The sequence below is a fragment of the Amblyomma americanum genome, chromosome 11, assembly GCF_052857255.1.
Source record: "Amblyomma americanum isolate KBUSLIRL-KWMA chromosome 11, ASM5285725v1, whole genome shotgun sequence".
NCBI classification, from domain to species: domain Eukaryota; kingdom Metazoa; phylum Arthropoda; class Arachnida; order Ixodida; family Ixodidae; genus Amblyomma; species Amblyomma americanum.
The window spans coordinates 49127120-49229657 of NC_135507.1; the positions used below are offsets into that span (position 1 = coordinate 49127120).

Sequence of the window (102538 nt, forward strand, 5' to 3'; positions counted from 1 at the left end):
GGTGCCTTTTAATGTCCATTGCATTCCCTTTCTGCCTAGCTTCCTTGTACGAGAAAAGGCAGCTGTCGATATAAGTACTTGGGTGCTTAGAAAAAGGAAATTACTTAAATAATTTGAAACATTTCTGAAATTTTGTCTCTTGGCACAAGAGAGATTTCTACCCTATGTCTGATGCATGATAACCTGAGACTATGCACAATAAAGAGCCCAACAGCATTTTCCCTAAAATCTATTGGTCTACTAATAGAAAATTTTATAATAAAAAATTTGCACCACAAATGTAACGTCAGTTTACAGTTTGCATAGGCACTTTATTTCACACCTACTCGTCACAAAAAAGGAGCATAATATTAAAAAAACATACAAGAAAGGAAAACTTGGGTTATCAAAAAATACTCATTTCTTTTGATTGAGAGGCCGCAAAAATGCTCTTTTAAAACTGCACAAAAAAATCAACACCTTCACCGCGGCTGAGAAAGCAAACGACAATTGTGCAGCACTGCAACACATTCTTTCGTCACAGTTCGGCCGAGGTTAAAGTACAGATGACATTTAGGCTGTAAAACAAAATGAAGTTATAGCAACAGAAACATGCTTCAATGTGCAGCATGGAACACTGAATACGCAAGCCAAAATATGCTCGAGACAATGCGACTTGGGAAATTCCTTTGATTTGCACCAAGCCAACCACGCTTGTTACCGTAGTTAAAACTATTGCACCATATAATTGCATAGTTCCTGCAATGTTTTACCTTTTACTTTCTAGAGAAGCAACAAAAATGCATACACTACACAGTTAAACAAATAGAACCGCCATAAATAAAGCACTTGGAATGGATGTTCAGGTTCATTTTCAGGTTGCTAACCAGTAATGGAAATTGCAGCAGGTGAGCATCTTGCGAAGTAATAATAAATTACATGTGAGAGTGTGAACATTGAAAACCGAGAGAGAAAAACACGTGAGGCACAAAATGTGTGGACCCATGACGGCACACCTTCGTCAGTTGATACTATCAGTGAAAGGCTTGTTAAATTGATTGTGTCAAACTACACATCGTAATGCCAGTTAAGGAGGTTGACCCAGCATACAGAACGAAGTGCTGCTCTGCTTGAAGCCTTGTTCCTTGGGCTCATGTTTGCAGTCAATTTAGCTCAACAATGGTTGAGAGAACTAAAAGCCAGTTTAATCATTTAGCTAAACAGTATTAATAAGCACAGTCACGTATCTGAATCACTGTGGAAATTAGCAATGGCATGGCTGCTCGGATTCGCTGCCCTTCTACTACAAGAGTGTCCCAGGAATGCTACGGCTACAGTGCCCCGTAAGCTGGAAACAGAATCACAGTGGTGCAGTCAAAGCTATGTCATAAAGAGTTACTTATTCAAAATAAACTCTTCTGCAACATACGACTTGCAAAGCAAGGAAAGGTAACTTGGTACATGATTTTGCTTAAAAAAAAAGTACCAAATGACACACGAGGAACTTCAATTACAGGGTACACTGTTTAAGTAGAATATCAAAACTAGTATTGGTCCCATGTCCTCCGAGACTGCCGATTCCTCAAAGCTTGAGCATAGAAATGGAAACAAGGTGACGGCCTCTTCAAATAGTGAGCAGGACAGTAAAGCAGCTTTGTCAGTGAACCGGAGCAGGTGTATACTTGCAAGCACAGCCGTTCAAAATGAAGCAATTCATTGTCACGTCTTTTTTCTTTTCCCCGTCCCAGAAAGGAACACTAATTAGCAAATATGACATCCTCAAGCATTCAAATATCCTTCGGCACTGTCAAACTGGAGAGCTGCTGATATGTCACTCTACAACGGTACATGACAAACACTTTTGCTCGATGATGTTTCCAAGCATGCTGTTGCTACAGGACCAGTACAACAGCAGAAGTGCACAACCCACGCTCGGGACATACTTCAGTACAAAATAGCCAAGCCAAGCTGATGACGACCGTCACACTCGCATTATGACAATAAACATGACAAACGTGCTCGCTGTAGCATCCTCAAATACCCGTAAATTAACATCACTTCTTTGAACAAAAATATTCTGTACCTAACTCATTGGAATGCAAACTGATTGTACAATGGGAAAGAAAAAAAGAATCGTCATGTATAATACAACACCACTATGGGTGCACACAGATGCACATGAAGTTTAAAAACACAACAATAAGCACAAGTGAGAATGGAAACAGAAAATGTTGAGAATACCTTGTTGAAAACAAAGGTGCCTGTCTTGTAGCCGCCAAGATAATCTCACTGCGGCCAGGGTAATGAATGAGATTCTCAAAGCCAGTAGCACGGCCTTATTGTGACCTTGAACTCTTAAGGATGTGACCAACGACACCCGCCTCTCACCAACACAAAGCATAAAACTGGTCCCAAAATGAAGTTGCTAAGAATACAGCTAAATGATCACAGTCAGTCCAGTATCCATGATTACACAGTGTCTTTTGGGCAAACCACTGCCAATAGCCACCGATAATGAGTAGCATGGATGTGACACGACAGAATGCATCAACTAAGATGCCATGGTACAAAAGACAGCTACAATAAATGCTACATATTTCACTCTGTATATTGCAAAAATAAAGCTGCACGAACAGCTTCCTCACCTGTACCTGAGTGAGGTCTGAAACCAGACCGCAGCAAAAGAAATCCTGTGCGTACCACCACGTTTGATTAGACAGCAAGGCAAGACTGGCCGTCGGTAAGGCAGCTTTTTTGCAGCTACAGTCGAAACCCGCGATAGCGAAATCTCGAGAATACGAAATTCTCGCCGCAACGAAATATTTCCGAGATCCCGGCAAATGCCCATAGGGGCCAATGTATTTCGTATCTCTCGGTAACGAAACATTTTTGTACCGCAATCCCACGATAACGAAATTTGCTGCAGCGTCGGTCCGCATACTGTCTCCCATATTATGAATAACAGCGTCAAAAAAGCACTAAAATTGAGCAAACTGCAATAGCGCGCTTGCGTGGCTACAGCGAGAGCATTGGCGCCTGGCAACCTTGCAGCCGGAACAACTTTAAAAACTTTAGCCACCTTGAGCCGGTGCTAGCCACCATACCGGCGCAGCGCGTGTCCTCTGTGATCGGTTCCGCGTGGTTGTTTATCTCGGAGGCTATGTTCAGGGAAGGCAGCCTCGCAGCGACACCATCAGGGGGCGACACTAGATCATCAGCGCTGCACTTTTAGGCCTGTGAGCGGTGCACATGTGTTCGTTGTGTGTGGTGGCGGTGTGTATGAGCAGCAGTCCGCACGTTTGCGTTTGAGATGTCTCCGCCAGCCAAAAAACGTGTGCGAAACTGACGACACCGAGGACCAAGGTCCACAACATGGAGAGACGGTAAACCCGAACCCGAGGAATGTGTTGGACGCCTTTGACACGATCCGGTCGTTCTTAGGCGCACACGACGACGACGTGGCAATGGATCACTTCTTGCAGTGTGAGAATAGAACCATGAAGTTGCTGCAAGGCAAGGCTCGGCAAACTAAGCTGACTGACTTTTGGCAATAAATTTTCTTTTTGCGGGCTGTTTTCTATCTTTTCTGTCTCATTTTCGCGGCAACGAAATTCTCGCGAAAGCGAATTTTTTTGCTGTCCCCGGCGATTTCGTTATTGCGGGTTTCGACTGTATTCCCTCACACAAGTTGGCTTGACTGAAGGCACTTGCAGCAAAAAATTCACTGATGAAATGCATAACACTCGCAACACATGTACACTTTCAGCTTCGGAAGACAGGTGGACAATGCTTATGCTGAATGACGCCACCAAGTCCAATGTTGCATCTTGTTGGCCCAGGATACCACAAACCACTTGGTACCTTGAGATACCATGCAAACAAGCCATTCAGTGTCTCACAGCTTCACGAACGGCAGAGCTGTAAGGGGCCACAATCAGTGACCAACACAACCACACAGGGGTGTAGCCAGGGGTGGGGGGGGCCTATGAAGACACCGCGCCGGAAGTCATTCTGGATTTTGCCATCTACAGTATCTTTTTCAGACTAGAAAAGACATTTTGGCGCAAACATTGCTATCTCGGGTTAGATTTCGTGGCAACTCCCATGCACCTGTAGTCATGTAACGCAAGGGGCCCCATCCTAGCGCGAACTTTCAAGGGCCTATCGATGGCTCGCTGTTGTGACTGAAATTTCGGTGCAATCACTCGCAATACATGACCGGTGACAGCTGCTGCTGCGCAGTACACTGAAACGAAGGATAGCATCATTGAGATTTTTCCCTGGCCGTTGCATACATACAAAAAGCTAAAGGTTCTTGAACGACAAACATTCATTAAAATATTTGTCCTCTACTTGCTAATTTCATGGCCTTTACGTTTTTCATATCAGCAGCATGCACTGGTTTGCTGGTTCCGGACCGATATAGTTCTAGACCTCGTGTGATATTTTCTTTACTTAACAAATACGCAAAAACATGGAATCATTGGTATCAGTTATGTTTGCCACGAGTGAACGATAAGGGGATAGTTGGTATGACTTGATTATGAGACACAAAACTGAGCAGGGGACAAGGCACATAAGAGAAGCAAACAGGACGAGCTCGCCCTGTTTCCTTCTCTTCTGTCTTCACTTGTCTAGACAGTGCGTAGCGTTATCGAATACACAATGGCATTGTCAATGGCAATGCAGTTATTATTCTTGCGTTTGATCCTTCCACAAATTCTATGAGGAGGCCGCGCTGCAACATGGCCCCCCCCCCCCCCCCCCCGAACAAAATCTCTGGCTACGCCACTGCAACCACATGTACACCATGTGTAACAACTAAGAAATTGAGCCTGGAACACAACTGTCACGAAATGTTATCCATGCACTACTGCACTGAAATTGAGATAATTACATCGGAAGAGCCATAATTCTGCAATGGAGAGCATCATTTGGACTGCAGTCAAACAACAGCCCAAAGCTGCCTCAACTCCGTTGAGAGATGATCTATCTTTTTTTTGTGCCAAGCGCACTACGTCAACATGAAACTCCAGCCTCAAGAGAGCTGTTACAAACAAAGGTGTATCGACTGCTTTTTTCACTGACGAACTACCAAAATACTGAGCCAAATAAGAGGTAGTGAGACTAATGTAGAACAGCCACATCAGACAAAGGTGGTTAGTCATCCAGCAAAAGTTTACCAAAAACACCACCAACACGAATGAAGTTTGATCCTCACTTGACTACAGTTGCAAACAGAGCCGTTCGAATGGCCTCTGCCTCTACGCATCGACTTGTATCCCGAGCCGGATCGCAGCCCGGATGCGGCTGGGGCAGTGCATGCCTTGAGGCCACCGAGAGCCATCCGTCACCGATGCCATCTCCCCACTCTTCACACATGTTGTGCAGGGTACTGCATGCACCCACGATGCTGGGCATCAGGTCGACGCCACTGCTGTTGTGGCGCAGCAGGAACGGGAAGCGGGCTTCCAGGTGCCGGAAGGCCACCTCCCCTACAGAAAGGGCCTCACAGAGGGAGCGGTTGAAGCGCAGTTGCCGCTCGTCAGGGTTGAGGTACGGAGTGATGATCCAGCTCCGGAGTGGATAGCCTGTCCCTGCCGCGAGAACCCTGTGTGTGCGTCCCGCCGTGCTGGGGCTCTCCTCGTGGTTGACGAACAGGGTGCCCTCTTCGCCTTTCTTCCAGAGGCTGGAGCTGCGCAGAACTTGAGCCACCTGCGTGCTGCCAGGCCAGCCAATGTTGAGATCCCAGAAGCGGCCGTCAGCGCCGACCACTGCTTGCACGATGATGGAGTTCCAGCCCTCCAGGTTAGTGTACTCGCCAGAGACGTCATCTCCCGGCGGCTGGATTGGAACGTGTGCAAAGCAGAGGGCGCCGGCACATTGAGGAAGGCCAGCCCTCTCGCGAAACTGCTCCGTGATGTCATCAAGGTCCTCGTCGAAAGGCACCTGCAAACAATACAAGGCCACGTTTGGTTTGGCAGTATATTGTGCCTAGGCAGAGTGAGCACAGTCTTGTCTGTAGTTTGCAGCATAAGTTCAGACAGAAGTATGGTGCCTAGCATGCAACTTTATGCATCATGAATCCAGAATCTTAGCCATGGTCATGCTGCTTTATTGCTTATCTTACAAATCAGCTTACTCAATTCTACTTTCTTCAAGTGTGAATCTGCAGTTTTCAATAACACGTGGAGTATTAACTGATGAACTCCACTACTCCATGCAACAGCATAAGAACTCCAGTAGAGTCGGCATCCACTATACTCTCTTCTGTAAGCACATGCAGCCGGAAGCCTCCTTTACCTGCACAAACCGGGGCATCAGGACTTTGACCACCGCCGCGCAGAACTCGCGCACGATGGCGCCGACCAGGTCGCCCGTCACGCCAAAGGCCCTTAGCAGGGCCGGGTCGTCCCAGACCTTGCCGAGCCTCCACAGCGCGATGGCCACCCGCTGCTCGAACGGCGGGTGCAAGACGCCGCCACCTTCGGCCATCGTCATGAAGGGCTTGAGCTCGGTGAGCAGGAAGTGGTAGAGGTCCTTGCCCACCCGGAACGTGTCGAGCCAGACGTCGTCCCCGATGAGTCCAGGAGCGAGGAAGCGGTCGCCTTCTCCTCCCATCTGCGCGGCGTCCTCGGCTTCCATCGCCGAGTCGGCGTCGTCCAAACCGTCGACGGCTGACGACGACGAAGAGACGTGGTTGGCGTTCGTCGCACGGCTCGGGCAGAGGTCGCGGCCCAGCCCGGCCGTGAAGGCAGTCTTGATGATGCTGAGAAGGAAGTGGATCCTCGACTGGCGCCTCTGGGCGCGGCGCAGCTGCATCGAGTTCTGGATCATGTACGCCGATCGCGTCGTCCGCCGGTCCAGAACCATCCGCCGGCGACGCTTTCGCAGGGCATGCAGAAGCAGCATCTGACAGCCGAGGACTGCGCGCAGGTCCTTGGTGTCAGAAATAAGCAGCGGTCGCGGGGTGCTGCTACCACTGCTGGTCGATTCGAGACTCGGCGGCGAACGGGACGCCTGTTCGGCGGTCGACGACATCGCGACTCGCTTCTGATCAGCGATCGCGCGCGCAGGCGGTCTTCAAATACTTGCGCGTAATGTGCGTGCACGGAGACGATCGATTCAAACGACGACGCAACGGAAAACACGCGCTACGCCGGAGACAGCGACGACCACGAACGCACTACTGTCCCCGCGGTCCGAACCATGGCGACGACGGAGTCTCGGCGTCGGCGAGGGAGGAACAAAAAAAAAGAAGAAAAAAATCACAACAAACGAGCAACAGCCGCCGAACCTGCTTCCGCCGCTGTCACGGGCGAAAAAGCAGCCTCCTCGGATGGGACCGTCCCGGGATGAGAAAAAAGTTACTCGGCGCGTCTCTTTACCGCAGTTCGTTCACAGCTGCCGCTTCGTCAATCGCGCAGTCTTCGTCACCTCGCCCCTGGCTGGTGGCCTCGGGTGAAGCGGCGGCAGCAGCACTTGCGAAAGAAGAAAAACTTGTCAGGCCGAACGAAGTTCTCGTGCTTTTGTGTGTACGTTTTCTTTGTTCCGGCGCAAAACCCCCTTCGGGCTAAAACTCCGCTGCCACTCAACAGGTGGCGCAAGGACTGGGGAAACTTCACTGCTTCGCTGCTGGTGGTTGCTGCCACAATGAACCGTTTGATACATGGAGAAAGGAACTTTCCTCCATGGTCTGATAAAAGTAGACGCAAGTCTCCTTGTGACAAATTCAGATTTGCAGGCCTCAGGCGCCTCAGGGATTGGCAACGCGACGCAGTTGCCCACCTGCATGGCATGGCGCTGCGCTCGCTGCTCCGCTTTCATGACGTCACCTTACGGGTTAGCGCCGTTTTCGTCTGCTACACTCCGCTTGTGGTTTTGTGGTTGTAGGTTTTGTTCGCTCGCGTCTCGCGTGATAAAATTGTCTGAATAACAATAATTTCATTACATACTGCACTTCGAACAAACCAAACTTTAATGGGGTCTTCAGTGTCATATCGTCAGGATAGCGGGAAGTATACAAACAGCTGAAGTCAACGAAAGGTTGCTCGAATTTTTTTTTATCATGTTGCGCCTCTTATGCACCCAGCATTTTACGCACTGGAGAAATTTGTGTCAGTGATCAGCCACGCTAGCCATAGCCATTTTACCATCAGAGCCAGCAGTAGCCGAAAACCGGGCTTGACTACAACGACTGCAACACTGATAAGATCCGCTTGAATGGTCAACATGCGCGATTACATTACAAGATTGCATGGCTACCCGCGGACCAGTCCGCATAACTACCGCGATGCAGGCAGGTATTTTCTGACCGAATTATACAATTGGGCTCTATATATGTTTCCAGTCAATTAACGCAAGTTCGCTGATCTTTCATTAAGTTCGCATCTGTCATTACGTCTTTATTGAAGAGAGCCGATACCATATGTTCTTCACATGAAGAAAAAAGAAACGAGATGAACCGAGTAGTCTCCGATCTCCAAGAAAAAATGGGTACCCCAGTTCATTCATCCGACGCGTCAGCCAAAAACAAAAAAGAAAAAACAAAAACAGCTCTATTCCTTCCCCAAGCACGCGCCAGAACCGGAAACGTGTTTGCATACCACACGTGAAAGGCGTGAGCGAGACGCTGGCTCGAATTCTCGGTAAAGAAGGGGTGCTAACAACGCACAAACCGGCTACCACCATCGGACGCTTCCTCCCCCGCCCGAAAGACCGTCACCCAAAAGAAAGGGCCCAAGGGGTTGTATACAAGACTCCCTGCTCACTCTGCCCGGCCTCGTACGTGGGGGAAACGAAGAACTTGGCCGAAAGAATGAGGCAACACAAAGCGGACGTCCCACAAATGAACCGTCAGCGCAGCGCGGTGGCCGAACACTGCGAGGAATGTGACCACCGAATTGACTTTGACGGCGCTAGTATTGTACTGGAAACCGAAGCTAACCAGCGCAGGAGGCTTCTGCTGGAGTCGTGGCACATACAACAGACACGAAGGAATGTTAATCGCTCCCTGGGGACACTTCCTTCGTCTTACATCCATGGTTTGCGGCCATTGACCCGGAGTTATGCAACACGAGGGCTTAAAAAGCCAAGCTGCGTCTCGCCCATAGTGCCGGTCCCGAAACGTCGTGTTTATCAAAAATTAACTTGGTTGGCGTCAGTCATCTTTCTACTAAATTTTGTTTATTTGCAACATCACTTTATTTTCTCAGCACATTTTTTTCTTGCTTAGAAAAGGGGCGGAGTCGGGGACAACTGGAACAAAAAGTAACTAGTAACGTGACACCTCACGTTACCGAAAAATGTTAACGTAAGTAGTTACCCGTTACAGTTCCGAATTGGTAACGAGTAGTTACTAGGTTACCGAAAAAGTAACGCGTTACCACCAACACTGTCTTTAAGTATGGAGGGAAGGGGGGGGGGGGTCAAAGGAAGGAAAGCTGTAACTCGAAAGGCGTGGGGGAGGAAGGGGGGGTTAAGGCTGTTAGTCACGCTGTCGCACTGTGGGAAGGCGGCAGTGACGACTTTTTTTTTTCGTTGAGTTGAAGAGCGAAGTCCCTGGGCATATATACTGGGGGGAGGTTTCCTTTTGTGCGTTTGATGTTGTTCGGGGTGGTTTGGATGTGCCAGGATTCCAGAAGGAGTTTTTTGTGGTAATTTGTTTCAGTTCCGAGGATGCGGGTCTCAAAGCAAGAATTCGGCAACATAAAAACGATGTCCGCACACTTCGCAAGAGAGCGCAATCCTGTAGCCGAACATTCCGAGGACTCCGACCATAGAATCAACTTCGAAGAAACCCGCATCCTCGGAACCGAAATAAATTGGCACAAGAGGCTCCTTCTGGAATCCTGGCATATCCAAACCACCCCGAACAATATCAACCGCACAAAAGGAAACCTGCCCCCAGTAATATGCCCAGGGACTTCGCTCTTCAACGCAACGAAAAAAAGTCGCCATTCACCACCTCCCTGCAGTGCGCCAGCGTGACTAACAGCCTAAACCCCCTTCCATACTTAAAAGCTACTGCCCTCAGTCACCACTGATGAAGGAGCCGAGTCGGCTTCGAAACGTTGGGTTAAAATTAAAAATTTTTGGTTGGAGATGTGCAGTTTATTATATAGTCAGACACTATTAACATTATCTTACGTATGCACATCCACAGAAGACACATCTGCTCCCATGCATATACCGTATACTTATTTATATGAGAGTCTCACATGTGACGCTTGCATATATTGAGGGCAGTTATTAACGCGATAGCGTTAAGAAGCTCGTGTCGCAGAAAAGCCGGTGTCGTCGGCATCGGCGGCGTTGGCCGTGAGCGAAAAATTGCGCATCTCGGTGGACACCTGAACCACGCCGTAAGGGAAATGATTTTCCTTCTTTTAAGGCGCGGTACGGGTGTCCAGCGAGAATTGTGAGACTGGCAAAGATCCCCGGGTGGTCGAAATTATTCCGGAGCCCTCCACTACGGCACCTAATTCTTCCTTTCTTCTTTCACTCCCTCTCTTATTCCTTCCCTTACGGCGCGGTTCAGGTGTCCAACGATATATGAGACAGATACTGCGCCATTTCCTTTCCCCCAAAAAACCAATTATTATCTCCTTTCCTTAAAAACCAATTTTCATTTCATTTTCCTTCCCTTACGGCCTGGCTCGGGTGTCCACCGAGATATGTGAGACGGGCGTCCTTTCCTCGCGTCGCGCCGAACGGGCGATGGCGTTCCGTGTACTCCTCGGCAACGCTGCGACACGCTGTCGCGTCTCACTCTTAAAGACGAAGCTTAAGCGTCCTCCAAATTTTTTCATATAATTTCGACCGCAGTGATTGATCAAACGATGAATACGATTCATCATAGGTTAGCTGCTGAAAGCTCTTATTTTAAGAACCGTATTATAGTTCTGCCTTGTTTGTTAAATATGCAAATGCTTAGTACGTGGATCGTGGTTCACCCTGAGCTATGGCCACTTACAGTTTAGGGGTCCCACTTTGCAAATTCACTTGCTTACGATCGAACGGCACCAATTGAAAGCAAGTGGGACCACTTCAAAAAAAAAAAAAATCCACTAACTAAAACAGCACCACTTTAAAGCAAATGGTGCTGTTTTAGTGTTTTTTTTTTTTTGAAGTGGTTGAAAGCAAGTGGGACCATTTGCGAAACCATGCACCTGCTTTAAAGTGGCACTACATGAAAGCAAGTGGGACCATTTGGAATCCCACCTCATATTTTCACCTGGGAAAGAATTAAGAGGTTTTAGGCGCAGGTTGGGGTGGTGTTCCCAGACGCCAGGTTGTAGTCATTCGGCAATGTCATTCGGCGACCTCTTCGGCCCACTCGTGACTCGGAGTTGAACCTCCGGGTCCGAGCTGAGTAGCGCGGCCTCCCACTGCGATTGGGTAGAGAGCTGCGGACTATTCGATGGTTTGTCTTGATTACATGCCAGTACAGGATATATGCGTGGTGTGTCATGCCTTTTGGTACCCGCAGGGAGAATTCTAACGGGGCTGAACTGCTCTGGGAACCATTTGACGTACATGGTCACTCGCTTCTTGGCCGACCTGAGCTCGGGGTACCCGGTCAACTACGAATCCTCGGGCAAATTGGTGCGCCACATCGATCGTTTCCACGATGGTCCGATCGAACGGGCGGGAATCCAGATCAATGTGATCTGGCGGGTACTGGAGATTTTTTATGATTTTGATGGCTGCGGAGTGGGCCCTTCCTTTGGGAAAATTTCGAATTGCGGTTTTAGTCGTACCTGCAGCGGTGGCTCAGTGGTTAGGGCGCTCGGCTACTGATCCGGAGTTCCCGGGTTCGAACCCGACCGCGGCGGCTGCATTTTTATGGAGGAAACACGCTAAGGCGCCCGTGTGCTGTGCGATGTCAGTGCACGTTAAAGATCCCCAGGTGGTCGAAATTATTCCGGAGCCCTCCACTACGGCACCTCTTTCTTCCTTTCTTCTTTCACTCCTTCCTTTATCCCTTCCCTTAGGGCGCGGTTCAGGTGTCCAACGATATATGAGACAGATACTGCGCCATTTCCTTTCCCCAAAAGCCAATTATTATTATTATTATTATTATTTAGAGTCGCTGATGATGTATTTGGCAGTGGTGGAGGTAATGGCTAAAGCTGTGGCAGATTCTTCGGACTCCTCCGTCCCGATCGTCGCCGATGCAAGGGAATGAATGAATGAATGAATGAATGAATGAATGAATGAATGAATGAATGAACTTTATTCCCGTCATCATGGGACCTCACGGTCTGGAGGGGGTGCCTCCCAGCCGGCTCTCAGCACCTGAGACCGCGGAGAGAGCCTTGTAGTAAGCTGTCTTAATTTGGGAGCGTCAGGATTCTACAGGGGCTAAATAACAAAGCATCCCAGACCTTGCCATCTGGGCAGAGTTGATCCGGAGCCACGACCCGGATCAGCAAAGACTCATCATCCGTCTGGTGCAAGGGGACGAGTCATAATAAATGCTGCTATTTCGAAATTCGCGCTTTCTTCGCTTGCCTACGTGATAGGATAGCCATAAAAATCAACAACACTTCAAGATACATAAAAAAAAACGACAATCGTTACGCTCGCGCAAAGCATTTCCAGATTATTTTCAGGCTTAAAGACCATAAAGCGACGCTGGGCATGGCGCAAAGTTGTTAATCATGTTGTTAATGGAATATACGTGCGCCGCTGTAGTCGCTGTTTTGAAAGTAATGGCGGCACCCGTGAGCCAGATTGGGGTGTCGTAGTAGTGGTCGTAGTAGAATCCCAACGTAGTATGGATGTAGTAACGTTGTTTTGAGCGCGGTTTGTTTACGAGCTGCTAAGGCGAGCGTAGCGTTGCAGTTCGCCGACGTACTCAAAGATGAGTAGAAAAAGGCTTCTTCGCTTTTAATTTGTTTTTCGTCGAGGAAGCTCGGCCGGAGAATCGCAACTATCTCGAGTTATTTTCGTTGCTTTTATTGTGCGGGACAAACTAGTGCGGCTCCGAATCATGGGCGTGAAGGACCTGTGGGAAGTCTTGTCTCCCGTGGCACGGAAGGTTCACCTCGATGAACTCCGAGGCAAGAGGCTGGCCGTCGATCTCAGCGGTTGGATCGTTGAGAGCGAGCAAACGCGCGCCAGACAGGTTATACGCAACCCGGCGATCAGGTATTTGTTCCTGTTCCCGTATTTGTTCTTCATCGTGGCAGTTTTTTGTTCGATCTCGTGTTTTCAAGCTGTCAACTTTTATCACTTGATTTTTGCCGTGTTTGTCGGTGTGGTTGTTCACTCTTTTCCTCACCACATCCACCGATGCACGTTCCGCTAATCGTCATCAACACCATTGCTTGTTTTTTTGTTGTTTTGTTCTCAATTTTTCTGTCTTGGCCTCGCGGTACCCTGTTATTATGCGCCGTTACAAAGGGCTCAGGCGTAATCACCATCACCAACGCTTGATGCGGTTTACCCTGGGTTAACACCGTGGTCTGCCAGTTACAAAGGACAGCTATCACCATCATCATCGTCAGCTGCGTTCCATTCGACGTTCGGAGCAGTTAGCTCTTGCCGCTCTTGCTGTTTGCCATGGCCGTAAACTTTTGCAACGCAAATGTCGGCACGTTGATTGAATGCGACCAAATCTGCGTCGACGGCTATGATGTCGGCAACCTCGTCAGCCCGGACAAGCGTCGGTGTGGATTCATGGTCGAGCCGTACGTAAAGCCTCCCGTCAACATTCTACTCACTCTGCCTTGCCCCAGCGAGCTGAGTTGCGTAGTGGTCGGTCTGGTGCGCGGTGCGGTTAGACTGACCGGCTTCGAAATTTGGGTGTCGCACACCCCCGGCACGGCGTCTTCCTCTCAAAACAACGACGACTTCTTGCTAGTCGCCAAAAAGTCCAGCGCCAGCGGGGATGTCATGCGTTTCCGCAACAGGTGCTACGTCCCGAGAGGCCCGTTCGCCAGTCTCGAAGAGGGCCGGTTCTCCAGTGGAAACGACACTCTCAAGTACATTTACTGCAAACACGTCTACAGACTTAAGCTGAAGCTTGTGCGGGCCGTCGGTAGTATCGCGCTCGGTATGGGTTTCTTGGAAGTCTGGGGCCAACCCATGCTTTCCTCTTGCAGCTTAGCTTTTCAGAACGAACTAATTCGCAAATCGCTCGCCAGCGCGTCGCACGGTCCGAACTCGAACCGAGAAGATAACGTGCAGCCAGAGTCTACGGCTCGCGAGCGCACTTCAGCCATTGACCAGCGCCATCTTCATCAAGCGCCATCTACTAGCACCTCTGTTCCAGAAAAGATGAAGACTGGACAAGTGGGAAGTGGCCAGGAGGAAGCGGATGTTTCAGCTGAACTTCAGATTCCTGCAGACTTTCAGGATGCTCTGACGTATGAACTGATGACACAGCCTGTTCTGCTGCCAAGTGGTCAGGTTGTGGACCAGTCGGCATTGGACAAGCATGTCGACAGAGAGCAAAAGTGGGGTAGGCCCGTGACGGACCCATTCACGGGGGTAACACTGACGGGTGTTAACTGCCCAAAAAGCCTTCCCGAACTAAAGAGTCGCATTGACCACTTCGTTCTCCACAACTTGGATAAACTTGGAAACATTCCGAGGACACTGGGAAGGAACGCAATTTCGTCAGCAAGTAGTTGTCAGCCCTCTGGCCTTGTGTTGCCATCAGTGCATTCAGAGACTTCGTTGTTTCAGGCTTCGAACAATAACCAAGAGCCTGCTTCGTCAAAACATTCAGCTCGCTTGTCAGATGACCGCCAGAAGATGGACCAACTCCAGACATTGAACTCTCAAGGGTCAAGTGTGCACATTCCGAGTTTACCCGGGCCCATGAACAAGCTTGGGAGAGCCACTTCTTTGGCAAATGTAGTCACAACATATTCCAAACCCAAGGTTAGCAGTGGTGATATGCCAAGAACAGCCACACCTACAGGATGTTTATCAAGGGCTGCGCCTGTATCAACAGCTTCCGCCTCAGTGTCTGCTGATCAACTTGGCTTGCTTACCTCAAACGTGCCTTTGGTGAGTGTCAATTGGCGGCCAGAAACTGCCGAGAAGCGCAAGGTAGAGTCGGCGCTCGACACTCCCGAAACCAAGCGCTCACGACAGGATCTCAACAAAACCCACGAGGAGCGTCTCGCTGACAGCCTGTCTAGCTCTCTGGCTGAAATCCTGCAGAAAATAAGGGGAAATTCTCAAGGAGCACCGGGCGTTCGGAAAGCCGACGACAGTACTCTGTGCTGGCTGTGCAAGACGTCGGAGTCAACGCATCGGGCACCCTGCGGCCACCACTTTTGTCGCAGCTGCCTCATGATGAGGACCAACGATGGAGAGTGCACTTGTGGCCAGACATTTCAGTCATCGGAAGTTGTTCGGGTGCATTCATGATGTGAAGGATTGTGTCCTTTGTTACCTTTTGCTGCGAATTCGTGCATTCTTCGTATTGCTAACATATATTTGTTACTTCTCTCTGTTGGTGGCTACAAGTTGGAGGGTAGTCACTAGCCCTGTGTTGCATATATTTTTCAGGTTGAGTGACTGGTGCCATTGCCTTTTTTTTCGCTTTTTTGCTTTTTTTCTCCCCTCTTAGTGTGATTTGTTGCTCAGGTTACAGCTTGGGTGCCGATTTTTAGATAGTAATTTTCAAGGGCACAGAAGAGAGCCTAAAATAATGAATTCAGTGATGAAATGTTACTAGTTAAAGTCGAAATATTTTGATTAGATTCAGAAGGAGGTTCACTCGAAGCCTAGAAGGCAGTGAGAAGGGGTAATAGCAGCCAAGCCTGCTTCAAGCAGGTTTGTGGCCGCTGTTAGTTTCACTAATGGGCTACATAATTGGAGACCATTTGCAGTGCTTGCAGTTAGGTCATCATGAAACATTTCACTTGTTTACTTCAATAGTGTTGTGAGGTGGCAACTAGTCTGGGCTATGTTCAAAGCATGAAGGGATATACTTAAAGATGTCTACTTCGTGGTGAACTGTGATACATGTTCCTCTTGAGCATAAATGTACGTACATAATATTAAGGTGATGCATGTGGTCTTGCTTTAATTTGTAGTTTTTGTGCTTAATGACAGACTGAAAAGGCAAAAAAGGCTTAATAGCCATCCTATCATTACATGTATGTGTGTAGGCAATTCTGAATTTTTGTGTTCTGCTGGGAGTGGATGTGACGCACTTCTGATTGAATTTACTGCCATTTCTGTTGTACGTTTTGCTGTGTGCCAGATGGCATGCCTCTGTGATATGGTGACTGTATCACTGCTGCAATGTGTGACATGCACTTTGTGATAGTGATCGGTGCGATATTAATGCTTGTCATGGTGTCACTGTCACCGTCGCGTCTCCGGTTCTACCTCACTCTTTGGCACTTTGCTGAGTTTTTTCCTTTTGGGCCATGTCTGATGGCTTTTTTTTTTTTTTTCATTTTCAGTTTCTCATAAACACAGACCTTTTGCTGATATGATTGCAGTGTACAATAAACATTACTGTTTGTCTTTAGCCTTTCTCTCATTGTTTTGGCAGAGTAATTGTGGGATTTTGACTCAAAAGATCAAGTGAACAGCTGCAACTGAATGTGACATTCACTTGCATGCTGGGCTGTGCTTTTACCAGATGCAGCAAGGCACTTTACCTTGTGCAGTTAAAATTCTGCACAGTTCTTTATTCTTATGGTGCTGAACTTCACAGACGTTTTGGCTTGCAGGCTTACTTGACAAGTAAGCGTTCACATCCAGCTTGGCATGAAACAGAAAATCTGTTTTTGTTTGCAAAAAGTTTAAAACTGCTGGGCTCCTAGTCGAATGTGAACTAGTGGTTGCATTCATTTAACAGACGTACAGATCCATGCCTCACTAGAAGAATACGCTGAGAAATTTTGCATGGGCTTGTCACCTAAAGACTTCCCCGTAAAGACTGGTTCATCATGAGCACCATCGTCATCCACATTACGCCCACTCTTGGGCAGAGGCCTCTCTGTCATTGATCTCCAGTAACCCCTGTCCTGCACTGGCTACAGCCACCCTATCCCTGCAAATTTCCTTATCTCACCCACCCACCTGATCCTCTGCCATCCCCTGCTGCATCTGCCTTCTCTTTGAATTCACTCTGTTGCCCATAGAGACCATCAGTTATGTTTCCTTCACATTACACGCCCTCATTCCTTCTTGACTTCAACTCATTTACTAGCGTTTTTTCTTTCGCCCACTTAACGTTACACTTATCGTCTTCCTTTCCATAATTTGCTGCGCTGTCCAATTTAAGCTAAAGCCTTTTTGTTAGCCTCCAATTTCTGAACTGGCAAAATACAGCTGTGTAACACGTGCCTCCTAACGGGTACTGGTAAACTGCTATTCATCACTTGAGAGTACCTGCCGAATGCACTCCACCCGTCTTATTCTCTTAGTTATTGCCTTCTCGCAGTCCAGGTCAACGGTTACTACCTGCGTCGAGTAGATGTATTCCTTTACCACTTCCAGTGCATCGCTGCCTACCATAAACTGCTGTTCTGTTGTGAGACTGCTGAAACACTGCTTTAGATTTCTTCGGACTAGTTTTTAGACCCATTTTTCTGCTTTGCCTCTCTAGGTCCTCAATCATGCCTTGTACGTTGTAGTCTAGGTCGTCAGCAAATTGGAGATTGTTGAGGTCAAAGCTTAGGCGAAAACATATTTCTATTTCTACAGTATGTATATTTTTTCCAGACAGTTCCGTTTTGTTATAGTGAATATGCATAGAGTTTCAGCAGAGTTCTGGATTTCAGTACTAAGAGTTTGATCAGTCCGTAAAGAAATGTGCGGTTATTTTGAATAATATCCTTTATTAATTGCAGTCATAATACCAGGAGTAACATCTGCCAACATAGTTCTTCTTCAAAGAAAGGAGACCACTTATCATTCTAGATTTCACTTCATTTCGGTATATGTATTTTTTTTTTTTTTCAGAATGCATCACAGCTCGCTGTTGGTTTCAGCGTAGATTTGCTTAACGCAAAGAACAGTATGAAGTCAAACCACAACTCCTGGCACCTGATTTACATGTTTCTATATTAAGCCACCTCCCATAGAATAGCAGTGGGTCATCTTAACTTGACACTGTGCCAGGAATGGTAGGAAGACTCCCAGGGATATATGAATGGAGATAATGACCAATTTAGCGTACATGGACTGTAACCCATTATCGCTACCTGAACAACTGCCGTCCAGAAACACTGGATCTGAGCACCAGAACCGAAGGGAAAACCGAACTGCTAGCGCACCTAATTCGTGTTTCGCCTAAGTACTCAAATGTGCCATCAATTTTTTTTTGTGGCCCCTACACTTAGTGTAAGACTGATTGTAAAGTAAGGCTAGGTTTATTGGTGTGTAACCATGTGAGGCCACTATATGTGAAACACTGGGATAAATGAGAGGTTTGTGTTTTACTACGCTAGCAGTATGAGCAATGTTCCCCCAAGATGGCAGTTCGTGAAGCCTCTGCAAGTGAAACCTCTGCTCTCCAGAGCCACTACCCAGCACCCACATCTCCCAACCCTTTAAGGCCGATTCACACGACGGACTGTTCGCCCACGGCCCCCGCATCACGTGTTCATGCATCACCACAAATCGAGAGGTGTGCTGTCGGCCCGCGGACTGGACAACCAAGGAAGTTCAAGTGCCTCTCCCCTCGCGGGAATTAGCGGCGGCCCACGAAGATGCGCGCGCCAGCTCTGGCAACCACTGCTCTTGCCAGTATTTCGTCTGCCGCATTTCACTGAGTGGCGTTGAGCTGGCGCGCTGTTTCGACAAGCTGCACTCCGTTCGCTATCATGACGAAGTGATCGACTCGGCTAGGAAGACGGCCCAGGCCATTGAGGAATTGGACAAAGGGCCGCACCTGCACCATTCAATCGCAGTCATGGGTTGGGAAGAAAAACCAGTTTGACCAGCATTGCCAAACGCTTTAAAATAGTCTGGCAACAGTGGTACACCCAGCGCGTCGTCTGCTCTTTTGGTCCGTCGCATCGGCTTGATGTCTTCGGATCGCAGGCCAGTTTTTAGTGGCGCATGCGTGAACACGTGATGCGTGGGCCGCGGGCGAACGGACCGTCCTGTGAATCGGCCATTAGTTGGGAACGCATATCTGTGGGGCATCCACCAGCCCAACTCCCCACTCCACCTCCACCTTACAGGAGTGCCACCCACAACCCACCCTCCTGAAGCCCGTGCAGCTGCAAAAACAATAAAGAGACAAAGAAACCAAATTTAAAGCGCATTGAGAAAGCAATCATTATAAAAGGAAAATGTACAACCACGACTACTAACGCAGTTTTGTTGCATCACATTGTGTGATTGCCCACAAGTTTTTCTTGAAGCTAAGACTTAGCAAATTAGAAATGTTCTAGCTTATTTAAAATGTTTGCATCTCTTGAAAGCTACACCTCAGGGGGAGTAAATGGGAAGAGGCAAAATGGTGTTCTTAGAAGAATGATGCGCAAAGGCAGCATTATATTTCGCCGACATGTTATGTTGTGAATACTCGCATGTCACTGGTAAGCATGTCACATTTCATTTGTTTAGTCCCCAGTGTTTTCACTAGTTCACTAGTTCATGTTTTAGTGGCCAGGAATAAGCCAGATCACTGCCCATGATACAGCTTTTGTGTGTGCCTTCAATATAAACATTTCTACAGGAATACAGTCTCTTCAAAGCTGTCATTATTGTAATTTAGATGTTCATTCAGGAAGTGCAAAACCAATGCAGTGAAAGCGGTGCTTGTGACCAGTTACTGTGTAAAAACCAAATACTCATTAATAATCACCGAGAACCATCGCTTTGTCTCAGCAGGAAAAAAAAAAGATGTGAGGGTACTTTAAATGATGCTGCAGTTGCAGTAGAAAGGATGACTAATTTCGTTTCTTAGCAATCTTGGGAAATTATGAAAAATTCAAATAATGTTTGTGTAGTGTGTATTCTGTGATAGCAGCAAATGGCAATGTATATTGCAACACTGTTGCTCTGTGCACTGTGGTAAGTTGGGCTCTTTGATATGAATTCACATTGTAAAAGTGCAAAAAAGAAATTCAGAGTGCATGTTCTTGATTTTCTTGCTTCATGTCTATATGATTTTTTGCTCTATTTCAAGACAGCACCATACTACAGAATATAAGTGTCCCCTATTTGCTTACTCTGTAAACAGAACCAGGTCTGCTCCATCTTTCTCTAAATGGGCGGTTTTAGTTGAGGGGGAGGGGGGCGTCCCTGCAAACAAGAAATTTCGCGTAGTAAAACTATGCCGAACCCCATTTTTTCGGCTAAAAAAAAACTTGATGAAATACATGGTTCCAATGGAACTGCCCTCTGCATGTGTGACCCATAAATCTACCCCTGGCTCTAAAAAGCATAGATTAGAGAACTTTTCCTTAAGAAGACAAGTTGAAACTTTTTGAAGGCAGACATGATGGCTGCCTGTCACGCCCTCCCTCAGGGCAACCTCTGGCCTTGCCTGTTTCCTTCATTCATCTAGTGGGGTGTTCAGCGTACACTCCAATGGCACGCTTTTTCTTTTCCGCACCCTGTCAAGAAACCTGTTCTTCCGGTGCAACAAGCTGCTGGGCTACGGGATCAAACTGGTCTTCGTGCTCGAGGGTGCGGCACCGGAAGTGAAGGAGGACACGCTGTCACAGAGGAGCCAGGCGCGCTTTGGCGAAGGACCAAAGCCTGGTGGTGGTCTGCTCGCGAGGCGTCGTCCGGGGCTGCAGGCCATCCAAAGCCAGGTGGGCCTAGTTGAGAGATAGGGAAACGCAATTTCATTCGTGGCAACCTCTCCAGCACTTTCGACGCAGCAGTCTCAAAGGGACACTGAGGTCAGCTCTATCCAGTTGTGGCCGCCGTGGTGGCTCAGTGGTTATGGTGCTCGGCTGCTGACCCAAAAGATCTGGGCGCTACCTCGGCTGCAGTGGTCGCATTTCGATGGAGGTGAAATGCTAGAGGCCCGTGTACTGCGCGATGTCGGCACACATTTAAGAGCCGTAGGTGGTCGAAATTATCTGGAGCCCTCCACTGCGGCGTCCCTCGTAGCCAAGTCGCTTCAGGACATTAAACCCCATAAACCATAAATCTGCATTAGGCAACTGTTAGGCATCTCATAGTTAGACAAGAAAGAAAAAAAGAATGGGAAGGAAGTCTGTAATTATTAAGGGTACAAATGGAAATAGACCACAAGAAATAGACATGCATAAGGAAAGTGTAGGACGTAGCATACTCAAAATGTCTTTGTTAGAAGAAATTTTCGGAAAACACTGCGCAAAACGCTGCGAAAACACTGCGCAAAAGCGCAGTGACTGAAATGTAGAATTTAAAGGTGCCCTTTGCTGTGAGATGTCAGTGCACATTAAAGATCCCCACGTGGTCGAAATTATTACCCCACATCTCTCTCTATTTCGTCTTTCACTCCCTCTTTTATCCCTTCCTTACAGTGGCGTTCTGTGTCTGTTCTGTGTCCACTGTGATATGTGAGACAGATATTGCGCCATTTCCTCAAAAACCAATTTTAATTCCAAATACGGTACCTGCTACAGCAGTGGTTTATAGGTGGGCGCTTGTTCTTGTAGATTATAAAATAAAATAACTATTGATTCATGTTTTGCGTAGCGGCCTGCTGATGTGGGATAACAGGCGTGCTGCTGTTCTAGCATATAACATGACAGAAATAATTTTGACTTTTACTGTTGTAGGCTATCTTTGTGTTGGGGCGCGAATTAACGGCAGGATGCCTTATTACTTTTTCAAACCGTTTATTAACAAGGTTACGTTTAGAGCGATTACACGGGTGCGTACGGTCCAGCGTCCATCTTGCGTCTCCTGTCTTCCTCCCCGGGGTTGCTAGCCGCCTGCTCGCCCAGGGTTGCCGGACAACTGCGCTTTTTCCGCTGCGCGCGCTCGCCGCGCATCGGAAGGTCCGCTAACATTCGGCCATTCTGGCATCAGAAGCGCCCTCGCTTTCGTCCGAAGGCTCCTCAAAGTCTTCAACGTCTTTGTTCGACGTGGACCATGTTTTTAGCGAACTGATGTGAGCCGTTGTTGCGTAGTGCCTGCTTCGTGTCCCCTTCAGTGCTGCGACTCCATACGTGTCGTTTGGTTTAACTTCGGTGACAACCAGCGGCCCTTTGTAGCGAGGCTGCGTCTTTGTCGGCTCGCCGGTGTGCTCGGGCGCACATCGCATGACGACTACGTCGCCAGCCTTGAGCGTGTCTCCACTGCAGTGACGCATGTCGAACCTTTTCTTGTACTTTGCCTGAGAATCCAGTATACGCGTTCGCACTTCAGCTTGAAGTTGTTCTGGATTCGTCCAGGCGACATTATCTTCTGTCTCTGCAATCTCACGCAACGCTCCGTCATGAAATTTCGGGTTGTAGCCATAAAGCACCTCGAACGGAGTCCTTCCGGTACTCTTGTTGTAGGACGTGTTGAGGAAAGCTTCGACACCCTTTAATCCAATGTCCCATTCTCGCTGGTCGTTTCCGTCCATGGTGGTCATGATGGTCGGAACAAGGGTTCGGTTGACCCTCTCAACTTGACCGTTCGCGCGAGGGTGTCTCGTTGAGTTCAGCACGTGCTGGATACCCCTGGCTTTGCAGAATTCCTCAAATGCCTTTGATGTGAAGCACGTTCCTCGGTCGGTTATTATCCTTTCCGGCAGACCGTGACTAAAGGTGAAGTCCTCACAAGACTTTATCACACTTTTTGCCGATGTGTCTCGTGAAGGGAAGAGCCTCACGTACTTTGTCAGGTTGTCGATGACGACAAGGATGTACTTGTTTCCCTTTTTGCTTCTCACAAATGGGCCCAGGTGATCTGCGTGAATGGTCTCGAACGGTCGCCTCCCAGGAGGGATGGGGTGCAGGAGTCCCTTTTCCTTGCCACTTGGCACCTTGCAGATCAGGCACTCAAAACACCGTCTGATGTGCTCACGGACGTACCTGCGCATCCCTGGGAACCAGTATGTTTCGCTGATCTTTGCGATTGTGCGATCAAGCCCGAAGTGACCTTCCAAGTCGTGAAACTTAACACAAAGGCTTTTTCGCATGGAATTAGGCATAACGTATAGCAACTTTTTCTTGCCGTTTGCCTCTGTTTCGCGAAACAGTCGTCCCTCCTTCAGCACGAAGTTCTGTGCCAAGGCGCGTTCTTCTGCAGTTCGATCGCATGACTTTTTCTCTAGAATTGTAGCTATCAGACGAATTTCTTCGTCTGACCTTTGAATTATCAAAGCTTGGTCGTGCAAACTGATTGTCATCCACATGTCCAGTTTGTCGGCGATGACGTTATCCCACGGATCGCTTGGGTCTTCAACTGCAGCGCGACTCATTGCGTCAACGTGCTCCATCTTCGAACCTGGTCGATGGCGTATGTCGAAGGTATACTCTTGAAGCATGTCAAACCATCTGGCTATCTGTGGCTTGAGCGTCTTTGTGGCATTCAGGTAGACGAGAGCCTGACAGTCAGTCACAAGGGTGAACTCGATTCCAATCAAGAACGGTCTCAATCTCTCGATGGTCCACACTATTGCTAGCAGCTCCAACTTACTCGAATGGTAGAACCTCTCAGCTGGGCTGGTCTTTTTGCTGACGTAGTAGACGGGGTGTAGGACGTCATTCTCGTCCGCTTGCAGAAGAATGCCCGCCAACCCGTTAGCACAGGCGTCGGTGTGCACCTCTGTTCTCGCCTTCGGATTGTAGAGCTGCAGCACAGGATGTGATGTCAATGCGCTCTTCAGGGCCTGAAATGCGTCCTCCTGATCCTGGTCCCAGTGAAATGCCTCGCCTTTTCGAGTTAACCGACTCAGCGGTTCGCTCAGCGCTGCGTAACGCGGGACAAAGCGTCTGAAGAAGCTGGTGAGCCCGAGAAACCTCTTGACTTCATGAAGGTCTTTCGGCACTGAGAACTCATCGATTGCCCTTACTTTGTCAGTTCCCGGTCTCACGCCATCTTCACCGATGACGAAGCCAAGGTACTCGACTCGGTGATCTGCGAATCTACACTTTGAAAGTCTGAGAGTCAGTCCTGCGTCGCGGAGAGCTCGGAACACTTTCGTCAGCCTTTCTAGCATCTCTTCAAAATTTTTCGCAGGTACAAGGATGTCATCCAAGTAGCATACTGCTATAGTATTACGGAGATTTCCCAGAGCTGTGTTCATAAGGCACTGGAACTCTGTTGGTCCATTCGAAAGTCCAAAAATGAGTCTTTCAAACTTCCATGTTCCGTCTGGGGTCACAAAGGCGGTCTTCTCTTTTGCAGATTCCTTCAAAGGGATCTGAAGAAAGCCGTGCGCAAGGTCAAGCGTTGTGAAGAGCTTGCTTCCTGCGAGCTGCTCGACAGCGTCATCAATTAGTGGCAAGGGGTACTTGTCCTTGACTGTCTGTGCGTTCAGCTTCCGATAATCGACTACAAGTCTCGGTTCGCCGTTTTTCTTGCGCACGAGAAGTACAGGGCTTGCGTAAGGTGACCGTGACTCCGTCACAATTCCTGCGTCCTTCCACTCGCTGACAATTTTCTGTATAGTTTCACGCTCTTCTTTGCTTGTTCGGTAGGGTCTAGAAGAAACCGGCATACTTCCCTCCTTCAGGGCAATGTCCATTTCAATGAGGTTGGTGCAGCCTAGCTCCTCAATATTCGTTGCGAAGCACTCGCGGTGTTGGTTGAGGAGTTTGAGTAGGTCTTGTCGTTCCTTCGTCGTCACGTCGTTGCCTGTTGCAACATCCTTCTCGTGAATCGGATCCGCAGTTGCCGTTTTCACTTCCGTTGTTTCGCTTGTTGTACTGAGCTTAGCCGTGTCTATATTTACTTCTTCTACTCGACCAAGGCTCATCCCTTTCTTCAGAACCTTCTCGCAGTTGGAAGTGTTTGCCACAGGTACACTGAGCTGCTTGCTGGCAACATGAAACACGCTTCCAGTCATCGTACCCTTTCGCTGGTACAGGACGTCAGTCTCGCCTTCAAGGTCTACACTTGCCATGATGAAATTCACTGAACGTGGCTCGAGGGCTACGTCGTTCTTTGTAGTGATTTTTAAGGCTTGGTTTTGGGTGAAGGGTTCGAGATGTCCGAATGTATCGTCTCTCTTGTCCATGATCTTGAAGGTGTCGTCTACCTTGACATAAGCGATGTTAGGCAACTCCGTCCACGTGCGACCAATGATTACAGAGAAGTGCTGTGCTGTGTCCGGCACGACATGAAGCATGACGTTTTCGCCTTTTACGCCATCTATCTCTATTGTTGTTCTGAATCTTGAAAGGCATTTGACAGGGCTTTGGCCAAATCCATACAACTCCAGGTTGTCTTCTTCGAAGCAAGAGCAACAACCCATGGCGTCGGATGCCTTGATCGTGCAGACTGAACTTCCGGTGTCGACGAGCGCATCATAGCTCTTCTGGTTGACGACCGCAGTCTTCACGTACTTAATGTTGGGTAGCTCGCTACTCGATGACGCAGACACGTATTGTGATGGCTGTCCAGCCCCCGGCTTTGTGGTTTCATTGTTGGTGCGGTGAACAGGCATCGGACAGTCTTTAACAACGTGACCGTATTTCCGGCATCTGTAACATTTCGGTTCTGCGGCCCTTTCAGCGCTACCGTGCGCGATCTGCTTCGGCTTCGTTTCCACGCCTTCTGGTGTGGTCGACACACGCTTGCTTCCGCCCTGGCTGGGTGGCCGGTGGCTTCCATGGGTGCTGAGGTAGGCTTCCTCCCCTGCTTCGAGGCTTTTTGCCGCCTCAAGCAGCTCCAAGGATGTAGTGAAGCTTGCTGCTCTAAGCCGCAGTATCGCAGCGTGGTTTGCATTCTGCAGGCCCGCAATGATCAAATTCTTCCATTGCGAAGTGTCCTCCTTGACATCGCACTTTGTGCAGAGGTAACTCTTGTCGAAAAAATAGTCGACAAAGGACTCGCGTGGACCTTGCGTACGGCGGAGCATTCTTTCGTAGAGGGCAAGCGGGTTGCTCTCGTCGTCGGGAAAGACCTTCTGCAGCTCCTCCGCCCATTTCTCCCAGGTCTCCAGCTGCTTCCCCCTTGCTCTGTGCCACCTCAAGGCAGTGCCGCTGAGCTTCGACGCTGCAACAGCGAAAACGACACCGTCCCTCCAGCCGGCCTGCCCCGCCACCATCTTGACATTTGATATCCACTCCCTTGCGCTCTCTCTCGCTCCGGTCACCGCAATGGCGGTTCCCGAGAAGGCGGGAATGGATGCCGACAAGTCCGGCATTGCTGTAACTTGCGCGTTGCCTTGGTTTTGGGCTGCCAACAGCTGTACGTGGGCTAGTTGTTCGGTGAGCGTCGTCAGCGACTTGATTATTTCCCTGTCTTGGGACATGGCGATGCTGTAGGGGTTGCTGCTAGCTGACCGCTTCAGTTCGAGGAATCAGAGTATTGGAAGGAGGCTCACCGGTGCCGTCTTCACGCAGTCGGCGTCGTTGCGGATGCCTTTTTCCCGTTACTCCAGGCTTTCGGAGGCGGTAATCCCACTTCTGATTTGTAGGCTATCTTTGTGTTGGGGCGCGAATTAACGGCAGGATGCCTTATTACTTTTTCAAACCGTTTATTAACAAGGTTACGTTTAGAGCGATTACACGGGTGCGTACGGTCCAGCGTCCATCTTGCGTCTCCTGTCTTCCTCCCCGGGGTTGCTAGCCGCCTGCTCGCCCAGGGTTGCCGGACAACTGCGCTTTTTCCGCTGCGCGCGCTCGCCGCGCATCGGAAGGTCCGCTAACACTGTTGTTACACCAGCATACTAACTTAGGGCAGATCCAGATCATGAGAGTGAGATAACTAGAAAAATAAGAATAAGGTGGAGTGCATTTGGCAGGTTCTCTCAGGTCATGAATGGCAGTCTACCAATATCCCTTAAGAGAAAAGTACATAACAGCTGCATCTTACTTGTGCTTACCTATGGGGCAGAAATGTGGACGCTAACGAAAAGGGTTGTACTTAAATTGAGGACAACGCAGCGAGCTGTGGAAAGAAAAATGATAGGTGCAACGTTAAGAGAACGTAAGCGGGCAGAGTGGGTCAGGGAACAAACGCAGGTTAATGACATCCTAGTTGAAATCAAGATGAAGAAATGGGCTTGGGCACGGCATGTAATGCGAAGGCAAGATTACAAATCGTTGTTAAAGGTAATATTCTGGATACCAAGATAAGGCAAATGAAGCAGGGGGCGGCAGAAAGTTAGGTGGGCAGATGAGATTAAGAAGTTTGTGGAGATAGGGTGGTCGCAGTTGGCATGGAACAAGGTTAATTGGAGAGATGTAAGAAAGGCCTTTGTCCTGCAGTGGCTGCAGTCAGGATGATGATGATGATGAAACCAGCTGTGGTGAAAGAAAGTGACCATACCATACAAGTGAAGTTGTTTTAAAGGGCAGCTCTTAAGCGCCCATTCTTGGGTTGAGCTGTGTCGCTGCTGTCGGTGTAACTGAGCGAAAAATAAATTAATTATATAATTAATTAAAAATAAACATTGCTGCGACTGGGATTTGAACCCGCGGCGCCGTGAACAGATCAACTTCACTGGCCACTGCATGTGAGCACGAGGCTACTGCCGCAGCCGGTCACGCCTCATGTTAAACTGCAACATACTTCGGAGCTGTGCATTGCATATCACCGTCCTCTTCAACTAATGCCGCTATCAGACTCTCATATTCTCGCGTACTGTGCATTTCACATCACCATCTTCACCAAATATTTTTACTATTGAACTAATATCGTCGCCAGACATGCCGACGACCCAGCAAAGCAAAACAATGAGTCTACAGAGCCGGAGGCACTAACAGAGCTGTGCTTAAATTTCACATTAATTGTCCTTAGAATTCTTTTAATGTCGCATTATTTTCTATTCTTTCTGGCTTCTCAGTCACACCAATTTTTTCTTGGGTGCCTGTCAGGCTAAGCAAGCTGTTTTTTATTGGTGTTATAGTACGTAGTAAAACCGCCCCTCTTTGTTGTTTCAACTTTCTCCTCATATTTCACGTTCATTTATTTATATCCCCTTTTTAAATATGGACTTTTGATGAATTCCCCCTAATTGAGACGAGTGCTGACCAAACAAAGTATAAAAGAAAAATTACCACTAAATGCTACCTCTGCATGAAATTTTAGCGCGACAAGCCAGTGGTTTGGCGTAGATAATTTTTCTTCGACTTTCTCTGAGTGACGCTACACTCAGTATTTTTTGTGCTATGTGCAGAAAAAAAGAAACATACTTGATGTTGCTGATTCTACATTTCGTCATCCAAGATGCAAGACAGAGGTTGTTTTTAAGCAATATAAGAGATGTTGGCAGATTTCAGAGGTGATCCAGTGACTGATTTACTCTGATGTCACAGGTTAACTCGACCTGTTAACAACAGGTGCTGAATTAAAACTTAGAGCCCTCCCTGCAGCTGATGCGATCCTGTATATAATTTAGCACTGCAATAGGTCTCGCTACTATGCCGCCAGTTCTACTATACCATAGTCCAAGTCATCTTGTGCCTCTGCTTGACTGTGGTTTTCAACAGTAACATCGTAGTTAGGCAGGGTTAGACCCGCCATGCCCAGGCAACAATAACATGATATAAATGTTTCTAATTTCTAGTATTTCAGGTTTATTAAGAAAGCCTCAGCAAATACATTATTAAAATTAGGGCATTATGATCACTCCAGAGTGTCTGAGAATGCTACGACCCCAGCAGTTTTTGCCTTGTTTGCTGTTAGGAGTTAACTTTTCCATTTATCTTCCAGCTGGCCTGCTCTGTCTCTGGCATTTTTACTTCACTTTGATAAATATATTTAAAAAGGATGTTTCCACGAAAAGGTTGCTAGTGATATTCTCATGGAAGGCAGGGAAATGGGTTCTTCCACCGGCAGCTCCAACATTTTCAGCTTCCTTGTCTTCATGCGCCGCAAGTCATTACTTTTCGTCCTGAAAAAGAGAAACTGAGGAGCACTAGCGTGCTGCACATAAACTTGGGGCAGCATAACATCCGCGAGATTTGTAGAATATGATATGCATGGTTAAGTGACTGGCTTTCACTGAAATTCGCAGCTTCTTTGATGGTTGCCTGGTAATCTTTTTAATGCTGTCACGCAGAAAGAGAACTGCATATAGAGAGAGTAGAAAGAACTTCTCTTACTCTTTACATTGGTACTGCCTTAAAGGGGCTCTGAAACGCCTTCCGAGGAGAGCACATTAACTCCCTTAATCACTACACAGCGTTGATATGAAAACCAGAGCCAAATAATACTCTTTTACACGCAGCAGACGACCCACAGTCCCGCATCAAAGTTGGCAAGCCCTTCCCGGTGACTTTTTCATGCTCGCACCCTCCTCCGTCCCCCGCATCTGCGTAGACAAGGTTAGAAGTGGCCATTGGTTAGATTCTTTCAGACGTCAGGCAGCTACCGTGGCCACGACCAATAAGCCGGTTATCTCCGGCGGGTCAGGAAGCTCCGCTCCCAGAGGGGGGTCGGCGAAGGAGCGCCTACCTTCCAGCGTGCAAAAAGTGACGAAAGGAGAAGGAAAGGCACGGAGACGCTGAAATTCAAATTTTAACTACAGATAAATCAGCTTCTACAAAGCGCATTTAAAAAATTTTTGCTGCACACTATTCGTGAAGCAGCGTGCTTCTATATCCCAGGCATGCCACAACTTTATTAGAGCCTCCTTCACAGCCCCTCTAAAGCTTAAATCTTTTCTGCTGTTCATACTTTGTGTCTCTAGTGCCGAGAACTTCTGGACATGCTGGGCCTTCCGTGCGTGCAGAGCACAGGCGAAGCAGAGGGCACTTGTGCTTTCCTTGACAAGAATGGGGTGAGCTATTTTTCCACTTCATTCATCCTTTATCTTTTTAGAAAAAATTGGCAGGAGAGCTACCCGCAAGAGTTTTCTTGCTTCAGAACAGTGTGAAGGTCTGGGAGTGAGGGGGCCAAGTGAAAAAGCAGTGCTTGACACAAGGACCTACCAACCTAATAAGAAGGCACAGCGGTGTGCATGCGTGTGAGAGAGAGAGAGAGTGAGTGAGCGAGAGCCATAGTAAAGGCAGTGTGAACGAAAAACAAAAAAAATTGGATCATGAAGGATGAAGACAGGAACTTTTTGTGTCGTTTGTGGCCCTGTCATTGCGTTTGTTAGTTTCTCATAATTAATACAGTAAGCTGCCTTTTAGGATAAACTTGAAGGGGCCATGAAAATTTGTCTCCTCACAAGTTCATGTTATCAGAAGTGCCTCCTTAAAAATATCTGTGAGCACGCTAGGCGTGTCATTTGAAATGTCTGTTAATGTGAAGAGTGAATAGAATGACCTTGAAATTATGAGATAATGACAGAGAGCATTATATATTAAATGAGCTGAAGAGTGAGGGTATGAAAAATCTCACTTTGTCCTGCTTGAAAGCAGCACTGGTGTAGTCTGATTATTTTTTCGCTTTGTCCTGTTCTCTTCCTTCCGCATTGACCACTATTTGAATTTTTTTTCCTCTTTCTTGCTTTCCCACTGACTTCAAGCCTGTACAGCATAGCTACCCTGCTGGGTAGTTATGTTGTTATGTTGTAGTTATGTTGTTGTTATGTTGTAGTTATGGTAGCTAAAATTGTAGGAAAGGTCTCTTAAAGGGTAGGTTTTCTGGTGAGGAAGCATTATTTCAATTTTTGCGTCACCGTAGGACCACCATAGGTGACAGTCTCTGCAGAAGTTTGTCTTGACTGTAGGACTTGCAGAATAGTTAAGAGTATTTTATTTTAACTGAGTTTATGAGAAACCAATGAAATTTTCTTACATTGTTCATATTATCGGAGAATTCATCTTAACTGAACTTACCTTAACATGTTCACTGCATTGTGGGTCACCGGTTGGTCATGTCATTGAATTACGCTGCCCCACGGCTTCATCGTGTGACCAAGTATTCGTTGCCACACAGCATGAATCAATAACATGACCCACCCCTGACCCATGACGCAATGAACATGTTAATAAGTGTCTCCTGTACATTCTACCATATCTGTATGAGAGACGTTTGAAACGTTAAGTGGAATGAAAGCTTGCAAGACATTTTTGTCAGTGAAATCAAAATGCATTATGGCAAATACAAGTTATAAATGCAAAGTCAAAATACAGTGTGACTGAGCATTAGTACTAAATGAGTAATAATGAAAGAAAAAAAAGTTACCTTTGAAATTACATAAATGCGGTCATCTTTTTTTTCCTTGCAACATAACAATGGAAAACTTTACCTTCTGTGGGGCCCTTGATGTTTCTTTAAAAAAAAACATTTTTTTGTTTCTCACATGACTTTTGTGTGTGCACTTGCATATGAATACAAGCAGTGAGCACGGCCATGTGCAACGCATTACATAGTGTTGTAACAACAGCCCTCATAGATATGCCCCGATCGACATTTAGAGCACATTATGTGCTCCCAGGACATCAGATGTATTGGGAGCCCGTTCACTTTCAACACCTGGTAAACCTTGTGTTGTCTGGGTGTTTGAGACTTCGCATATCACCCACCATGGCTGAACCAGTTTTGCAGCTAGCATTTGAGGATACCTGTTTAATAAAAAGCTAGCTGCTTGCATTTCTGCCTCTGCTTATTCAAATATCAGCTGCTTATTTTCCTATCGTTTCACTCTTACGCCTCTTTCTCGGGGCCAAGTTCTCAAAGCATGAGTTTTCATGATGCTGTCACTTTGGCATGTTGCTGGGTACACAGTGGTGCCTCACAGCAGTGATGAGCTTTGCCTAGAACACCATGTCTCTGCTGGTGCTTTTAACAGTATATGGTGTGCCTGACATGGTTTTCGTGCACCAGACAGTGGAACCGAATGATTTTCGCCACAACCACCACATTCCCTCCTTTGTCTGTCTGCACAGCTGGTGGACGGCTGCATCACACAGGATGGTGATGCCTTTCTCTATGGGGCCAGGACAGTGTACCGGAAGCTGAGCATTGAGGACAAGGTGCGTTTGCTCAGCCAAGAGGCAACCAGTGAAAACCAGTACAGTGGCTTGTGGCTGTATATCGTTCAAAAAAGTAAACTGCTCGGCTAGTTGGTGGTCTGTCATCATACTCACCTCATTTAGTGTGAAGGACAGGACAACAAACAAGCAGTCGCGTGCATCTTCTTTTTGTTGTCATGTCCTTTGTGCTAATTGAGATGAATGTGATGCTAGTGGTGGCAGCAGTGTGAAATCTCTTAACGCTTGCATATCCAAGGCTCAGGTAATGAATGCCTTCCTACTGCTGAATGTGTACTCACCTACCTTATGTGCTTTCAGCTGGCCTTACGTATCTCACATGCCTAACTTGTGAGCCAAAATGATGTCATTATTTTATTAAGGTTTACCAGCAATGCATCCCATCTCGTCTGGTATTTTTTCTCATCAGTGAGCCGCTGATTCCATTCAAACAAATATTTAACTTTGTCAGAGACACTGGTATCCTTTAGTCACTTGAGTTACAATTTGCGCGGTGGTTGATGTTTCAACCCGTCTTTGTACCATAGCTACCATAGTCCTCCATAAAGTCGGCAATAAAATTCCAATAAGGAAGGGTGTCAGGCAAGGAGACACGATCTTGCCAATACTATTCACCGCCTGCTTACAGGAAGTATTCAAAGGCGTGGATTGGGAACAGTTGGGCATAAGAGTCAATGGAGAATACCTTAGTAATCTGCGATTCGCAGATGACATCGCCTTGCTGAGTCACTCAGGAGATGAACTGCAAAACATGATCAAGTAGTTAGACAGGGAGAGCAGAACGGTGGGTCTAAAAATTAACATGCAGAAAACCAAAGTAATGTTCAACAGTCTAGCATGGGAACAGCAGTTCACAATTAGCAGCGAGAGCCTAGAAGTTCTGACGGAATGTGTCTACTTAGGGCAGGTAGTGACAGCTGATCCGGATCGTGAAAGGGAGATAACTAGAAGGATAAGAATGGGGTGGAGCGCATATGGCAGGTTCTCGCAGATCATGAGTGGCAGGTTACCAATATCCCTCAAGAGAAAAGTGTGTAACAGCTGTATCTTACCGGTACTTACCTACGGGGGCAGAGATGTGGAGGCTAACGAAAAGGGTTCAGCTTAAGTTAAGGACAACGCAGCGAGCCATGGAAAGAAAAATGATAGGTGTAACGTTAAAGAGACCAGAAGCGGCTGAGAGGGAACAAACACAGGTTAATGACATCCTAGTCGAAATCAGGAGGAATAAATGGGCTTTGGCAGGGCATGTATTGCGAAGGCAAGATAACCGCTGGTCCTCAAGAGTAACGGAGTGGATTCCAAGACAAGGCAAGCGTAGCAGGGAACGGCAGAAAGTTAGGTGGGCAGATGAGATTAAGAAGTTTGCGGGCATACGGTGGCCGCCGCTGGCAAAGGACATAGTTAATTGGCGAGACACGGGAGAGGCCTTTGCCCTGCAGTGGGTGTAGTAAGGCTGATGATGATGATGATGATGATCAATAAATGTGAATGTAAAGAGCAGGAGTTTAAAGATGGCTAACTCATGGCACCCTGTATTTGGTGCATTGTTGGTGCAGTTACCTCTTCACCACAAACTTCTAGCTGCTACAAAACATCCTTAGCTCAGGCAGCAGAAGGTCTGCAAGGCATTTGGATGCATACGCATCCCTACACAGTGACAGTCATGCTAATAAAATGAGAGGTGTTACACGTCAATTATCTATTTGCACAGTATCATTCATGCTTCATGTTATGATTGAATGGAATTACAGTCAAAACTCGATTTAACGAAACCCGATTTAACGAAAATCTCGATTTAACGAAGGTATCCTAATTCCCCCTCAGATGCCCATAGGGTTCAATGCTTTGACTAACCCGAAATAACGAAACCGATTCCGTGATCTGTCCCGATTTAACGAACCTTTTTTCGAGAAATAAAGGTGAAAAAGTGTTAATTGTTGGTCTATTTTGTAGACAGCACCCCAAAATTTATTGATTGCGAGCCAGCGGTAACAGCGCGGAGCATCTTCATCCCGTCGCTTTTTTCAAACTGCGCGGCGCAAAACGAGTTTTAATTTTGAGTCGAGCTCACGAGATGGCGCCAGCAGTAAAAAAGTTTCGTGCCACATTTCATAGATGGCGCTGTTGCAGTTCGCGTGTTTTTTTGTGTGTGTGTTGTGCTCTGTGTTCGCTCTTGTGCGGATTTCCCCGTGCCTTTGAACGCACGTCTTTGTCAAGCTCAGCTTGTTAGGCCTCCATCAGTCTAGCCTTGCTATCGTGAACGCGGACGTGGTGTGTGCGAGCAAGCGCGCCGCTAACCCTCCTGACTAGCAGATGGAGCCCTGCAAGAAACGAAAAAGGCTTACCCTGGACGAGAAAGCGGACATAATTCGTGCTGTGACAAGTGGACAGAAGAAATGTGACGTGGCTGCATCACATGGCATTCCAGCGAGTACTCTCTCCACAATATTGAAAGGGAAAGATGACATCCTCCGCGCCACTTCGTCGGGGAATCTCTCGCGCAAAAAAACGCTGAAGACCACTCCTCAAAGCAAAATGGAAGAGGCCCTCTTCGCCTGGTTTATGGATTTGCGGGCGAAGAATAGTATTCCCGTGAGTGGAGACCTGCTCCAACAAAAAGCTCGCTCTTTCGCGTCCTTGCTGGGCGACAACGAGTTCAAGGCAAGTCCCGGCTGGCTGTCGCGCTTCAAAGAACGACACGGCATCGTCGGGAAAGTGCTTAGCGGTGAAGCGAGCGGCGTAAGCATGGCTGTAGTCGGCGACTGGCAGTCTGAAAACGTGCCCGACATTCTGGGAAAATATGCCCCCAGCGACGTCTACAACGCCGACGAGAGCGGTCTATTCTACCAAATGCTGCCTAAAAAAACACTCGCCCTGAAGGGGCAGGCGTGCCACGGTGGCAAACACAGCAAACAAAGGCTGACTCTTTTGCTGTGCGTCAACATGGACGGCACCGACAAACGAGACCCGCTTGTCATCGGAAAGAGTGCGAGGCCGCGCTGTTTTAAAGGCACCAAAAAGCTTCCTGTGAAGTACGTTGCCAATTCAAAGGCGTGGATGTCGCGTGCCATTTTCGCTACATGGCTGAAGGAATTTGACAGCGACATGTGTCGCCAGAAAAGGAAAGTGTGCCTGTTGCTGGATAACTGCACGGCCCACTACGTTGCAGAGGTCGAGCTGACCAGCATGGAGCTCCGCTACTTCCCCCCAAACGCAACGTCCGTGGTTCAGCCCTTGGATCAAGGGATAATTAATAGCGTGAAGTGCGCATACAAGCGTCGAGTCGTCGACAGAGTTCTCCTCAACCTGGAGCTGAAGCGCGAGACGAAAATAGATATTTTTATAGCGGTTGAGATGGTGGCGGCGGCTTGGAGAGCATTGAGGCCGTCGATAATTGTCAACTGCTTCAGGACTGCCGGTTTCGGTACACTAGGCCCTGAAACTGCCGAAGCTGGTCCGGACTGCGCGAGGATGAAGATGCCTGGGAACACCTTCGCTCAGTGGATGAAGTGCCCACAGGCATAAGTTTCTCAGACTACGTGAACGCCGACGCAAACGCAGTCACAACGGAAGTTTTGACTGATGCCGATATGTTGCGGCTTGTAGGAAGCGTGGAGGGAGTGACGGCTGAAGACGCTGCCGAAGCTCCCGTGCCGACACCAGGTCAGGTGATGGATGCTCTCGATCTGCTGCGACATTTTGCCGGCGCACACGAGGGGACGGAAGACGCGCTGGACGCACTTCAGACCTACGAGAAATCGGTGCGGCCGTTGCACTGTGGAAGCACTGTGGAATCACAGTGGAAGCACTGTGATGTTGTCTGAAGTCAGCACCTGTGAAACGAGTGATCTGTGAGCGGGTGCACTGTCATAGTAGAGAAGCCAGTTTTTCCACCTGTGTGGACATTTGCTCTCTCTTTGGCACTTGAAGACCTCACAGTAACGCTTGCTGTTGGCGAATTGTCCAGGAGGTTTGAATTTCTTGTGGACAATCCTGGAATGTTGAAGCAATCAGTCAGCATGGACTTGACATGACTGCGAACTTGAAGTGCCTTTTCCGGCTGCAGTGAATTGGGCCACTGCGATCGCAATGACTGCTGCTTCGTTTCAGGATTACAACTGTAAATGCATGATCTGTTTCCAGTTATGATATTGTAAATGATACTGAGCTAGTCTCTGATTCGTTTTTTGAGTTTTGTGTAGACAGAAACATGATTGAACTTCTGTTCGTCGGTGAGCAGTCTTGGCACAGATTTTGCAGAAATGCATCTCATGTTCAAAATGTCCAACAAAATGTGCTGAACTACAATATCACAGACATTGTGGATAGTTCGCCTGCGAACTGCAAGCTTAGCTTCATGAACGTCTGCTGTCATTTCCAGCATTGTGCTTGTTGACGGTCATCCAGAACACTCATGTCGGTCGTTAACAAATGTTCGGTCATCTTTAAAGTATTTGGATTTCAAAAGTCTCTTGCTTTGGCTCACGGCATTACCTCCGAAAACTTCCTATAGCATACGACGGGTTTCTGCAGGGGTTTTGTTTAAGTTTGAAAAAAAACGAAGAAAAATCTCTGCTCTTTAAAGTCTGTCATATCGATTGAAAAGAAATACTCTAAATCACTGAAACAACCTTGTAAAATCAGTGAACAAAACAACATGTCCTCTCAGCTGCAGCGCTGACAGTACATTGATACACAAGGCAGACTGCTCACCACATTGAGCGGTGTAAAGACGTACTACACTAAGTTTGCGCAGTGTTTAAATTTTGCGAACTTTTTTACCACTTCGCAATAGTGTCTTCACATTGAAGCAGTGGAAGAGAAATGTAGACAGCAAAACCTGTAAAGTGGCAGGCACACAAATACACTCGTCGTTCGTGCCTGATTTGTAAACAGTTGCCACTTGTGCTTGTCACTGCCCTGGCAGGATCCCCACGTCTTGGCATACACGATCGCAGACATCCAGAGGAAGCTGAGTCTGGACCGTGAAAAGCTTATCGCACTGGCTGTTCTTGCCGGCTGTGACTACTATGCCGGAGTCCACAGTGTTGGCAAGGAGACCGTGCTGAAACTACTCGTCAAGTTCGGCGACATTGATTGCTTCGAAAGGTATGGGGCTGGCAGTGCCTAGTCTTGTTGACGAGTCGTGCTGTCAAAAGCAGTAGTGCCCACTGTAGCTGCCGGCTGTAGCCCTGCAAGATACGCCTTAACAAGGTTTCACTGTACTTTGTAAGCTGCACATTGTTCTCACGATGCGAATTTTAAGTGTATAAGCATGTATATAGTCAGTAGGCTGGATTCCAGAAAACAAGGCAATTTGGAACTAAGAAAGGTGGGATTATTGTTTCATTTAATGCGATATTGGCCCGTTATTGAAAGCTTCTCGGCCATTATCTTTGGCTTTGAGGCTTGTATATGGATGGCATGGTGTTTCACAGGTTGAGTGCATTAAGAAAGGGAGGCAAAAATGTGTTCATACAGTATGTGAGTATCTGCTTTTGTTTAACTTTCTTTGTTGTGACCAGACAAGGGAAGGGAATGAGGGGCTAGTTATGTTGGCTTCCTTTATGTGTACTATTTCTTTGGTGCGGCCAAGTATACCATTTCAGTGCCCGTCATGCTCGCACACCTGCTCCTATCGAGCAGCATTGATTTATTGAAATAAGAGAGCAATTACTGAGTGATACTCAAAAGAATTACTGCAAAGAAGTACTCAAAAATTTTTTTCAAGGCAGTAATGACTAGCACCGACTTCTAAAGGTTCAACCATTGACGGCAGCTGTTTATTCAGGTTGCGAGACTGGACACGAAACCCAAAGTACAGCAAACTTCAGGAAGCTGTGGATAAGAAATGCAAGAAAGCGTCTCACTGTGGGAATTGCCAGCATCCAGGTGGGTCCAGAGTTTTCATACGAAAGCGAAGATGAAAGCTCTAGCTCGGTCTTGCCACCAGTGGGGCAGAAACTTGGAGGCTAACAAATGAGCTTGAAATTAAATTGCAAACAATTAAGCTAGCAAGCTATGGAAAAGAAAATGATGGATGCAACGATTAGCGAAAGAGAGCGGGATGGGTGAGGGGACAAAAGCGAGTTTACTCCCAAGTTTGAGGAGAACAGACACCAAATTTTTGGTTCTGTGTTTGCGTTTTGGAAATGCTGCTTAAGACACTTGTATGCATGGATAGACAGGTGTTCAGTAAATTGCTTTTAATTTGGGGCATGCAAATGTTCGAAATTTTGGATACGAATAGAATATGTTTTTTTTATTTAGTTGATACTTATATTTTATAATTTTCGAATATTCGAAAATTTACGAACATTTGGCAGCATCCAATACTGCTCCGGCTTTCATAAATTTGACTGGGCCAAACTGCAATATCAGGCCGGGCAGATTATCCGAAGATTGGGTTTAAAGTGTCGGGAAACCAGTGCAAAGTCATACCTTCATTTTCTTTTCCGTCCTTTATCATATGGACTGATCACTTCTGGATGCTGCTATGCTTAGGTGTCATGCGAAATTCTGCAAGTGTGCTTACACTTATATCATGTGATGAGAACACGATGGCCGACTACCCGGTTCGAACAGTTACAATGCAAAAATGTGTGGTGTTTGTTTGATTCACATTTGATAACTCAACCTTCGGATAATTTGGACGCTTCTTCCGGTTACTTGTAGTCCAAATTAATGAGTTTTATTTACCCACGATGTTATTTTTAGTCATGAGTCATATGCCAATTCATGGGTTTCATTTTGTTACTCATTTTGGGTGACCACATTATAGGTTGCATTCTCTTATGCAGTTTAATCAAGCAGTATACATTTCTGATAACATCATGTTTTTTTGTGTGCTGCTTAGTCTAGTTTTCTTTATTTCAGTAGCAAACGGCATGCACTGTGTTAAAAAAAATAAAGACAATGGTGCTTTTTTTTTCATGAAATTTCTTCTCGTACTGAACAGATGTTCAATATTAGATTCGTTATTCGACAGCATTTTTGCTGATACTTGTATTCGATTCGTATTTGAAAATTTCAGTATTTGCGTACCCCTAGCTTTAGTTGAATTTATTCCCCAATGCTGTCCCAGTTTTGGTTTAAACAGCAAAATGGTGTCTATGACATCAAAGTTGACTTGAGCTCTCATCTGAGACAAGAACTCTGATATGGTCAAGAAGAACTCTAGTTTGGGCTAGTTGGTTCCTAATTCACAAAAAAGAAATGCGCGAAATATGGGAACAAAAGAGAAACGGCGCTGGTCCTGTCGTGTTTGTTTCTCTTTTGTCCCCGTATTTTGCGCCGTTTTCTTTGTGCATCTGATATGATGGCTGTGTGTTTACTTGTTGTAATTCCAGCTTTGGGGCAGGCTGCCTCGAAAGCTGGAGTGAATTAAAATGACAAAGCACTGATTATGCATTTTAACTTGATAGCATTATTGTTGCACAGAAAATCCGGTGTCGCTTCGTCGGGCCACATAGGTCACACAGCCTTGTGGCGTCATCACAACCTACCCACTGGATTGTGAGCAAACTGCGCACTGTAACATGTGTTAATGATTGGTCACTAGAGGTTGCTTTCGCACAAGCCCCAGTTGTGGTAGCACCTGCCACTGCGGGGCATTGGCACATCGCTTAACCGCTGCACCACTGCACCAGGAGTGGTGTGAGGACTCCCAGGGATCTATGAATGTTAAGCAGAAGGTGACCAATTCTGCATATAGGGACGCTGACCTATTAAGCTATTACGTCATACCCTTAAGGCAGAGCTTAAGTGACCCCCCCGTTTTTTTTTATGCCTCACACGATGTGCACTCAGCTTAGACCCCACAGTCACCGTTCGGCTGCTGAAAACTGAAATGGCATGAGAGAATAAATTCAGTCATAAATCATTTAACTAGTACAGGTGAATTTTACATGGAGGAATTATGTTTACCTATGCCTTACACGCCATTTCAAAGAAGGAAAAGGGCCACCAAAAAAATTTTTGTTTCTGCTTCATTAAAGGTACACTGAGGACAGCTCCATCCACTTAATTTTCTTAGTAAATTCTACGGATCTTTCTGGTTATGTTGACGTTTTTTCAGCAGCAAATTTATTGCTGACAGAATTAGATTGGAATACATATATAAAATAATATATATATATATATATATATATATATATATATATATATATATATATATATATATATATATATATATATATATATATATATATATATATATATATATATATATATATATATATATATAAAACTTGGAAAATATTTTCCCGCCACATGAATAAACCTCGTGACGTCAAGATCGAAATGGACTCCGTGATCACCATTTCCTAAGTCAGTAGTGGGGTAGCCTGGACTCGGAGATCCGTGCACATAAAACTCTCTTGACGTCGCCGCAGTTGCTCATGAGAATGGCCAGTGGTGGCAATACCTGCATTTCATTTTTCTTTCCTTAGCTTATATAAAAAAAAAAACTCTGGTTTCAGTTAAGGTTGCCTCTTTTTCCTTCATAATGTAATGCTCTGTCGATACAGCCCAGATTCGGTTTGTCGTCAGTGTCTTTTTAAGTTACATTTCATTGGCCAATTTGCAAATGATGGTGTTGTGCACACTCTGTGCATGCAACCCCCGCCGGGACCAGGCACTCAGAAGTCGCACGGTGCCCACGGCTGTGAGATGTGCGCAACCGACACGGCGTGCACCAAGTCGTCGGTCTCTGACTGCACCTGCGAGTGGCACAAGGTGGCAGCGTTGCAGAGCGAGTGGAAGACGGAGCTCGACATTCGGAGGAAAGCACTCGACAAGCACGATGACTTTCCTCCTGAAAACGTGCGTTCCGTTAACAAAAGGCCTCCTATTGCTGTCTTTGACATCCTTCTGAGTCTGTTGTGAAATGGGTTCCCAGTAATTTTAGCCTCGGGGGGAATCCAAACGGCCCCCAAAAAGTGCTGAGGAAACCCCATGCATATTGGTCTCCCTCTCTTCCTTTGCTGACATGCACGTAAAAAAGACCGTGCAGACGTGCTGCCCCTAAAAAAAACTGACTAGATTTAAAAAATAATGACTGCCTGTAGAGTGAAACAGTCTGCCATAAGCCATTATAGCATGGTTAGTCCCAAAGCATGGTGCGTGAATGGAAAAGGGGTGTTCAGGCATGCGCGGAGGAGTCCAGGTGCTTAAGGAGCCCGAAAAAGCACGCTAAAGAACCCAAGGGTTCCGTGGAACCCACTTTGAGTACCCTGTTATAAATAATCACAGACACAAAGCAATCTGAGTTTATTCATTAGGCCGTAATGAATACCAGCAATTAATTATTATATTGTTGCGAACTTCCAGTGTACCGCTGGCAGGGATGATCTCTGTTGCGAACACACTCCACTGAATGTGGCGTGAGTCTGTGGATATCACACTGTGTGCGAAGTGCTCATATTCCGCCTCCTTGATGTCAGTTGAATCACAGGAGGCTACACACTTGAGTGTATACCATCAACGCAGTCTCTGACTGAATTCAACTAATACTCTGTAGTGAGTGCGCCTGTGTGTAGAAATAAAAAAAAAACACACACATTGGTACCTCAACTTTAAAGGTTTGTGTAGGTTTGTGATACTTTAAAGGTTTAAAGGCCTATAGACACTAAATTTTTGCTTGCGTGTTTTCTTGTTTCAAACGACGCATTAGACATATGTGTACATTGAGCACCCTGTGGTATTCGTCTGCGGCCGCTAAATAATTTATATTTGAATTTCTTCTTGAAGCTGTTTCGGTTTCAACGGCTGGACGATGGCTGTGACGTGTAGTTGATGTTTAGGTCACGTGAGGAATGAAAACTCTACTGTATAATTGCTGATAGGTCATTTCTTTTTTTCAGGTCTTGAAAGAGGCTGGCTTAAGTGTTGTAGTGTATTAAAACTATGTATCAGCGATTATATCTTTTCTAGTGCATTACGTGACCTTAACACCAACTCATATCGCAGCCATCGTAGGGTTGACGAAACAAACCGAAACAGCACGAGAGAAGAAATTCAATTATAAATTGCTATTTAGTGGCTGTAGGCGAATACCATGCGGTAATCCATGTATTCTAATGCCTAACACATTGTTTGAAAGAAGAAAATGCACAATAAAATTAGGCGTATATAGTCATTTAAAGGGACACTGAGGGAAGCTCCATCCAATTTTTGTTCTTAGCAAAATCAATTCTATTGTTTGTCTAGCAGCAAATGTGCCAGACGCATTTCAAAGGTGTTGGCAGCAGTGCGCTGAAGCACCGCTTGTGAGATATTTTCATGCTTTTAATTTTCTCCTTGTTTGTCATGAGCTTGGCTAGCATGCTGTTCGACTTAATTGTTGTCACTTCTTTGTTTGTATTTTACTCCACCCTAACAAATTCAACTTAATGTTCTGATAGGAACTGAGAGCTTTGATCATCGAAAGAATGCTACAAGGAAAGGAAAAAGAAATTCCACCCTTTTTTTCCTTTGCTAATGGCAGTTTTTCGGCTTGCAGTGTCGGTTGCTTTAATGTGTGCGCAATGGAGTGCACACAAATCATCTTCCGCAAAAAAAATTCTTGCTGGAGGATATTTGTGAAGCGGTGTCAGTTGGCATCCTAAGCATACTGGAACTTTATTGAGAGTCCCTTCGAGGCCTTTTAAAGGGGCTGCGAAACATCGCTTGAACGGATGCCGGTTACGCTTCAAATGGATTCTTTATGTCACATAGATGCTGACTCAAAAAGAATTACGAGAATCGATGCATAGGAATGGGAATTATTCAATGAAGAAATTTCAAAATACAAGCAAACAAAATGCTGCCCTCAACTCGATTTTCGTGCAGCTTCCCATTCCCATTTCACTCTCTCAATGACGACACCTAGAGCGACCAATCAAAACAGCCTATCTGAGCGCGTGGCGGAAGTTTGCACTCCATTGTTGCCTGTTCTCTAACTCGTTCATGCCAAGGCTGGCAGCGCCGTTTGCATGGTTACAAAAAACCATGTGTAGCCCGTCGCTTCTAACGCGCTGGTGGTTGGTCACGGCGGGCAAGGAGCGTGGGCTGTTGACGGGAACGTTGTGCCATCTGGCGCCGTCGCCCAGTGATCCTCCACAAGCTGACGATGCGCACTGCCTGCTAAATGTGAAACGAGCGCACCCTTCCTTGGGACCCAAACGAACGCTTATAGAGTGCAATGTCTCGATCGGATCGATTCCGCAAAGCCGCTCTCAGATACATAGAGAGTAGCCATAAGTGTTTAGTGCTAGGTCGTAGGATGTTTACAGAGAGGCGCTAAGTCATTCGATGCGAAAAGTAGCCACAGCCTCTGGTGGTGTATATTTGTTGTACTTGCTTTACAGTGCTTTTATCTAGGGCAAACAAGTTGGTTTTGTTAATGTAATATAAAACACAAAAACTTGGCAAACGTATCTCTAGTTATTAACACAATTTGCAGTATATTTACTCTTTGTCCAATCAACAAGCTCCCACTAAGTGATGTCATATCCGCTGCTAAAAACCGCCACTGTATGGTGACACCGTCAGCGCCACGAATTTGTTTTTTCGAGCTAATTAAAAGATTAAAAACTGCTGTATATGTGGTACGACCGATGCTGATAGCATCACTATAACTCATTCTATGCAACTAACAGGCAAAACAATGCACTGAAAATGTGTTTCGGGGCCCCTTTAACGTCCCTCGAGAATTAAGAAATGAAGCTGTCTGTGATGGTTGTCTGTGCAGGTCATATCGGAGTTCTTGAATGACCGGGACGAGATCCGGAGCTTGGACACCTGTTGGCAGTTTCCCTCTGTAAAAAGATTTGAGGTGACTGTATGCTTGTATCTTATCAATACTACCAACCTATGGGGCCGAAACATGGAGGCTGACGTAAAGAATTGAGGACAGCGCAGCGAGCTATGGGAAGGAAAACAGTAAATGCAACACTCAGAGACAGGAAGAGGGCAGAGTGGATCAGAGAAAAAACGCAGATTAATGGCATCCTATTTGAAATCAAGAAGAAAAAATGGGTATGGATGGGGCATGTAATGCGAAGGTAATATAACCGATAATCGTTAGAATAACGGACTGGATACCAAGAGAAGGCAAGCATAGCACGTTTCGGCAGAAAGTTAGGTGGGCGAATGAGATTAAGAAGTTTGCAGGGATAGAGTGGCCGCATGGAGGGACATGGGAGACAGCTTGTCCTGCACTGGGCGTAGTTAGACTGCCGATGATGATGATGATGATGCTTGCCCTTTCACCGGCACTAAAGTAGCGGCCTTCTCAGTATTCTTGCTAAGATGCATCGATCTGTGCATTATATGTCATTGTCAAACTGACATTGACTTGTGGGCAATATGCACTGTGTAAGAAAAACTTCAAAGCAGTGTTTGACCAAGATTTTAAATTTTCAGTGTTTGCTGTACTGTTTAAAATTCCTTCTGAAGATAGAGGCACAAATTCTGACATTTAAAAAAAAATTGGCATGCACAGAACACTTAATTTGTGTTCTAGACACAATATCTTCTGCACTCCCATATCTATGTTAACCTAGTGCCTGCCATCAGCCCCATACTTTGGCAGGATAACTACTTTGCAGATCTTTGCAGATCTTTGCATGTGAGGTGGGAGCTCACATGCAGTCCGAACATGTTTGTTGAATTTGGAATTAATTGCTATATTTCACAAATGGCTTGAAACCAAACTGCATTGGGGTTGCTGTTGTTGTTATCGGTTTTTGAAGCAGTGTTAAAAGTAAATACGTACTGCAATTCAAGCAGTGTCAAATGAAAATGAAAAACAATGCTTCTGTTCCTGTCTGTCACCATTCTGCTGTTTCGATGCTACCCTGGGCTCACTGTATGAAGCTATGGCTGTTTATATAGGCCTTCAAGTAATGATAAGCGGGGACTAATTGAGGGGTAGAAAGCGAAAGGTCTGTGAGCACAGCGAATTGCATTATGTTTACTTATTTATTTATTTACAAAGGACTACTGGCTTTAATGTAAAGCCTTATACATTAGTGCAGTTCAAGTCAACATGCCGTGTAAGTAGCAAAAACAAAATCATTATCGTACATGTTATGTAATGAGCGTGTACACCTCGCATGAGAAGTTCATGAAGAAAGACTGGTTAATAATGTTGAGAACAGCTATTAAGAACATTTGAGCAAAGCCATAAATGACAAAGTTGGCGCATTTATCAGTATTTGTTCAGTTATGCCTTTATTTACTGAATGCTTGTTGTTATGCAATGTTCTTTCAGGCTGGCAGCTGAGCATCATACAACGTATCTTAGACAGATTGGTACAGCAAAATTTGCTTGGCGTTTTTTTTGGGTGCAAGAAGTGTTCTGCAAGCTGTTGCTTTAAATTTGTGCCATCGGTTGTGCTTCTTTATTATTTAGTCCAAGAATTGCTTTGCACGAGCAGGTGGGCATTTTTTTTTCTGAATGTTGTCTGCTGCAGCTAGTCTCTAGGTGTAGGTGTAGGAAAAGTTCTCTGTTAGCCCTTTAGCACTTAGCACACTATTAGCACTTAGCTGTCTTGGGAGCCCACTTATGATTATCTCTAGTTTGAATCATCGAATATTTGACATCTTAAACCAAAGATAACAAGCCTTTTTCTCGATAAAAATTTCGCAGGCACCTTTGTGAGCTTGTTTAAACATGGTTGATTACAGAAAAAGGCAACATGCCGGAATTCCCCGGCAGCATGCCGGCAGTGACCTCTCACAACCAGAGTGAGGTGCGAATTAAACCATGCAGCAGTATAAGATGTGCACTTCTCTTGACGCTGCTCTCTGCAAGCATTGAAAACATGTACGCTGTCTGTGTTCTTAGGATTTCATGTCTGAGAAACTGCGCTGGGAGTGTGGGGAGAGCCGGGAGAAGCTGTTCCCACTGTTGACTCGCTGTCACCTCGAGAACAACAGGGCCAGCTGCGAGGAGGTCGATGACCTGAAGCCTGTGAGGTGAGCAGCTTGTCTCCACAGGGACTAGGACCCAACCCGAAATGACATTACAGTGAAGGTGAAAAAAATTATATTTGTCTTGTGGTAGCGGACTCAAACACAGCATTGCCTTTGAAAATAAGAATCCCAGCTTTAAACTGATGCAAAAGCGGTCGAAATCTACAAGACGTGGCAATCTTGTGGTGCCAGTTTTTTGTTAAATTTCATATTGTGCGGCCTTGGCGAGCTTGGCTTACTCCAGGGTGCCCACTTTCTCAGCCCTGCTCTAAGAAAACTTTCTGTTCAAAGCAAGATGTCCTGTTCAAAACAGAACATCCGCTCATCGCTCCTGTTTTCTTTGAACCAGGCTCATGCGCCACAAACATATATGTTGTCACCTATTATTGCCACGTGGTGCATAGCTGATCTGGAAGACAGTGATGCAATAACCGCATTATAGCATATCGGCCGTCATTATCATTTCCTCTTGCCTGGCTCCTGGCCTTAAGGGGCTCTGAAAGAGCCTCTCAATAATGTTGCGGTGTGCCTAGGACTTTGAAGGACGCTGCTCCACAAATATTCTTCAGCAAGAATTTTTGTATTGTGTTTTGTGGAAGCTGAGTTATCTGCAATTAAAATTTTGAATTTCCACGTTTTCGGGCCTTCCTCTTTCTCTCATCAGTTTTGCACACTGAAATGTTGGCGCTTCTCCGCCGGCCTCACCCACTCGGCCTCCGCCGGCTGCCGACGCACGCAGGAGTTTCCGGGAGATTGGGGAGGGGGGTAGCTTTCGGCCACAGCCATGGTAGCTGCGTCACGTCAGAAAGAGTTTGCACAGTGAACCAATGATAGCCCTCCGCTGCTGACGTAACGAGCGCTGCATGATGCGTTGCAAGCGGATTTGTGCAAAAGCCCAGCACAGCTGGTCGCCCTGAGGCGTAGAGCGCGAATTTTTAAAAATATACTGTAAATGATCGGCTCGCTTTTGAGGTCTTCTACATGGCATGAACACTCTGTGGCCTACACTCTACATAATGAAAGCATATACAACCTCAGACACCCTTTTCTGGGACCCTTTAAGGAATGTCTCTCTCACAACGGTGTGACAGTAGGATAAAATTAGAGCCTATCCCTGCTGGAAGTGGAACTAAACGTAGAATGGCAGTGGCAAAATCCAAGCTTATTGCTTTTTTCTCTAACGGTGCACTCTGTGCTGTGCTAGCAACATTGCCTGTTGTGGGAACATGCTGCACCACTTTCAGAAATGAGAGTTTGATGGTTTGGCTCCCAGCTCTACATTGCAGTGCGTGGTTTTCTTTGCATTGTTATGCAAGGCAAAATAATGATCTGTCTTTGGTCTTGGACATTGCAAGACCCTTTGAGTGCTCAGCAAAAACCAAGCTGACTAAGTTCCAGTTTGGTTACATTACCTGATTGAAATATAAGTACTTCTATTTCGGCACAAACTTTTTGTGCGTGTGATTTTCACTTGCATAGAAATAGGTTAGATAGGTAAAGGGGAAAGTTCGTATCCCTTTATAAAGTGATATGTTGGTACTGGTGTTGATGACAATAATGACGCTTTAGCAGAGCAAAGAGCTGGACAAGTTAGTAAGAATTCTTGGTGGCATTGTCAAAGTGCTGATAATTCCATTTTAGTTTCTGACAGTTTTCATAACAAACTTCGAAGTGCCAAGCAGCTGAAAAAGAGGCACAAAGGACCGAATTGAAAACGAACATGCATTCAGCAACTCACTTGGTCAGCCGCATGTGTTTATTGGTCAGTGATCGCAGTTGTTGGTGCAGCTGCGGTGTTGACCATGTACCGTTTCTGTATTGCATGGCAAGAATTGTCAAGGAACGGGTGCGGAGAAATGCATACTTCTATGAAGTTGAATGGGAGGCCAGTAAATGTAAGTTGATAAGTCCATTTTCTTTATTTCTGTGCTCTGAGTGCTGGGCCAGTGGTCACATGGTGCTTCACAGGAATTTAAGCATTCAAATAAATGGTATTGGGAAGAGTGCAAGTAGTTATATGCACGGTAATGGACTGCGACCCTCATATAAAACTCCTTATGTAATACACATATCTTTGATGAATTTTTCTACCTTGCTTAGCTGCCTGCTAATTTGTTGTTTATGGTTCTCCTTATATTTTTGAGCCCACGCCAAACAGTGCTGTTCGTATTTTCTATAATGAGCTTTCACTGCTCACATAATGTCACGTTGTTTTGTTCCCTTGGAAAATTCTGCACGAAAGTTCACTTGAGCAAAAATTAAATGCATTAGAAATTTGTGCTGCCTCTTTGCAGGTGGATAGTATACCCATCATCTGACTTTCATTTGCCACTGGTAATTGGTTTCACAAAAAGGCACCATAACAAACTGGTCCTGTAGTGTCTGTTTTGAATCGTAGTGAGTTTAGTTTATCGAAAAAATTCAACCAGCCCTCTTTGTGAGAGTGTAATTCAAAATCTTTCCTTTCTGTTTTCGAGGGGCATGAGTTTTATTGCATGTTTTTTTTTTTCAGTGCATGCAAAGTCACATTTATTTCACTGAATGAAATTAATGAGTTGCCAAACGTTTATATTGAATCACTGTTTTAGAATCAGTATGTGGAATGATTCCGTCTCTGTAGATCCCACTCTTTACCAAACATTTTTTGAACGTGAGCATCTTTGGCAGAAGTTTGTCTGGCTGGGTTTGTCACATAGAAGGAGACTCTGGCACCACCCAAGGCTTGAAAAGGAGGTCCCAGTGTTTCGGGACCAAAGTTGATCCCTTTGTCAAGGGCAGTTATTGATCAACACATAGCGAGTCTCACTTCTTCGTGCTCATATGCTGTAGGCCATTCACCTAGGTGGAGAGCAGATATCCTGGGCACCTGTTCATGTTGACTTTTGTGTGCTGGATGCACCACAATTCAAGTTGAAGCCTCTTATACAGACAGCCGGTCACTCAAAGGCAGTTCTGCGGCCAAATGTTCGCAGTGTTCAGCAAGGTCACTCGTTTGGTGTCTATCTTCCAGACATAATTTTTTGTGCTGTTGGTTTTTCATCCTAGTTCTTTGTCTTGCCGATGTATGAGGCAGGCGCAGGGGATCTTGTAGACCACACCTTGCTGTTTCTCTTATGGGATGTGTTCTTTGGACCACAGTTGGAAGTGGCAGAGCATTGACGAATCTTTATGGGTCGTTCAAGCGTGTTGCTTTCGCAGAATGCATGCCAGTGCCTCACTGACGCCTGTCGCATACCATAGCACGATGCGAGCGTGTTTCTTTGCTTCATTGATGAGTACCACATCATCATTGTCATAATCATCATCACCACCATCATCATCATCATCATCATGTGGGTGAGTACCGGTTAGATAGAGCTGTTGTACACTTTTCTCTTGAGGGATATTGGTAATCTGCCACTCATGATCTGCGAGAATTTGCCATATGCGCTCCACCCCATTCTTATCCTTCTAGTTATCTCCCTCTCATGATCCGGATCAGCTGTCACTACCTGCCCTAAGTAGGCGTTACCACTTCCAGCACCTTGCTGCCAATTGTGAACTGCTGTTCCCTGCTCTAGACTGTTGAACATTACTTTTGTTTTCTGCATGTTAATTTTTAGACCCACCGTTCTGGTCTGCCTGTCTAACTCCTTGATCGTGCTTTGCAGTTTACCTCCTGAATAACTCAGGTAGGCACCGACATCAGCGTATCGCAGACTGTTTAGGTATTCTCCATTAACTGTTGTCCCCAACTGTTCCCAATTCAGCCGCCGCGGTGGCTGAGTGGTTATGGCGCTCGGCTGCTGGCCCGAAAGACGCGGGTTCGATCCCGGCCGCGGCGGTCGAATTTCGATGCAGGCGAAATTCTAGAGGCCTGTGTGCTGTGCGATGTCAGTGCACGTTAAAGAACCCCAGGTGGTCGAAATTTCCGAAGCCCTTCACTACGGCGTCTCTCATAGCCAGAGTCGCTTTGGGACGGTAAACCCCCATAAACTAAACCCCTGTTCCCAATTCAGGCCTCGGGATACCTCCTGTAAACAGGCGGTGAATAGTATTGGCGAGATCGTGTCTCCTTGCCTGACGCCCTTCCTTATTGGAATTTTATTGCTGACTTTATGGAGGACTACGGTAGCCGTGCAGTTGCTATATATATCTTCCACTATTTTTTACATAAGGATGTTCTACGTCCCGATTCCGCAATGCCTGCATGACTGACGAAGTTTCCACTGAGTCAAATGCTTTCCTGTAGTCAATAAAGGCTATATATAGGGGTTGGTTATATTCTGCGCATTTCTCTATCGCCTATGTACCATATATAGTCCTTGACAAAAGCAGCGGCGGCAGTGGCTTGCTCGGCGCACTTCTGCACGCCTGGCTGCACCACTGTACTCTTAGAAAGCCAGAGAGCGCTCGAGCATCGGAGAGGAGAGTAGCAGTTTAAACCGCTATAAAACGTCCTCTGCGGTGAGATGCTGTAAAGAAAGCAGGACATTCGGAACCCCCCCCCCCCCCCCTCCCAAGAGATTTGGCAAGCTCAAGATAGAGATGGAAAATGCCTCACCCCTCAGCACAGCTAAGGCTTAAACATTCACATTACACACTTGTAATGGACATAATGGGCACTGAAGGTCATGTGTGCGTTTTTTACGCGCACATGCCCTTCAGTGCCAGTGTTCAGCGTGTTCGCTTTGTCTTACTTTGACTGGCCAGCGCCGCTGGCTATCACAAAATCGTCAGACCGCGCACCGTGATACAGCAAACACCTTTTAAAGTGAACAGTGCTAAACACCGGTGACGCAAACGTGCCTGATTGCATGCTTTTGTTGATGATGGCCGGGCGGGTGGATGCGTGATAAGAAATTTTGACTCTCCCAAGAAAATCTGTTGAAACTTGTTTTCCTGCCTAATGAACCCTACCCTCAATTTATGTCAACTTTTCTGGGTAAAAAATTTGTTCATTACAAGAGTTTATATAATTTGTGGAGCGATTTGTCTGTAGGTTGGTGAAATGTCAGCTTCTTCCTTCTCTCACTTTTTGATGAGCTTTGCCCTTGACAGAAGAGTAGAAACGACGGAAGCCTTGTGGTAGGTTGGATGATGAGACTGGAAGTTTAAGTAGCAGCCGGTATGCGTCAGTTTCCTATGCACACCAAACCTTACAGATGCGCTAAAGAGGGTTCTGAGCTTGCCTCTTTACCGCGGGAACTCGATCTACACACTCCAAGCATTCTTAGAAACTTCGAATTATTGTCCATATTGGCATGCATTGTCATATATTCTGCGTGGTTTTCTGCGCTGTATGCTGAAGTTGCTTATTTTTTTTTTTTTGAGCTGTGTTTATTTTGTGCAGATATTTTTTATACTTTCTTTCTATGAAGTGACCATATAGTGAGGGGTAGCAGCATCAGTGAATAATAATAATGATGCAACTTTTAATGGAGGCGAAATGCAAAAGGTGCCTATGTGCTGGGCGGTGCAGCTGCAGGTTAAAGGTGGTCGAAATTATTCCGGAGCCCTCCATTACGGCACCTCTTTCTTCCTTTCTTCTCTCACTCCCTCCTTTATCCCTTCCTTTACAGTGGGGTTCATTAATCAGTATGTGATGAGTGATAGCTTGAAAGGAAAAAGTTGGTGGAAAGGCAAGGTCCATGAGATGTGAGGCAGATACTGCACCATTTGCTTTCCTTAAAAACAAATTTTCAATTTTGAATGCTCAGGTAGTACATACACTATCCAGGTTGAAGAGCACATAAATAATATTTGCAAGAACAATAATAATAGGTAAATATCATGGGAGCCTCGTTAGTGACTCTCTTGTCCAAGCCACAAGCAGTGAATGAAAAATGAAATTCACATATGTTCAATTGTATCGTAATATGGGCATAAACGACACCACCACAAGCAAGGAAACACAGACAACACACTGCATGTCTTCTCGCTTGTAGCTACACTGTTTATGCTCATCTCACAACCAGAATAGTCACCAACTAGAACAACATTGCACCCTGTTAATACTAGGCGTAAGCATCTGTGCAAGAAGTCGTCCCACGAGCATTCTTCTAGCGATGGCATTCTGTTGAAAAAGAATTTGCAGACTGCTTTTCGAGCTTGTATAGCGGCGCCACTATTATTTTGATCTGTAGTGGGGTTCTGGGCCGACTGATGCTTTCAAACTTTGCAGTGTGGACGGAGTCATCGCCACCCAACACACTAGAGCCTCAGGAACTGTTTAAAAGCGTCTATCCGGAGCTGGTCAAGACCTTCGATGAGGAGAGAAGTCAAAAGGGCAAAAAGAAAACTCTGAACGCTGACGGTAAGTCATGTAGGCCATTCCCTTGACCACTTCCAGGGTTTAAAAACTGCACTCTAGTCAACATAGTGTCATTTAGAAGTTTGCAAGAAGGAGGCGGCAGGGCACTTTTGATGCAACATTCGATGCACACTTCTGTGGATTTGCAGTTGTGGCAGTCACACCTGATGATCGTGTAGATATGTGCGCCCTTTGCCAAGAGTCCTCAGGTCAGGTGGTTCCTTTTTCAGATAGGCGTAATGTACCACTTATGGCTTCTCTAAAGCTCTAAATCTCTGTAAGTTGGCATGGGTTATCTTTTGGTCTTCAGGGTTGCCGTGACAATTTCTTTGCAGCAGTGCTCAAAAGGAAACCTTATGTGGCCTGAGGACTTTTGATCAAGGGTGTACCTTATACTACTCGATCCCTAGCGAAGAAAAGCATAAAATAGGGAGTAAAATTGATGAAAACGAGAGACATGCTAGAGCACTTATTTTGTGGCCATCCGTGTTACTCCCTGTGTTACACACCTCTGGCCTTTTGATCAAATATTCATATTCTGATTATCCCGGCTGTGTACCAGTTACCTTTTTTTACCGTGCACTGTTGCACATCCTTTGAATGTACAAGTGTACAGTGGTGTAGAAGCGCAGAAGTGCAAGTTGTAGACTTCCAAGAGCATAATACAAGGCACGTATTCATATGTACTCCCCTGGACAATGTGAAGTATAACCTCTATGACTACACCTCTAGGTGTGCAATACTTTGCGCCCCTGCAAGTGTACAGGAATATAGACCTGTAGAGGTTGTACCTTACTGCTGCAGAGAAGCAGCCTTACTGTCATACCATAACTCTCTCGAAGTGTAGTAAAGAGGTGTGATAACAAACTACATCAGTAAGTCTGGAGGCATAACGTGCAACTTGTAGCGCTTTCAAAATTTTTGGCTTGCATGACGGTGTGCTCAATCCCAGGAAATCTGGACAGGTAGATGCTTCTAGCTTGCACGGCTTGTACCACGTGCCGTGTGGCACTGAACACTCAAGACCACCGCGAGAATTTCTAATGTTTAAGTACATCCCATTGATTTTCTAGGGCCGTCGGAAATAGTTAGTTCGAGTGCAGGGAGCAATTTATGTCAGATTTTGCAGCGAGAGTGAAGAGTCTGCCATGGTAATCACCATGTGCGCACAGGCTCTCTCGGGATTGTCTAGGTAGATTTCTCAGAATTAAAAGTTTAAAATATCCCCATTGAGTTATGCGGCATTTGCAACTGGCGGCCAACAGATCACGCTAGTTGTTGGTAGCCGGGAAAGCTGAGCATAAAGTGCAACAAAAAAACCATTTCTTGCCGCAGGAACCAACAGTGACATAAGGGGATTCTTCAGCGTAGTTGCGTCTGGGAAACAACGGCAAGTGGTCGCAGAGAGAAGCGAAAACGTGGGTGAGGAGAAGCCAGAAACCTGTGCGGGTGACGTCACTACGAAAAAGTCAAAATCCCAACCGACCAGCAGGCGCCGGGCAGCTGTGACCCGAACACGGAAGCCAAAGCCATCGTCGCCTAAGACAACTTCTGGGGCATTGGACCGATACTTAGAAAAGTCTCCCAAGTCCTCTGTCAAACCCTTGGACGAGTCACCTGACTCTTCATTTGACGAATTCAATGTGCCGCTCTCGCAGAGGATCGCTGCAGCCATACGAAGGGAAGCCGTCTCTGAGCCTCAAAGCCGGGCGAAGGAAGTCATTCTCCAAAAACCGGAAAAGTCAATCGAACCACTGCACTCCGCTGTGAACACGGATTCAGAGCAAGAAGAATCTGTGATCGTAATGGAAGAAGTGGCAAGTTCTGGGAAAGATATTTCGAAGATTGAAACCACCCTGAAAAATTCAGTAGGCTTAACTAGACCGGCGGATATTAGTGCTTCAATGTCAGACCTTCTGAAAGAAGAACTTACAACCTTATCCCAAGGAAACTGTATGGCACAATCTGATTCGACAAGCGCTAGCAGCTCACCAAATTCCCGGCATGTTTCGAAACCACCAGAGACTGCAGTTTCAGTGGAGGATGTCGCAGAGGTAGTGAATGCGGTGAAAAAAGACGCAGAAACAATGGCACACAGTCCTGTGGGTGAAATTACTATGCCGGAGGACTCTAGAAAACCTTCTCAGCCAAGCGACTTCTGCATTGCCTTGTCAGAGTCACTGAAGGAAGAGTTTATGACATCGGTGCAACTCAGTGACAGCGATGAAAATGACAAAGGTGACGTTGGCTGCACGCCGCCAAAACGAAGAAATATTTCTTCACGCATGAGCGTAAGGTCGCCTTCAAAAGGCACTCAAGATTACCTCGAAGGTGGAGACATCACCAGAGTAACGATGCCACATGTCACAGAGCTTGGGGAAAAGTCACAGAGTCGATGCAGTTCTGGAAGGCGGAAACTTTGCTTCGAGCAGATGACATCCACTCCCCTGCTTAAAGACTGCTTTCCAAGAGTGGAAAAGCTACCAGAAGACGCGTTGCCATTGAAAAAATGCAACAGCACTATGTCAGAGAATATGAAGTTACAGGGTAGCTATGACCAATCAAAATCACTGTTTGACTCCTACGGCGAATCCTTCGAGTCACCAAAAAAAGATAAGCCATCAGTTATTGTCATATCTGATGATGAGAATTGAAAAGCCCAGAAGACTGGTCCAATGATAGTTGCATAAGGTTAACTGCAAGAGCAGAAGAAAGCGGCCTCAAGGCTCTGCACTATACTAATGTTCCACACAAGCTACAGTTGTAGACTGCATCATTTCAAAGCGTGGCGGAGTGTAGGGTTAGTTTATTTTTTGGTTGAAATTGTTTTTGTAGCTTTACATGTCTGGTAACTAATGCCCTACAGTCATTGTCACAAGATTGTAGGCCACCACCACAGTGATTGGAGCGGGAGTGGTGGGTCACATGGGGCGGCACTTTCTGGTACAGTGCGAGTGAAACCTCACTGTTATCAAGAGCGAGAGGGACACACCCCCTCGTCCAGTGCAACCTTGGTGCCGGTGAGCACCGTTGATAACCGTCACTGTTAAGCACTACCGTTGGCTATGGTGGGCTACAAGCTTTTGACAAAGAATGTGCATCACTGTAATATATAAAAGACAGTGGCATTGCTTTTGGCTGCACTGCGCAGCAATGTTTTTCTTAGAAGAGGGTAAACTTTGGCCAGGTATTTATGTAAAGAAAACAAGCACGAGTGAAGTTCGGTAGCACTTTGACCACATATTCTTTTTGATTGAGGTTTGCATTCAGGTGAAGGATGAAGGTTGATACTTTGCTTTTTTGCTAGTCTTTGTTAAATTGTTTTTAACGTGTTTTGCTTGTTTCTATCTGTGCTTTGTGTGTGTGTGACTTTAGCCTGCAAGAGGTTAAGATGCAGGCTGGGTTCTCCGGTGTAATTGCACTTACTAGTTCGTTTACTGAGCTTTATAAAATCTTCGTAGTGCAGAGCGGTTGGCCCTAATCAATTGATTGCCGTAGATTCATATTGAGTAAGCTGCTGTTCATACATATAGCTTTGTTGTATAGGCAGCTCTCAATAACTGCAAATCAGGAGGTCGAAAATTGATTTGAATTGTGTGTATTTCGAGTTAAGAGAAGCTTTTTAATAAATTTTATGTTGATGGGACCGAAGCATCAGTTTGAGTAATTCAGGTGTTCAGTTAAGAGTGAATTTGAGTTGATAAATGTTCACCGTATTTACTCTGAATAGTAACGCTGCATTGAAAGCAGTAAACTAGCAAAAATGTGTCAATAAGCTTATAACCAACTGTTGAACACTACTTGCTAGCGTGATCAGAAAAATCAGCTTGATCTTTTAATTAGGACATGCCTGGTGCATAAGCCTGATGCAGATTATGTGCATGCGTTACAGTTTTATTATTAGATGTGATGTCAGGTCGCCCATTTTGTTGAAGCAAGGCAGAGCAGGACTGAGTTGCTTGCAGTATTGTCTTTGAATAACCTACATGTCACATGCACAAGTGAAAATGGTGTCTTTATATGCATGCGAAATTTTGCATGCACCGTAACTGTGAATTCTAGACTCAGTCTAGCTAAGACAGAACTGCATCGTGCATGCTTGTAAGTTGGCTCGAAAATGCTGACTCCTGTGTGCGTTTGTTTGGGACCTCGTTTAAATTTCATTTTGTGCAAGGAAGGGCATTGATGATGTTATAGTATTTGCACAGCATGTACAGTCTTTCTCAGAAGCCATGTAGTTGAGCACATGCGGCACTGCTAAAGACCAAAGGACTTGAAATGTGAAGACAAGGCTTCTCTTTGCCCCACGGGCTTACAGTAGGTCTTCAGGGGCACATAAATGTCCCCGCCCCACAAAGGAAGCCGGAAGACTGTTGACCAAGACTGTATCCTTGGCATAAAGAGGAGGAAACTCGAGTGACTTTTGTGACTTTATACATTTTTGCAACGCTTGTACTTTATTGTTAGAGAGCTCATTTTTCAGCCCGCCTTGAATATAGAGGCCCAGGCTGTGTTCTTGGTGTTGCTATATGTGTGCCAATTATGCTCATGTTATCTTACAGCCTCAATTCCTTTTTAAGCTGTTGCTTGAGCTCTTAAGGACATTTGGGTTTGTTTATTGTTTGTGGAGGATTTGCCTTTTCCCCATAACCAATGTCACATATGTTTCACCGTCTTCTATGCCAAGTTTTATAGTATCAAGGCCTCGGGCTGTCAACTGTGTCTGCTAAGAGCTAGAAATGTTTGAAAAAAATTAACTGCTAAAGCAAATTGTGCGTGATGTGTTTCATGTGCTTACTAAATGTCGAAGAATTATAGGTTGAAGACAATTACACCCTGCTTTGATAGGTCAGTGTGAATATTTTGTGCTGTCTGAATTGCTGACCAACTTTCAACTATGTATGTCATTGTCATTTCCAAATGTTCGTGCTTATTTTGAGACGCAGAAGGAAAATATGACTGCCTTCCTCGCAACAGTAGACGATTGGGTGAATTGATGCTCATGGTAGAATGATGTATGGTGCAGTTCAATTACATGGACATAGAAGGGACGGTAGTCCTTTCTAGTCGGTGTTAATGAATACACCATCCACTCTTGAGCGAACAATTTTTGGGAAAAGGTGATTATTTTGTTCACAGCCCTTTCTGGGATGTAGTAGTATTTACAAATAAATTTGTGCCAACTGTGGATTGATTTGACAGTGCTTTGGCTGCAACATGCCATTTATCAGTCACATGCACAGAGTTTTTACACTCATTAATTTTCATTGCATGTTTACTACATACAACCATCATTCTGGTTTTGCAGTTGTAATATGTGGTATCCTACCCAAGACAAGAGTCTCCAGAACCTCATGGCTACGTTATCATTTAATGGCTCGAGGCCATTACTTATGGACATGAAAGTCAGACCTGCTTGCAGTAAATGTGTGTTAGCGAAATCAAGCAATCATTTGCACTCATCGAACCTATACAACCAGACTGTCTTTTGCATATTGTGAAGAGTTTTGTCCTCATCAGTATGCAATGCTTCGTACACTTGTCACGAATGCGGGAATGGTTTGGTTTGGTTTATGGGATTAATGTCCCAAAGCGACTCGGGCTATAAGAGACGCTGTAGTGAAGGGCTCCAAAAATTTCGACCACCTGGGATTCTTTAACGTGCACTGACATCGTACAGTACACGGGCCTCTAGAATTTCGCCTCCACCGAAATTCAACCGACGCAGCCGGGATCGACCTCGCATTTTTCGGGTCAGCAGCCGAGTGCCATAAGCACTTAGCCACCGCGGATGCGGGAATGGTGCACTGCGCATTGTGTTTGTGTTATTTACGAGTGCCCGATTGCTATGTCTCATTTGGCGCATGTGCTTTTGTGTGTGTCGTGGTTCACCTTTCACGCATCAAAAACCTTCGTCAAGCCTAGGAGATAGCAGTAATTGTGGGCAGCACACATTGGGCCATCTCGGCCAAGCGCACTAGGTAAGTGTGCATTATACGCCTACAGTCAAAAGTTTATGAAATGCATTTGTGAAAAAACTTCCACGAAAATAAGGATCAAGCCTGGAATAGATATATGCAGCCCAATTCCAAGTGTCCGAATTACACAGTACACCATTAATCTTGAGCAATGCACCCTGTATGCAAAGGAATTGAATTTCCTCACCAAAGTTTCAAAAGTGTTTCAAAAGTTATGATCTTGGGTGCACGTGCACATTAAAGAAGTAATACAGCAAGATGCCATTCATAGTGAATCACAGAGTTTATTGCATTTCTGACAAAAAGCAGCGTGCCATTCACTCCGACAAGTGAAGGCAGCTGCCACCACACACACACACAGTTACGTGAACAAAGCGTTCTCATCGTATTGTACTCCCACGTCCATCTTTGGTATGCATCAGAATCACGTGAATAAACAAAAAAAAAAGGTTACAACGCAACATGTTTCTACCATATACAGCTTCTTTTTTCTGTGTACAGCTGCAAACGTATAACCCACATCAACTGCTACCTCATCTTTAATGTTGGCTGTGTTGTCATTTTCAGTAATGATCCAGATTCATTATACATATCTGCATTGCCACAGAGGGTGTATTTAACCCGTCAGTACGGGCACTATACGCAATGAAAACGATGGCAACTGTTGAGTTGTACAGCAACTACAAATAACGTCTCTGTAAGCACTGGCTTTGCAATCTTAACATAGCTGGAAATTGGAAAGATGCCTCATAAACAAGGTTCACGTAACATTCCAATCAGTAGCTTTCTTTCCCAAGTAGAATGGGCACAAACAGCTGCTTTTTACAATACAAACAAAACGCGCACGCGCACACACACGCCTCAACATGTAAAATGGTAAAAAAAAATACTTCCACACGTGCCTTGGTTTGACAGAAATGGTGCATCAGAGTGGCACCTCGAATGGTGACCATTTTTCAGCCACCACTTTAAGCGACTCTCTCAACACGCTTTCAACCACACTTACAAGTAACAAGGAGGGTTGCCGCCGGATATGCAAGAACATGCACATATCTTTGCTTCATACAAAACGTAAAGCTAAAATGAACAGCCGTAATAAACAGGCAGCAGGAAAAAATAATGCCCAAGTGCAAAAGGATTTCAGAAATACAGAGAGTGATAACAAGAAGGTAAAAACATGAACGAAACATTTGCGCAGGAAGTGAACTGACTTGCAGCGTCAGACCTGGGCCTCGAGACACCGCGCCGGCTTGGGAGCACGTTGTAATCACCAAAATGGCCTTTAAACGGGGCTGTTTCCCCAAATGGCTTTGACATCTACCATCGCATGACTAGGAAGGTCACTTCTAGTTCCACTAGATGCCCAAAACAAGCTCTGGCTATCACGACTTGTTTCATATTCCATCACGATTGAGTTGATACACCAAATAGTGTTAACAGAAGCATAAGCACTCCCGTTTTTTCAAATCTTGCACCGCTGAACTAGGGAAAGAGAAGTGTTGAGAATCTGCATGCTCAGATTCATCAATTGGAGTGTGTTAAAACAATGATAGCCAACTGCTTCTTAAGTCGGATATGCTTAACCACAGAGCTGCTGTTCTCCGAACAGATTTTTTTTTTCTCATGAACGCTATAGCGATAATCACGTAGAACAAAAAACGCCCATATTCAAAGCAGCCACGCCATGGGTAACCCAACAGCAGCACTCAAAGGAAAGTTGCCCAATAATAGTTCTAAACAAGTATTCTATTAGCATGTCTGCGGCATATTTCACCTCAGTACAGTTTTGAGAGCAAATGACAAAATATATCAGCAGAGAAAGGAGCCTATTTACATTTTGCAGATATATTTAGGAAGTGTAACGTTATACCTAGAAAGCCACCTGTTTGCATGAAAGAAAAAGAAAATTTAAGTGGATGCATGCTACTCCAGAAACAGGCAACAAACAAAATTTATGAACTGTAATTTTAGTGAAAGAACAATTTGAACACTGTCTTGAAAAGCAGTCCGGAATAGACATATGCGCTATTTAATGTCAAGCAATGCACCCTGGATGCAAAGAAATTGAATCATTCGCCAAAGTCGCATTCAATATACTTATGATAATGGGCTTACACCAGCACATGGCTATGGCACAGTAAAGCTGCTAGAGATTTGCATCAGAAATTCTTGTCACAGTGGCATTATTTGCCAGCTCGGAGGTGACCAACAGTAAGAAACAATAAGGAATGATGGCAAGACTCGTGGCAAACCATTTACATTTTCAGATGCCCCGAGTCGGCAACCCTGGATAGAAAATTGGGCGAGAAGGAATGCATGAATATCTTGAATTTGGCCTTGCGTGAAAGGAACATTCCAAGGACAAAATATTTCCCCACGTGATAGCTAAGATGACTCGACCTGGTTGTTGGCTAGCAGATTTTAGGCTACACGATTAGAAAACTAAGAACAATGTTTAATGCGAAAGCATTACTAGTCCCATTATGAGAAAGGCCGACAGCGTGTGTTAGTGTGTGTACACGCAGACGGTACAGAAAATTCCAGCAATGGCAAGAAAAATACGGCAACGACATCAAGCGGCTGTATGACTCACACAGCAAGCTGAGCACTGCCATTTCAGAGAATTAAATACATGTCGTTCGTCTATATATACTCCTCAATTTGGCGCCAGTTCTTTCAATGGCATTTGTACCAAAATTTGAATGTAACCGTTTGTCGTACAGCATTCCGGGTGGTGTCATAAGACTTCTCGTTGCATATAGCTTACATGTGCTGGTCAAGTTGGAGGCTAGTTTGCGACATGGATTCGAATCTATGACACATGCACCTTCAATTGTATGCCTTCTCAGCTTTTTGCCTCTTCCCTTAAGCATGGTTGAAGTGTCCATCGAGATGTGAGACAGTTACTACGCCGTTTCCTTTAAACCAATTTTTTTATCAGAACTGTGTTGCAATCGTCCATTGTACAGTGTTCCAGGTGGTGTCGTCGGTGCATGTAAATGCATCCAAAGACAGTAATTGCTTTCGCATTCCCACATGTAAGCAGTCTGAAGTGCCTATTCCGAATTTTTCTTTTATTTACTTTCGAGGCTCAGATAGAGACTATTTTTCCTAACAAATCTGTTATCATACATCACGACTAATCCAGAGAAATTTGCATGCTTAGTACGAATTGCTTTAACATATTCGTTGCAGACTGACGAAGCATTTCAGTTTCGTGAGTACTCACATTATTGAGTTGAAAAAGCATCAAAGTTCTGCGACTCGCAAAACCGTCCAAACAACACTGCAAGTGAACACTCCACAGATACGAAAACTATGGCAGCAAAGTGCTATGGCCCAAGCAAATGGCACTTCTGGTCGTGAAAACGGGGCTGGCCTAACGCTCCGATTATTACTACTAAACCAGAAATGACGACTAAATCAGACTAAACCAGTCCAGGAACCAGGCAGCAAAGGCGGGGGTGAAGTGTGTTGTACGGCCTAGTTCTAACAAAAGTTGAGTGGCGAGAATTTTTCAATGAGAGAGAGGGCGAGGAGTAAAGACGGTTATTAGTTAAACGAAGGAATGGCAGATACACGAGAAGCAATTGCTAAGTGGATACAGCAGGTCGTTCCAAGTACCTCAAACAAGTGTTAACAGCACTCATGTACATAATGCATTCATTCCTGTACAATAATCACAATGGAAAGTGTGCGCACCGAGAAGAGGTTGGAGTTGCTCAATCACTGGAGCTGAGCACAGAGTAAGAAACAAGAAATGTGAAATGCGAATTTTTTTCTTCAGTTTTGTGATGAATGTTGTCACGAGATTGGAAATGAAGGCTAGTAATGCACAGTTCAGGCTACTAAGAAAAAAAAAAATAAAGGGAGTGAAAAACTTGGTACTACAACATAGCGAAAGCTGCCCACCAGCAAACGAATGCATATGCAGCTGACGTTTCAAACCTTGCTGGCATTTCTATGGACTTTCTGTATCTATTTATGCACTTTGCAATGATTGGCATGATGGTCAGCGCCACCTAAGATAAATGCGAATTTTTTTAATTTTTAAAAAATTCTCGGTACTAAAAGGCAAGGGGTGGGGTGAGCACAGAGAGAAAGAAGAGAGCAGCTGGCACTAAAGTCGTGAACAAGACAAAATGTAAACGGGAAAAAAAAATGCTTCCCTTGAGCAACAAGTCTCAATCAAGCGTTCGAACTAAAACCGAAAAAAAAAAAAAAACGAGCGGCAGCGCAAAAAAAGTGGCGCTTTTAGTGGAAAAGGAAAACAAAGGCGACAATCGAGTGGAGACTGGCGCGTCTCTCGCAAACTCGGCAGTTGAGTCTCGAGAAGCGGGAGGCCGATGTAGAGTGGCAAGAAGTAAGAGTGGCAACGATGGCGGCCTGTCAGGAGAGGTACTGGAAGATCTTGCGCAGCCGGCTCCGCTCCTCAAACAGGGAGCGCACCATGAAGACCTGAATGGCACCCACCGTGAGCATGACCACAATGAACAGCATGGAGAATTGGTTGACGCGGGTGAAGTTGTGCTCCTGCACATTGCGGTCGCGGGCCTCGTGCGCCCGCTTGGTGTCCTGGTAGTGGGTCACCTGGTTCAGGTTCTCGTGCACCTTCTTGATCACAGTCTGCATGCGCGTGGATGCGTGCAACAGGAAAAAAAAGAAGAGAAATTGCAATCCACCCTGGCACTGACTGCAGATATAGGCACGAAATGAAGTACTGCATCGAGAACACTGAAGTGGTGACATTTCCTTCATTCTCTTGCACTGCACATTGAGCAAAAGGATTTTTCCATTTGTGGCTTTCTATGCCAACGCCTACATTGCTGCAATATTTGTGCACATTTATGTATGAACAATGCTGTCGTCATGTGCCAATTCACAGGCAATGTTACCTAAAAAACACAGCGCTGTGTGGAAGTTGTGCTCTGTTTTTTAGCTGTCACGAATTACCAACTAGCCCAATCAGCCACGCTTGCCAGGGAGTGTTAGCCCTGCCTTATATTGCCACGAATATTTGCAGTGTTTGTTCGTTGTTCAAATCTGCCGCCACAACACTTGATCGCTTTGCTGCGACGCAAGACGCGACTAGATTTATCTCGATTGATCGCAGCCAGGCAGAGCTGATTCTACGTTGTTCCGGAATTTTCTGGTAACTTTCCACGCTTTATCTCGAAAGTTCGCTATCAGCTTTAAATTGAGCACGGCCGACAGCGGCGGGCATTCTGTTCGACGACCGCCGAGCACGCTTGTCGCTTCACCACCGCCGAGTGATTCAGTCCATTGTGGGCGCAAGTCAGCCCAATAAACAGTTTTCTTTTAGAAGACCTTTTGTACATCTTCATCGCTCCTTCGACTGCCGTCACCGCTATGTGACAATATAAAGTGAATTCTGACCTAAGCACTCCTGTGGTGAGGCCACGCAACAGTAGCAAGCTCTGCACGAATACATTTGGATGTGTGAAAGTGAACTATTTGGCAGTCTTTTGTTTATTATAGTACTGCAAAGTATAATCTCAAGTCAAGTTTTACTAAGTAGGAACACTGCACTTTGAAGCAAAACCCTGCTCTGGAAATGGTTCACTGTGTGGGGAAATTTCTTGTATCACATGTTATTACTTGCTGACAGGGAATGAGGACCACTTCACTGTTGCAGTAATTTTAGAGTTCCAACACTATTTGCAACAGGGCTTTGCTGTATAAAGGAGCTTTCTTGGAAATTTGCTACTATGTACTGGAAACAGCATTTTGCAAGTGATAATGAGCACGACTCCTCACTTCCCAGCTATGGGCTGAACATGGATCCGTTAAAAATATTGTAGTCAACATCTGAGACTATCAAGCACCGGACTCGAAATTCGGAGGTCATGTGTTCGGATGCTACCGGCGGCATGGTTGTTTCTTCTGCTTTATAATGAATTGTCTTTCAGCAACAGATAATCACAGCATTATTATCCCAGTGATCAACACCACAGATTAATTAAAAAAAAAAATTCCCCTATGCGCCTTGGTTTCGGTGGCTGTTTGCTTCATTCGTATGTATGTCAAACGAGCCCCTCATTTCCTTTCCCTTGTCTGCTAAATAGTCCACAACAAACAAGCTACTTAAAACTGACATGGCGCAATCTACAATATACAAGGACATACATTGGATTTGGCAGCTTGATTTTAGAGGTACCTCCACGGCATAGCATATTATGCTATTAAGTGCTCTGCAGTTTGTTTACCAACAAAACAGGAAACAGCAGCCTTAATAAATTAGGTTGACTAAGTCGAATTTACACCTCTCTGTAAACAAAACAATGCTTGGCTGACGCACAGAAGACGCAACCCACAGTCGCCTTTTCTGTTTCCTCACCTTAATGTCCTTGTAAGTGTCGTTGTAGATGAGCTCAGGTGAGTATTGAATCTCGCCCGCGTCCCATTCGTCTTCTTCCTGGCTGCCTGCCTTGTCCACGTAGACCTCGAAGTAGACAGTCTTGCTGGAGACCGTCGACATGCTGTTGTCGAAGCACAGCGTGTGATCACCGGGCTCCTTCACTTCGTGCCTGCAGGAAAAATAGGCGATGCACAACCAGTGAGAATCCTACAGGCAAACAGCACACAAAAAGACGGACGAAAAATTTCAAGGTGCATTCACATCATGTGACTCAAATTTCAACATCCATTTCTTAAAGGAATCATGGTCATATCTATACTCCATCTCAGCAGTTCCTTGCAGCACTAGCAAAGCTGCGATAAGCGCACAGGCGACGTTCCGACGCTGCAGAATGTAGTGCTGGTATAAAATAGGCATGTAGGTATATGGGATAGCATGCACCAAACGCCATTTCATAACGAGCCTTAATGTACGCTCGCGCTACATAAGCAATTTTCTGAGTTTAGCGTGCGCGACTCTTGTGTACGTTCAAAAATCTTTTGGAAAACGGCAGCCCCCTTCGGAGCAGGATCCCTGGCCTCGGACTTAATTTGTCGACATTGCGGCCATTTTCAGCACGTTCACTCGCTGTAAATGGGCCTTTTGGCTTTTGCTCAGTCTCATCTTGCCAAAAAACAAAACATATGAGCGATCAATTCACTCTACTTTTTATTTAGAGAGACGACTCTGCCCCTTCTAGTCCTATCACCCAAAACGCTGAATTTTGGGCGATATTCCACAACCGGTGCTCTGTCTTCAGGAGGCGTCGGGTGGGAGCGTGGAAGCGGTGGTTCCGCTCGCGTTGCAGCTCGGGTTGCCGCTGTTGTGTCCGTTTCGTCGGCCACCCTGCTGCGTTTTGCCAGCAGTGCCTTTCGCCGTGCCCCTCCGATAATCGACCGCTGATGTCACTCCTTCAGAATAGAGGTGTCCGCAGATACCTCATGGCCGTCTTATAATTACAACGCTTCATGACAGCACTCGGTAAGCTTTTTTGTGATATCAGACTTTTTTCACTGAATGTAACTGTTACCAAAAGAGTTGTAAACAAGGTGCTATAGTAGGATACAACTTAAAAAAACAGCAGTTGCAAACACTGGGCCACGGTCCACGGCACCCTGTATTGCTCCGTTAGCCAAGCACAACAGTAGAACGAAATCGGCTTTTTCATGTTTGAATTATTAAATGAGCCCGATATCAAAATTCTAGAGCTGATAATTTTTTTTCTGGTGACCAGTTTCTTGTTTTGGTAACGAGAAAACTTTTAACTACGGACTACTTTTTTGTCGTGGAAGGATTCTGTGCGGTGGTCCTGAATGTGGGTGGAGCTTCACTGCAGACTTAAGTTGTATCCGACTATAGTCTAAAAAACAAAGTTTATTATTAAAGTTGATTTATGTCTTGTAGGCCTTACAGTTATAGCATGCTATGCTGATTATGACTGTAAACAGAATTTGTTTCCAGCGAACGTTTTTTTTTTCCACAGCTGTGTTTAGTGGCAAAGCACTTGTCTTTAGTTTGAACTAGCTGTACTGATATTCACAATTACTCAAAACTATTTAAATATTCTAAACTTTTTGAAAATATTTGAAACTATTCAAGAATATTTGATTCCATTTGCAAATGACTCTTAATTTTCACGTTCACCTTGGAACCAAAAATTTTATATTTGCACACCTCTACCAATCAGCCCTGTCCTGTGGCAACTGCCACCTGACTCTCTGTCGCCCCTTCAACAGCTGCATTCCACTGGAATAGACTTCATTACCCTAAGCGCCCGGCAATTATCTTCTTATGCATTACATGCGCTACACATGATCATTTTTTTCTTTTTGATTTTCATTTAGATAATATCAACTTGCCTCTGTTCTCTGACACCCCCTGCTCTTTTCCGGTCTTTTAATATTACCTTCTTTATCATTTGCCTTTCTGAAGCTCACTGCACTGTCCTCGATTTAATTTTTGGCCTTATCCTTAGCCTCATATATTCTCTCTTATTCTACTTCTGTCACCTCTTCCCTAGTGTGGAGAGGCAGGCCAGAAACATGTTGCTCCAGCAAAACACTTCACCCATCCTGAAATTCTCTCGCTTCAAAGCATCATCCATGCTGTGCCCTGTCTCGCTCAAGGGTAGCACTCAAGGCATACAACAGCTTCCTCACCTATGGATGGCCTCTGTTCTGGACCGGTCGTTGATCAGCTCCTGCCCTGTCGGCGACTTGAGGATGAAGTTGATCTCCATGTTCTGCTGCACCTCCATGTTGCCGAAATTGGCATCGAGGACCTGCAACATGACGCAGGCAGTTCTCACTCTGCTGGTGCCTCAAGGCAGGCGTGGAAAAACTGGCATGCTCGAAAAGTTCGGCCGGTTGGTGCACGCAAAAATGGGCCAAGGAAGAAGACGACAGACATGCGGTGATTGTCTGTTTGTGGTCACCTCTCCTGTTGCCTTGGTTTGTGCACTTTTACTAGATTTTGGCTCCTGGCACCAACCCAATCCAACTGACTATATTTTTCACGTTTATTTCTAGAATACTGGGCTCGTTCATGTGTTCACCTCCCTTTAGCACCCCACAGTGCATACGTCTTTGTCACCTTTCTTGTCACAACTGTTTCATATACAGTTTACTATGTTCTACTAAGTTTAATGAAAAGACAAGTGTTAAAGCATGTTTGTTGGATTGCGCGCATATATACTCTTTTTTCGATGGTATAATCTTGGCCAACTGCTGTTGCGGGTAATTTTGGAATTTTTTTAGAAAGCGAAACTGCGGCTATTGGCATTTTGCATCATAGAGCTGCTAGGGCATACAATGCACTGACAAAGGCCCTCTTCTAGTTTTACAAATAATCATGTGCAAAGATGCAGTGACACTGTGGTGTATTTATAAAAGATCATGTAAAAAACTTGAATGCATGTCCAAAGGAATGATTGAATGTCCAATGGAATAACTGAGAACCACATGATATAATACACTTACCGTGACATAGTGTGACACCTTCATATCACGTACAGCTAACCCTCTTTTTGCTAATACCTCAATTAGCTTCTTATGGAGTTAGACTTGCATGCACTTTCAGATAGTGAAGGCAGCATGCGTTTTGCAAAAGTTTGAAGCAAAAGAAATCCTGCTACTATTAATGCAGAGCACTTTATCAAGTAACAAACAGTAGAACCAAGCAAAATATGGACAAAGCTAAAACACAGTGTGTGCACTTCCCTGAGAACCAGACTTTATTCAATGACGCAAAATGCTGTAAATTACACTTTGTTTCTGCAATGTTGTGGTTCATGCTGTCAAATGGAATGGGTTAAGAAAACTACAGAGCTCTTGTCTATGATGGTTCTCGCTATTTCCTTTTTAATATCAGAAACAAAACGAAGAATTTCCAATTATAGTTTGAAGCCCAGATATCACGTCTTGGGTCATAAAATCTTTCTTGCACCATTTCCCTTTTCAAGACCTTCGAGACAGTGGCTGGACCAAGAGCAGAAAAATGCAACTCTGAAAATTTTGCATTTGAAAATGCGAGGCATTAGCTTCACTGCCTCAACTTGGAAAAGCGGCGTCCCCACAATTGTTCTCACTGCCATTTCGTTGAACTCTAAAGGTGAGCGGCAAGTGACCACCGCTGCCAAGGTCAGCAGACTCGCCAACCTATACAGCTCCGGACAAATGGAGAGCTTGAACCAAAAGCTAGCAACAGCCTGCCAGAGATCTCGCAACAATACTAGCACCGGCAACAGAGGACAGACGTTCAGAACTGACACGTGCAATACAGAGAACAACATGGTCAGGGAAGCAAGCACATTAAAAAGCATAGACTTTCAAATCTTGAAAGTTGATGTCTACGCTCTTGTCTACGTTACACTTGTTCAAGTTCAAAGCCAGGCCAACACGCCCGGCTTAACATTGTAGACAAGATTCTGCCGATTTCTCAATGATTGCCATGATCGATCAGGCGACAGGCGGCACGGAACAAAGCGGCGAGCCGACGCGCGTTCAGAAGCCATTTTTTCTGAGAAGTGACACGTGAATCACATTTTGCGACACTCGAACGACAGCGGCTCCAAGCCATTGCCGACGCTCTTTTGGCAGCTGTTCTCTCCGCTGGGAAAGCACAAAAATATACACACAAAAAAAGGAGAATAACTGCCGCGTCGTTTGTGGGTTAGACTAACGGTGACACGTAGCACTTACGCGCCAATAGATCTAACGGACGAATCACGAGCACCCAGCGAAACAGCGCGCTTTCAGAGCAAGGTCAACTACCGTTCGGGAGTCGAACCCTACACCGTATACAGTGGGTGCGATTACGGACAGGTGCGCAATTAATCTAGCGTCCTCGCACTCTTAAACGATCCTCAGAGCGATACACGATAATCGCAGTCTTCAGGTGAACGAAAACAACCAGTGCGCATTGATCAAGAGAAAACCGCTTCTGGAAATCGCCCATACCGAAACCGACTCGGTACCGCACAGACGAAGGCGGCAGCCGATTTCAACTGTGCGCATGAGAGGCGTGCATTTACAACTCGCGTTTTGGGAATAAAAAAAAGAAAGTGCCGGAGTATAAAGCAATACTCGTGACGATGCATATGAACGTGGCACGGAGGACACGTTTATTGTGTGCGAGTACAATATGATACGCGGTGTCACGGCAGCGATGCCGGCGAATTAATCTGTAACGGATAATCTTTAGTTGTAATGCGTTGCTCCCGCACGGATGAAGTTTCTTTTTTTTTTACGTCTGCAAGAGAATCGCGGACGAGGTCAGTGCACGCAAGTGCCGGTGTTTCGCATGGTTAGTTGTGCGCGCTCTTCGATCGAGCTGCTGCGAAAGCAACCCAAAGGGGATTTCGCTTTTCCGTTCCGTCGCAACAATCGCGTGCTTCGTGAATTTACGTCACGGTTTTCCGTTAAGAAGCAAGCTAAACACAGAATACGCGAAACTACGCGGAAGTTTGTGCAATGGTCGTATCGCTATCTAGACGTAGCTAGTTTTTGTCGCGAGCGGCGGACAGTTTGCAATAATTTTCTCACGGTTTGCGTGCGTTTAGACTGGTTTAGACTGTGTATACGCACAATGGGCGGCAGAAGTCCTCAAGGCGGAAGACATTAAACTAACTCTGCAAATGTTTTTCCTCAATCTTCGGTGATGACGCCATGGAGAATTTAACGATTCTTTGGATGTATTGTGGGTTTAGCTGCTAGCAACAATTCAAACGGTATCATGACAAGAAACCAGTTAACGTACCGAGCAGTCGAAAGTTACAGAAATCGCCAAAACACTGCGATTTAACGAGACTGATTCGATGCATTAAAAAATAACGCCAAACGTGCGCCGTGGGGAGGTGTATCACCAAGGAGTGCGCTACTGCGCTCAATCGGCCTCGGACATTCACAAACAACTCAGAGACGCCCCTGCTCACTCACGGCCTCCGGCCCGGAATACACAGTTAAATCACGCTGACTCGCCTGGTATTCCACTTCGAGCACTTGCCCGTGCCTTGTTGGCTGGTGAAAGCACTCCACACCGCCCGCTCGGAGTGTGATCGTCAGTTCAGTCTCGGCGTCTTCGAACACATCCTTCGGTCTCACGCTGCCCAGTATCGTCGCAAAGACGATCGCGAACAGTAAAAGGTCCAGGGCTACGGCTTTACGCGCCGATCGCGCGACACCGGCACACAACATAGCCGTGGCTCTGCCCACCTTGAAACTTCTATGCCACTGTAATAAAAATAAAAAAGACGCAAATACAACGTGACAACGTTGCCAGACGACCAAGAACATTTCGTCTAATAACACCCGTTTTATTGTTTATTTTACTTCAAATTCTTACCTTAAAGTGACTATTAATGCGTTTCGACTACTTTATAGTTAAAAACAGACTTTAAATTAAATTGTTTTATTTTTATTACAACAAAAGGCGTAAATGCGAATCGAGAAAAAAGGCGAAAATTAGCGGGAACAGAAAGAGGCCACCTGTACACTTGCGCGTTTTCGTTTCTTGTTTTTGTTGTTTCATTTCACAAGTGGGGCGAGCGCTAGCGCTTTAGCCACCTGGAAACAAATTGCTAAAAGGCCTTCACTGTTCTGTGTTATGTGAGGCGATTCGCCTGGAACTGATCTGGTGTGGTCGTGCCGTCGTGATTCAATCATTCGGACGGACAATACGTTCCGATCGTATTCATACGCCGTTGTAGTCGTCAGCCCGTGTCTGCCCGGTCAAGATGCCGAAGTAAGCATTGACCAAGTTTTTGCTCTTAAAACAGTACTAACTCTTGCCCATTTCTTTCTGTTTCCAGACCGTAAGAGCACTGTTTGTTACGAAATACTGTAATGTCCTGTTACCACTGCGGAGGTGATATTACTTGAGTTCTATTTAAAGCCCCGCCGCAGCTAGCGGTGTGGGCGAGCGTAAGCCTAAGGACGTAAAAAACACCGGTATGTAATGAGCAAGCCGCAATGTGGAACGACTAAAGTTCGCTTGGAGAGCACGTTATGGGTAAACTAAAAAAAAAGAAGCAATAATGTGAGGGCATTGTCTTTCCTGTGTGTGGTACTTTGCATGAATGAGCCTGGTCCATACGCACTCCGCGATGTTTCGGGTACTCTGGTACGGTGGTATACGCTCGTTCTATGTTCTTGTCTCCCATTTGCACATGTTGTAGGTACTACTGCGACTACTGCGACACCTACCTGACGCACGACTCCGTAAGTGAAGTCCTCTTATCGCCGCGAAGTTATCCCTTGTTATCTAGATTTCTCCGAGTTCGTCCCTGCTGTCCTGTGGGGAAGGCTGTCGCGAATTAATGATTGGAGGAGGTTGATATGCTGCTTTGGGACTTGAGAGCATACAGTCGCCGCCAAGCGAACCATGAAATTAAATCATGAAGAGCAATACCGCAAAACAAGACGGGTCAGAGGCAGGCGACAACACCGCCCTGTGTTGTCGCCTGCCTCTGTCCCGTCTTGTTTTGCGGTTTTGCTCTTCATGATGTCATACCAACTGGCCTACACCAAAGTCCTTCTAAGTTACATGAAATTAAACCCTGGGCTTTAGCCTTGAATTAACATATTTTATGCGTGAAACATGAATCTAATAACCTAATAAGCTTTTTTTCAGTATCCTACGAATCTGATCGCCTTCCTGAATGCTTAAAAATGCGTGAGAAATGTCTTAATTTCACAGGTTACTGCACATTAGCCTCACAGTACACAAGTGTTGTCATGCTCTTAAACCAGTGACTGATGCTCAATACCTCATGCTCTTAAACTAATGCCTTGAATTAACGTATTTTATGCGTGAAACATGAATCTATAACCTAATAAGCTTTTTTTCAGTATCCTACGAATCTGATCGCCTTCCTGAATGCTTAAAAATGCTTGAAAAATGTCTTAATTTCACAGGTTACTGCACATTAGCCTCACAGTGCACAAGTGTTGTCATGCTCTTAAACCAGTGACTCATGCTCAATCCCTCATGCTCTTAAACTAATGCCTGCCTACTAATTATGTGTGCTGACTGTCGATACTTGTAACTGTCCTTCAGCCATCTGTGCGCAAGACCCACTGCAATGGCCGCAAACACAAGGAGAACGTCAAGTTCTACTACCAGAAGTGGATGGAAGAACAAGCCCAGAACCTCATTGATGCCACAAGTGAGTTTTTTTGTCACAAACTCTTCAAGGTGGCAGTGTGAGCCATGGAAGCAGGCAACCAGAAAAATGTAACAAGATGCCTTTAGATGCTGTTGCACTGAGACTAGATGCATGGGGAATCTTATACATTTTCACTCATCAGGCAGGCAGCCAAGTTCATAGCCATCTCTCCGCTGTCACTTTTTAGGCTTTAGCTTTGGTGTGCTTATATTGCTCACAGTCGAAAACCTTGAAAATGCCTCCTATGTTGTCTGCAGTGATGCTTGTTTTGCAGCCTAAACCAATTCCAGTGCCACTTAATGCGGGAGTGCACTTAATGCCTTCATTTGCAGGCCTCAGTGTTTGTTGTGTCGGCAGTTTTCTGTTTGCACACAAATGTACAGTGAAGGTGGACTGCAGTGGAATCCCTTTAATTTGACTAATGGTATAGTTCCGTCAGTGTCAGGTGTAACAAGATGCTTTCCCTTTAGTGTGCACTGACATCACACAGTACAGGGGCCTCTAGAATTTCGAGAAAAAAAAATGGTTTTGGGGAAAGGAAGGGGCTGCAGTAATTGTCGCTGGACACCTAAACTGTGCTGTAAGGGAAGGGATAAAGGAGGGACAAAGAGAAGAAAGGAAGTAAGAGGTGCCGTAGTGGAGGGCTAATTTCGACCACCTGGGGATCTTTAACATGCACTGACATCGCACAGCACACGGGCCATTGCGTTTCGGCTCCATGAAATGCGGCCGCCGCGGTCGGATTGAACCCAGGTACTCCGGCTCTGTAGACGAGCGCCCTAACCACTGAGCAACCACGGCCTCCATCAAATTGTGATGGAGACAAAATTCTAGAGGCCTTTGTACTGCGCAACGTCTGTCAGTGCATGTTAAAGAACCCCAGGTAGTCGAAATTTCCGGATCTCTTCGTTAGCTCCCATAAACCTTAACTTGAACATTGTATAAATAAAACATTTCTAGTCCCCTTTGAGTTCTAATTATTGAGAGTTAACAGTGCTGTGATGTCCATATGTGCTTGGAAGATGATGATGATGAGCAGGAAGTAGTTTGTGAAGAAGGCAGCTCTGATAGAATACAAGGGCTTTTGGAGAAGCTTTCTTTCTATTGCATGCAAACATTACTACTCAAGAGAATAATTGAAGCCATACGGCTACAAAGGAAAGCTACACAGCTTCCTCAGAATCTTTGCAGTTAAGGAACAAGTGTAATCGTGGCTGAAGATGCTGTGCTTAGAATCGTGCCAATTCCGCCCTTGGGCCAATTGTGCCAAAGTGCGTTAAACAACACTTGTAAAACTTGTTGCTAGGGCAGCTCGTGAATGTTCTTAAGTAACAAGTTAGTCTGCCTGTCTTGTGTTCGTCCTACCAACATAGGACGACTCCTCCTAAACAGCTAACTTGTTACCTAATCAACACATCTTTTGCGCTATTTAGGAACTGGTGAGTTTACGCCAAAGTGCTTCAGGGCATGGATATAAATGTCCCAGCCAAGAAAAATCAGCTCTTTCTGGTTCAGTTGGCCTAGTTGCTTGTAGCGTCTGCATGTCTCCATGTGCTTAAGTTCTTCCAGTGATATTTTAGGACGAAATGAAGTGGTCACCTCTACCTTTCTTGTTTCATGCGTGTGCCTCGTGATCTAAAACTGTGTGTGCCATTGGCGTCCTTTGCATTTTTCAGCGGCGGCATTCAAGGCAGGGAAGATCCAGTCCTCCCAGTTCCAGGCCAAGCCACTGACTGGTGCCATGATTCCCCCTCCCGCGGCATTGCAGCGTGAGCCATCTGTCTGCTTCTTTTCTTGGCGACGGTTCACTGTCCCGACATAAGTCGGCGTCTGTGTAAATTTGGTTGGCCACCCACGTATCATTTCACAAGGATGCTGACTTACAGGAGGCTGAGTTTATTCTGAGCAATCGTGTGCTTAAAGGGCCTATGAAATGGTTTTGAAGATTGCCGGTGCTGTATGTGTTCAGTGCATAGAACGAATGTTTTTGAGCATTCACACTAAGTATGAGTTCCTGGATCGAAGCCAGCGGTTTATTATTGATTCTTAACAGCAATGAGGCCAGTTCATAACAGCATAATGACGGTTTTTGGAACTATGTGTTTTTCGAGAGTGTGTACGTAACGAGTACCGGTGATGTCGTGGCGAGTGACAGGGAGCTTGGTGCTGCCATTTTCTGCAAGCTTAATGTCACGGCTACACTTTGGTACGGTGACAGTTGTCTGCTGTAGTATCCGCGGCTGCCTCCAGTCGGCTAGGCCGTGTGCTGGGCGAGTCCCATGAGCCCCGCCGATAAGTAATTGTTGCCATCGCCAGTGCTTAGCAGGCGGTTAATAGACAGGTCATACTTGTAGGGGCAGGGTTTGAAGCTCATTGCGGTGGTTGCTTACAGAAGTCGTGGCTTGAAAACTGTGTTCACAGTGACAGCGGGGAAAGGTACACAGTCGATGGCGGCGGTGAACGGGTAAGCGGATGCACCCACCGGAAGTAGACAAACCGGACATTGATGCATGGCGTATTCAGGGGCAGTGTGTGGTCCCAAACTGTTTGCTTTATTTTTTCAGGCACTTCAAAGTGTTAAGGCAGAAGACTAGGGGCATCATTTTTATTGCCAATATTGTGGTGCAGATGAAGCTTGCTCAAATATTCTTCCAGTGAGGTGACAAGTGATGATTTACCTATCACTCGTCTACTTTACATAACATCGATGAAATTGTTTCATAGCCCCTTCTATGGTGTTCTGACTGGAATCAAGACTGGGAAATGGGCACAAGCAGGGCATGTAACAGACATGGCAGTAATTAAATTACTGTGATGAAATTACAGTAGTTAAAACTAAGTTTTTGGTAATTTGTAACTTAATTTATTATTTTTTGGGCTGGTAATTTACTAATATAATTAATTTCATTGGAGAAGTAATTTCAGGCTAAAGTAATTACTAGAGAAATTACGTTTGCTGAAAAATGAGCCCATGCTGCTCTTTGTATCGACCATGTTTTGGCCTTGCTTTTGCGCGGTAGAACGTCTAGAAAGCAAGAAAAACGTGCAGCCAGCACTCCAGTCTCCAGCGAAGCGTCACACGCGGACGAGGGTCCACGAAACAGACACATCTAACCTTACATTTGGTACATGTAAGGTTAGGTTAGGTTAGGAGAGTGCGCCAGTATGCGCCAAGTTGTTTCCCGTTTGCGCTCTCTCAGCGGGTCCCCCTGCCCGGATGCCTCTGGTGGGGCCACCGCACATGGGCCCCATGCCAGGACCCATGCCCGGACCCATGCCGGGACCGATGCCCATGATGGGGCCTCCAGGGCCTATGCCACCCAACATGATGATGCCAGGTATGAAGTGCATTTTTTAAATGTTAAGGATGTGCATTGTATAGGGCTAGGCTTTCTGGTAACTGTTTATTGCAAGAGTTCCTTTAAGGCAATCGGCACCGTTTCAATTAATCAACGTAAGTACAGTCTTGGTCAAAAGTCTTCAGGCCCAAGGCTTTTTGCTCCAGCCACATAATGGAGCCATTACAGCACTATTAAGGACCGATTTAAAGAAAGGTGCAGGAAATGGAAAAGAATTTCAGATCAAGATTTTAGGTCATCTGCTTTATCTTAGGCTGAGATGATGTTCAGCAGATACCACAATAAATGCGAGGAGAGGACTTGCATTACCTAAAATCGTATCGCTTTAGTTCGGGTTTTACATAAGGGCTGGGGTGCCAGATTAGTACAATTTCCAGAACAGTGAAAGATGCCTAGTTATTCATTATCCATAAAGTTCAGTGGACATCTGATAGTGACAATTTGTCGCAGCAAAGCTGTTTCCGGTCAGTTGTAGCTTGGAAGAAAAAGTTTGGCAAATGCATTAGTATGAGCTCGTGGACATGAAATATGATGTGGATAACTATTAATCTGAGATATGCATACTGACGGTACTCAGATGTGTGGATCTTATCTGCGTGCTGAAAGAACTTGTAAGACAAGGCAAGACTAGCAATCTTGCAGCAGCTAGGAAGATTATACAGGACGGTCGTTTATTTTGGATATGTTATCTTAAGGTTCTGTGGGCATAAAGAACAACTCTGGTTGCTCTGTGTTCTGTACGAGCTCTGAAAGTGTTCCTGAAATGTCCACTGCGAGGGTTCCTGATGGCTGGAGCACATTCCTGTTAAGCTTCTGACGCACGCTTCGTACACCTGTAGTCTCGCATGCTGAGGGGCATCCCTCAGGTGGTGTTTTAAGAACCTTGGCATTTTTATTTTCCCAGATGATATTAGCTATGTTATTCGAATGGAAATGCCTGGATGGAATTGTGACACGTGAATGCTTGTTTGAGATCAGTGAAAGCATTTGTTTTTACCTTTTCCGCACCGCTCTCCTTCCGCTTTTATCTCCGAAATTCTCTTCCCCACGCAGAGTAGCATGCCGGCTATTTTTAAACGCTGGATAAATTGTTGTTTTTTTTTTCATTAAAGGGCTTCTCTCTCTCTCTCTGTACTTTTGTTATAGTTGAGTATCATCAGCCATTGCGAGCACAAATGTTGCATGTTGTTTAGGTCATCCCGGATGGTTTCTTGGTCAGCATGGTGGTTCGCTGAGCGACAGAGTGTGCAGTCATGAGCGGACAAGTAGATGGCCATCGAGATATATGCTGGGCGAAGTCTTTATTCTAAACTGGGAGTAGTAAGGGGCTGAAGGTGAGGCCCAGAGTTGACTGGGTCTGCATTAGAAGATTCTGTCGTTGATAAGGTTGCTCAGACCAATGCAAGAGGAGTTCGTTAGCCCGTGCAAGGATGTTTGTGTGAAGGTCAGCTTGGAAAGCTTCACAAGCAGGCTCTGGTGAAGTACTTTGTTGAATGCCTTGGCAAAGTTCAGTAAAATATTTTGTTTGTTGATATTGCAGTTTCAACAATGTCTTAAAAGGAAACGACCATTTTTGTTTAACCATCTGTGTACTCACCACAGTCCTGTCATTGTGTCGCTTCTGCACATTCCTCCGCATTTTTGTTTTATTAGGTTGCATCCTGCATTGAGCTCTGCCAAGAAAATTATTGAGTAGAAATGGATTTTGTTCCAGCCATCTGTTTTGTAGCGATAGCTACATTACGGTAGCATTTCGAGCCTTCAGCTGTCACGTGGTCAGCCGCCACGCTGTCACGTGGTGCGGAGCAACTGCTGCTGGCGGCGGCGCGGCGCGCCGGCGAAACCTAAAGTCCCTCAGTAAACCTAAGCTCCCTCAAAAATTATAGAGGGACCTTAGCGAAACTGAGCTGCAACAGCTGTGCGCATGCGCCGTGTCAAGTGGGACAAAGATGCAGAAGGAACGCCCAGAGAAACGGTGCGGCGAAAGACTGACTTTGCTATTCATCTGAGCGATATCCACTCGGTCAGCTGTAGCTTTCGCGTCACTCCAGGTTTAACCAGAGCTAAACCACCGCCAATTTTTTTTTTGTTATTGAATGGCTTTTCATGATTTGCGTGTTTGTTTTTTTCCCATCTGGGAGAAGCTCCGGTTTCTCTGTGGAAGTGAAGCAATAATAGGGCAACAGATTTCCTTTGTCATCTGTGTGATTAATTTGTGCAGGATTTGAAAGTGTACTTCTCTCCTTGCAGGCATGAGGCCACCAATGGGGCCAATGGGTCCCATGATGGGACCAATGGGGCCTGGGCCAGGTCCTATGCGACCACCTCTAGTAGCAGGAAATCCAAAGAAATGATTTGCTCCTGCCATAGGTGGCTTGAGAGCGCTTCACACCAATCCATTTGTACATACCAGAGACTGTGTCACCTCATCAGCAACTACTGTGCTGCAGGGGCCCTACAAGGGAGTCATCATTTGATAATAAAAGGTGGTTTTATAGCACGTGCCAGACATCTATACTGCATCTCGCAACTTGTTTCCAATGGACTGTAGAGGTACATTCACATTTGCGAGTCATGGAGTTTGTGCGACTTGGTCGAAAAGTGACAGTCACATGTGGTCACTTTAGTCAGAAAAGTTGATGGGGTTTTAACGTGCAGTTAAAACTCGATTTAGATCAACGAAACCCGATTTTACGAAGTTCACGATCTAACGAATGAACAAATTTTGATTTCCCGGCAAGTGCCCATTGGGTTCATTGTTCTCAATAGCCCGAAACAGTAAAACAAATGACTGCAAAAACCGTTTTAATGAAATTTTTTCAGGAGTAATTGAGTAAAAAAAAAGTGATTTCTCGCTTATTATCCCGACAATGCCTCTCAGCTTGTTGGCAGCGTGCCAACAGTAACATCAGGGTGCCAAAGTCATGTCCTTGGTTTTGTTCTGACGGGGCTGCAAGCTGCTCGGCTGCACGGACAAAGGACTCTGCACTAGGCGGCGCTTCCCGCCTTGGCTTTGATTCCATTTTACCATATGGCGCACTCGCGCACAAGCGATTTGGGCCGCTTTCATGGACTTTTCAAATGCACAGGCGCGGGTTGTGGGCAAATTTTATGGGTGCCGCTACGTCGCATTTTTAAGATTTCAAAGGCCGGAGAAATGCCTGCCTCGATTTTACGAATTTCCTGATGTAACAAAATAATTATTCGCTGCTCCTCACATTGTTAAATCGAGTTTTTTAAACTGAGGAGATGCGTGAAAGCATGTGTTTAGCATGGTTGGCTCGTGGTTTTGTTTGCTGGGTCGTCAGCACGTCTGGCGACGGTATTGGACGGGTTAAGCTCTGATTGAGGTTAAGCTGATCCGATCTGTCCGCGCTGCAGATGGAAATTGATGAAGACGATGGCGTGCAATGTGCAGCACGAGAGTGTGTTGCAGTTTAACACAAGGGGTGATTGGCTGCGGCAATAGCATAGTGCTATCGTGCAGTGGCCAGCGGAGCTGATCTGTTAGCGCCACTGCGAGTTCGGGACCCAGTTGCAGCAATATTTACTTTATTTCTCCAGGTTGGCAAAGGTCACTCTCAAGGTCGCCCTACCATTGCCTACAGCTGGCGCTGCGCTCCTCCGAGCTAACCCGAGTTACTGCGAGGCTACACACAATTTTTTCGTTGAAACCACGTGAAGCAGCAGTTTTGAACTAAAAGGAACAATTGCAGGACAATCGCATGCTGCTTGATTTTGCAGCTTGCACCCCTGTCGGCAAAGCTTCGGAAGTGACGTGAAGCTTGTGCTACATCCGGCTTCTGAGATTAAGAAGATGAGATTAAGAAGTTAACGGGCATATGGTGGGCACAGCTGGCAAAGGACAGGGTTAATTGGAGAGGCATAGGATAGGCTTTTGCCCTGCAGTGGGTGTAGTCGGGCTGATGATGATTTTTGTCCACCATGTTGACTCTGTGTTTATGGAGCTTTTGTGTTTCACTGCTAAAAAGTAGTTCACTAAATAAAGCATAAATGTTCTTCGTGCCTGCTTAATCAAAGACTGAGACTTATGAAACGTATGTGGTGTTTGCATGTCGCAGAAAGCACGAAGCAATATATGAAAGCTGTGTAGGACATTAATTGGCGGGCAGCAAGGATGCTTTCTGGCTGCGCTCATTTAGGCACTCTGTTTATAGAGCCCCTGCTGACTTCACTTAGTGCATCACTTACAACGCTGATAACTGCGGTGGCATGTATCAGTGTAAACTTCTTGAGGACTTGAAGTTCTCTTTTGCACCAGAGTAGCCTGTCGGAGACTGTTTGCGACAGTATGCAACGACAATTGATGAGGGGAATATGGAGCAAAGTTTGATATACAGGAAGTTACAAGTTTACTGGCATTTTAGGCACAGGGGAAAAAAAAGACGAACTGGCCAACAAACCGGGAAATCGTACCTTTCGGCAAGTGTGCTGTGCGATGTCAGTGCACGTTAAAGAACCCCAGGTGGTCGAAATTTCCGGAGCCCTTCAATATGGCATCTCTCATAGCCTGAGTCGCTTTGGGACGTTAAACCCCCATAAACCATACCTTTCAGCAAGCCGGAGGTGCAAAACACGACTATAGCCCAGAACGATGCACCAGGCTTCCGGGCTCAGTTTCAAAGGGGCTGTAAAACACCTGAGGGAGGGGATCGCATCAACTCGCTCAATCACTACATTGTGTTGTCATGAACACCTAACACACTTCTACATGCAACAATGAATCCACAGTCGCGCGCAAAAGTTGGCGAGCCTTTTCCGGCGACTTTTTCATGCTCGCACGCTCCTGCGTATTCCGGTTCAGAGGTGGCTATTGGTTAAGATTCTTTCAGACGTCGGGTAGCTACCATGGCCGCGGCCAGTAAGCCGTGTCGCTCCGGCAGGTCAGGAAGCTCCGCCCTTCGGCGCGTCCTCCCTCACGAGCGCGTCGGCGGTGGGGCGGGCAGGGGCGGGCGGAAGAGCTCCGACCTTTCAGCGTGCAAAAAGTGCCGAGAGGAGAGGGAAAGGTGCCCAGACACTCTAATTCTGATTCTTCTACAAAGCGCATTAAAAAAAAATTCTTTAGGATATTCATGGAGCGGCGCCCTTTAATATCCCGGGCATAATGCAACTTTCTAGTACTGTCCAAACTTCGACGACACCCAATAGCCGCGTACGCCAAAATAATCGCTGTACAATCGCGCGTCGCACTTCTCACGCTTCCGAATGTTATGAGAACCTCTCTCAAACTAGCAAACTACAGTAACACCAGATTCATATCTGGTGCCCTCACTCAGTTGACACTTTAGCTTTTCCAGCGCTGGGGTCATTACAAATTGGAACCAGCAGTGCCGCTGTCGAAACGTTCCCCACTTGCAGATAATGCGCAGCAGACAATGAATCGGACGTCGCTGCGCCAAAGGTTACTATTGGCTTCGTCATTAGCCAAAGGCTCCTAGTGACTGTGCTCAGTGGTGAGAGCCGGAGTTCCCGGGCTCGAACGCGGCCGCGTTTCGATGGAGGCGAAGCGCAAAGGTGGCTATGGCGTGTGCTGTGCAATGTGGGTGCAGTTAAAAGATTCCCAGGCGGTCGAAATTATTCCGGAGACGGCACCTTCCTTCTTTCGCTCCCACCTTCCCTTCCCTTACGGCGCGGTTCCGGTGTCCACCGAGATGTGCGAGACAGTTACTGCGTCATTTGCTTTCCTCTAAAACCAATTTTCAATTTAAACGCATCCGCCGCGGTCAGGTTCGGAGTTCCCGGGTTCGAACCCGACCGCGGCGGCTGCGTTTTTATGGGGGCAAAACGCTAAGGTGCCCGTGTGCTGTGCGATGTCAGTGCACGTTACAAAGATCCCCAGGTCGAAATTATTCCGGAGCCCTCCATTACGGCACCTCTAATTTCTTCTTTCACTCCCTCCTTTATCCCTTCCCTTACGGCGCGGTTCAGGTGTCCGCCGATATATGAGACAGATACTGCGCCATTTCCTTTCCCCAAAAATCGTCATTATATACTCCCAGTGGCCTTTATCGAAAACACGTGACCTCCGAAACAATTGCCATGTACGGCGACGACAGTTTAATCACACAAATAGAAGCGCCGTTTAATTGCTAGCGAGCCTCCGAAGGGTTAATTAGCCGGTGGTCGTGGATGTCGCATCGACTCCGCGGGAACATGGCCGATCCCTTACTGCAGCGGTAGGCATCCGCGAACTCCTGGGTGTTGATGCAGGGCTGGTTGCAGCGGACGCGGTGCGGTAGGTAGACGCTTCTCTCCGAAGGCGTCCGTTCGGCTTCGCATAACATGTAACAGGAGCCCACGAAGAAGGCCTGGTCGGCTGTGTAGGGGCCGACCCCCATCCGGCGATCAGTCAGCGGCAGCGTCGAGTACGCCAGGTACGCCGCCTCGAGCCCCGCTGTGTCGGCGTACGTCTCGCTGATGGAGTTGTTTCCGGCTATGGCGCTCTCGGTCATCTTGTTCGCCTGCAGTATGAGACAGTCTTGCTGCCCCTCCAGCAACTTCCTGAAGCGAGGTGTGTAAAAGGCCTGCGCATCGCCGCGTGTTGTCACCTCCAGGAACCTCGGCTCGAACGCGTGCGACAGCTCATGGCCGATGACCTTGCCGATGGCACCGTAGTTGTACGAATTGGGGCCATTTCGTACCAGGAGTGGCGACACCAATGTGCCGCCGGGCAAGTAGATAAGGTGGTACAGAATGACGTAGAAGGCACCCACCGAAATGCTCGTGGGCTCCCAGTCGTCCCTGTTGATAGAAGTCGCGATGTCTGGAGATGGATGCAGGAACAGAATCTTGTGGGCCGCCTCAGCGCGGTGGGCCTTGACCAGCCACTTGACGAAGTTTACTTTCGCGTCGTACATGGGAATGTGTCTGTAGTAAGAGTTCAACGCTTCGTCGCTTCTAAGTTTCGAAGCCGTTCCGACGATCTGGTGAATTGAACGAAGCCGCTGCATAATGCTTTTTGCAGATTGCGGGTCCAGCATGGAGAGATTGTACGACATTTCTATCTGCTGCCTGACACGCTTGGAGACAGTGTTCGCGTAGTTTATTGTCTCATCCTGGAGGATATTCTTGAGCTGCAGACTAAGAAGGCCATAGGGTATGACTTGTGTTGCGTATTCTATGCAGCGACTGAGGTCGATGGGGAACGCGTACGCCATGTGTTCTTGGCTCGAAAGAATGTGGCAGTGAACCATCCTGCTGGACGCTGCGTGCGAGAGGTACTTGATGACTTTCCAAGCAATATAACTTTGCAGAGGCAAGCTTCTGGATGTGTACGCTCTTAACAAAGCATCAGTCAGAAATAGAGCGTGTTTGTCACTCAGGAGAATTTCTGACTGTGGACTTATGGCCGACTGTTTAGGGACGTTCTGATTAATGTCCTCGACCCACCATTGAGTTTTAATTATAGCTTCGTGGCCTGTAGAATCGTAATAATATTTCTCAATTTCCTGTACTGTAAGGTACCGATGCTCGGGTTCACGAGGGGGGTATAGCATAGTCACAACTGCGACGTCATTCTCCACGTTGGTAAGCGTCATTGCCAAGGTGCTCACGTCTTCTAAGTCCGGGTCGTATGACCGAACGCAATTCTCAATCGCCTTCTCATTGCTCACATACCTGTACATTGTCTCGGCGTATCTGAGTTCAAAAACGAACCTGTCGTCTGTTCGCAAGTAGGGCGAGGGCTTGAGCTGGAAGAAAACGCCCAAAAGGTCTTGCAGAGTCAAGCCGACGAGGATGCGAAACACATCGCGGCTTGGACGGATATCTTGTGCGGGTAAATGTAGTCCGTGGCGGTTCAGTACCTCTCGAATAGCGCTGATGTCGTCGACCATGTCTTCGGCAACTCTCATGCAGCCAAATAGAGCGGCGCCCGCCTTGTCAGTTGCGCTCCCGGAGCCGGTGGACACCTGGCCGACGTTCTCGAGCAAGGACATGATCAGCCGTTGGTTGAGGAGCTCGAACTGATCTTGTCGGCCGGGGTACATGCTCGTCCAACGACCACAAACATGACCGAACATGTTGCGGCATGGGTCGACGTCTACGTGTCTGCTGCGCTGAAGCTCGGTGTCCAGGTCGAAGCAGCTGACGGGGTTGTCGCAGTGTTGGAAGTAGGCACTCGAAGTAGATTCGACCAGGAGGAGTAGCATGCAGATTGCTGCTGCGCACGTGGCAATAAGACGAACGTAGTCCCGTGGCTTGCAGTCCTCGGGGTCGGGGAAGATACCCAGTAAAAGGCGTCGCTCTCTCTTGCCTGCGGGGACCGCAGTAGGCGAGTATCGTTCGATATTTTCTGTGTTTGCGTGAGAGTACAACGACAGGTCCAGAGCAGGGGGCGACAAAGGAATCTGACCGCCGGCACCTGATGGAGACATGAGCTGTAGCGGGTGAGCCTTCCCAGAAGACGGCTGGTGAGGTAACGGGACGGCTTGTGGACGCGTTCGCGCAAACGTGTGGAAGGCGGGTGGGAGGACATTCGTAGCGCGTGGTGTGTTCGGTCGTTGGGCGGAAGCTGTGCCTGCCACGGCTGGAGAAAGGAGTCTTGACGCTCGTGACGCCGTGGACACCGAGGCTGGGGACAGTGGCGCCGGAATAGAAGAGACGGTGCCTTTCCTTGAGAAGCCTTTCATGCTGTTGTTGTTGCCTTCGTGACATGGCCTTTCATGTTGCTTGCGGCCTGTTCTTCTTCTTTCCTGTTCGCAGGACGCCCTTCTTGTTCGCAAGCGAACTGAACGCGCGGCACGCGATCTGGTCTCGAGACCAGGGTATTAACTGTCTTCGTCTTTCTTGATGTACTGGAAATGGTACGAGTGTGGAGGAACGCCGGAACCGGGAAGGCTGGGATCCATACCCCTACCCTGGGGGAGCTCAACCGGTGTTGGCTCAACCCCCCTACCTCTCCCTTTCCCCATTTACGTCTCTTAAATGAATGAATCAATAAGCACTTATTGAGGTAGGGGAAGGCCCGTGTCCATGGTTGGAGGATTGGTAAGAAGAGAATCTGTTAGATGAAGTAATAGTCGCAATTGCTGTCTCTGAAGCGATGTCCACGGTGGGGGATTGCCCACAGTTTGATGCAGATCCAAAAGGGAGAAAAATTAATCCAGACTTATCTCAAACCGTTCATAAATATAAATTGAGGAATCTGCGAATACGAGTTTTGAGAGAATTTGGGGAGATTGCAATGAAAATCGAGGGAACAAAGAAGCGAGCGCTAAAATAAATTAGAAACTAATAATAATAAATTTTTAGAGAAACGTAGAGGTAAATAAGTGTGAACAAAAAACCTTACCGGTTTCGATAACATACCCGTGAAGAAGCTCTGTCACCAGCCTAAGGGCATGTCACTTGACGGTTGCACCGAAGGTAAGTAGGACGGGAATAGTAAACGGCAGCCCTAGTCGAGCGAGAATTTGCAGATACTTAATTCTATGCCATGCAAACTGCCGGCAGGAGAGGATGACATGATCTGAGGATTCTTAGTTTGAGGTAATAAGGCTACAAGTCGGAAAGGGGGTATGGGTAACCCAGCAAGTGGGCCCACTTAATGGGTTACCCACAAAAATTTCTTTAGGCAGTCTATAGACTGTCCATATACTTTTGTCTATAGAGTCTATACATTATTTATGGACAAATCATATAGAATAGTATATAGCCAATACAAATCTTATATGGACAGTAGACAGTCTATAGACCATATAGATTTATGGCCATAAACTTTTAGTAGACTTTTTCTATAGACAAATCCCATAGAGAAGTATATTGGCAATACAAATCTTATAGGCAGTCTATAGACAATCTATACATTTTAGTAAACTTTTTTCTATAGACTATCTGTAGACTATCGAGAGTCTATAAAGTCTTTCTAGTCCGGAGACAAAAAAACACTATCATAAGAAGCGGTATTTCGCAACGACTGCCCGTGGACGTCCGCAGAGTCTTCCTTGTCAATATATGCTCACAAATGAGAAGCGACAAGTGAACCGCCATAGAGGTAAAGTCATGGAAGCGCAAATGCTCGTCGCACATTGTCCGGCGTCACACGAGCTGGCAGCGGCCAACGTCCGAAACAGAGTTAGAGCAGCCGAAAGCCGAGCTGAACTCTTCCATGCTGGCTATCGGCAGAGCGCAGTGGAACCTGGGGTCGATGAGACCCGGAACTTCCCCGTAGGAGCAGAACATGAGACAGTAACGCCTGAAGAAGGTCCTCTGGGCGTCCGTCCAGAACTCGAGCCAGTTGGACGCCGACTGGTTGCGGCTCAAGGCGGCCCTCAGAGCGCCGTAGGCCAACACCAAGCCGCGCGACTCGAAGAACAGGTACCTGGGGAAGAGGATCCTAGGCATTAATTTTCATTTCGGTTCTCACCAAAGGCTCACTTCAGACACTCAATGTAGCAAAAACGCTGCATAGTTTTTCGCCTTTCCCATGGAGAGTGACAACGCCAGTTGCATTACACACCCTCTAAAGAGCTACTCCTAAGCTCACTTGAATGACAGGAGTATGGCACATGATCATGTCATCTGGATTATTCAGATGGCACACCCTCTACAGCACCCTTTCGGTGACCGACATGACGTCCCTCATCGTTAAGCCCACCTAGATAAAATTCTTTTACTCTATTCCACGTGACCAGAGAAGATTTCGTAACGACACCTTATTACAACTATACCATTTATTCCGCGCAAAGCCCCTCTGACGTTATGCTGCGGATCGAAATGAAAAAAAAAATGGCTGTGGTTTAGCTCTGGTTAACACTAGTTGAATTGCGAAAGCTTCGTTTCCTCGGCACGTCGTCTACGCAGTGTCTAATTCCGACGCTCTCGAGAACTCAATCCGGTCTCTTCCGCAGTTGGAGCCATTACGGGATGTGGCACGACTTCTAGTCGCATTTTCGTTACAACGCTTCTCGAGTCGTGCGGCGCGTTCTTCTGGCGTCACTTGAGCGCGTTGTCTCTTCCTCGCTTCATTCTGTCGTTGCGTCTCTTTCGCGCTCTAACAAGACGTCTAGTGTGACGTCTAGGAAGCAGTCTACATGTCCATGTATTGGAACTTGTCTACTGCTCACGCCGCCTCGCGGCATAATAATGTAACTAAAGCTTATGAACAATTGTACTACTATTTTTCAGAAACTGAGAAATAACGATAATTAAAAACGTGTTTTCAACAAGTTTACACATTTCTTCTGCAATGACTTTGCGCGTAAACCGGACTGGTGGATGTGCCTATCGGTCAGTCTACTTGTAGCAGACGGGACCGCTCCCCGAAGACGACGCTAAAGAGATATGAGATTATTCTTTTATTATTGATGCTAAGCTGTACATGCTCCTCGAACGTGCTCGTCCAGACGGTCCTGTAAACATAAGAAAGAATACGAAAGACTGTAATCAATTTGCGCGAAATGCGATACGGCTAATATACACTGCAACAGGAAAACACATACGTGACATTAAACCTGCTGTCTGCCGTACGTGGCACTCGGAGACAGCGAGAGACCTAAATACAGCAGCGATCTTTAATCCTGCAAATACTAAAATCAATTCGCAACATGCCGGTGTATTTATTCTGAGAGTGTAGAGATAAAGAATGCAGGCGAAAGAGTTGATGCAACTAATACAGCAACAGAAGAACACATTTGTTAACCGTCACGCCAGCCGTCTTAACGCCCGTCGAGGAAACCAACGACAGCGACGAGTATTCTCTAAAATCAGTGCTAATTAAGATCCGGCATCGTCAGATGCCGGATCACGTAAACAGACCTACAGCGTCCGCTGCTGCAGCAAAGCTCTCAACTGCACGATTTTCTCCTGCGTGATTCACTGCTAGGAATCGCACGTCCACGAAGATTAATTAGCCACTAGTTTGCGTGCCAAATAACATAATGAAATGACTCACATTTTTCCTTTCCTATACTCCGTGTACACTCCGACGCCCGCAAGAGTACGACTCGCTCATCCGCGTACATCAGCTCCGCCATCTTTAGACAGCAAGTTAGCCTGCATCGATGTGGACTTCGGCGAAGCAGTCTCATGAGACTGCTTCGCCGAGAAATGGAACGCGTCCCAAGATGGCGGCTGTCCGGCTAGACGTCTAAGTAGCCGTCTACTTGGGACTATTGGAACGCAGCCTATATACCGCCCGTGAGGCAACACCTCCTCTTCCTCTACCACAGCGGAGCACATCTGGTGGAACGAGCGGCGACTGAAGCAGCGTGGACGGCGGCGCCATCTGTTGGAGCGCGGCTGCGGCGTTGCTGGACAACGGCAGCTCAAGGTCGTTCGTCGGCCACGGCATACGGCTGAAGTGCGCGACGAGCCGAAATGGCTCTCTGGCTGGCGTAGTAAAGCTTTCGCTTTAAAAAATGATTAGATCTCAGCTTAGCGTCTTAGCCTAATAATCAGCGAACGCTGATTGGCCTAACGACTGATAGGTCAGGAGTGACAGGCCCATTTTGAAGCTTCACAGGCGACCGCCCGGCTGGGCGTCCCACAGGCCAGTTTTAGCGTCTATACGCTCACGTGCATACTCGGCCTCCTGCTTGCAGTCTTCGGTTCGATCGCGTTCCCGGCACACTTCACGGGCTCCAGTGCCCGCTTGCACAAATAGTCTGTAGTTCCCAGTGTTGTCGTATTCGCAGTCTTAACCCTCCGTTGGTTTTGAGGAAAGGAAAGGAGCAAAACTGGCCCCTGGGTCAGTGGGCACCCCAAACACTCTTTGAGGTACATGGCGGAGGTGTCCACCTAACGCGTTAAACCGCCTAGATTTCCTTTACAAAATTGCTTGCACGACGCTATTAGAGCTTTGTACAAGATTTATGGGTTTGTGGGGGTTTAACGTCCCAAAGCGACTCAGCTGGCTATGAGGGACGCCGTAATGAAGGGCTCTGTTAAAGCTCTAAATGAGTTAATGCCCATATATGCGGAACTGGTCATTCTCTATTATTCATAGATCTCTTCGAGTCCTCATACCACTACCACTCCTGACGCAGTGAAGCAGGCGATGTGCCACTGCGCTGCGACAGGGGGTGCGTTGCCACAGATGGGGCATTGAGAGATCTAGTTGCTCTTCTCAAGTAACGTCGAGCAACGTCGAGGTCACTGAGGGAGGCTTCGGGCAGACAGAAACGCAAGAGGGACGTCGGAGCGAGAGACTGGGGCGAGCCAGATACCTGTCATCATCATCAGCCATCAACTGGCGTCGCCTACAAACACTGCCCAGTCCGGATATGTGGAGCGCCACATACCCGGAACAATTCTCAGAAAAATGTAAAAGATGCAAGGCTATGACCACGCTCGACCGTGTAATACAGGAATGCCCTCGGACTCTTTCTGTGACACTATCAAGAAAGTCTAAGGACCAGTATGGGAGACCAATCTACTCAGCTCCGACCCGGATACAGAAGCAAAGATCGTCCAACTGGGCGAAGACGCCGCCAGCGCCTACGTAATCCTGCCTGTCGTCTAAAGAACGGGGTGTAAACCTCACAGTGTGGAAATAATGTTACTGATGATGATGATTGGGACAGACATATATCGGCGAAATCTGAGTTGGGTTTTATTGAGCTATAGCGCATTTTTTTTAAAAGCGAAGGGCGCTTCGGCATGCCGTTAGGTTAGACCGCTGCATAGCAATTTAACCAAAGCGATAGTTTGTGATATCCTAGAGCAACCTTGTGAACACAGAAACCAGGTAGTTGTTCTCACTTAGATCTGTCAGTATAGTGAAGTCAAGCAGAAGGACTTACAGCCGAGCATCTGTCCTTTTTTTTTTGCCTAAGCAAAGGAGATCTCTGTGCCATTTACCTTTTAACTGTTGGCTCTTCGAGTCCGGCACGTAAAAAAATATGGTCGTCACCAGCGACGCCTTGAATATACACCTCCTATAGTAGCACCTTCTTTCGTGCATGTAAGGAAGGTTCGCTCCCAGATTTTTCAAGCCCTCCACCCCGGAAGCCGTTCCTCTTTGCTGTACCTTAGTCTGTTCTACGACAAGGAAGGGAATTGTGCACGCACAACACAGTGTTTCCATGGGGCGAAATAATTGCTACATTGATTTTCACACAAATTTCTTTCAGTTCTCCTCAGGTTTTCTCTCCCAGCATCTCTGAAACCGCTGCTGGCTCTGCACCTGTAAACAGACAAGGGTTCAGGCTTCCGCAAATCTTACTCAGAATTTCTATTACTGCACAGGCACGGATGAGCGACAGCTACTCCTTTGTCGTTATGACGTGGTAATGTCAGGTGGCAGTTCTCGCCAACAAGTTCAGTTTTCTCGACTTCACAATCAAAGCTGTGTCCTGCGTGATGCGTCCTCCCCAGACCTAATCTTATAATTGAGCAATGAAATCATTGCATATTAGCTTGAAAATTAAAGTCTTTAATCAACGTCGGCGGTTTAGTTACTAGGAAAGCCTCATACACAAGTAAAAATACATAGAGATAATTTTACACGTACTTGGGAGGGAGCAGACTGCCGTGAGATCCTGGGCCAACTCCTGATGCGTTGACCAGATGAAAAACGACAGTCCTCAGGCACCGTTCGAAGTTGCTCACGGCCAATCTATTTGGCTTGCTCCAAGGGCAATCTGTTTGGAAATCCTCAATAAGGGTCATTGAAGTCCGGTACAGGTTCCCTGCAATAAGAACTCCCAAAGAACCGATAGAAAATTCGATGGAAACCTCCTTCGAATACAGCATGGGACGTCGCCTCAGGTATCCCGGCAGGAGAAGAAGATCCAGACGCCTCACATAAACAACTTTATCTCCCAAGAAAGCTCGGTCTGCCTCCGCGTCAGCTTCTGAGGGCGGATTCCGAAGGTACAACATGGTCTTCACTGCACGAAGACGCGCGTACGTGCCAGGAAATGACGCAAGATCCAGGGGCGCTTGATCTAAAGGTGCTGCACTTAGGTGGTCTAACAGCTGCGACACGTATCGTGACTGGTCGTACGAGTGCACGCTGACTTTTCCCAGGGCTCTCCTGACGGCGTCTTTAGCGCCCTGGCCAAGAAAGGATGCGGGATTCTCGTGGGCGATGCCGAGCTCCAGCAACCGAGGCAGTGCGAATGCCATTGTGACGTCGTAATCCCCGGTCATTTCAAGGAGATCGCTAACCACGACTGACCAGGCATACGCGATGGCTTCCTGCGTGCTCTGCAGACAGACTTCGATAAGTCCGTCGGAGTCCTTGAAGCCTTGTCGCCGGTGGTAGTCTAGTCTGAGAGAATCCACCAATACGTGTAGGTATAAATAGATGGAGATGACCACGAGGTCGCTGAGACCGTCCAGGTAATGAACCATAGCGACCAAGGATTCCCACTCATTGGCGAGCATTTTGGACTTGTAATTAAGCCGGTCCTTGTCCCTGCTAATGTAAGAGTTGAGAAGCTTTATCCAATGGTGGGCTGGTAGGTCGTGGCCGAGCACCTTGAGGGCAGTGATATTGATTTTAATGTAATGCCTCAACAAAGGCTGTAGTAGGAAGGCAGACATGGACCGGTCCTGATCCAGTACTTGTTCAAACGATGGACAGTGGCTTATCCCGGTTGGCAACAGCTTGCACGATTCGTCGAAGACGATTTTTAGGTATTTTTGGAGGTCTTCGCTGTACGTCGTTTCGCCTAGCTTCTGGACTAGCGTCTTTCCCGGGAACATTACCAGGCGCGTACCGCCAGCGAGAACGATCAGCTCGGCGCCCATCACTGTGTGCACGCCGCGAGTGAAGGAGAGGGTTAGAATACAGACCACGACCGACTTGACGTCTGTGACGTCGGCGGCTAACTGCGCTTCGCTCCGGAAGGGTTCCAGCATGTCGGCCATGGAGACGCGTCCACGAAAGGCGCCGAAATGTACGCAGTGTGAGTAAAACTGTGCGACTGGCTGAAGCGGGACCGCTGTAGAGCCCCTGCTGGCGGTTTCCAGCGAGGTCCAGTTGAGGTGCCGGAAGAACAGCACCCTCGAGGTTCGCAGGTAGTTGGTGCCTCCATCGACGACATTAATCTCGGAGATCTGAACGACATAAACTGAGGGTTAAGGCAAAGCGTGAATATTGTGTAGGTGGGACGCTTTGCACCGAACACAAAATTGCCGACGGGTCTATCTTCTATTGTTAAAGTAAATACAGTCGGAACACGTTATAACTAAACGGTTTGTAACAAAATTATGGATGTAACGAAGGAAAGACGTTTCTCCGTGGAAGCTCGGTCAACACTGGGTGTAACGAAGCTACGGCTATAACGAAGTTATCGCCGTTCCCTTTCAACTTCGTTATGACGAGGTTCAACGGGGTTAAAGGAGGGAGTGAAAGAAGAAAGGAAGAAAGATTTGCCATAGTGGAGGTCTCCGGAATAATTACGACCACCTGGGGATCTTTAACGTGCTCTGACATCGCACAGCACACGGGCACCTTTTGCGTTTCGCCTCCATCGAAACGCGGCCGCCGCGGTCGGGTTCGAACCCGGGTACTCCGGCTTCAACGAAGCAATTGCCAGGCCCCTTCAAGTTCGTTATAACAAGGTTTAATTGTGAATACAAATTAAAACATATTTGCTACGTCGCGCCATCAGTGACGTGCACACTTGGGTTAAACTTTAGACTGTAAACGATTTGGGAACATCCTTTAGAGGCGTCAGTTATTACCAGTTTGGAGGAAAATTTACAAAAATATTAGTTTTTGTACCGAGTATTCACACGCCCACAAACAGATCGGAGCTGTACTAGGCATGCCGAACGTACTCAGCAATTCTGGAAAAAAGCATTTCCGCAGATCAGCCGATGGCAGTCTTACTTTTTTTTTTCTATTAACGTTTTTGCTGTGGTGAAAAGCGTTCCGAATTGACTTTCTACCGTGTGAACTTTTCGATGCGATTGATGGAAACACTTTAAAGGAAAGATTCTGCTACATATATATGAGAAGAATGAACCATTACCTTCAATATTTCACTGTCTTGCAATTTTTCAATTTACAAAATTTTTGTCCGAGAATGTTGGGCATGAAATGCCAGAGATGCAGATGTTAACACTGCTCAGTATCAGGTGTTTTGCGCACGATATTTAGGATCTCAGCCTAGTTTGTGTCGTCCAAGGCAAGCACCTGGTATGCTAGCGTTTAAAATCGTTCAGGCGGCGTTTTTAAATGAGAACGGAGCGCCTCATGAAGATACCTCATTAATAATTCTGCTTCCATGGACTCATGCAGTCACGTGGCCACCATAGTCGGGAACTTCTGGGTCAAGCAGTATAGCTGAGATATAGTTGTCAGTGTTCCAGATCAAAGGCCCCGCATTCACTGCAATCCATCTCATTACCCTATGAGACTGTTGCTTATCATTTAGCCGTATTTGTGAGAGATTTAAGCAGTTGAATCTTCGCTTGGCAGGCCGGTCCTCTTGATGGGAAGTTATTTAGTTAACAGCAGGAAGGACAGTATATCATCCAGAAAACTCAGAAAAAGTGCTAATTACCAGAAATTCGGCGCAGCGACATAGTTCATTTGCTTTACACCCCCAACCCCCTTCGTGCTATACTGGACAAGAATCTAAGGTTGGGTGCATCTATGAACATCATAAAGGAAGGCTACGTCGACGCGCCATGAACTTAGGGGTGTATTTTTCTTTGAAAAAAAAAGACAACACGCCAGTAGTGTAGGTTCTATTTGAGAGCATTTTTAATTTTGCCGTATAGGGTCACCTAGAGTCACTAAAATAATTTTTTATTTAGTGACTGTAGGGTCACCCTTATGAAAATTCCTTTAGAGAACCGTAGGTTCTGTCGCTACAGTTTGTAGACTTTCTATTGACAAATCCTATAGACTGGCCTATAGACAATACAAATACAATAGACAGTCTATAAACAATCTATAGATTCTTGGCCACACACTCTTAGTATACTTTTGTCTTTAGAGTCTAGAAACAATCTTTAGATCTGGGCCCATATACTCTTTGTAGAGTTTTGTATAAACACTATGAATAGAAAAAAGGAAATACGTATATATAGCAGAACAATAGAGTCTATAAGAAGTCTATAGAAAATCTATATGCCATTTTTTATAAGCGAGATCGCTTTCCTACGGTGTGATTTGTACGTGCATGAGGGCACTTAAGCGTATAGCCCTGCTCGTGAGGTGGGATAGTCGTATAGTGAAAATACTAGCTTTGGACAATTTTCATCTTTGTTTCGGCATACACGCCACTGAATGATGGAAAGCCCTGCAGTCCCTGTTCTATTTCAAGCCACTGGCACAAAGCGGTTGGAACAGTCGATACTTCAGATAACCTTGTTTTTGTCGCCTTTTTAAAAAGGCTCTAAATTTTATCGTTCATTTCACACACGTACGCTCATTTGGTTCTGGAACAAACGTTAGGCGAGGAATCTAGACGCAGCTGCTATTGGCGTGTGCAGGGAATAAATCCCACGGCAAAACCTGGTCCGTCATCCTTAATAATAATAATAATAATAATAATAATAATAATAATAATAATAATAATAATAATAATTGTTTTTTGGCGGGTAAAGGAAATGGGGCAGTATCTGTCTCATCCCATACAAAAATGTCCTATGGCCGGCTATAGAATTTTGGCCCAATAGCTATAGACCTTTCCTATTTATGTCTATAGCTGTCTATACAGGCGGATATATTTTTCTATAGAGAGCTTAAGACGATTGTATGGTTCCAAAGCTATAGCTTTAGTGGCATAGATTTTTCAATAGCTGGCAATAAGCACCTCTGTAGGTGCTTATAGACGTTCATAAAAGGCCATAGACGGACATAGCTTTTTCCATATACGCCCATAGGACTTTTTTGTATGGGATATATCGTTGGACACCTGAACCGCGCCTTAAGGGAAGGGATAAAGGAGGGAGTGAAAGAAGAAAGGAAGAAAGAGGTGCCGTAGTGGAGGGCTCCGGAATAATTTCGACCACCTGGGATCTTTAACGTGCACTGACATCGCACAGCACACGGGCGCCTTAGCGTTTTTCCTCCATAAAAACGCAGCCGCCGCGGTCGGGTTCGAACCCGGGAACTATATTCACTTCAAAGATTAGTGCAACGATTAGTTGCACTAAAATAAGACTTCTTCCATTAAAGCGCCATATACCGCAAGGGTTAGCACCGCTGTCTAGCAGCTGAGGTAATTTCCTGACACCGTGCCTGCTGGGAAAATGTTATCCGCCAAGAGTCTATAAAAGCTCACCGCAGGGGCTGATGCTTCGACCCACTTCCGGCAGACGTGTCCGTAGAAGTCCTGGCACGGGTCCACGCCGTCATCAAGCAGCCGCGCTAGTTCCAGCTGGGCGTCCAAGCAGCTCTGCGCTGTGCAGCTGCGCGCCAGCAGTGGCGGTGACCGCCACCGTGCAAGAAACACCACCAGACAGAGGAGGAGGAGCGCCGCCAGTAGGCCCACTCCGCAAGCGGCCATGGCCAGACGGCAGCCGGACACGTGCTCGACCCGCGATAGTGTGGCCGGCGGGATCTCGCAGAACACCGCGGTGCCAACTGCGGGATAAATCTGAGCGTTATTTCACGGCATCACATTTGCACAGCTACGTCCGATTCTGGTAAAAATGTAAAATTTCAGCCGCGCTACACAGTGTGTTTCACCTATAGCCCTCCCGGACGAAAATCGATCTGCGGACGAGATGGAAATCCTCGGTCTAGGCACGAAACCGGCCCAGAAATTGAAAACAGATTTGTCCCATATAGAACACACGTCACAAACTAATCCTGATCGATACGAGTTCAGCGGACGTTTTATACCACGTATTTGTACGTTTTCTCTGTTTTTCACGAATTCCACAATGCTAAGAAGAGCTTCAAATGGGCCTAGTTGGTTTGTAATCTTCGACATTGTTATCGCGCTACTCACGGTTTAGACAAACAAGAACGACACATACAGAGAGGGCACAATCTGTCTGTATGTGTCGTTTTGTTTGTGTAAACCGTGAGTTTGTCGAAAGTCCACCATGCTGCCAATTGCGGCGGCGGAGTGGAAATTGGAAATTTGTTTTTGCGGACAGGAAATGGCGCAATATCACATATCGGCGGACACCTGAACGGCGCCGTGAGGGAAAGGGTAAAAGAGGGAGTGAAAGAAGAAAGAAGGAGGTGCCGTAGTGGAGGGATCCGGAATAATTTCGACCACTTTGGGATCTTTAACGTGCACTGACATCGCACAGCACACGGACGCCTTTTGCGTTTCGCCTTCATTGAAACGCTGCCGCCGCGGTCGGGTTCGAACCCGGGTACTCCGGATCAGTAGCCGAGTGGCCCGGGCCTAACCAATGAGCCACCGCGGCGGCAGTGAATTGCGAATTGCGCTTCGTTGGTGTGTTCGTCCTTTTTTTGTCCGGTAAATTTGTAAGCAGCTCACAAACTGATTTCGTTCACTCCCTCCTTTATCCCTTCCCTTAAGGCGCGGTTCAGGTGTCCAACGATATATGAGACAGACACTGCGCCATTTCCTTTCCCAAAAAACCAATTATTATTATTATTATTATTCACAAACGCTAACGTAATGTTACACCAACTATAGCTCCCATACAGCTTCCGTTCTAAAGAACACCCAAGCTTGAGAAATGCCTAACTGTTGCTAATGTACCGACCGAGTGTTTATTGCCGCGGCCATTCATTCTGCGGCGGTATAGAGGCTTATCCCAACAACCTTTCGAGCTATGAGACCGCCTTGGGAAGAGAATTGGTGGAAAATTATAAACACAGAGACAAAAAATGCCAGACTCACAGCGAACCGTGGACTTGAATCCGTGCGTGTCGTCTCGGACGTTCTCTTGAAGCGTTGCTGCGGTGGCTGTCGTCGTGTGCTGCGCGTCCCTAAAGTTGACCCTTTGCAGCGCCTCGTTCGGCCACTCCTGGTAACGCGACACATAGACAGGAAGTCACATTACCAACTTCCTGCGCTCGACACACGGCCGGCACAGCTCACGTACAAGAACTACGAACCCGCCGGGTTATTCAGCAGCTGCAGCATTGGGTTATATTCCATGCCTGACGGGACTATTCCAGTGAAGGCGAAATGATAATAATAATAATTGGTTTTTGGAGAAAGGAAATGGCGCACTATCTGTCTCATATATCGTTGGACACCTGAACCGCGCGCGCCATAAGGGAAGCGGGAAAGGAGGGAGTGAAAGAAGAAAGGAAGAAAGAGGTGCCGTAGTGGAGGGCTCCGGAACAATTTCGACCACCTTGGGATCTTTAACGTGCACTGACATCGCACCGCACTCGGTCGCCTTAGCATTTTGCCTCCATAGAAACGCAGCCGCCGCGGTCGGGTTCGAACCCGGGTACTCCGGATCAGTAGCCGAGCGCCCTAACCAATGAGCCACAGCGGCTGGTGAAGGCGAAGTGCAAAATCCTGATTCGTGGCTGTAACGAACTACCCGCCGTGGTGGCTCAGTGGTTAGAGCGCTCGGCTACTGATCCGGAGTACCCGGGTTCGAACCCGACCGCGGCGGCTGCGCTTTTATGGAGGCAAAACGCTAAGGCGCCCGTGTGCTGTGCGATGTCAGTGCAAGTTAAAGATCCCCAGGTGGTCGAAATTATTCCGGAGCCCTCCACTACGGCACCTCTTTCTTCCTTTCTTCTTTCACTTCCTCCTTTATCCCTTCCCTTACGGCGCGGTTCAGGTGTCCAACGATATATGAGACAGATACTGCGCCATTTCCTTTCCCCAAAAACCAATTATTATGAACGAACTCGGCGGTGAAAGTTTAAAATCACATGGTTGGAAATTTATATCACATGGACCACGGAGATGGACGTAGTAAATAATGCACGGAACACATAACCAGTTGCCCGTTAAGTGAACGACATGAATTCCGGGAGGAGCTAAACATAGTAGCGGTCAGCACACATATACAGTCAAGTATTTAGTAGACTAATTAATTTACTGGGAATCGAGCGGCCGCTGGAGTAACTGTTGCCGCCATGAACATGATCAGCGAAGGATGCGGGCTCGGCTCCCGCATTAGAATGAGCATAATAACCTCTACGCTCACGGAAAAACGCGAGGAAAACCAGAACGCTGCTGGTGCTCGTGCGGAGTTGCGCTATTTGAATAATAATAATAATAATAATAATAATAATAATAATAATAATAATAATAATAATAATAATAATAATAATAATAATAATAATAATAATAATAATAATAATAATAATAATAATTGTCTTTTGGGGAAAGAAAATGGCGCAGTATCTGTCTCATATATCGTTGGACACCTGAACCGCGCCGTAAGGGAAGGAATAAAGGAGGGAGCGAAAGAAGAAAGGAAGAGAGAGTTGCCGTAGTGTAGGGCTCCGGAATAATTTCGGCCGCCTGGGGATCTTTAACGTGCACTGACATCGCACAGCACACGGGCGCCTTGGCGTTCTGCCTCCATAAAAACGCAGCCGCCGCGGTCGGGTTCGAACCCGGGAACTCCGGATCAGTAGTCGAGCGCCCTAACCACTGAGCCACCGCGGCGGGTCTATTTGAATAGCGGCTCTCACTTTATAGCCGGGCTGCCCTCACCATTTGATTACAGGCTTCGTGCCAGTGTGACGCCACCGGTGGTGTGGACGACGGCCACCCCTCATCTGTCGCTCTGTTATTCTTGTCGATGGCCGTTGGCTCGGGGGACTGTCTAGGCGACTCACGTCCGGAACCGTTGGCCTCAGTCACGACGGAGTCGAAAATGCTCGTACCTACAACGCGGTGCACAGGCGTTAGTGAGAAAGATTCACTGTTCCGGCATTACCCCCGGGAATATGCAAGTTTGGTGCTGGCATCAACAATGACTATTGCCTAGACAACACAGCGACCCCGTCTTGCAGACCACGCAGGACTATGACTACATGAACTCCGAGCGTCAGGTCTGTCTTCTGGAGGAGGCCGGCTCGACACCAATAATTGGAGGTGCAGTTTCGACTCTGTAGGCTTTGTTACAATGTTACTTATGCTGGAACTTCTAAAGTAAAAATCTCGTGGACTGGGTTCTCGGGTTATTATCATTTCGCACGGGTGGCTTAGGTAGACTGCGATGGCACGTTTAGAGGACCTTCTGAGGACCGAGTGACGAAAGATGGCATAACTTGGTCTTCTGCGCAGTCCACATGAAGTTCACCTGGTGAAATTCTGTGTGGCCACCCGATCGATGCAATGTTTATGGTATTCGTTTATGACATGGCACGACAACACCTCTTACCCCAGAAAAGTTTCGCCTGGTAGCTTGCCAATCTTTACCCCGTTAAGATGCAAGTTACAAAATGCGCAAAATTGATGCAACTTTCTCAAGTACATCGAAGTTATTGACGTACCAGAGACTTCTCCGAGGACTAAACGCCGTCGTGGTATGTTCCAACCGAAAACTCTTTCGTTCACCCGCTTCCATAAAAAAAAATTGTAGGGGACACGACGTGGTGGAGTAATGAGTTAATTCCCACATATGCAGGAGGTCATTTTCTACTTTACATTTATAGATCCGTGGGAGCTATCATACCCTTTCTGGTGCAATGGTGCAGCGATTAAGCGATGCAGTGGCTGCCCTGCGATGGCAGGTGCTCCTAGCGGTGGGCCTTGTGCGGCCCAGGTTGCTTTTCCTGCGCGGCCAGTCATTTAGTGCCACCTGCCACAGTGGGCAGTTTTCTCGCTATTCAGTGGGAAGGTTGTGATGACGTCGCAAGGTCACATGACCTAGGTGGCCCACCTGCCTCCTAGGTTGCTCTCTGGGCACTGTCTGCCAGAGGCATGCTCGTGGTTTTGCGCTCACAACGCCGACGCCGGATTTTTTGGGTAACGGGGCCTTTAACGCTGTTGCGTTAAAACAATGGAGAAACTGGCCCTATAGTTACGGCAGGCATGTGGCCAGTGCAGTGGGCGATTTTGCAAATGTGCTATTTGTATCCGTGTTATCCAGGTCAACCTGCAATTTTCGCATTTATAGAAGGTATTTTTGAACTCTCGGTATCAGTTCTATGCACAGCAAGGTGAACTGTTTTTTTTTTTGGCTGTCCACTATATTTTCCTTTTCGAAACTTGTCGCGTTTGATCTTCTGTAAAACTGATGTCAGACAGTTCTGTTTATCGCCATCTGGAATTTACTGCCACTGTACGCTGCCGCGCTGCGCACGTGAAGGTCACGAGGCCATGTCAGGCGCCATATGACGCCTTTTGCCTCGGGGACCTCAGCAGATGTAATCACGAACTGAATCCCATATGTACTGCAATTCAGCTGAAAATACTTATCAATTTTTACAAGAACAAAATTACGAATAAGGGTCGTCATTTTCATTTCTATCAGACGTCATTTACGCACGTGCCGTAGTGTAGTCCTCCAGTGGGGAATTCTAAGGACAACTCGGCATCAGACACAGTCTCCTGATTCAAAGGATATATTCTGTAACTGGATATATTCTGTAACTGTGTGTACCCGGCCGCTTACCAGGACTCTCTTCGTGGGGCGGGTTGCCGTTCTCGGAAGGCAGGTGGGTCGGTCCAGGAGGCGCCGAGTTCAGAGGACGCACTACTACCGAACCTTCCGTTGGCCCTGGTTGCTCAGAGCGGACTCTTTGATGGTCACGAACATCGCTGCGTCTGCGCACGAACAACGAATGAAGGCGGTCCAGGGCTCCCGTGGGCTGGGCGTCCATCAGAGCCAGGCTAACACAACCCACATTCGACACATTTCTTTTTCTTCTTCCCTCCATTTGATGATGCGCCTTTCTAAAGCTTCACGACTTTCTTTTTTTTTGTAGCTATAGCTTTTTGTCAGAGGCATTTCGGGATAAAAAAAATTAGAGAGGACACTTAAGCTCCGCCTTAAAGGGACTATGCAATAAATTAATTGAGGTTACGTAAAGCAGACGAGAGATTGGCATTCGATCACTCGTCACCTGAGTGCAAGAATTTTTGAGCTCACATCAATAACAACCAAGATATATACGATTAAAAATTATGCTCCACCTCTCCCCCCTCAACTCGTACACGCGAAGCACCAGAAAAAAATAAAGAAAACAAGCCTGTGACTGGGCCCCGCCCATGAATACGTCATCCGCTGACGTTCCTATTGCAACTTCCGGTTGTCGCTCCTAGCACCCCAGCAGCAGCGTTGGCGGCGTGATTGCGGCGCGCATCGGGTTTCTTTGCTTGTCTGTTGTAGTTAGCAGTAATGGACACGGACCTCGAGGCGCGACTGCTCGCTCTTACGGCCGCGATGGGCATCGAGCCCTATGCGTTCACGCCGCACCGGCTGAACGCCAGCGACGACAGTAGCGACTCGGCGAGCCACTGCGAGTGGCTCCGGAAGAGTGGCTCCGGAACTCCCGACCGAAGGAGGCGACAGAGGAAAATTGAAACCATATGCGCGAAGGCAATGCCCTGGCTCGCGCTTGCCCGAGAGGGTCGCGCGGCGGCACGAGCAGACGATTTTCATGGCTACCGGAAGTGTGCCCGTGACGTCGTGGCTGCCGTGACTCCAGCGAATGACTGATGGGTATAGTGACGTGTTTTTTCACGATTTTAGTTTCAAAGTCGGTCACTACGAGCACACGAATCGGCCCACGAATTTTAAAAACACGGTTTTTAAATAATAATAAATTGCCAGCTCAGTTCCGAAGACTCATACTTGGTGTGAATGTTCCTTAGCATCATTTCTAAGCATTGAAAACATTTACAAGCGACTTTTTATTCATTGCATAGTCCCTTTAAGGGTATGACGCGGTAGCGTAGTGGGTTAGGCTTTCCATCCTGAGCAATTTGTCGCTAAGGGCGTCGCCTGTGATACTGAGATCGAAACGAGGTGCTCACCGATATATGTGAGACATTACTTTCCTTAAGGGGGGATGAGGGTCTTGAAAACTTTTTTTTTATTTCTTAACATATCTTCCTGAAAATTGGCATGCAGATATATCTTTGAATGCTAATCCCAAATATATATTCAGATTTTATATATCTCATCTAGAAATGAAGATATGGCAAAATAATTTATGCCACTTAGGTCTTTTCTTACGGGCCATTATGGTGGTTTCTTAATTAAAAAAACTAGTTTTAAAGTAATGCTGTCATTCTTAAGGGCCCATTGCACATCCTAAAGCTAAAGAAATTTTTAAAAAGTCATCACATAGGTCATGAATGAATAACAAAGTAGGAAAGAAAAAAACAATGTGGGAGTAATTAGCTTAGATCTGACCTAATTGCTAGTCTATTGGGTTTAATGAAAATTGGAAAGCTTTAGGATGTAGCTGAGGTGTTGCTGAAAAAAATGATACCTACTTCAATAAAATCAGTCGATGCAAACATTATGAAAAGTTCCGTAAGGCAAAGGCATTTGATCGAAAAAGCAAAGCTGAGAAAATTGCATTCAAAGTTTTGCTTACTCTGCCATTTTTGTTTACTGATCATATGGAAAAATTTAATGCTTTAGCATACCGCCCAGTCATTGCTGAACACAATAACACCAAATTTACAGAAATCTGTTCATGTAAAGATTATGAAAACCTCTGTATTGCACTGGCACTTGACAAAAAAAAAGCTCCGAAAATCACTTGCTATTTTCTTTGAATCTGCCACACATTCACAAAAGTCCTGGGCAGTAGTCATGGGTGCTGTCAGGCTTGTGCTTCTTGGCCATCCTCTTCTTCACCTTTTCAGCATTGGTGTGACCCTTATCAGACCTGCACAGCCTCTGTTTATCTTTTTCAAGGCTCCTACCAATGAGGCAGCTCCCAGGCCTGTAACCAAGCTGTGCTGCAACAGCTCTGCTGGTTGTTGCCATTCCTTGGTTGAAGCGAGAAACTGCTTCTTGCGAGGTTAAAAACAGGACAGTGAGGAGTGTCTAATGCGAATGTTCAAGCTTCAGCTTAGAGCGCACAACGTCTTGGCGCTCT

General features: G+C 46.4%; 6 protein-coding genes and 1 long non-coding RNA gene across 8 annotated transcripts; 3 read left to right on the plus strand and 4 right to left on the minus strand.

The window, feature by feature from the left end:
• Positions 1-286: 286 nt before the first annotated feature.
• On the minus strand, positions 287-7527 carry LOC144111307 (uncharacterized). The gene is made up of 3 exons (XM_077644565.1): positions 6283-7527; positions 3650-5928; positions 287-2739 (listed from the first exon to the last, which is right to left on the minus strand). Exons 1-2 carry the CDS (start codon positions 7018-7020, stop codon positions 5197-5199), a joined length of 1470 nt encoding a protein of 489 aa, XP_077500691.1. The 5' UTR covers positions 7021-7527; the 3' UTR covers positions 287-2739; positions 3650-5196.
• A 5149-nt stretch (positions 7528-12676) lies between these two features.
• Positions 12677-57409, plus strand: Gen (XPG-like endonuclease). The gene is made up of 12 exons (XM_077642194.1): positions 12677-13134; positions 20543-20735; positions 29714-29803; positions 31863-31949; positions 36898-37079; positions 37762-37862; positions 40606-40793; positions 43702-43785; positions 45802-45932; positions 47760-47824; positions 52093-52224; positions 53557-57409. The coding sequence occupies exons 1-12, from the start codon at positions 12977-12979 to the stop codon at positions 54873-54875; spliced, it is 2730 nt and encodes a 909-aa protein (XP_077498320.1). The 5' UTR covers positions 12677-12976; the 3' UTR covers positions 54876-57409.
• Positions 13333-16476, plus strand: LOC144109409 (RING finger protein 37). Its single transcript, XM_077642195.1, has one exon. The coding sequence runs from the start codon at positions 13549-13551 to the stop codon at positions 15367-15369; it is 1821 nt and encodes a 606-aa protein (XP_077498321.1). The 5' UTR covers positions 13333-13548; the 3' UTR covers positions 15370-16476.
• Positions 57410-58463: 1054 nt separating the features above from the next.
• Positions 58464-70359, minus strand: LOC144109410 (transmembrane emp24 domain-containing protein 5-like). The gene is made up of 4 exons (XM_077642196.1): positions 70095-70359; positions 66777-66898; positions 64558-64747; positions 58464-62825 (listed from the first exon to the last, which is right to left on the minus strand). Exons 1-4 carry the CDS (start codon positions 70308-70310, stop codon positions 62589-62591), a joined length of 765 nt encoding a protein of 254 aa, XP_077498322.1. The 5' UTR covers positions 70311-70359; the 3' UTR covers positions 58464-62588.
• Positions 70360-70628: 269 nt separating this feature from the next.
• Positions 70629-78139, plus strand: snRNP-U1-C (small ribonucleoprotein particle U1 subunit C). 2 transcript variants are annotated; one of them, XM_077642198.1, is made up of 6 exons: positions 70629-70857; positions 71291-71333; positions 72172-72280; positions 73957-74049; positions 75481-75618; positions 77890-78139. In XM_077642198.1, the coding sequence occupies exons 1-6, from the start codon at positions 70850-70852 to the stop codon at positions 77991-77993; spliced, it is 495 nt and encodes a 164-aa protein (XP_077498324.1). In that variant the 5' UTR covers positions 70629-70849; the 3' UTR covers positions 77994-78139. The 2 variants fall into 2 exon arrangements, with proteins under 2 accessions (XP_077498324.1, XP_077498323.1); XM_077642197.1 differs by having other exon boundaries at positions 70717-70857; positions 71288-71333.
• Positions 78140-81742: 3603 nt separating this feature from the next.
• LOC144109911 (neprilysin-1-like) lies at positions 81743-84315 on the minus strand. The gene has a single exon (XM_077642678.1). The coding sequence runs from the start codon at positions 84288-84290 to the stop codon at positions 81750-81752; it is 2541 nt and encodes an 846-aa protein (XP_077498804.1). The 5' UTR covers positions 84291-84315; the 3' UTR covers positions 81743-81749.
• Positions 84316-86944: 2629 nt separating this feature from the next.
• LOC144110504 (uncharacterized) lies at positions 86945-87780 on the minus strand. Its single transcript, XR_013309855.1, has 2 exons — positions 87554-87780; positions 86945-87011 (listed from the first exon to the last, which is right to left on the minus strand). It is a non-coding gene; the product is annotated as an uncharacterized LOC144110504 (long non-coding RNA).
• Between the last annotated feature and the right edge of the window lie 14758 nt (positions 87781-102538).

Coding starts and splice junctions, on each gene's coding strand:
- LOC144109410 (XM_077642196.1), bottom strand. CDS start 70,310: ATGTTGTGTGCCGGTGTCGCGCGATCGGCGCGTAAAGCCGTAGCCCTG. Junction 64,748..66,776: donor AGAACAGAGGCCATCCATAG/GTGAGGAAGCTG, acceptor TTTTTCCTGCAG/GCACGAAGTGAAGGAGCCCG. Junction 62,826..64,557: donor ACACTTACAAGGACATTAAG/GTGAGGAAACAG, acceptor ACGCGCATGCAG/ACTGTGATCAAGAAGGTGCA.
- LOC144109409 (XM_077642195.1), top strand. CDS start 13,549: ATGGCCGTAAACTTTTGCAACGCAAATGTCGGCACGTTGATTGAATGC.
- LOC144111307 (XM_077644565.1), bottom strand. CDS start 7,020: ATGTCGTCGACCGCCGAACAGGCGTCCCGTTCGCCGCCGAGTCTCGAA. Junction 5,929..6,282: donor TGATGCCCCGGTTTGTGCAG/GTAAAGGAGGCT, acceptor TATTGTTTGCAG/GTGCCTTTCGACGAGGACCT.
- Gen (XM_077642194.1), top strand. CDS start 12,977: ATGGGCGTGAAGGACCTGTGGGAAGTCTTGTCTCCCGTGGCACGGAAG. Junction 13,135..20,542: donor ATACGCAACCCGGCGATCAG/GTATTTGTTCCT, acceptor CACCCTGTCAAG/AAACCTGTTCTTCCGGTGCA. Junction 47,825..52,092: donor TGAATGGGAGGCCAGTAAAT/GTAAGTTGATAA, acceptor CAAACTTTGCAG/TGTGGACGGAGTCATCGCCA.
- LOC144109911 (XM_077642678.1), bottom strand. CDS start 84,290: ATGAAAGGCTTCTCAAGGAAAGGCACCGTCTCTTCTATTCCGGCGCCA.
- snRNP-U1-C (XM_077642197.1), top strand. Junction 72,281..73,956: donor GAACCTCATTGATGCCACAA/GTGAGTTTTTTT, acceptor TGCATTTTTCAG/CGGCGGCATTCAAGGCAGGG. Junction 75,619..77,889: donor ACCCAACATGATGATGCCAG/GTATGAAGTGCA, acceptor CTCTCCTTGCAG/GCATGAGGCCACCAATGGGG.